Genomic DNA, 129,970 nt, shown 5'->3' on the forward strand with positions numbered 1-129,970 from the left:
TGAACTATTATGATAGAAATGAGGAACATAAAGACTTGAGTGAGATGGCTACTTCTGATCGTCCTGCAGAGCTTACAGAAAGAAAATCAGCTCATTCTTTGCTGCCCTAAGAGGCCCTCTCATATCTTGCAGCGACAGATCTGAAACATCTTAAAATGAGATCCAAAGTGTGATCCAAAGCGGGCTGCAGAATTACCACTGAAGTTCACAGCCGCAATAAGTGAAAGCTGTGGTATTAACTGGGAAAGAGTGGGACCCGAAGAATTGGAATGGGGACATTTGGATGGGTTTGGATGAACCTGAGAACCTGAATCTCTAAATTCCACTGAATATTTCTAGCCAAGAGAAGCGGCACTTTCTTCCTTGTCAGATATTAGTCCTTTGCTGCTTGAGATCCTGTAAGGACTTCAACCAAGGTAGCTACCTTCCAAAGCAACGCTGATCTTCCTTGTGTCTGCTTTCTGGTCTTTCAGTGTCATCAGATCTATAAGGGGAATTAGATCACGGCATGCCCCAGGGGGAAAAATACAGAATCCATCCTGGGAAGAGATAGCTTAGAATTATAGGATTTGGCTAATTTTCCCCTGTAGAAATGTGTAAGAATTGATTCTATGAGTGCAAAGAAAGCAGAAAGAAACATATCTTTGGGTTGGACTGAAATTATTTTTAAAAAATTGTTTAGGGACTGAAATTATTAATATAGTTTCACTTACCAGAAATTCTTAATTTGAGGACATAGCTCAAAAGTGAGGAGTAGCTTTAATGATCTGTCAACTGTTTAACATGGAATCAGGAAAACCTGGAATCACTGATGGCCTACATCAAAGTGAGACATATGTTAGAAATTCATTGCAATAATGGAGGAGAGAAACCAAAGGCTTAGGGCATTAGGAATGCTGGAGATTATTTATCATGTGCAGCCCACTTGATAACCCTCTCACTGTATTTGAGAAATACATTGGTAAATGCACATTGGTGATCTGTCCTTGAAAGCTGCTGTAGTGGCTATGTTCCGTAGGCCGTGTATTGTAAGGAGGAAAACTTGACCCTCTTAGGTTGGTGGCTGAGACCTGTGAATTAAACTGATAAAAGACAGATTAGCAGGAGAAAAGGTTTACAGCTTTTGTTGTTAATATTTTAAATTTTACATGCATAGGTGAAGAAGTGAAAAACCCAAAGAAGTGGTTATACTTGAGGGTTATATACCATGTTAACAAAAGGAAATAAATTGTGGAGAAGTGACTAGACAAAGGAAAGGGAGTCTGGGCTTCTAGGGCTGATACATTGTGGGAACGTAACTAGGAGACATATGGGGGAAACTCGTGGTAGATAAGGGTTATTTCGTAAGGTTTTCTTACGCAGACTCATCTCTGTGCCTTCTCTGTTTTCAGGGATAAGAGTTGTTCTCCTTTTCCTGATACAGGAGAGGAGGGGGCAGCTTCACAAGGGAAATTGATGCCCTGCTGTTAGGCAGTCAGAGGGAGGGCAGAGAGCTCTCCCCTGTGTCTGCTTTTCCTCAGTTGCCTTCAGCTCAAAATAATCTTTATGTCAAAGTGGCGTATTTTGGGGTGACGTATTCTGATCCCCCTCAGGATGATGAAGGAGGGAAGGTGCTGTCCCCAAAATGCATTCTCTGACTTCAGTAGGAATGATGGTATTGCAGATTGCCAAAGACCAAATGCCAGTTCTTAAATGCCAGAAACAAAGTGGACATGGTTACGGTAATGGGCAGCTGAGTCTGAGCGCTTACTATTATTATCGGCCCCGCCATGTGGCTTTCTGGATCTTAGTTCCCCGACCAGGGATCAAACCTGTGCCCCGCTGCAGTGGAAGCACAGAGTCTTAACCCCTGGACCTCCAGGGAATTCCCCTCAGTGGTTATTAAAATGGCTTTATCCATGAGTATCTATGGTGGCAGCTAATGTATTATGATGTCCCTAGGACTGAAATAGATAGGCAACCTACTTGATTTCTATTCTGCACTCTAAAGTTAGTGAACACAGGCATGGCTTGAGTCACCACAATAGAGTCCCCTCACCAATTTTCGTTCCTGAGTCAGTTCATAGACCCCGAGCTTCCTAAATGAAGGGAATGTTGGATCCCCTTGAAAAAATTCCCTGTGACGTTGTCACAAGTATGCACTGTAAATTCTACTAGCTTTTGCCAAAAGGGAAGGGTAATAAGCAGACTTTGGGCGAATTACTGGGGCACTGAGTAGATGCTGATCACTGGGCAGCCAAATTGCTACTGTGACCGTCAGTCCAAACAGGGGCGTAAGGAGGCCAGGTGATAAGTGTAACTTTGGCCTGAGTCCATCTCACCAGTGGCCCTGAGGATCCCCAAACCTATCCTCTCTGGTTCCTGAACGTATAGCGGATTAGTCATTCTCAGTCTTTGGCTGAATCTCGACGTTGGTTCCCCGTCTCATGGAATGAGGGCTAATACGTATTAAAGGCCCAAGTCAAAGCCCCTAAAATATCCCCTCCTTCTTCAAACAGTGGACCAAAAGCACTGCCACATTTCTAGGTGAATGTTAGAGGTGCACGCCAGCATCACAGGCATGAAGGTTCAGGAGTGATGGTTTCTATCATACACCCATTTAACTCTCCTCTTTGACCTGACCAGAAATCGGAGAGTCTTGGAGAATGACAGTGGATTATCATCAACTACGTCACGTAAGTCGGAGTTCAATGGCTGTTCTAGACGTAGTCAGTTAACTGAAGCAAATCAGTGTAATTTTGGCATGTGATAGTTAGCTCTTAATCTCTTAAATGTTTTTCTTCTCCTTTCCAATACAGAGATAACAAAAGTAGTTTCTTTCCCCTTTATTCCTTTGTGATCTTACTGCAGGAGAGTGTCAATTATCCAGTATCCTGTAGGAATCTAGGAACCCTGTTTGTCTCATCATGCCATAAGATACTGCTTTGGTCCATCATACTATTAGATATGGTGAGTAGGAGAGTACCATGATTCCTTGGTGAGGAACAGGTGTGCCCAAGGGTGGTGAGGGAGGGAGGCATGTAAGTTCAACGGCCATGACATCAGTAGTTTGGGGCAGGCCAGTGGTCTGTAGCAGGTTGAGAGTCTTCCTCCTCAGTGAAAGACAATTGCTATACTTTGTTACCCATCACTGTTAAAGAGGTGAATTTCTTTGATTGGTAAACTTCACTGGACCTTTGAAACAACATACATACATTTGAGGGAGCTGCTTTGACCCACTCATCAAGCAACCCATCAGGCTGCCAGTTCTGAATGGATCCAGAGGAAGAGACGGCTTTGTTCCTACTATGGACTGCAGTGCCAGTTACTCTGCTGTTTCAGCCTGAAGATCCAACAGATCAAATGGTTCTTGAAAAATCTGACAGAAAGCAGTCCTATAGGGGCCTCTAGTCAGCCTTGATTTAGAATTACAGTGCAGTCCTCTTGGGTTTTAGAGCAAAGCCACAACCTAGTCTCCAAATAACTTCTCTTTTAAGAAACAGATCCTGGACCACTTTTGGACCATGGCAGAAATTTGTGTATCTGATCACAGACTATCACATGATCATGTAAGCAGAGCTGCCTGTCATGGACTGGGTATTATCTGATTCACCATGTCATTAAGGCATGCACAGAAGCATCCTTTCATCACGTGGAAGGTTATGAAGCCACAGGTAAGTGGCATGGGCAGTGCCTCAGACTACCACTGCATCATTCCTGCTGCACTGTCACTTTTCCCTCAACCCACACGTTTGACCTCTTGAAAGTTCCTTTGAAGTGTAGGTCGATTGTGTTTGCACACCTCTGATCCCTTCTGCCTTGTTTTGTGTCCTAGGATACTGACCCATATGGACACTGCATCACTTTGTCTCCCTTGTCAGCTGGCTTCCAGTTGGTTCCAATCAATAGGACATCAATACGTGGGTGGATGGATGGATAGAGTGGGTAGAACATTTGTTCCATGCTTCCTCCCCGCTTGGGTGTTACATCTCTGGCCCTAGCTACTCTCTCCACAGCCACAGCTACTGCTGGCAAGTCTCTTACCATAGTTTTAATTCTCACGGAGCTCCAGGAGCACTGTTTTCTTCTCTTGTTTCTTCACGTCTAGGGGTGATAGTAACATCGTGCCCTTGCTAGTGTCTGGGTACCCCACCATCCTTTGTTCCTTTAACCTTGCCTACACCTCTATAAACAATCTCTTTATTAAAGGCTCTTCATTTAAACCATCTGGGATAAGTTTTAATTTATGCTGGAACCCTGATTGAGAAACTGAAAAAGAGAATAACTGAGCCTGGTTACAAACTATACCACATAATATATGCAAACAAGCTGGAAGTGCACAGTGGCAGTGTTACAGCTTCATTTAGGACTGGCCCTGAAAGATGTGTGGAAGGAAAATCCTCCCCATGAAAGGACTTTGGGCAGTACATCTCGTTGTCCACTGTTCCTAGAAATTACCAAAGTTATGAATTTACATTGGCTTTTGGGTAGTTGATAAAGGTTTGGCCAGGTGTTCAGTAACTTGTAAGGAGTAAAATTGAGGATTGATGACAAGAAGTGCTGAGAAGCTCTGAGTGTGACATCATTTGTGTTCTCTGTAAATGCTTACCAAAGGCACCCACTGTAGAAGAGATTCTCAAGAAACAGAGGGACAGGGTGACCTGGATGTTCTATGGATATTAGCCTCTTTTCCTAGCCACCCTATATTTGCTCACTGGGCTCGTAAACAAAACGAGCAAGGTGAAATGTAATGGGCTAAATGGTGGCCCCCGAAGATATCAGGGCCTAATCCGTGGAACATGTAAATGTTACCCTGTTTGATAAAAGAGTCCATGTAGATCTGGTTAAGTTGAGGATCTGAAGATGAGGAGATAACCCTGCATTATCTATGTGGGCCTTAAATGCCATCACAGGTGTTCTGGTAACAGGGAGATGCGACACACACGAAGAGGAGAAGGTGATGTGAAGATGCAGGCAGAGATTGGAGCGATGCTGGTCGGGAATGCTGGACGCCACAAGAAGCTGGAAGAGGCAAGGAACGTATTCTCCTCTAGAGCCTCCAGAAGGAATATGGCCCTGTTGACGCCTTGATTTCAGACTTCTGTCCCCCCAAACTGTGAGAAAATAAATTTCTGGGGTTTTTTTTTGTTTTTTTGTTTTTTTTTTTTGCGGTACGCGGGCCTCTCACTGTTGTGGCCTCTCCGGTTGTGGAGCACAGGCTCCGGACGTGCAGGCTCAGCGGCCATGGCTCACGGTCCCAGCCGCTCCGCGGCATGTGGGATCTTCCTGGACCGGGGCACGAACCCGCGTCCCCTGCATCGGCAGGCGGACTCCCAACCACAACGCCACCAGGGAAGCCCCAATTTCTGTTGTTTTAAGTCAAGAGTATTGTGGTCATTTGTTACAGCAGCCACAGGAAACCAATACCTACAAAAAGGAAGGTTGTACTGGGGCTTAAACGGTATGGACTTAGCAAGTCTGGTCTGGCTGGACCACTGCTGAGTGCCCAGCTTGCTGTCAGCAGAGGCCAGTGCTGACCTGGTGATACGGATCCGTACTTGGAACAGGAGCTGGCTCTCATGCTGGGGACCTCCCCATGCCACAATGAGGAGGACCGTATTTTGAGGCACCAACACCTATATTATTTGCATTAGTTTTCACCATAATTTTTTTCAAGAGGTAAGCTTTCCTTTTTTTCAGTGAGGGTATAAGAAGTGAAAGTTGGTGCTGTAATACTATGAATTTTATGGATGAGAGCGGTAGAAAGGAATGGGGGTTTTGATTGTTCCATATACAGGCTTTCCAAACCCCTTTTTTCAACTCAACTTTTCATCCCCAGCCTCCATCAGTGTGGCATTTTCTGGGGGTAATGGAGGTAAAGCCAGCTCCCTGCTTCACTAGAGCCACCTCTGCCTGTGGCTTGGTGACAGCTTCCTCTACTCTGCCTCACGCTTCCATTAACTTAACTACCCAATTTCCATCTTCCAGAAAATTGCTGAAATCTCTCACCTGCCATGGCCCCTTCATATTCCCCCCATTGTTGTGGGTTTGGACATGTTACCAATCTTTTACTATCTTTGAAATAGAGCCTTGAGAAGGAATAAATATAAACAGGTGACCTTGATCTACCATCTTGAATCAGAAGGCTTTTTAATATTTCTAAAAAAGAAAACATTCTTGAAACAAGGGGGGATTTCAAATCTGAGCTGTGTTACTGATATAACCTTCAACAAGTTACTCAATCTTTCTGTTTCCTCATCTATAAAATGGAGATAATAATACCTAACTCAAAGAGTTAATATATAAGAATTAAAGAGAAGAATGTATACAAAATATTTAGTATAGCGTCTAGCCCATAGAAATTGCTTAATGTGAACTTGCATTTTTCTTGATCTCTCCTTAAAAGTTCATTCTTCCTCAGATCTGATAGAATTGTTTTATTTTTATTTCTTAATTTATTTTGTGGTAGTAATGGGGAGGGTTAGGTAGTTTGCAGGGTTGTTATTCTTTCCACAGCCATAAAAAGAAAGAGTATCACTGCCCTAGGCTTTTTTTCTAGTTGCAGATGATCCACAATCTGTTTTTATGTTCATCTCCAAAAAAAGATAATTTTTCCCTCCCAAAGAAACAAACTGGTTTTTTACTTATTTAAGACAATTCATGATTTTCTTCTTGTTTTCTCTTCATAGCTTAAAACCTACTTCTGAAGTGGTTTTGCTCTAGTTAGAAAATAGTAGAACCTCTCTTGTGAATTGATTGTATTATGCATCTTCATCTTTAAATTTAAAGATAATATAATACTCTGTATATATTAACTGCTTAGTAAAGCATTCAGTGTATTGGCACTTAGCTAGTGTATTATGATTCATCACAAATCACTTACAGTGATGCTCTGAATTTGGGACCTCCTTAGAAAATAGTTATAAGGAGATGGAAATAAAATCTCCAGTGCAGAGGGAAACCTTCAAATTAAAGAGTTGTTGTGGTGTTAACTGTACCTTTTCTGTCCTGATACTACTGATTGTGGACTAATAGACTGTAATTTGAATTCAGGCAAAGAAAATCACGAAAGGAAAGAGCGTGATTTCTTAACCAAGAACTGAAGCGCTTCAGAATTTATTTAATAGCACAATAAATTCAAAGAACTTTCTATATTAGCTTTTATTGTTTTATATTAGGAATTAATTTGCACTTGTTATAAGACAGTGCTGGAACAGATCTGGTTAGAATAGCAGGAGAGATAATCAGATTAGGGGCTCCTGGTCAGGCACTGTGACAATAATAGAAATTAATGACTTTTAATCCAGAGGGGCCTGCCATGGATGCCTGGATTAAGGAACATTACTAATACCATGCCGATCCCTCTATACATCTATAAATCTCCTGCAGTTTGAACATAAATAGGATTTATACGCGGTACGCAGGCCTCTCACTGCTGTGGCCTCTCCCATTGCGGAGCACAGGCTCCGGACGCGCAGGCTCAGCGGCCATGGCTCACGGGCCCAGCCGCTCCGCGGCATGCAGCTTGCACTGCATCCATGGACCAAAAGAAAAATAGGTGTCCCATTTTCAGAAAGCTTCAGATCTTGGAAATAAAATCAACAGTCTCTGAAATATAATGATTATTATTACTACTATTATTAACTACTATTAAATATTAACTATTATTATTACTTCTATTGACTGAATACCTATTATGGCCTTCTCAGCACTGCCTCATTATTCTGTTTATGCCAGAAATTTGAAATTATCCACATAAGTTATCAGCATTTTATTTTATAAATATTCTCAATTAAATGAAAATTTCTTTCAGATCAATAAACATTTATTGTGCATTTCCTCGATATAAGATGGTATCCTAGGGGCTTCCCTGGTGGCACAGTGGTTGAGAGTCCGCCTGCCGATGCAGGGGACACGGGTTCGTGCCCCGGTCCAGGAAGATCCCACATGCCGCGGAGCGGCTGGGCCCATGAGCCATGGCCGCTGAGCCTGTGCGTCCGGAGCCTATGCTCCGCAACGGGAATCTTAAAGACAGATGAATTTGATTAAATGAATAGGGAAGAAGGTAACAGAAGACACTAGTGTCTCTGTCCACTTACTGATACTTACGGCTGCATTCCCAGCCCCTAGCTCAGTGGCTAGCATGTACAAAGGGCTTCAGAAATCTTCAGATCTTTTTTTTTTAAATAAATTTATTTTATCTTTGGCTGCATTGAGTCTTAGTTGCTGTGTGTGGGCTTACCCTAGTTGCAGCAAGCAGGGGCTACTCTTTGTTGTGGTGCACGGGCTTCTCATTGGGTGGCTTTTCTTGTTGCAGAGCATGGGCTCTAGGTGCATGGGCTTCAGTAGTTGTGGTGCTTGGGCTCAGTAGTTGTGGCGCACAAGCTTAGTTGCTCCGAGGCATGTGGGATCTTCCCAGACCAGGGCTTGAACCCGTGTCCCCTGCATTGGCAAGAGGATTCTTAATCACTGCGCCACCAGAGAAGTCCCAAGAAATCTTTGTTGAACACAAATTGGATTAAATGACAGTGAAGAGTCTTGTAAGGCAAGTACGGAAACGATGGAACAAGCGAAGAAAAGCATCGAACAACGTAGTCTCTTCACTGCAAGCAGGAGATGAAAAATCACCTTGGAATTTCTGGAGTGACTGTGAGACCTGTTTCACCAGGTCATAATTTCTCTGTTGGCTTATGGAGTTAGAGAACCAGTCGCCACAGCTTGGGCTGGGCTGTCATCATCGCCATCCTTTGTTGCCCCTCTGTTATTACACAACGCCATTGCAGCAGGTGTGTCAGGCATACTTACACAATCTTGAGTTTCCTGAAGGAGAAGTGCCATTTTGATATATATCAACTCCTCTCCTGCCCAACCAGTAGATTTAATCTTGGATATTTAAGCAGATGCCATGTCAGCAATACAGACAGAGATTTTATAAGGAAAGAAAGAAAAAGAAGATGTAAGAATCACTTTCTAGGTAGCTTATTCAATTACAAGAGAGAAACATTGCTAACGTGATGATACCATCTTCAGAGGGAAGTGTATCAGTGTATTAGATGAGTTTCTCACACCAAGATAAGATAATGAAGTATACGTATTGTGGGTGATGACTAAAGAAGGAAATAGTAATATTTAAAGAGTATGACGGTACAAATAGCCAAGGAGGAATAGAATTGAAGGGCTCAAGAATTAAATAATGAGGAAAAGCAAAAGCTGGTAAGAGGAAAAGGAATATTTAGTCAAAGGACTTGAAACTATCCTTTTTTGGTTCTATTTTTTAATTTAATTTTTATTTTTATTTTTTAATTGAAGCATAGTTTGATTTACAATATTGTTAATTTCTGCTGTACAGCAAAGTGATTCAGTTATATATATATATATATATATATATATATATATATATATATATACTTATTTTATCCCAGGATATTGAATATAGTTTCTTGTGCTATACAGTAGGCCCTTGTTGTCTATCCATTCTATATATTTTGGTTCTAATAGTAAGTCTAACCAGATGACTACGTGACTAAACAAAATGGGGTTCAAAGGCAGCCTCTTTATCTTCTTTCAAAAAATTCTGGACTCCTTGTAACTGATGATATTCAAAAAGAGTGTTGCTGACACCACTTCCACTCATGTGTCCATTAACGTAAACCCCAGCGTGCACAGTGATCATTTTCATAGTGGGAACGTCTCTATAATCTGTTTAATTTTTACTTATTGACTTAATTTTACTCAGACCCTTTCTGGAAGAATTTGAGGAAGTGTGATACATGCTAAGGTTAATGAAATCAAGTGACTTTTTTTTTTTTTGCGGTACGCGGGCCTCTCACCGTTGTGGCCTCTCCCGTTGCGGAGCACAGGTTCTGGACACGCAGGCTCAGCGGCCATGGCTCACGGGCCCAGCCGCTCCGTGGCATGTGGGATCTTCCTGGACTGGGGCATGAACCCGTGTCCCCTGCATTGGCAGTCGGACTCCCAACCACTGCGCCACCAGGGAAGCCCTCAAGTGACTCTTATTCATCCTATTCACAGCTCTCAGAATAGCCTGAAGCATGGTAAGCACTTAAAAGAAAATGCGTGTTTAAGGAATGAATACAGCATCTAAATGACTAAAGGGAAATCTGGTTAAAACAGTCATTACTATATTTTGGTTCCAAAGGCATTCTTTTCATGAGGTTAACTATTCCTTGGAAGGTATGCAGGTTCTACCCCTTTTATAATCTAGTATCAAGTGGAATTATTGGATTTAAGGGGTTTATATCTTCATCGGGGCTGTAAGTGGCCAAATGCCGGTGAAATGACATAGAAAATGCCATCAGAATGTCCACGTATCAGTCCTGCTCTCTAGAAATACACCAGTTCAATCACCAAGTGCCTTAACTTTTCCTTTCCTAACGAAGTTAGGAAAGTTCAGTGCTTCTGAACCTGCATACCTTCCAAGGAATAGTTAACCTCATGAAAAGAATGCCTTGGGAACCAGAATACAGTAATGATTGTTTTAACCAGATTTGCCTTTTAGGGGATTTGTCTTGAAAATTCAAAGTAAGATGGTTGCTTTTGCTTGGATTCTGTGCTCTTTGGGGGGATTGAGGAAAACTGATGGAGACTAAAGGTCACCCTTGTCCCCAGTCACCCCTTAGTACTGCCACTGATGGTCGGGGCTCCTGACACGAGACTTCTGTCATTCTAGTCTATACCTGCCTTGCCGTGACCCCGCTAAAGCCAGTGAGCATGCTCCGTGACAGATAATCTTTGGTGTGGAGAAGGTTGTGACAGATACAGTTTCATTCATTCATGCATGCATTCAACAAGCAATCATGGGGCATCTATACTGAAGAAATTGTCCTTCAAGGAGCTCAGGGTATAATCGGGGAGTCACCTCTGGATTCTAGAACCCAGGCTCTAGCTCAATTCCACTACCCTAGACATCACACGTGTTTCATGAAACATTACAAGCCATGTCCTGTAAAACCATCTCACATTTATCAATCCTTCAGTGCCGGCCCGACTCCAGCCATCACGTCACTATGTGAAGAGTGGAACTGAAATCCTAAGGCCTAATTCCACAGTCATCGCTGAGGGTAAGAACTTCTGCCTTCTCTTCTCCTGATACAGCAGTCATTCTCTGAGGGTAAGAGTGGGTTTCTTCTTTATTTTTAATTCAAAGCTGCTAGTGGATTTCAACATCAGTTCATTTAAACATATTTATTGAGCGCTAGGCATATTACAGATAAGCGTCTCCCGGAGCTTTCTGTCTAAAAGAACACACCTTGACAAATCACTTGGGGTCAGTGGGGTGAAGGGCTTGGACTTCTCCACAGCAGGTGGTGACGACATCTATCCCACAGTCATCAGTGACGAAGTGAGTGCAGTCCAAGGTTAGATCATCACCGTTAGCTTAGGCTGTTCCAGATGGGTACTCTTCCAGGGTACTTTTAACCGAAAGAAGGGAATCTCCCTTTCTGCTACTGGGAATAGGGCGACTTTCTTGTGCAAAGGCTCTTGGGGAAACAGAACTCAGTTTAGCCAGCTATGAGCTCAGCAGGCCCCTTCCCCAGCCCTCGAGGACCACCGTGAGGATGTGGGCTGAGCATCCTTCCCCAGACCCGCTCCCCGCTCGGCGGGTTTGATGTCCCTGTTGGCCGCTAGAGGGCGATCAGCTCCCGGACAGCAGCAGCGTTTGAGGGACCCCTGTGGTCACCTGAGCCCAGGGCCCACTTAATCCGACCCGGCTCAGGAGTCACTCATGTGTGTTTAGAATGCCCTGGAAACAGAAACCATGAAGACAGTTAAAGATAGGGTTGCCAGACAAAATACAGGACCCCAGTTAAATCTGAATTTTAGACAAACAACAAATACGAATATTAAATCATCCCTTGTTTATCTAAAATTCACATTTAACAGGGTGCCTTATATTTCTCTCTGCTAAATCTGGCAACACCCTCCAAAGGTCAAAGGGGCCTGGGAAGAATGAAAGCCTTTCTAGGGGATGCGGAAAAAAAGACAGTTTTTACTACCTTCCTGTTACTTGACTCTAGAACAAAGCTTTGCATCCTTTAGACTAGAAGGCCGTGTTCTCTCTGCTGTTGGCAGAAAAGCAGGGATGCAGCCTGTGGCCGTGGCTAGGAAAGGCATGAGGAACGGTTCTCTACCCCAGAACACCTTCATTATCTTCCCCAAGGCCAAATGCACCATTAAAGTCCTTCCTATGTTTAGCGTTTCTCCAAAAGATGTAAATATCTTCTTAGGAGAATGTCTCAGCTCAGGCTGCCATAGCAAAATACCACAGACTGAGTGGCTTAAACAACAGACCTATATTTCTCACAGTTCTGGAGGTTGGAAGTCAGAGATCAGGGTGTCAGCGGGGTGGGTTCTTGGTGAGGGCTCTCTTCCCAGTTTGCAACGGCCACCTTCTTATTGTGTCCTCACATGGAGGAGAAAGAGCTCTGTTCTCTACGTCCCCTTATAAAGTTGCCAAGCCCATTACGGGGGCTCCCACCTCATGACCTTATCAAAACCTAATGACCTCCCAAAGACCCACTTCCAAATACCATCCTGTTGGGGTTAGGCCTTCAACGTATGGAGCTGGGGAGAACACAAACATTTAGTCCATAGCAGAGGAAAAGAATATAAGCTTTGTCAATGAACTTCCTGAAAGAGTGCTCGGCAACCCGTGGGAAATCAGTACCAGACCAGAAAAAGGTATAGATTTAAAAGCCCAGATTGAGAGGCGTCAAGACAAAAATGAGGACCCCAAGAAGAGGGGGGCCAGTGTTACAACTGCTACATTTTCAGCTGCTCATTTTGTCCAGGGCTGGAGCCCTTCTGGAGGATTTAGCATTTAGGATCTGAATCGGTGGCTCATGGCAAGTTAACAGTGACTTCTGAGGCCCCGAATGCATGGCCATGATTACTGGTCATTGGCGGTAATTAGTCTTCTCAGACTGAATCATCTCAGTCAGTCTCAAGGAGCATTTTAATTTCTCTGGGTAGTTGGAACAGAGTTCTAATGTGCTTTGCGTCCTAATAAAGTTGAAAGTAAGCACAAGGGCTTTGTGCTCACCATCAGCGAACACACGCTTTTCGTTTTGCTCATGTTTCCTCTTCAGAGTCGACAAAGGTACATGGAATGCCGAGGAGGTTCTTAGGACAAATATCTTTATAAGAGTCACAAAAGGCAGCATTTCTTCTTTGCTTCCTTTTTCCCAAGGCCAGTATCAAGCAGAGTTCCTAATTGCTGAGAGAGGCTGTCTGAGAGGATATTTAAATGACCTTGAATTCACAGCACCTTCCTGCAGTCCTAGACGTTGAGGATTTTTCCAAAAAATTTAAGGTGACGTTAATACCAAATTAAATCAGCAGGGGGCACAATTTCTTCACAATGTATTAGGCTTGGGGGGTTTTGTTGTTGTTTTATTCGACAGAAAAACACCTAAGCTGTTTCTTTGTGCTGTTTTGAATTGGCCCTACCCGATGATAAATAATCCAAATCTCAAAATGTCACGCACGTATTCATTTTCCACAGAAAAAGGTAAACTAAGCCCTCTAAAAGGGGTAGGTGAATCTACTGACAGTGCCCTGCTAATGATATTATTTCTGCCCCAGTAATTCTTTATTTTTAAAAAATAAACAATTGTTGAGTGGGCATGTTCAGGACTGTACATGCAAAGCCCTGCAGGGGAATCTGTTGCCCATATTTATTTCAAGTTCCTCCCTAGAAACTCCCAGCCTGATGGTGACCTCCCCTTGCCACTAGAAAATTAGGAGGAAGATTTCAAATGATTGATTTTGTCAAGATTTGGAGCAGTTACTTGCAGGGGCTGTGTTTTGCAGCTGTCCTGCACATTTTGAAACAGTTTGCAAATTTGTAATACCTCCAAATCAGGTTGACTGTATTCTCTTTTTGATGTGCTAAAGAGGAATAGGAATCGATGCACTTGACTCTAGCTGTGGCCGTATGTGTGGCATGCAGTGCCCCGCTGTCAGCTCCTGCACTTGTACTGCACTCAGTGCTATCTTGAATTAATCACCTTGTTTCTCTTGGCGTTAATTTTATTTTCTTCGCAAACACAAACAGCTTATCCCTATCACACAAGAATATTGAAAAGATTCCAAAAACCTCATCACTAAAGGGTTACTAAGAGCTCTTTAAAATTATTATTAGTAAATGCAGTACTAATAACAGCCCAGACTTGCAAAGAACTTACTCTGCTTCAGGCTTGGTTTATTTGCATATTTCAACTCATCAGATTCTTCTTAAGAGGTTAAGAAACTTGCCCAGATTCACTGATGTGGTAAAAGGTGCAGCAGAGATACAAAGACACACAATCTGGCTCTAAAACCTATAGGCAAGATGTAGGATTTTAAAATTTTAATTTTTGGAATAAGTAATAATTCACAGGTTTCAAAAGCAAAAATGGTACACAGTGAGAAGTGTTGCTTCCACTGCATCCGCCCTGTTCTGCCATCTGCTCTCTCCCTTGCAGTACACACATCCAGTATTTTCTGCAGTTACAAACAAAAACAAATGCAAAATCTTATCCTCCCCTTCATGAAACAAAGGCATAAAATTGTGGTCCCTACGCTGAACTTTGCTTTTCAACTCAACCATCTGTCCTGAGACCTTCCCCGAGCACGACAGAGAAGGCAACCTCCTTCACGTTCAGCTGTATAGTGTTCCATTGTGAGAACCTACCCTAGTTTATTTAACCATCCTCCCTCCACCTACAGAAATGGCTTCTACACTATTAGTTCCACATACGTGCCTTATGTGTATCCTTTTGTAACTGTGCAGAGACTTCTGTAAGATGAATTTCCAGAATGAGGAGAATTGGTTTAAAGAGGGACAGTATTTGAGATATGTATTGCATAGGTATCGCCACACAGTCCCCTCCCAAGATGGTACCATTTGCGCTGTCCCCAGAAACGCTGAGATTGCTCGTTTCCCAACAGTCTCACTCACAGGGTATGTTGTTGAACTTTTGGATTTTTGCCAATATGAGAACAGCATCTCAGCATAATTTTAATTAACATTTTAAAAATTATGGGTAAGTTTGAGTATGTTTTCATTGGCTTAAGGGCCACTTACACTTCTTTTTATGTGATTTGTCTGTGTCCTTGCCTGTTTATCTTTTGGCTTGTTGATCTTTTTTAATCTCAATTTCTAGAAGTTTATATACATAGAAAAATAAACCATTTTTACATGATAGGAGTTGCAAATATTTTTCTTCTTTTGCATTTGCTTTTTTTTTGAGGTACGCGGGCCTCTCACTGCTGTGGCCTCTCCCGTTGCAGAGCACAGGCTCCGGATGTGCAGGCCCAGCGGCCATGGCTCACGGGCCCAGCCGCTCCGCGGCACATGGGATCCTCCTGGGCCGGGGCATGAACCCGCGTCCCCTGCATCGGCAGGCGGGCTCTCAACCACTGCACCACCAGGGAAGCCCCTGCCTTTTATTTTGATATTGTGAGTGCATTTTTAATTTTTCTGTTTTTGAATTAAGGTATAGGACTTTATCAAAGATAAATACTGTATGATATCACATATGTGGAATTTAACATATACAACGGACTAATGAATATAACAAAAAGAAGCAGACTCACAGATATAGAGAAAAATCTTGTGGTTACCAGTGGGGAGAGGGAAGTGGGGCAACACAGGGGTAAGGGATTAAGAGGTACAAACTGTTATGTATAAAATAAGCTACAGGGATATATAGTACAACACCGGGAATATAGCCAGTATTTTATAATAACTGTAAATGGAGTATAACCTTTAAAACTTGTGGATCACTATATCGTACACCTGTAACTTATATAATGTACAGCAGCTACACTTCAATTTAAAAAAAGTTAGGATTTTAATGTTATAAGTTAGTAATTATTCAAAGTTTAAATAGGTTTATTCAATAAAAATACGTTGAGAGCTTACTACTGTGCTTCCCACCTTGTGCTAAATGTTTGGGACAAAACTGCTCCCCTGAGAATGTTCCTAATCTGGTGGGTGACATGGTTGGATAAGTAAATTATTCCAGGGTGCCAGTGGTAAGAGTGACAAGAGAAATATGAAAAGGGGCTATAAAATTACAGATGGTTTGACCAACTTTGAGAAACTTGTGAAAGGAAGTTATTTTTAAGCAGGGTCTTGAGGGATGTGTAGGAGTTTGACAAATGAAAGGGAAGGTAAGCATAGGTTAAGTTCTCATAGCTTATCTCCTGAGGGATTAGGTCCATTGGTAGCAAGATAGTTTGATTTTTCTTGTATCAATTTGCCAAAACACAGGTAATAATCCCAACTATCTCTTAACTAAATAAGAAGTGATATAGTACTCTTACCTGAAGGAAACTTACTATGGTTAGAATTCTGCAAAGGTGAGTAAGCTTGTGGTGGCTTCAGACTCTCGATGTCTACCTAATGTCACTCTCTTCTAACCATTTGATGTCAGCTCTGGTATTTCAGCTCTAGAATTAAGAAAAGAAAAAAGGCCTGAAAAGGCGTTTAGGGCTGGTGTGTCTATAGTCTTTGATCATGGCAACTGTAATAGCTTTTTCTTTTAGGTGAGTCTCACAGTTTCTGCAGAACTGGAACTTGTCTTCACAAGGCCCCAGATCACCTCTTCACTGGCCAGTTCAAGTATGAGCTAAAGTTGAATCACAAGCAGGGAGAGAGAGTGGACTCAGATGCTGACTGGTCTTCGTGAGTGGGGAAAGCTGGGACTCACCACACTGGTTCAAGTGGCAACACGGTTGTTGCCTACCCAACCCGTTCTCCCCTCTGTTTCACCAATGGAGCTCCTGTCTGGTTCAGAGAGGCAAGGAGACCCGCTCAGCACTATACTCTGACTAGTCTGGTCTACTCTAGGCCAATCATGTCAATCTAGTTCCTCTCTTGCAAAACTGGATCTCTGGCCTCCATTGAAGTTCAGAGTGGTGTGACCCTGTTAGGGCCAATAATGCACAAGGGGAAGTCTGCCGGCAGGTTTCTGGGAAAGCTATTGCTTCCTAAAAAAAAAAAAAAGACAAGATAGCTGGTGCCTGCCTTCACTGCTTCATCCTGCCCTGAATGCAGGTGTGATGCCTGCCACTGCAGCAGCCATCTTGTGACCAAGAAGCTTGCAGAATTTTTGCAGGGACATCAGCCCTGACATCATGTTGCTAACTGAACATAGCAGTTGCCTATGTCTAGACTTCTTAGCATGTGAGGAAAATAAACATCCTCCCTCTCTTAAGCTACAGTTGATCAGGTTTTCTACCAAGTGGTCAAGCAGCAGTGTGGTGGCCACTTAGAACGTGATGAGGTTGGCTTGCCGCACTTTGAAGGAGACATCGAGCCCAGGTGGATTTAGACAAGATCAGCGTGCGTCAGCTACCTGTGTCCCAGTCCCACAGGACTATACCAAACAGAAAGGGCCCAACAATGCTGGTGACATGAGCAGTGGGACACTCCGTTCCTGAGGACCACAACCAAGCAGTTTTAGAGTCTGCATCTGTTTCTGAAGACAGGGGACAGGTGGAAAGTCCTGTGCCTCCTGGGAACAAGGGGAACAGATGAGAAACTGCCTGTGGCATCTCCCACAGGTAGGGCAGTGGATGGAAAACAGCTTGGTGACATTTCCTGTCAAAACTGCCTCTCTTGCTGAGTTCCTAAGAGGATGACAGACATTCACCAAGACAAGTCAGGCTGCGGCTGGGCCTTGCCTCCGAGGCCTGTGGGAGGACCTGGCATGAGGGAACCACGGCAGAGCTGGCCTCCTACAAACTGCAGATAAAAGCCTTTCTGATCGAGAGAGTTCTCATCCCAAGGTAGCATGGGAAAAAGGACTTAAGCTTGTTAAAGGACACATGTTTTTCAGAGGAATAATATATTCTGTTTAGAGTTTTATCTTTTGCTGAAATATTTCCCAGTGTCTCATAAGACTAATTACAAGGACATTTCCCTGCATGCAAAGGTAGTGTCGAAGTACATCCCCAGGCATTGGCAAGGACTGATTCCAAGGTCTTGAGTGTGTGTGTGTGTGTGTGTGTGTGTGTGTGCAAACATGTGTGTGCAGACGAAACATTAGCAGCGCACATCACAGAACCCCAACACACTGTATCAACCTACTTTCTGCATCTGACTTTCAGAAGTGATGTGTCTTATGACACGTTCAAATTCATCCTCAGCCATACAAACTGGCTCGTCTCACTCTTATTTCTTAAATAAATCATACAGATGTTGAAATGTGACATTCCAATCTTAACAAGCCTTAAAAGAAACATTTCTACAGCCATCGCCTCTTCATGCCTGAAAGAAAAGCTCAAATCACTGCCAAAACAGAGCACAGGTAACAAGCCTTGTTCATTTTTCACCCTAACTAGCACCGCTTATTCATCTGCCACACGTACGACATCGGGAGATGTTACTGTTACTCATGATTCAAAGTCTTCATAGCATATCACCTTAATGTCCTGAAGGAGAATTTATGATGTCTGTATATGACTCATCCTGGATATCCACAGGGAGATAAACAAGATGGGCTTTTTACTGCAGAGTGGAATAGATGCTCTTTGAGTTGGAAGGGAACTGAAGATCTGAACCTCACCACCCCCTGTGGTACTGGTGAAGGCAAAGTAATTAACCCAAACTGTTACTGAACCAAACTGGGGTCCCCTGGCCTACACACAGTAAAGCCAATCTACTGACACCGGATTGTGGTGAAGGAAAGCACAGCGTTTACTGCAGGCACAGGTGCCAAGCAAGGAGTCCAGGGCAGCTAGTGCCTAAAAGACCCGAACTCCCCGAAGGCTTTCAAGGAAAGAGTTTTAAAAAGGGTGAGGGAGGGGTTTTGAGGGGGGGATGTGATGAGCTCATGGGCATTCTTCTGATTGGCTGGTGGTGAGGTAATTGGGGGTCAGCATCATCAACCAGTCTGGGGTCTACGTGCTGTCGGTCAGCATACAGTTAAACTTCTTCCACCTGGTGGAGGTTTTAGTATCTGCAAAGCAGCTCAAAAGATATGACTCAGAATATTTCTCCATAGCCCTTGAGGAGGAACTAAAGGTCCTTGACTTTGTTTAATGACTAAACAATTATTATTTTGTCTTGCTTGACTGTTTTCCTTTCTTTCTGCATTTTCTCACTTCTCTGATTAAATTTACTCTTTCACTAAAGTTTTTCTACAGACAAAAGGCAGGTGGAGGGCTTCCCTGGTGGCGCAGTGGTTGAGAGTCCGCCTGCCGGTGCAGGGGACACGGGTTCGTGCCCCGGTCCGGGAGATCCCACATGCCGCGGAGCGGCTGGGCCCGTGAGCCATGGCCGCTGAGCCTGCGCGTCCGGAGCTTGTGCTCCGCAACGGGAGAGGCCACAACAGTGAGAGGCCCGCGTACCGCAAAAAAAAAAAAAAACATGCTGAGTAATGTCGACGAAAATAATCAATAAACAATCAATAATAAGAATAGAAAAGAGATTTGAGCCAAACCAAGGAGTAGTCCCACTTCCCAGATGACTCTGAGAAACTGCTCCAGAGAAGCAGGGTTTTCAGCACTTTTTTTTTTTTTTTTGTATACAGCAGTGTGTGTATGTCAATCCCAATCTCCCAATTTATCCCTCCCCCGCCCGCCTTCCCCCTGGTAACAGGAGAATCTTAAAGTTAAAATTAAAGTTATGGTGAAAGCCTTTCTTGGCTGTAGCCAGCTGAGGACAGCTGTGGCAGCCGGCAGCCCCAGGTAAACTTATCTCTTCACTGTGAAATGCCATAAATTTTCATTAGATGATCAATAGAAATGACATGATTGCTCAGGAGCTCAACCCTGATATTTAACTTTCCTCTCCTCGACCTTAACGAGGGCACATATCAGAGCCATGGAGTGGGGTGACATTTACGGCCCTACCACTCCGCTCTGTGATTAGACGCAGATCATTCAGAGGTTAGACTACAGGCCAGTGGTGAGGCTAACATGTTCTAAATGGCAATCGTGGTCATCACAAAACTTGGAATAAGAACAACAAACAATATCCTGTTTCTCAAGTTGCGCTTCCCTGTGCCACAGTGGTGGTAGTTTGGAAGAAGCGTCTACTCTGTGCCAGGCCCGGAACCCAAGGGGGGAGGAGAGGAGGGACTTCTGGGACGATGAAGAAATAAAGACTATCAGAAGTTGGGGGAGGTAACGGGAAAAGATGAAAGTCACAGAACCTAAGTATGTTCGTCAGGGTTCTCCACAAAGGGTTAAATTAGGTCTTGTAAGAGAGCAATCTGTGAACTTCATCTTTTTTAAGTTTTTAGTCAATTTATAAAACTTGACTCTTAGCCTTTAGGTCAAGGTATATCCGTGTTTTTAATTTTTAAAAATTTTTAATTTTTAAACGTTTATTATTATTATTTTTATTCGAGTATGGTTGCTTTACAGTGTTGTATTAGTTTCTGCAATACAGCAAAGTGAATCAGCCACACGTATACATATATCCCCTGTATAAAATATATCCATGTTTCTTAATCCCAATTTCCAGACAAAGGAGAAACCAACTAATTCAGAATCTCAGGTGGGATGTGTGCTTTACTGTGTAGCTGTAAAGGTTTCTCAGAGCTGTAAGAAGAGTGATCTATCCACAGGATGTTTGTGATAGCTGAGAGTTCTAATACCGTTATATCACGCTGCTGAACATTTGGGTGCAGACAAACTTCGTCATCCTTGAGACAATCTTTAGCTTTAGCAAATGTATCAACTAGTGAACCATCAGGCAAAAGCCACAGCCAATCTTTTAACTGCCAGGAGGGACCCTGAACCCAAACTGGTACAACCTGGTCTCCTACTCTTAAGAAATGTACTTAGGGACTTCCCTGGTGGTCCAGTGGTTAGGACTCCGTGCTTTCACTGCCAGGGCCTGAGTTCAATCCCTGGTCAGGGAACTAAGATCCGCAAGATGTGCAGCATAGCCAAAACATTTATTAAAAAACAATTTTTTTTAATTAAAAAAGAAATGCACCTATGGGTCTGGTTACTACTCCATAAGGAACTGGGACAATAATTGTCCTGCCCTCTGGCAGCATCCTCTCTTTCCTTCTCTGAATTATAGTTTCATTTTTTCATTGGCAGCCTTGCTTTTGCTTTTCATCTGATGGGACACATTTCAGATCCTGTAGAAAGTCTTTTGCATTAAGCATGGTTATCAATGTGGTATCGCTGCCTGACTTAGGATGGTAGATGCTCGAGATCCTTTCTTCTGGTTTGAGGGAAGCCTGGCTTGAGAAATTGGTCTCGGAGCTGACCACGTTCAGGACCCTGAGTCTCATGGGCAGAGGCATCCTCCTCTGTTACTGGTTTCAGTGGCCTCCTGCGGGAGGTGGTGTAGCGTCAGTTTTGAAGCGTTGTGTTTCTTCTCTTCCTTGGACTCTTTCCTGGTCCTGTGTGTTTCGGGCAGCTGGGAAAGGGTACTTGGTAACACGGGATCCACAGGTGCTGTATTTGGGCCAGTCCACTGTTCAGGTACATTCCACCTCAGCATCCCCCAAACACCTCTCATTTAGGGCAGTTACATCATCATCTAGATCAGTCTTGATTAGAGATCTTTTCTTAGCCTTAATTTTGACTTTGCAGCAATATTTTCCACAGACTTAGCTTCAGACAAAGACCTCATCTGTTCTGTTTGTACAGTCCATACTTTGGGCCAATCTCTCTTTTTTTTTTTAAGGATGAGAAAAATGAATACTTGGATTAGGATTTTTTTTTTTTTTTATAATTGAAGTATAGTTGATTTACAATGTTGTGTTAGTTTCAGGTGTACAGCAAAATGATTGTCATCTATCTATCTATTCTTTTTCAGATTCTTTTCCCTTATAGGTTATTACAAAATATTGAGTATATTTCCCTGTGCTATACAATAGGTCCTTGTTGTTTATCTATTTTATATACAGTAGTGTGTATATGTTAATTTCAAACTCCTAATTTATCCCTTCCCATTTTCCCCTTTGGTAACCATAAGTTTGTTTTCTATGTCTGTGTGTCTATTTCTATTTCATAAATAAGTTCATTTGCATCTTTTTTTTTTAGATTCATAAGTGATATCATATGATACTTGTCTTTCTCTGTCTGACTTCACTTAGTATGATAATCTCTAGGTCCATCCGTGCTGCTGCTATTTCATTCTTTTTTATGTGGGCCGATCTCTATCAAGGTTACCCACTCTTCATCTTCAATTCACAGCTCCTCTGCTTCTGCTAAAACTTTATCTGCTGCTCGTTTAACTTGAGCAGATCCCCAAAGACCTATTTCTAGGGGGCATGTCTGTCTATATTTGTTGATGTCGCTGTTTCACCACGAGATATCCAAGTTCGTCTTTCCAGTCAGGTCTTCTAACCATGGGAATATTTTCGGTGGCTGCAGTAGGACATGAACAGCAGAATGAGGTAAGTGCACATTATTAAGTAGGAATAAGATAGACTCCAATGTGTGGGATTCTCTGGGTTGGTTTCCTTTCCAGTCTCCCAGACCACATAGTTGGTCTCGGCATTCTCGGGCTGCTAGAATGCCTGGCAGTCACTGTGTCGGCCTTCAGCACCATCTCCTGGGTGTTGTACTATTGCAGGAGGCTGAGCACACGTGTCTTCCCCTGGCGTCAGCACCTCAATGAACCAGCGGTACTAACAGCTGGCCATGCCTATGATAGCAGCTGGGCCTCCAAGCGTCCCACACTGTGAGGCCTCAGAAAGCCACATGAGAACATCTTACTAGGCCTTTTCCCTCTTGATGTCATTTTTTTATAAGAGCAGGGTCCAAAGTGCCTATCTACAGCAATCACCTTCACTAAGAGGGGTTCTCCAAAGATTTCACACTTCACCTGTCTAAAACTGGCCTCTGGACGACCTGCTCATGTCCACCTAAACCTGCTGCTCTCACAACCTTTCCCGTCTTAATAAATACAGTCAGCCCTCTATACTTGTGAGTTTGCCTCTGTGGATTCAACCAACCGTGGATTGAAAATATTCAGAAAAAAAAATTCCAGAAACTTCCAAAAAGCAAAACTTGAATTTGCCACACTCTGGCAACTATTTGCATAGTATTTACATTATATTAGGTATTTTAAGTAACCTAGAGATGATTTAAAGAATACAGGAGGATGTGTGTAGATTATATGCAAGTATCATGCCCTTTTATATAAAGGATTTGAGCATCCTCGAATTTAGGTATCCACAGGGCCATTGGGGGGTGCTGGAACAGATCCCCCCAAATAAGAGGGACCACTATAGTCCTACTCAGTTGATGAGGATCTTAACCAGAGTTATCCTTCATTTTTTTCTTGTTCCCACCCCGTATCCAACCCAGCCAGAAATCCTGTCTCTGGTCCAAACCCAGTCATCTCTGGGGAGGTTTTCTATAATAACCCCCTATGTGGTTTTCCCATTTCTATTTTTAGCGCTCCCCCCCCAAAACACATGCACATAGTTTAGTCTTTAAACTATAGCCAGAGTTTTAAAAGGCAATTGGGATTGTGTCACTCTTTTGCCAATATGCTCTAAATGCACCGACCAACCCAAAGTCCTTCCTGGGGCCTCCACGCCCTGCACAACTGTGTCTCTAGGTGTCTTTCTGACGTGATTCACATACTCAATCCCTTGCTCACTCTGCTTGCCACACTGGCTGGTCCTCACAACTCCCCTGCCTGTGTCTGCTCTTGTACAAGCCTGCCCCAGGTCCTTTGCACCTGCTGTTCCCACAGCCTGGAGCTGCTTCTTCTAGGCAGCCCAAAGCTGGATCCTCAATTCACCCACTTCCCTGCTCAGAGACACCTCTCCTCTAGAGAACTCTATTTAAAATGTCACTCCCATCACCTCATCCTTCTTTATTTTTTATTGTATCATTTATGGTGACCCAGGATCAGATGGGAAAATTGGAACTTCAAACTGTCCTTATTTCTCTGTTTTTTCCCAAGGACAATTCTGCCAAAGGTAAGGATAATCCAGTGTACAAATAATGGGGACAACCATGTTCAGAAACTGACTGTAATTTGAACTCAGGTCCTGTTGCATCCCTTTGTGGCTCCCTGTGGACTGCTGTAATAACATTTTATAATAGTCTGCCAGACACAATTTAAAACTAAACTCTATCTAAGTTCTTTTCCCCTAACGTTTCTGAGTAACAATCCCAGCCCTGACCATGCAGAGGGTCTGCAGGAGGTGATTTACTGGAATGGTGTATACACCAACCTGGGATTGGTACAGTGGCATCAGTATCATATTTGCCAAATTATGTTGCTAATGAGGACATTTCCAGGGAGTTTCAATGACAGACTCTTCATTTACTTCCAGAGCTACACGTCCAACTCCAATAGCCCCAGAAACAAGCTTGGTAACATCAGGGCATAAATCACTCTGCAAGTGGGCAAAGAAAATATGTCATGACTTACATTTGTCCCGTGTAATAGAAATTGAAGGAGAACGTTTATTATTTACTTTGTTTCCTTTAGTTTTTAAAATTGTTCTAGTTGAACTATAAAACTCTACCAAATGTTTGGGCTTCCCTGGTGGCACAGTAGTTAAGAATCCACCTGCCAATGCAGGGGACATGGGTTCGAGCCCTGGTCTGGGAAGATCCCACGTGCCACGTAGCAACTAAGCCCATGCACCACAACGATTGAGCCTGCCCTCTAGAACCCATGAGCCACTACTACTGAGCCCGCATGCCACAACTACTGAAGCCCATGCGCTTAGAGCCCATCTCCGCACAGGAGCAGGCGACTGCAATGAGAAGCCCGCGCACCACAACAAAGAGTAGCCCCCGCTCAACACAACTAGGGAAAGCCCGTGCGCAGCAATGAAGACCCAACACAGCCAAAAATAAATAAACAACAAAAAAATAAAAAAACAAAACATCTCTACCAAATGTCTTAGACTGACCTACATAGCAGAGTGGAGGAATTTGTAGTGGCAGTTAGAAAACTCAGATTTGTTTCCAGCAATGTGTAAACTTGTGGAAGCAGCTTGCCATCCGTCTGTCCCTTATTATAGTGGAGGATAATACAGTCAAAAACTGTATTCCCATTTTCAGGAAATAACAAGTCCCATAGGCTTCCTCCTTTATAGGAAAAGAAACAGACAACTTAAAATATAAATAGAAAATACATTTATGGAACAAGAATTGACTGTCTACAAATCCCTATGTAAAGAGGGAGTTTCTCTAAAATTCTGTTTTTCTAAGTTTCCTGCATTTCTTCACGCATTTAGCCCACAAATATTTATTGAGCATCTACTATGTTCCACACACTTTGCTAAATAGAGCTAGGGCTAGGCAATGCAGAGGACAGACAGGGATGTACCCGTGTATTACTTTTATAATTAAGTTAGAAGACTATATTCTCTCTGATCAAAATACTCTTGAGTTTCATAAAAGTTTGAGGGGAAAAAGTAGAAGGGATTGTCAACATTTCAAGAAAAATCTTGTAAACTAACAATTCAAACGAACTGAATAGTTGGGTTGCATCTACATGGCTATGGGAGAATCGGATGGCAGGAGTTCAGAAAATATTTGCAGCTTCTGAAACTGGTCTCTGATACCCCTATAATAGTATTTATTTTAGCTCTGTGGTTTTTTGTAAATCTCTTTCATGAGGTTCTATGAACCTAGTGACCTCCCCATTGCCAGCGCCAGAGCCTCTGTTGCCAAGAGCAAGGCCCAGCAGCCCAGGAATGGTGAGGCCCGAGGTCTCACGCCCTATGGAGGAGCTGCTTACTGTGCATTTTTGGAAAGCAATTTGCAAGAATGCATTCTTCATCTCACATGACATTCGTGGAAAACTTTACTTCAGGTCTGGCCTTAAAAAAATTGAAGATATTATGGGAAAAGAATTTGAAAAAGAATAGGTACATGGATATGTATAACTGAATCACTTTGCTGTACACCTGAAACTAATACAACATTGCTAATCAACTATACTCCAATATAAAATTTAAAAAATAATAAAAAATTGAAGATACTGATCGTGGAACCTCTGATTCCCCTTTCTGTACCTTTCTCCTTCTAAGAGATAACCTCCTCAATTTCCTGACGCTTAATGTGTTTTGTCCACAGGCAAACCTGCTTCTTGGGAATGATTTTGATAGAGTCATTCACACCAAAGGTCAAATGTCTAATTCGTCTTTCTCCTTTTCCATAGGCATTTACGCTAACAAGATTCTTCACTTCAATCAAGGGGGGGGGCTCACGTCTGGGGGACTTCCCTGGTGGTGCAGTGTTTAAGAATCCGCCTACCAATGCAGGGCACACGGGTTTGATCCCTGGTCCGGGAAGATCCTACATGCTGCGGAGCAACTAAGCCTGTGCACCACAACTACCGAGCCTGTGCTCTAGAGTCCACGAGCCACAACTACTGAGCCCGCATGCCACAACTACTGAAGCCTGCGCACCTACAGCCCGTGCTCTGCAACAGGAGAAGTCACCGCAATGAGAATCCCGTGCACCGCAACGAAGAGTAGCCCCCGCTCGCCGCAACTAGAGAAAGCCCGCGTGCAGCAATGGAGACACAACGCAGCCAAAAATAAATAAATAAATATTTTAAAAAAAGAGGAACCACATCTGAATTTCCTGACCATGTTAATTGGAGACATAGAGTGACTTTCAGCTCTGATGTTCTGTGGTTCTAAATGTATAGCAACATTAAGGGGACAAAGAAGAGGTAACACTGCTGGTAAAATTCTTTGGGGAAAACCCTATTCTCTGTTTGTGTGATTTTCCTTGCACGTAACGAACACCTAGCAGTATTTTAACCAGTAAAGTCATTTAATTACTCATGTAACAAGAAGTCTAGAGGTGGGAGTTTCAAGAGTGTGTCAGCAGCTCAACATGGCTTGGCCACTGCCTCAGTCTCTCTGATTGTCTTGTCTTCCCATCGCGGCTCCCCAATGGTCTGCTGTAGCTCCAGGCATCAGATCTACACGAAAGTGTTCAAAGAAGGAAGGGGAAGGGGAGGACAGAGGGCTGGACTCATGGGCCTTTCGCCCTCTGTCTGAGAGGAAGCTCTTTCCCAGAGCCCCCAGCATATCCCCTGACATCACATTGGCCAGGACTGCGTCATTCCGCCCCCTCTAGTAGCAAAGAGTTGACAGACACCAATCCTGAGTTATAGCCTAGGATTAGTCATATTGAGACCTGAGCAAAACTGAGATTTTGCTAGCAAGGAAGCAAGGGACAGTGCTGCTGGAAGGCGGTGCAGCTGGAGGGTGTCTACCTCAACCTCGCAACCACAGCACCAAGGGGCTGCCCTGAGCAGGTCTATGGCCAGCCTTGAAAATACCTGAGTCAGACATCTGGGCTCTTTCCAATCCCCACACTTTCCAGTTTCTTTCTTGCTAATGTTCAGGTTAAGAGGGGAGGAGGTTGTGACAGAGAACAGACGGTGATGTTCTAAATTAAAACAGAAACGAGATGTTGTAGCATTGTGTTCAACTTGCCTGTTCTTATATGGTCTCATACTTTTAATTCTTTAACTTGAATTTACCCTGCTAACCGTCTTCTTCATTCAGATCTGCAAACTTGCTAGAAAAAAGCAATAGATTTTTTTTTCTTCTGGTAGGGCTACTCTCTCACCAAAATGGTCCAGAGATGATTATATTCAGTTTTATTTTCAAAATCTCCACTTATCAAAGGCTAGCATGCTTAGAAAACAGATGGTTCGATCTAAGGCTTCTTTTGTTGTAGGCAGGCTAATGTTTTAAACATCATGCCAAGATTTGATTTGAAATTGTAAAATTGTTGTTTTCCCAGACTGAGCTTGGGGTACTATCAAAATTCTCAGACAGTCTTCCTGAGGGGAAGGCAGAATTTGTGCATGAGGGCTAATTGAAGAAAAACAAGAATGTTTAAAGGACATATTATTTTCCCCAAAGTAAAAACAGTTTTATTGATTCCAATGGAGAAAAAAAATCTCTGTTTTTAGGACATATGGTACCTATTGCATTCAATAGAAGATATCGGTTTATAAGTTCTCACTTCTTTTTTAGCGATTAAAATACTGATATATTAGTATCACTGTAAAGAAGCAAACAGATTCATCTTTCTAATCTTTCATCTTTTATAACTGGATAGAGTTTGAGTTCATGAAATTTGTTTATACACATCATTTCATGTTCTCTTTCAATTAACCTGCCAAAAATATTATTATTTTCCCATTCATAGATGAGAAAACTGAGATTCAAAAGAAAAAATAATAAACATATAACTTTCCTAAGGTCACAGAATGTTAGCCATGGGGTTAAGGCTAAAATGAGATTGTTGTAGCCACTGCAGCTAGTGTGGCTAGTGTTACTAGTGCCTATCCTATGTCATGCACCATATGACACTGGAAATAATATAATCAGATCTAACATTTATTGAGCACTAGATGCCAGGCCCTGTCCTAAACATTTACACGCATTACTTCATTTAATCCTCTCAAAAAATCTATGAAATAGGAATTATTAAAATTCCCATTTTGCAGATGTGGAAACTGAGGTCACGAGGCTTGGATAAGCTCCAACTGCTAGAAATACGGAGTTGCTGCCTCCTAATCACGTAACGAGCACAGACCTCTCTGTGCATAGGCTGCAGGAGCTGGCCACGGGTGACCTGGGCAGGCTGGAGGCACGTCTGGATGCAGTGGCTGCCATGATATACGGCTGCTCTTTGCAGCCCTGCTGCATTTTTTCATGACTCTCAAGTTGCCATGTTGCAAACCCAAGTCAAAGAAGCTGAAGCAAAAAAGGATGTCTTTGACTCATGGAATCCGAGCGACGGCTGGACAACCAAACCACCCACCACGAGGACAGGGATGCTACTTGTCTCAGGCACCGCTGGAACCAGGTGAGTGTTTGCCGTCCCTCGCCTTTGTTTCCTTGTGCATTGGCTTCATTCTTTTTCACTACCGATGGCTTTTTTCAAATGGCAGGAATCTCAGTCTCCAACAGCTCATGAAATTCATCTTTTGACTTTCACCAACAGAGAAGGTCTGACTCTCTTGGGTCTAGTTGGAAAAAATTCCACAGAAGAGCTCTGATTGGCCTGGCTTATATAAGAAGCCATCCCTGGACCAATCAAATGTAGCCAAGGAGACACATCCTGTAAGAATATGTAAGAACTGGCATGTACAGTTGTGCAGTTTGTGTATTTCACACAGGTGTCTACCCAAAGGACACGTGGGGCTTGAAATCAAGCCGATCCTCTGCTCACCAAGCCATGCAGCCTGGAGTAGGAACCTTCCCAAAGGAAGGGATGCCCTTTGTTTCTCTCAGACACTGGGGCTTGTCAAGCAGGGCACCCACTGGGCTGAATCCTTTTTTTTAAAAAAATAAAGAGGTATAATTGACATATATCATTATGTTAGTTTCAGGTATACAGTGTAAGGATTTGATATTTACATATATTGTGAAATGATCACCACCGTAAGTCTAGTTAATAACTGTCATAGCTATAAATTTTTTTTCTTGTGATGAGAACTTTTAAGATCTACGCTCTTAGCAACTTTCAAATATGCAATACAGCATTAGTATTATAGTCACCATGCTGTACGTTGCATCCCCGGGACTTATTTATTTTATAACTATAAGTTTGTACCTTAAACCCCCTTCATCCATTTCACCCATCCCCTGCCCCTCCTCTGGCAACAATCCATCTGTTCTTGTATCTAAGAATGAACCCTCATCCCTTTTTTTCACACAACAGCATTGATTAGGTTTATGGCAGCCTTGTGTAAAATATGACAGCTTGTAAGGAAATACTGTATTTGTGGATGGAGGAAGAAAAGGGAAGTATTAATTTCAGAAAAAGGGAAGATAATCAAGCGATGAGGGAGAATTTAAGCCATTGGTTGTGCTCTAAGATTTCTTGCTTAGAACAGTGAGTGGAAATAGAAATAGGAAACTATTTCTGTTTCATGTAAAATTTTAAAACACAATTCCACAATTAAGTCATGGAAAGGTGATAAATAGAGGCTTTGATGTGAGCAAAACCCAGCTACCATTTTTGAGGTCTAACAGCACCTTGGGGAGTGGCTTGTTACTTTTCCAGGCAAATACACATCCATTCAGAACTCCTCCCGGAGTGGATTTCAATTAAACAGTTTCATGGTTTTTACATGAAAAGACAGTCTGACATCTCATAGAGATGCGTGATAGTCTGATAGTCTCTGCTAGCAAAGTGCTACAGAAAGCAGCTCTGGTTACATTAAAATGATATTTTTAGCACCAGGTTTGTGAGGCTGTAAAAGCTTTATTTTTTACACAAACTTAAGCTCTTTCTCATGGGTCAGGGCAAGGTTTTCTCTGGAATAGTCTTCCCACCTCTCCCCAGCAAGCCCAGCATGTTCTCTAAAGCCCTGGGCACGTGTTTAACGATGGGCAGAGAGAGGCTGCGCTTGGGGGCATGACCAGCCCGCCTGGTTCAGGGCAGGCCAACCCCAAAAGCACCACGCCAAGGGTCCCTTGTATTTATTCTGGCATGACCAATTCCCAAGCAGTCACCTTCTTCCCAGATATGATCTCAAGAGTGTGAGCTTTGCCATCATCCCCAGGTAGAGAGCGGCAGGGGAAGAATCTGATATTTCAAGGCTGAAATAACAGACTAGCAGTTTCGTCCGCTGCAGTGTCTCCCTGTCTTAAGCAGATTCCAAATTTTAGACCCTCCGAGGCCGCTTCCGTTTTCCTTGGCCCCTTATCGTTCCTTGTTTTTTCTCCAGTTACCCTTCTTCGAGAGCCCAGACTCAGGCGTCTTTGATATCCCCACACCCTCTTCCGCTTCCCTTCTGCCTCCTCTTGTCTAGGGGTCTTTCTTTGTTTGATTAAGTAGTCAGGACCTACAGAAAGGAACATCCGGGAGCATCGGAGGAGGAGAAAGTTGTACCAAAGCCACCTGGAGCAAGGATGGGTGGTACCCACCGCCCTGATTCTCCCTCTTGCCTTCATTTCTCTTATATCTCTATTTGCTTCTTAAACTTCACTCATCCTCTCCTCTCCACTTATTTTTTTGCCTCTCCTCCTTTGTCTTCTCTACCTGCCACCAAGCCGTCCTTACAGAATTTCCTCTGTTAGGAAAGCTAACAGCCCCGCTCAGCACATCTCAAATTTGATTATCATTTGCTCAGTTAAAACCATAGACCCTTTAGCGAGGAACTCAAGAGATTCCCTGGGGGATGTGCGGGGTCCATGGCAACCATCAGGCTGCACACACACACTTGTTCTGCTGCCTTTCCCCATGTGTCGAATCCTTTGGACCAGCGGGAGTCACATACACCACGGCTGGTGGCGGAGAGCTTTAAGGGCCTGGAAAGAGGACGGCTTTAAGCAGAGGCCACCCAATGCACATGCATGCATTAAGCATGTAGATAAGAAATAAACATTTCCTGTTTTATGCCACTGAGGTTCTTGGTCTGTTTGTTACTGCAGCTAATGTTGCAGCCTAGCTGTTACAGAACAGGACCTGATGACAACCAGGCAGACAGAATGACATGTTTCCTACTGAGTAACCCTCGTGGAACATTTGCAGCATGAAATTGCGGCTTGCAACTCGCTGAGATCAGGAAGGTAGGCCAGCGACAGAGGCTTCTTCTGATGCTTAGCACCTTTAGTTTTACTTATGCTTCAGACGGGAAAGAATGATACCAAATCAAGGACAGGCTGCTCTGGGATACCTTGTCCCCATTCCCTGTTCTCCGGCCTCCAGCAGAGGCTGGTGTTTGTTACTGGTGTCCCCCAGATGGGGCACTGCTCTCTCCTTTATTGGTTCTATGCCTGTTATGCTCCCCCAATACACTCATCCCAATATCAGAAAGGCTCCAGAAATTTCCCTGCCTTAGACCCTTAGCCCCAGATAGAAAGAAAAATTTCTCTCCTAAGTTGCTTACAAAATCCTTCTTATCCCAGGCCTGTTTATTTCCCAAGATGACTGATTCTGGGAGCTGCTTCTCCTTTTGAGGAAACTCCATCCTCATCTTCATGTACCATGATCTGATCTATGGCTCCAACAAGACCATCACCCATTCTATCTATTGTACTAGATAGAATAAAACGGGCTTTGCTGTGGTAACAAACAACCCAAGACTTCAGAAGGATGGCTCAGGGTTCTGAAAAGGTCTTCTGTGTGGTCTGTGTACTGGTATTCAGGAAAACTTTTGAGTGTGTTTCTATAGTGTTTATTTTTTAGAATTAATTGAAATTTATTAATTCCAGGCATTTCCTATTTCTTGCCTGGAAAAATCCATTCCTTTAAGTGTCAATTTCTCTGTGAAGTTTTCCCTGACTCTGGGCAGGATGAACGTCCTCATTCTGGTAATTCCACAGCACCGTCCTCCATATCAAAATTACTGCATTATATTGTGACTTGCTATTTTTTATGTCTCTCAGGAAGATACCTTCCTGAGGACAGGAATTAGGTATATTATTCCTGTGTCTCTTCTAGTGCCCAGCATGGTACTTGGGATGTAGGAATAATACCATGCACGTCAACCACGTGGACGAGGGGCACTGAAAGGCATCGTCATTTCTCCATTCATTCTTGGGCTGTGCATGTGTGTTTCTGTATTGTGGGGGTATGGAATATAGCTATATCTGTGTAGCATCACGTAGGAAGGGATGTGTCCAAAATGGTCCATAGTGAATCTGTCAAAATACTTTATGGGCTGAAATATACAATAGGCTTGAGAACTATTTTTGCAGACAATCACATCCCGAAAAGGAAGTGTGAGGTGCTTATTCGGCAGACAAGGCTTCCATATCCTGTAGTAATAACCCCATGTTTACCTCTGCACCAGTGCCTTTATATATATATTTTTTTAATGTGGACCATTTTTTTAAAGTCTTTATTGAATTTGTTCTGTTTTATATTTTGGTTTTTTAGCCACGAGTCATGTGGGATCCTAGCTCCCCGACTAGGGATCAAACCCTCAGCCCCTGCACTGGAAGGTGAAGTCTTAACCACTGGACTGCCTGGGAAGTCTCTGCCTTTATATTTAAAATCAGAACTTTAAAAAAAAATCTTTCTTTTTTCCTTAACGGCACATAATACACTGTTGTATCCTTAAGCTGGCAGTTTGCGATAATTTTAGTAGAAAATAAAGGAAATGGTCAATTTTTTTTTTCTTGGTAGGGATTTCTAAGCCCACGTGATAAATCAACATTTTAAACAAAGTTCTTCTTCTGAGTTCTCCTTTTCTGGTTTCACCTCTTATTTTATTTTTATTTATTTATTTATTCTTTTGTGAGATGAGCATGGTAAACCTTGTTGAAAAACAACAACAAAAAAAAGAGGGAGTGGCAGATTATAACTGAGTTATTACAGAATTGCATTGCTACATCTTTTCCCCTATTATAGGCAATGATATTTTGTCATTTGTCAACTCCCTGCAAATATCCTTCTTCTCCCCCACAAGTCAAAAATGTCTTCTTTAGGGCATACAGGATAAGTTGTAATAACACATTTGATAGCTCTAAATAATTCTCTGCTATCAATGTACACAGTGAATGTTATTAATGGGAGACTCTTTGCATGGGCCCTGAAAATAGCCAATAACTCAACTTGTCAGCGTTTTGATAACTACAGCCTTCAATTTAACATGAAGAAATATCAGATTCAGTTTAGCAGTTTCAAAAGCAATGAATACAGATGATGAAATTTCTTCTTTCAGGCAAAGAGACTGCAAATTATTATACATAGACACTTATTTCTAATAATGTCATTTCAATTTACTTCTCAGTTGCCTGATATTAGAAGTATTTGCCCGGGAATTGGATGAGAATTTAATCATCATTTCAGAGCTCCAGGCCCATCTCAGGGGCCAACTGAACATCTTATCAGCAATTGAGCGGCAATGCTATTTATCCCTTTTCTATATTTTATTTCCTTTTTCTTCTTACCTTCCAAGCTTATTTCTTTTTTTCTCTTTAAATTTTTATTGGAGTATAATATAGCTGATTTACAGTGTTGTGTTAGTTTCTGCTGTACAGCAAAGCGACTCAGTTATACACATATCCACTCTTTTTAAGCTTCTTTTCCCACACAGGTCATTACAGAGTATTGAGTAGAGTTCCCTGTGCTCTACAGTAGCTCTTCATTAGTTATCTATTTTATGTATAGTAGCATGTCCAAGTTAATTTCTAAACATCCCAGAATTAGCTCCCTTTCAGATGGGAATTAACCATGATGTCAGGGTAGTTGTCACCTGGGTGTGGCTTGTCCTTCCTTCCATCCTTATTCCCTTCAAGACTCAGATGAGGCCTCCTTCTAAAAACACCCTTCTTCCCCTCCAGACACCCTCATTCTGGGTGAATGGGAAGAAGCAGATATCCTCAGGTAGCCTAGCATCGAGCTGCCGGCAGGAAGGGCTGCAAGGCTACCTGTCACCTGGAATGGGCAAACTTCCATGACCGGGATGCTCTTCTTACCAGCAAGGCCATTCCTCAGACTGGAAGGCCATCCAGTTCCCATTGTCAGGCCACTGGTAGGTGCCACCTGCTCCCTCCCCAACAAGATCCGCTGCAGAGGGTGTGAGGTCTTGCTTGCAGAGTACAACTCATGCTTCTCCAAGACGTGGTCAAAGCTAAGAGACCACATGCACATTCACGCTCCCTTCCTATAAGATTCCCCAGTCACCTGCTTGAGTGGGCACCAAGTACTGTTTGTGTATGGGGTTCATCCCACACCTGCCTTGATACTCAGTTTCCCTCCTCTGTGCTCCCGTGTTCCCCCTACTTCCCTCCCATACCAGCCTCTAGTATCACTCTCCCTGTGCTCCTCTGGTGATGCATTCGGTCATGGGCTCCCTGAGGGCAGGAACTTCGTCTTCTATTTCATTGTATTCAGAGAGCTTAGCATGGTGGTAGAAAGTGCTCAATAAATAGCTCTAAATGAATGGTTCAATGGTCAAAAATGATGGACAACAAGATCAGAGAAATGTTAGCTTGGGTACTTCTTTTTTACGCTTAACGGATTTCTTGCGTCTATTTTCTTCTTTTTTAAAAAAATTTGTGTTGGAGTATAGTTGATTTACAACGTTGTGTTAGTTTCTGCTGTACAGCAAAGTGAGTCAGTTACACATATACATATATCCCCTCTTTTTTTAGATTTTTTTTTTCCCATATAGGTCATTACGGAGTATTGAGTAGAGTTCCCTGTTCTCTACAGCAGGTCCTTATTAGTTATCTATTTTATGTGTAGTAGCGTGTATATGTCAATCCCAGTCTCCCAATTTATCCCTCCCCCCCACCCCTACTGCCTTTTCCTCCCTGGTAAGCATAAGCTTTGTTTGTTTTCTACATCTGTGACTCTATTTTCTAATGGGATTTTATTTTGCCTCTAAAACCAGGTCTGATGTAAAAAGCAGGCTCCCTCTTGGGGATGGTGCATTGTAGCAAGGACCAGTGACGTGCCGGTAAATGTTTATCAATGTAGCTGATTTCAAGCTACCAGCGTGTTAGCGCTGAGGGCAGCCTTGGGGAGAGAGACCCAGGAGCACATCATTCTGTGGTACTTCCGTTATACAGCTACAATGTAAGAAAATGACCTCAAGAGCATAGATAACAGTAAAATGTAGTGGCTTTTTAAAAAATTACCTCTGTTTCTAATATAATCTATTTACTTGTATTTTAATATAATTTTTAATAATGAGTGTAACAACTGGCTTGCAAAATCCCTGATCATTTAATAATTTTTTCCCATGATATTATAGGAGCTGACTTCAGACACCATTGGATAGGACGCTTTTCTCAACCTGCCTTCGGTACCCAAAGCTTCCCCATCCAGCCTTGAACCCACACAGGATCGCTTTGACCACTTCTTTGCTAGTTTCTTCAACCGGGAACATCTGTTGTTTGACTGGAATGACTAGCTGTTTTGGTTAGTGGCAGAGAAGTACAAAGGTTTGTAAGAAAGAGTGGATAGACCAGAAAGAAGATTGGGACATTCCTTAACTCCTCAGAACCTAGAAACGTTTACTAAGTATTGTATCTTGAGTTGCAGGTGAATAGCCTGCTTCAATTGAATATTCTCGTAGTTGGGCTCCATAGGCCATTTCTACGCCTCGCCACCTCCCAAGTCCAGCTTGATTTCAGTCACTCATTTTCTGGCCTATATGTCTCCTTCTCAGCCTTCCTGATCGTGCAAAAAACCTTTGAAATCCCAATTCATACCGGAATTGTCTCTTGACTTTTGGGTGAAAGGTGATGATTCCACCACCATTACTCCTCTGCTTCAGCCCCCACCAACCAAATCCAATTTGCTCTTTTGTTTAAAAAAAATAACATCAAAAAACATGTACGGGCCTTGATTTTGTGAATATTTTATGAATGTACTGGCTATTCGCATTGCCCTGTTCTTTTACAAGTCCCTTTTAGACCGCCTATTCTTGATGGGCAGCGCTCGGAAATCACACCCATTTAGTTTTCTTTGCATCTCATGAACAGCTTTCTAAACGCCTTATCATAGCTTCAAGGATGGGGACATTTATGATGATTGATAGGTGTAGAATCATGCCGGTGAGTGACAGTATATGAAACGATCAATCTATCTTAGAGCAGAATCCCTCACTGAGGAGTAAGATATGGTGATGATAGGAATGCTTTCAAATTTCTGGCAGTCTCCACGTCTTAGCACACTATGCCTGCACCATAGCCTATGCAGAAACTGTGCCAAGCCACACTCTCAAAAATCCACAATCATTGTGTCTTTCTTTAAATGTCTTCTAAGTTATGAATATATAACGCATAAACAAGTTCTAGCTATTTTGCGCATTAAGAGTAATGAAACAATATTTTAGTTGCCTTATCCTCGGAAACAGAAACAACAGTTAGCTTTTATTTCTAAATGTTTAATTCATCACCACAACCATCCTCATCTGGACTACAGATGGCAGACGTACTTTCTGGAACACTATTTCGAAGTAAACAGCGTTTCCTTGAACGGTTTTGTAAAGGGAATACACAGTATTTCTATTCCTCTCAGCTCTTCTCTGCATTTTGCCCACGTTTACAAGCATATTTGGGATGAGAATGAACTCACTAAAGAACAAGTGTATTCTGTCAAATTGAGTTAAGGAGAAAACCTAAACTGAAGACTAGAGGAAAAATCCTTTTAAAGAGGTTCTTTTGGTTGGGTTGGGTTTTTTTGTTTGTTTAATTTACATATAGCTTACTCAGTCTTTTTGTGTCATTTCCATTCCTGTTTTCTTTGCTCATAAACACCTGACCAGACATAATTCACTTAATTAACAGCTCTCTAAGTAGATTGAGTTTGCTGCCTTAGGGGATAGACACCAAAGCCCAGAAACTCCTGAGTTGGCTGGAAAGGCTCCAGAAGTGTGTAATCACACACTTGGGCTGAAGAAATAGAACAGACCGATATGCAAATGACAGAAGCAGAGACTGAGGCCACTGGGGGCAGGAGAGGAGGGAGACAGGAGGTGAGTCTCCCTCTCTTCCACGTCTGAAAGGCTGGCTTTAGATATGATATTTATGAACCCCGGTGATACGCACAGATCCAATGAGCTCAAAAATCAGAGCAGGCAGATGTTAGTAAAGCCAGCTTACTGGAATTTCTGGAACCAATAATCTCAACCATTTCACATGAGCCTTTAGTCATTGGAGTATGAAACATAAAACAAAATTGTATAGAAAAATAAAATAAAATGAAATGGCTGGAAACCATCAAATTACGGAATTCACTGTGCTTTCAGTAATTTACACCTGCCTATAGCATGAGTACTGAAGTTTTATTTCTGAGGTTTGCTGCTAACAATGTTGATTTCTGGGCTGCAAGATAACTGGGGCAAAGGTTGCTGGGGATCCTACTGAATGAGCTGGCTGTGTCCTTTTAGAAAGCAATTCCCTATTTTGTATGGCGGAGGTTAAAGTGGGACAGGTGCCTTGGGGGCCTGAAATGTTTATGACTGTTAATTACAGATTGTCATCAGCATTTTATGTCCTTCTCTATATTTCTTTGCTCCTAGGTCGATCTGATACTTGAACCAGAGGGAAAATTAATATATTTTTAAAGACAGATAGCACCACCTAAATTATCACCTGCCGCGAACGGTCAGATGTTGCTGTATGTTACCTTTTCTCATGTCGGCCCCCCAAAGCATCCCGATTAGACAGCTCAAGCTCTGCTTCTGACTCAGGGAATCTTACAAACCTGACTTCATTTATTTAAGCATCTGCTCTGGGAAAAGCACAATGCTAGGCAGTGAAAGTAACAAGCTACAAAACTTTGAGTAGAAAAAGGAAAAAGATGTGTAGAAAAACAAATTATACTTTGCAATTTTGCAAAGAATTAAGCGTGGGTAAGTACTCCTGGCCTTGGAGGAGGGCTAGAACCACAGTCCTTTTGTTTGGCCCACTTGTTTTTCTTTTTTAAAATCGATTCAATATCTTACAATTAGGAGATTACACACACACACTCAAATTTTTATATTTCTATATTCTCTTGAAAAAATCAGAAAGTCTGGGCTAGTATTACCAGAGGGCCTCAATCCCCCAGGTCTGAATAGTGATCCTTAGATGGCCTTGAGCTCTCCAATTCAAGACAGTCTCCCCAGTCCCTAGGGAGTAAACGACTGGTCCCGTTCCAAGCATGGCTCCTCCTTTGTATCCTCCCTGCCTGGACAAGGAGACATTTGCATCTCTGTCTTTGAATTCTTCACAGAAGTTGTCCTAGAGCCTCTACTAAAACTGTGTGACATGAGCAAATCATTTATCCTCTCTGTCTTGTTTCCTCACCTTCTAATAGAGGTAATAAACAGCATATTTGATTGTTTGCTAATCCATTAATGGAAAAGAATGAATTATATGAACAATGAAGAAAGATTTATATGCTCTGCTGATTGGACAAGAGACACTAATATCAGTGAAGGTAACCTACAATTCATAGCACAGTTCCATCACTACAGAAAGCTTCCTTGTCCCAGTTTTCAGACAACCTCCCCACCCCTGGCCCCATAACCAGGGACAACCGTGTCCTGACTTTTGACTCATAGCTTAGTTTTACTGTTCTAGGGTTTAATATAAACAGAGCAATATACTGTTTACCTTTTGCGAATGCCTCCTTTCAAAGTATTATTTTTGAGATTACTCGATGTTGTTGTACGTGTGGAATGGGATAGTGGTGAAAACAGCCTCCTTATGACCCCCACTTTCCTGTACTTTGTCCCTTTATAATGTAAAATTGCTACCTCTCCCGTCAAATGACAGGATTTACATCCTACCGCATGACCCTGGGCTGCTTTTGTGACTTGACTGACCAACAGAATGGGACGGCAGTGATATTCTTTGATTTCTGAATCTAAGCCTTAAGAGAGCTTATAGCTTCTACGTTATGTCTTGGAAACCAACAGTCAAATAAAGAAGTCCAGGCTGTCCTGCTAAAGACACAGACTGCATGTAGAGAGACAGAAGCCCTAGAGGATGGGAAGACCACCTGGATAAGGGAGCCACATGGAGGCAGGTGCCCGGACCACCACCAGCATCAAGGCCCCAGGAGGTGTGTGAGGCTCTCTTGACTCTCCAGCCCTGGCCAGGCAACAGCTGAATACAGATGCAGGAGTCAGCCTAGGCAAGGCCAGCAGAATGCCACTCCCTCAACCCCCGGAATTGTGATAAATAATAAATTGTGGTTGTTTTAAGTCACTGTATTTTGAGGTGATCTGTTATATAGCACCATATACGATGATACACAGTGCTTTGTTCCTTTTCTCTGTTGAGTAGAATTGCACTGAATGGATATGCCGCCATATAACTTAGCAATTTATTCCCTTAATTGTTTTTCTCTTCTGGTTTTGACAGGTATGGAACCAGTTGCCATGAAAATTCTTGTACAGGTTTTTTTTAAAATGAATATATTTTCATTTCCCTGGAAGTTGAATTGCTTAGTTATATGGAAAGTATATGTTTAAACTACTGGATTGTTTCCCAAAGTACTTATCTTCATACATTGCCAGCAGCAATGTTTGAGAGTCACATTTGAAACCCTCCCCAATACTTAGTATTGTCAGTTTTTTCAATTTTAACTATTCCAGTTAGTGTAAATTATGCTTTTGATTTGTATTTCACTGATGTTTAGCATCTTTTCATGTGTGCATTGGTCACTTTTATAATTATATAAACATAATCATTTACATTTATAATATAATTATAATTATATTGTGAAGTGTTTCAGTTTTTGCAGTTTTTAAAAAAATTCAGCTCGTTTTCTATTACTCACTATAGGAATTTTTATATACCTTGGGTATGACTCTTTTATGAGATACTTGTATTGCAAATATTTTCTCCCAGCTGTGGCTTGCCTTTTTATCATCTTAATGATAGCTTTTTTTTTTTTTTTTTGGCAGTACGCGGGCCTCTCACTGTTGTGGCCTCTCCCGTTGCGGAGCACAGGCTCCGGATGCCCGGGCTCAGCGGCCATGGCTCACGGGCCCAGCCGCTCCACGGCATGTGGGATCTTTCCAGACCGGGGCACGAACCCGCATCCTCTGTATCGACAGACGGACTCTCAACCACTGCGCCACCAGGGAAGCCCCAGAAATTTTGTATTTTGATGGACTATGTTTTATAATGATCATTTTTTGTCTGTCTATGAAATGTGCCATCTCTAAGGTCACAAAGATCTTCTATGTTTTCTTCTAGAAGATTCTGAGTTTTAACTTTTAGCTATATATATTATTTATATTGAAAACATACATGTATGTACATGCTGAGTAGTCATCTGCTTCTCTGATTGAACCCTGACAATTACACAGCTCAGGCACCAGGGAAGCTTATATAGCAGCTTAGACCTGGAGCATAACCTCCTCCTCTTCTCAATTCCACTTACAATTTCTAGAATTTTAGGTTAATTGGGTGATAGCAGTACACCTTTTGGCTTCAGCTAGAGGGAAGTTTCCCACGTGCATATGTTAGGTTGTTCTGTTCTCAGTGGACCCCTAGCCCCTCATCTCTCTTCATGTGCTTAGAAATGGAAACACTAATTTTCTCTACAGTTTCTTTGGAGTGTAGCTGTCTTAGTCTGTTCAGGCTGCTATAACAAAACACCATAGACTGGGCAGCTTATAAACAACAGAAATGTATTTCTCACAGTTCTGGGGGCTGGAACTCCTAGATTAGGGTTCCATCATGTTGAGGGAGGGACTTCTTCTGGGATACAGACTCTCCTTGTTTCCTCCCATGGTGGAAGGGAACCCCGTTTACAAGGGCAATAATCCCACTCTTGACGATAGAACTCTCATGACTTAATCACCTCCCAAAGCCTGCACCCCCTAATACCATCACCTTAGGGGTTAGGATTTCTATGTATGAATTTGGGGGGGACACACACATTCAGACCATAGCAGTGGCCCTTTACACATCAGTAACTATTTGAACAGCAATCAGGTGTTACGAACTCAAGAAACTGAGGGTTTTAAATTATGAATTTTATGTGTTTTAAACACAAAGCTTTGGAGAAATAAAGGAAACAGAAGATAATCCTTCTTTTCTCAGCCCAATCACAAATCAACGCGTTCTCACCATATATGGGAAATTATTATAGCATATTAGCCTTGGGGTTTAGTCTAATGGTTTAGTTTGATTAATGAATGGAATTAGTTTGGAAAAAATACATCAAGGTTGAAGGCATCTGTTTTATAAACAGAAATGCAAGCGAACTTCTTGTTCCACAGACCTGGGGTGCTGTGGAATCATTCATCATAGCTGTCTTCCCTACAGTTATGAGTTCCCAGCAAATGTTGGCATTCCAGGTCTGCATTGTCCAAAAGCCCATCCCTCAGATATTAAGAACACAGCTTACGCTGATTACAAAACCCAACATATTTTTATGTAGCTCGTCTCCTGGGAAAGAATTTTTTCTAATTGTTTAATACAATTTTCTTTATTGCTAGCCACTAGGCTTCTGTCTTAGCTTAACAAAAGACAGAAAGAGGAGTTAGAAGGTAAGTCATTTTTCACATAAAGAACAGCCTAGAAGCATTTATAAATGGGAGCAACTTAGACATATCCCTTCCCCTGATTTACAGCAAAAATCTGGAACACCTGGATTACTGCCTCTGCAGCTGTTCTATGCTTTTTGATTGTCTATTTCCCAGATGAAGGAATCAATAAACTCAAATGGAATTCAAATGGAATAAATATCATTGCCTGAATCACTCAATTCCGCACAGCTTCCTGAGGATTACGTGTTAAATGGTAGGCTTTTGTCCTAGAAAAGAAAGTTAATCAAACTGTCTTGCAGCTCCCCGGCAAACTATCTAGTTTGTTCCCAGAGCATGTCTTACACAGAAGTAAAAATGGTTTGCCAGTTCCCAAGCTCGTGGCATTCAGCAAAACTCTCCAGGGACTCCACATTTTAAAATACATGTCTTTCCTTGAGCAGTCTTTTAAACCATTACTTCGTTCCTTCTAAAGTAACCAAAACTTTTCCCCTTTTCACTCTTCCTAGGCCTGGCATGATCAATGACTCTTCAAATATGAAGGGGTATTGTTTATCATCTCAACAGAGACTGCACGTCTCTGTAGTGAATCTGTTGGTTCTTTGCCGGTTATGCTGTGAGGTTAAAATGCCCAAGACTTAATGAAGCAAGTGGCATTATTGTACTCGTATTTGAAGTCTGAACAGAGATATTTTCTTTCTAGGGTAATTCTAACAACTCATAATTAAATGTCACAGTACTAATGAAACACCAGAAAATTTAAAAATAAAATGAAAAGAGAGGAAAAAACTTTAGAGGTCAACCTTTAGCTTACAAGAATCTTAGGTCCATGTAGACGTTTATAAAGGTTTACAAAAGTTTTTCCAAACAAAGCTGAACACTCAGCACATACGTTACCTTACTGAGCATTTGTCTTCTGCCTAGTTGAGATCTTAAGTACAATTACTCTCAGTTTCCCCAGGGAAATCACTTACCTTCGTTCCAGACTGTTCGGTTGCCGTAGGCTGGGTATAGGTGAGACAGGCTGGGACCTGGGACCTGGGACCCTTTGCTGCAATGCTTGCACCTGGACACACGTCTCCTTGAGCAACAAAATACAAAGAAGCTATAAGGGACTAAAAATAACTGCGTGCATGCACAGTTGGGGCAAATTATGGACAACAAGGTACAAAAAGACCAAAAAAACCCAACTGTCACTTTTGAAGAACTGGGAGCAAAAGCAGGGTACTGCACTCAACACCACCAAACGGGTGGGCAAACCACTAAGCCACCCCTCTGGTCCGACCCCTGGACATACCCCTACCCTCACCCCATATAAGGAACAAGCTCGCCCCCCGATGCCACTTGGGGAGCGAGCAAGGGAACCTGTTACTTGTTCTCGTTCCCCCCTGCTACAGCAGGGGCCCCAGTAAAGCCTTGCCTGAATTTCTTGTCTGGCCGGTAATCAATTTCTATTCATTGGGGAAGGCCAAGAACCCTGGTGGGTATCATAGGGAGGAACTGGGCCTGTTAATGAATCTGTAGTCTTCTCTCCTCCACGTAGCACCATAGAAGTCAGGACAGATGCTGACGTTTATCACCCAACCAACAGATACCCCAGGGTCAGCACAGATACTCCCAGTTGGGAGACTTATTTCTGTGGCTACACAGTCATGGGGAGGTCTCTGTGAGAGGGTTACCTTTTCCAAAAGCATCGGAAAATGAATATGAGAGGAAAGAACTAATCCCGTCCAGCACAAACTACTCTTTCACCCTTGATCCTGGATCTCAGATAAAGCCTGGGATTGTGGAAGGAAGAAAGAGCAGTGTCAGGGATCTTTCGGGTCTCTGGTCACAGCCTGGAGCTGTGGGACCACTTCTGTGTTCTCTGGCTTAATGATTTCATTTCATGTTGGTGCTGTGTCCTGCCAAGTAGCACCTCAAAGCCTCACATAATATCCGTCCTCAAAAGCTGTCTGAGTAGCTTTCACTTACCTTCCGCAACCCCTTAAAATAGAAGAGGTCTGTTGAGTCAGAATTTTCTCTGGTGTGTCCTTCGAACGAAACCAGCCCTGGAGAGAAAAACAAATACAACACAAGGAGACCATCAGAGAGAACAAAAACAGAGAGCACACATAGGAACGAAAGGGAGCAGAGAAACAAAAGTCAATGGCCCAAAATTGATGGGCTTACAGAGTCTCAGATAAGCTGTTTATAAATAAAGAGTGAGAGAAAATTAGCCCATGCTTAGTTTTAAAAATTCAAAATGAACCCAGAGCATCTCCAAGTATACAGTTTAAGGGATTAACACTAAAGATCCATTACAAATTGTGAGTTTATAATCAGGGTAAAAACAGAGGCTCAGTATTCACTATGAAATCTTTTATTGCTCCATAGGAGGCTCAACTCTGAGTTCCAAACAGGCGCCAAAATATGTACCATTTTGTCGTTAAAAATAACATTGTTCAGCCTATTTACACGATTCATGTAACTGCTGAATACCATTTGCTGCTGGGTGTGCTGTGGGTACTGAGATATTACGTATTTGTCTTCGTGCCACGTGGGTCTAGACCGTTTTCTCTAGACAGATCTTCTTCTTTTTTATGCCTTGCAATTTATACCATAAATTATGATTTAGGCTAAGAAGGTTATCTACCTTGCAAGTTACTGCCAGCATTCACCTGTCACCTGGAAGCCTGACAGCCTCCTGCTAGCGGGAGGGTACACCAGGAAGGCAGGCTCATTTTGACGTCCATCACTGGAAAGATATATTTTCTGCACGAAAACTGCATCACGCTTCCAAACCCAAAAGAGTTTTTGGACTGTTTGCATGGCCTTGTTCATGTTGTCATTCATTATCAGAAAACTGGAGACTTGACCATATAAATTGTTGCATTTCACTCAGATTTTGGAACGCTTAGAGAAATGTTAATTATTTGAGATCTTAGGTGACAAAAGTGTAGCTTTTTAATATGAAAACATATGTGAATACTTCTTAGGCTTGAATGATAAAAACAGTGTGAAAGTATAGAAATCATAATTAATGATAGTTTTTTATTATGCAAAGTAATATCCTTATTGGAGAAAATGTAGAAAATACAGAACAGTATAGAAAAAATAAAAATTACCTTTAACATCAGAGCTGAAGTTTACAACTTCAAATATTATTGTCTTCTCATTGTATTTGTAGCATTAGGTAATTTTTTAAAATTGTGATCATAGTATGTGTACAACTTTGTAGGTTCCTTCTGGATCCACATTGTCCCATATTAAGTATTCTTCTAAAACATGACCATGAACAGTTATATAATAATCTATCATGTGTTTGTATCATTATTAACAATCTCCAACTGATATTCCAAGGAAGAAACAGAAAATATAAACTTTTCTATATCTCAGTCTGAGAAAATGTTTCACCTAATTATGTGAGGTAGGAATGAAGTGATATATTAATATTTGGCATATGTTTAGTTGTAAGTCTTAATAATATTTAGTATCAAAATAACTATCTCTGTGTTTGTGCAATTTCCTTATTTGAACATATTGCACTAACATTTATATGATCTTCCAGGATTTGCTCCAAGTGCTTTCCTACATATCAGTATTATTGTAGGGTTGATGTGTAGTTTTTTCATTTATGTATTTTTTTCTTTTTTGTATAGATATAGATATATATAAGTACATACGCACACTGAGGGAGGCATGGGGACTGGCTAAGCAATGCTTTAAATGTTTTGTTTGATTTTTCTCTTTGTTGTTGTTTTGTTTTTGTCTTTTTAAATGAAGATCTGCCATTTAAAGGCTGCCTTGCACTTTTCCGCCTACAGAGACCTTGGTCACCTTGATGTAGTCGTCTTCCTTTAGGAAAGTCAATTGAGTGGGGTCCCTTTGATGATGTAAATACAAATGGCTCTCATTATTCATGGTAGTTCTACAAAGTCACTGCAAACACTGTATTAGTGAAGATTCAACAATTGCTCCTAAGGGAAATACAGAGTTAGGTTCCTAAGAGCCTCTGGTCACAACATTTTCATTAACTGTTCAATACACATCTTTCTTTTATGTGTGTTTCTGTTCAAAGAAAAGTTATTTAATATACATGTTGATTCATTAACGTTGAACTCACGGCTTACAGCACTTTAACTCATGCCTGAAGGAAGCTTGTCTAACACACGTATCTTCTCTGTAAGGCATAGCACAGCCTTCTGGTGTTTAGATACACTAGCCAGCACTTAGCATTACACTTGGGGGCATTTAAAATCGCCAACAAAAGGGGAAATCACCAATAAAATGCACAAAAATGCAAAAAATATGGAACCAAATAGACCACAAAAGGCGATTTGCTTACAGTAAAAGATCTGAAACAAGAAAGGAAAATAGGTATTAGGAAAAATGTTTTCCACTAACGTAAGGGAAGTGTGCAATAAAATCCTCTGTGGCCAGACCAAATCTGGCCACAGGTCTGGTATTATTTCTATTGTTAGAAATAATACCTCTTAGGATATAAATCAGTGTCTGGAGAAATTTTGCATATTTGAAAATTTCTTTCGTCAAAAGAACTTCCTGGGAACAAAATCATGGAGAAGTCCATTCTTTCCCTGTTGTAGTCCAACATTATTAAACTTTACCTTATGGATGGCCAATGACTCTAGCTGAGCTTCTCTGCCAGGAAAGTTGGGAGGGACTCTTGAAGGGAAACTAACCATAGGGTCTCCTGGACTGGAAATCTGTCCTCAATATAGAAATTCTAGTTTGGCATGGAAGAGGAGTTGATCTGAAAAGAGTATCAGAGACTAGAACCTTCTAATCTTAGCCATCCTGGTATTGGGGCATTCTTTGGGAACAATGACCATGTAAGTATAAATAACAGGGCCATAGCTGTGGTGCCCAAGACTAGGGCATTTTTTTCCCCAAAGTGTGGCACTTAAGGAATGGCATTATTCTCCCTAAATTACTTATTGTAATCTTTGTAGGCTTTTTAAAAGCAGCAGAATTCATTGAATTCTCCCGATTTTCTTCCTGAATTTCTGGCCAAGATTTCCTCAACCGGGGATTTTGTAGTATTCCGTGGGCTTTGTCCTGGGAATATCCACTGCAATTGCTGCAGATTTCTTTTGCAGAAGAATCCATCACCTTTTCTATCTTGCCTTCCTTTCCTCTGCTGAATTTAATTCCTTGAGTTCCTGAAACATGGTCTTGGGTCCACTTCTTGGCGATCCCTTTTGCCCCAATGATTTGTACCATCCATGACTCTCAAAATGAGATCTTTAGAGCCTGACCTCTTCTCTGAGCTCCTGACTCCATAGAAAAGTGCTGACTTGGCATCTCAGCCTGAATATTTAAGAGAGGTTTTAAATCAGAACTGTCCAAAACAAAACTTTATTTCTAGAGTCTTTACTCACACTTTTTTCTCCTCCTATCTTTCTATCTCAGGAAAAGGCACTACCATTCATCCAACTGCTCAAAACCAAAAGACTAGGAGTCATCCTTGATTCCTTTCTTTATTTCATCTATCATATCCAAACCACCGAAGTATTCTGTCAGCCTCTGAAATATGCCTCCAAACGTCCATTCTTCTCCATCTCCAGTGCTACTGCCTTAACCCTAACCACCATGATTTCTTGCGGGGACGCTCCCAGTTGCTTCCCCATGGCGCTTTTGCTTTTACTCTCTCTCCGTCTCCTTCTACCGAGCACACAAAATTGATCTTTTAAAAATTGGGTTATATCACACTTCTGTTTAAAACCTTCTAACGGCTCAGATACATCACCCAATATCACTGTTTCTGCAAGGCATCTCCTCACCCCCTTTTCTAATGATGCCTGCCCCCTCCAGCCACCCTCTATCACATGATTGCATTATTCTCGTTATCATACTCCTATCAGTATTATTTTATTTATTCTCTTGTTTGTGTATTGTCTGTACCCTCCCACCCCCTCCCCCCTGAACGTAAACATACGGTAGTTTGACTTCCTTGTTCCAGGAGTATCACAATGCCTCAGCATGATGCTTGGAAGATGGTTGGTTTTCAAGAGACAGTTGTTGAATGAGTAAAAGAAAATCAAGGAAGCCCAGTACATAAAAACAGAGGGAACATATGTACATGTATAACTGATTCACTTTGTTATACAGCAGAAACTAACACACCATTGTAAAGCAATTGTACTCCAATAAAGATGTAAAAAAAACCCCAAAGCTCCGAGCAAAGTTGCTCTGGTTGAACGGGAGGAGCTGGGGGAGGGAACTGGTGGTGGTGGTGGTAGAGGGACCCTTACCTGGCCCTATTCCAGCTGCTCCTGAGGCTCTTTGAAGAACAGAGTGAAAATCAGGGGTGGTGTGGGGATGTGAGGAGCCAGCAGGCTGGAGCTGTCTTGGTCAACAATTTTTAAAAGAGTTTTAAAACACTGCTGAAATAAATCAGTAAAAATAGTAGCACTTAACTCCAGTGTTTATTCATGGCTCCAAACATTACTTGCAAAATGTCTTTCTATCATTGATATAGCAGCCTCAAATAATAAAAAGCAAAACCCCAAAACTCCCTTTGCTGCAGCCAAAATATTTCTGGTAGATTGCTCTATGATAAGTATTTGCATATTGCTTGGGGCAGCTGTCAGCCGGGTCACCAATCCTTAACCAATCAGAAGACAGTCTCCAAAAGTTGGTAGTCAGTCAATAACATTGGGGAAGCAAATTCTGATCATGGTACTGTCTTCTAGGATCAAGTTATTTATTTTATCATTGACACTGTCAACAATTCACCACCCAAGAAATTCTCTGGTTTAGAAAATTACATGTAACAAATTCCGTATCTGAACATTAACAAAGAGAGTATATAATACATTAAGAGTGAGATGTATAATTTCAAGCAGTTAGTTTCTCCTATCATCCAAAAATAAGTAACATTTTGCAAAATACTGATTCATAGGGCTACCTGTCCCAAGGTATTTATGTGTATTGACCTTACCTTAAATAAAGGTATGATATTCTGATATTATCAAGGGAATATGTCTCCTTTGAGAAAGACCACTATACTCCTCTAAGCCACGATGACATGAATCCTGGACAGAGGGCTAGTCTCCCTCACAAACCCCAAAGCTCTTTTCAATTCCTGCCTCAGTGAAAGAACTAATTATTTTAGATAGTAGATTTCCCGGCTGCTCTTGAGAAGCTGATATTTAGGATGAGAAATAAAAGATTTTTAAAGTATTTTACATTTTCAAATTTATGTAAAAACTTCATTTAAAAATGATTTTTACAGAAACAGACTCAGATATAGAGAACAAACTAGTGGTTACCTTGGGGTGAGGGAAGCAGGAAGGGGCAAGATAGGGGTAGGGGATTAAGAGGTACAAACTACGCTATAAAATAAATAAGCTACAAGGATATACTGTACAGCACAGGGAATATAGCGAATATTTTATAGAAAGTTTAAATGGAGTAAAATCTATGAAAATTTTGAATCACTATGCGGTACACTTGAAAGTAACACAATTTGTAAACCAACTATACCTCAATTTTAAAAATTTTGTTTATTTCCAAATGATGTTTTTACTTAAGCACTGTAACTGCAAGAATAGAATGACAGGTAGTGGCAAACGGAACCATGCCTTGTAAGCACAGGCACAATATAAATATTGATTTGTTGACAGCTGAAAGTAGGAAAAAAGAAGGAAGGCAGGAAGGGCAAACCATTGGTACTAGTCAGGACTTTTCAGCACTAGATTCAGGAGATCCATCTCAAACTGGCTTAATCCTTAAAGAGGCACTTATTGGCTCTCAGAACTGAAACACCAGGAGCAGAGCTGGTTTCAAACACAGCTGGAATTGGGGGCACAAGGGGTGTCACTGGTTCAGTTCCTTGATGTTTCTCAGCTTTTCCTGCACTGTAGTGACCTGACAACGCTCGGCTCTGCTTGCACTGTTTACACCACTAGCTGCGGGAGTGGAAAAGAACACGTTCCTCTCCCTCACCTGGGCTGGCAAACGTGTCAGTGGGTTTTAATGGCTGTCCCCGAACTCATCACTGCAGCCCATGGAGAAGCACCAATCAGAGAGGATTGCGAAGAGCTGGGAGAACCCAGCCAGGCACAGGTCAGAGTTACAGGACCCAGACTCAGCCCGCGGGGTGAGGGGTGTACAGAAGCACGTGGTGCAGCTGCTGCTGGTAGGAGCAAGGCTGTGTGAACTTGTTTCTCCCAAGGGTAAGTTTCTTCACCTGAGCCTCGTTTCCTCATGGAGAAAAATGCCTAGTTCATAGTGTTGAAAGGATCGAATAAGATAACATAATTAAAGCACCTAAAAGGACAGTAGATGCAATGCTTTTTTTTGGAGACGAATTGAATTCTTTCCTTCGTAAGTCTTTTTATTTAAAATTTTTTTAAATTTTATACAATTTTAAATGTTACTTTCCATGTACAGTTATTACAAAATATTGGCTATATTCCCCGGGTTGTACAATACATCTTTGAGGCTTTTTTTTTTTTTTTTTTGCTGCATTGGGTCTTCGTTGCTGTGTGTGGGCTTTTCTCTAGTTGTGGTGAGCAGGGGCGGGCTCTAGAGCACAGGCTCAGTAGTTGTGGCACATGGGCTTAGCTGCGCTGCTCTGTGGCATGTGGGATCTTCCCGGACCAGGGCTTGAACCCATGTCCCCTGCATTGGCAGGCGGATTCTTAGCCACTGTGCTACCAGGGAAGCCCCTCTTTGAGGTTTTTTTTTTTTTTTTGAGGTACGCGGGCCTCTCACTGCCGTGGCCTCTCCCGTTGAGGAGCACAGGCTCCAGACGCGCAGGCTCAGCGGCCATGGCTCACGGGCCCAGCCGCTCCGCGGCACGTGGGATCTTCCCGGACTGGGGCACGAACCCGTGTCCCCTGCATCGGCAGGCGGACTCCCAACCACCGCGCCACCAGAGAAGCCCGAGGCTATCTTAAACGCAATAGTTTGTACCTCCCACTCCCCCGCCCCTGTATTGCCTCTCCCCCTCTCCCCACTGGTATCCACGTTTGTTGTCTATATCTGTAAGTCTGATTCTTTTTTGTTATATTCACTAGTTTGCTGTATTTTTTAGATTCCACATACAAGTGATATCAGAAGACGAATTAATTCTTATTCCGTTTCCTTTCTGGCAGTTAAGAGTTCAGGCTTTGCACAAGTAGCAATGACCATTGTCACCAGTAGGTGGCAGTCGTGTGCTGGACGGTAATGAGCTGGATTTTTGGTCAGTGAAAATTAAGAATTGGCTGAAATGGTGATCGGCAGTTGGAGGAAAGCAGTGGGGACTGTGGGTCCAATTGCTGCTGCCCTGACACCGGCCGTTGTGACCTTGATCAAGGTCTGAATTGATCTCTGGCCTGAATTTCCTCGAGTAAAACTTGGAGACCAATTCTCCATGCAGCTTTAAACATTTTTTTGTTTCTGTAAAAAGTGAATCTTGTATTTCATACTAACAATCTCAGAAGCCAAAAACTGCTCAGCAGTGTTGGTTGTTAACATATATATATTGTCTAAAAATATGACTGTATGAAGCATAATCCCTTCATTTATTGCTAAGTTTCTGCTACCCTGGGAGGCCTGAAAGAGTTCATGTAATTCTGTAAGGTGACTAATGGGCCCGCAGAGATGCTCTTGAGTTATACAACAGCTTGGAAAATCCTCCTCCGAGGCCTGCAATTCGGAAACCTCGCTATTAAAAAAGTCACACTGAGTGGGCTTCAAAAGTATTTTCCAGTCATGTCATTACGTTTTAATGGTAGGTTCTTAAAATGACTTGGAAAAGGAGTTCCGAAAATTTCAGGTCTGAAATATGTTGGAAGTATCTGTGGCAGCAGGAGAAACTGAAAATGGTGACATTTAATTGGGCTTAAGAACGAAAGTGATGACTCCACTTTTGCATGAAGCAAACCTTATAACAAAGTTGAAATAAGATGATGTGACAAAAATGACCGTTTAGCTGGTATAATATATTGCGGGAGGATACTGCATTTTTTTTTAACACAGAATTCTTTACTACAGGAAGTTATGTGCTAGATCCATGTTAGTATAAAAATCTTTGCAAAAGGGAGACCCGATTGAAATTCTAAGGGTGTTCACACCTTTGTGCATTCCATGGAGATGTGGGACAGCCTCATCTGAACACTTGACCTTTATTTCTCAGCATGCTTCTTTGTCAGGATAAAGCCTCTTGAATTCTTAAACCTGGCAGTTGGGGGTGAGGATTTGTTGAGGTGTGGATCAGACGTGTTCTCAGGCTTCCTTCATTTTTTATAAATCCAGACTGCGCTTTGCACGGTGCCATATGAAAGGGGAAAGAGAATTAAGTAAGGTATCATTAAGCACATTTCAGAAATGGAGACCTGATTGAAATTAAGAGGTGTTTATTAGGGGTTTGTTAGGACTGTAGCCCGGGAGACACAGATTCAAGAAGCACTTGAATTGTGCTGTAGTCCACTGGACTACAAAATGGAGGGAAAAAACCCCATAGAAAGGCAAAAACCACAAGGTTACAATTAGTTACATGAGTTGTTTATCAAGAATTATCACTGGAGCTGGCAAGAAGTAAGGAAGGGTGCTTGTTAAGTAAGGATTTGTTGGGGTCCAAAATTGTTGCATATTTACAAGAGGAGACCTTGAGACCATAAGGTTGCAGCTGACAGGTTTTGTTCTGAATACGGCTGGTGGTGTCCTTGGGTCTGGTACAGTTGAAAGAAAGTTGAAGTTCTCAGTGCTGCAGAGACGTGTCAGACCAGACCCTCAAGAACCACCCAGCTCCATTTTTGTCTGCCTGAAGTGTGATCACCACGTTATCATTGCAGTTTGTCATCAGTATTTATTTTGTTGCTATTGAAGGATCTGAAAGAACGAGAGCTGTTTTGTGTTTACCTCTCCATTTTTCCTCCCCCATTTAAACGAGGGGGCTGGGACTTGAAGATCTCTTGCTTCTGCGTGGTGGTTGTGAGGTTGGAACAGAAAGCCCAAGTTACTTTCAGGCCCCAAGAGGGCTTAAGACACAGCATGCTGGGCTCCTTCCCAGGGTTTCTGATTCAGCAAGTCTGGGGTGGAGTCCAGGAATTGGCATTTTTACAATGTTCCTGTAAACCTCCAACAAGACAGATGTTATTCTCTGTTCTGCAACTTTTCATCCCTATATGAATGGAAAATTGTTATACCTTTCTATCATGTATATATCAGGCTATAGGCAACATTCTTTTACAGAAGGTGCAGAGCCAGCATGACTAAGCACAGGCAACAGAGCACAAGGGTTAGAGCTAAAGGAATAGATTCAATATGGAGTCAGGTTTGTTCTTCTCTGTTACAAATTCAGTGGCATAGGGAATGGCAGTCAGATTTGATTTGATTTGAAGAAAGCAATTAGGTATTTCTTGCCTACCCAACTTTGAGTCCATACCACACCCACTACACAAGTTTCAGACTTATAACACATAATCCACATGCATTAGTATTTGAGGCCTCAAACTGAGTTCTGCCCCTGCAAAGCTCTGGATCCCACTTGGGAGGGAGGAGCTGGGCTTCTTCCAACAGCTGTGCAAATCTTGCCCGGCCCAACACTGGGGGCTGAAATCCAGTCAGACTGTGAAAAAAAGGTGACATTTTCTAATTTTCTAATGTGCACACACAATTCCTGCATAATATTACATCATGAATATATTACACTTTAGGCATTTTCCTGTTGACTTTCACATGAGTTCTACCTTTCACCGCCTTAACAAATATCCCTGTGCATTTCTCCTGCCCTTGTAGATACTTTCAAATTAGATACTTAGAAATGGAATTACTCAACTACCCGACATTTTCACTTGACTTTTCTCACAGACATTCTGCCAGTTAGAGATGCATGTGATATTAGAAGCAGTTTGGTTTAAAAAAAACATGCAAAAACTTCTGAGAGTGTTCGGGCCATCACCCAAGGGTGTAAATTAGCCCACGCAGGTTGCTTTCCTTTAATTTCTTAGAGTTGAGATACACTGTCCTGAGCAAATGAAAGAAAAATTAGAGGAGAATGAGTGGAGAATTACTAAAATAGGTACATTTGGAGCAGGGATTAGGGTGCAATGCTTAGTGACTTAAATTACATAAAGGCACTGATTTCCTGAGGGTTGAACACAGGGGCATTAGAAGACAGAAAATTGTTGAAGATTAGCTTGTATCTCAAAATTATAGGTCAGTCCGTTCCCATTTTCCCACCAAGTGGGAAAGAACACCCACTTTCTTTTCCTTGGAACCCAGGGCTCGGGTGATGTGTGTTAAGCCTCATTATGGGTTAAATAGACTTTGGGGGATCACATGGAAATTTAGATATCATTACAGTTTTGTTTCTACAGGGGATGGATTTCTCTTTCCAAACAACCGATTTCAGTATATGCTTTTGGTGTCTGACCACTTATCAGGAGGATACGTTATGTGGTTATAAAGCTCAAATTGAAGGACCCTGGCTTTTGGACTTCAGTAAGTACAACTAGAGTGGCTGAACCAGGAAGTAGCCATGCTCCAAAATCTCTAAGAGAGGTTTCAAATGTATTTACTACAATTCTTGTGCTGGGGTGGTTTGTGGTCATTTTAAAAGCTAGGCTTTTAATGAACTTATGTGCAAAACAGAAAGAGACTCACAGACATAGAAAACAAGCTTATGGTTACTAAAGGGGAACAGGGGGTGGGAGGGATAAATTAGGAGTTTGGGATTAACATGTACACACTGCTATGTATAAAACAGGTAAACAACAAGGACCTGCTGTCGCTGTCATAGTAACATAAAATGGGAAAGAATCTGAAATCATATATATATATATATATATATATATATATATATACACACACACACACACATAACTGAATCACTTTGCTGTGCACCTGAAACTAACACAACATTGTAAATCAACTATACTTCAAAACAACAAAATAAAATAAAATAAAAGCTAGGCTGTAACACCATGATGTATCCTGTCTTCTTTCCCCTGTAAAACAAGGTGAACCCCCAGGGCAGCTCTGTGGAAAATGGCTTCAGAAACACAGCCAGTCCGGGCCCCTCTGGACAGCGAGAGAGTGGCGGGCGGAGGCTTGCACCACCAGCTGCAGGAAACTGTTAAATTCCTGACCTGGTTTTTGAAAATATTCAAGGAGAAAGCAGGGACACTAATACCCACACTAGCCCAGCTACGTAAGACCGCCTTCCCTTTATTATTTCACGTTAGCCACGTTAGTTTGAGCAGCAGGTAAAGCATCTTTCAAAAGACTGTCCTCTGCAAGGGAAGTCATCTGTTTTACATTAATTGTCCATTAGTCTCCAAGGTTCCATCCATTAAAACCCTCAGACGCTCATTGCGTGTATTGTGCCAAAGTCCTGCTGTCAGCTTTCAATGCAGAGCTATTTTTCCACATCTGACTTAATTGCTCTAAGTGCCACTTCCTTTGAGACAGCTTTGAGCTTGCCAATTAATGCTAACTTTTCTTCCTTGCTAGGCTGAACAGGTAAGCCTCGGTGAGGACAATTCGGCTGCTATTTACTCTCATTTAGTAGATCCCTTTCTGCCTCAAGTTCACACACGGAGTATTTTTACATCTCTACTGTTCTGTTTGCCTGACTACTTAGGAGTGCGTTCGGAATGGACTTCGTTTTCTAGAGTGAAAATGCTCCGTACGTATACAGTCCATCCGTGCTATTGTGATGAGGGGTTGAAATTCTGTTTTCTCCTGATTAGTTTAAACGTGTAATTTTTTAATGCACTCTGAAGAACAGCTTGGATGAAACTGACTTGGTTGATGGAAAAATTAAGCGTCCATCCTTTCAAATTACAGCTCAAGAGGCGGCAGCTTATGAGTTTAATTACTGTAGCTGCCTTATTATAACTGACTCACCTACCTTTAGCCCCATGGCTACTGTTTTGAAAACACACATTTAAACGGAGGAAGAGCAGAAATCATTGAGATGACCAACCTTATAGCAGCTTTTAGAAATTTCTGATAGGCATGGAAACAAATGAAAGTATGTAAGACAGAGAGGAACAGATTAACAGATTATTTTTAACTCTATATAGGAGTACTAGAGGCTTCCCTGGTGGCGCAGTGGTTAAGAATCTGCCTGCCAATGCAGGGGACACGGGTTCAAGTGCCGGTCTGGGAAGATAGCACATGCTGCGGAGCAACTAAGCCTGTGAGCCACAACTCCTGAGCCCGCAAGCCACAACTACTGAAGCCCACGTGCCTAGAGCCCGTGCTCCACAACAAGAGAAGCCACTGCAATGAGAAGCCCGCGCACTGCAACGAAGAGTAGCCCCTGCTCACCGCGACTAGAGAAAGCCCCTGAGCAGCAACGAAGACCCAACGCAGCCAAAAATAAATAAATTTTTTTTAAAAAGTACTAGAAAAACAACAGTTTTGATTCATTTTTAAAAAATTGTACTGGATTACCACTTATTGCAATTTATACATTTAATTAACATTTAAAATAGCCAATCAATTAACATAAATTTTTTTCGAGACATCATGTTACTATATCTATGAATTCAGATTTTAAATAATGATTGTTGTCATTAATTGATTTTATTACAGGTTTTAAAAAAAATTTTACCAGGATTTAGTTTCATCTTATAACTGAGTTTGTTAATGAATGGCCCTGTTAATATCTGGTAAGTACTCGGGTATTGATTTGCTTGATTGTATTTAAGCAATACCAGAAAGAAGAAAGAAGAGAAAGAGGAAGTAGGAGGAGGAAGCAATAAATGCATCCCAACTGATGTAAAGTACAGGCTATAATGAAAATCAAAGATGGAATTTTGTGTTTTCTACTCCTTTAAGACTGTTGGGGAAAGATCCACTTTTGCTCTCAGGAAACTCTTTGGAACAAAAATGAGCAGCCACCTGGGACACATTTAAAATGAGTGAAGTCTGCCTCTGAGGCCCTCCACCTTCCTTGCAAGGGGCCCCTAACCTGGCAGAAACCTCTCCTACACGCTGTCCTCTCCCCTTACCCATCTGGGGGGGCCAAGCCTGTGTCACATCTCAAATGGCCTTGGTTGGCACCAAGGTATTAGCAGAGCCAGTTACTAAGGTTTAGAATTTTGATCCTTTCAGAGGGTTCTCATCATCATCATCATCTTCAGTCAACAATTTTGAAAGCAGACTGTGTACAGAGCCTGGTGGGCCTATCAGAGTTATATCTTCCTAAATTATGACCTCCGTCGTAATTTTCTTACTGGGTTACCTCCTCTGATTAATTCTACAGGTTTTGTTTCTGCATCGTGGGTACAAAGGGTTGCCACATCCCTCCATGTTTATAGAGGGAAATCTTTATCACCCCCAAATTACAGGCTAGTCTATTTCTAGAAAATTCCTTCAGTAGGTCATCTCCTCTGTACGATATCCATAGGATATTCCTTGAAAAATCCTATCAGCTTTTCTCTCAACAGTTTTCAGGAATAAAGTTTAGGAAAATTCCAAAACACAGTCTAACAGATTCAAAGACATATATCAGGGATTAAAAAACCTCATACACATCCCCTTGCCCTTCAGAATAACGCTTCTTAACGCTAGTTAGCTTCTACAGTGTGATTTGTATTAGCCAGTGGTGATTAGACTAGAGCAGCCAAATCCACCACCCAACTAGGAGTACTGTACATCCTATAATTCTGTGTCATCTTTTACATCATCTTCTTTGTTACCGTTTCATTTACCCAGGAAGGTGATGCTTCCATATGTCTGTGGTTCTGAACTTTCACCCTACTGTTCTGATTGAAAGTCTGCAATGTTGTTCACCCATGTGGGATCTTGCTGGAAAGGAGATTCTCTCCAAGGTCTTTGCTTGGCGGTTCAGTCATGCTCTTGTGCTAACTCTCAGGTGTCTTTGTATCAAAACCCTTCTTATTATGGTTGAATCTGTTCCCCACCTATGGCAGACACATCATAGGGTGATCCCCTGAGTCACACCCTTAATTCCCTCACCATGAGTGTGGGTGAAACCTGTGATCTGCTTCTACCCAATAGAATATGGCAAAGATGCAGGATATCACTCTGTGATGGTATTATTTTATATATTAAAGGTGAAGGGATTTTACAGGTATAATTAAGGTTGATAATCAGCTGACTTTAAGTTAAACAAAAGGGAGTTTATCCAGGGTGGGCCTGACCTAATCAGGTGAGCCCCTTTACAAGAGGCTCCATGACTTCCTTGAAAATACAGACTTGAAGAAGCAGAGACTGTCCTCTCTCCACTGCATGCTTTGAAGAAGCAAGTTGCCGTGAATTCTACAGCCACAAGGAAATGAATTCTGCCCATAGCCTGAAGGAACTTCGAAGCAGATCCTTCTCTAGGTGAGTCTCCAGATGAAAATGCAACCCAGCCAACAGCCTGATTCCATCCTTGGGAGGCCCTGAGCAGAAAACCCAGTTACACCATGTCCAGATTCCTAACCCAGAACATGTGAGATAATAAATGAGTGTTGTTTTAGGCTGCTAAGTGGGAGGTAATTTGTTGTGCAGCAACAGGAAGCTAATACCCACCCTTGCACTAAAGATGTTGTATTGTTTTTATTACCCAGCATCCCTTGTACCATAACTTACACAGATAAAACTTACATAGATAAACCCATTGACTACATACAAGGTCTTCTTGCACTTTGTACCCAAGTCACACCCCAGGTTCCAAAGATGACTTATATGTAACCCTCATGTTTCTTATATGCTTTGCTACCAGATAACCAAAAAGCAGATTTGGTCCCCAGCATTGGGAATAGTTCCTTCAAGTACCTGGACACATCTGGTCCCTCTGTTCCCTTTACATCAGCAGTTCTCGAACATTTTGGTCTCAGGGTTCCTTTTTATCCAAAATTATTTAAGACATTTTCGTCTCAGGACTCCTTTTTATCCAAAATTATTTAAGACCCCAAAGAGATTGTGCTTATGTGGTAATGTTTATCATCTACTGTATTTGAAAGTAAAATGGAGTGATTTTTAAACATAAGAACACACAAGCACACACTGTATTAGCCATCAGAACAATGGTACCATCACTCCCCATGAAACTTCTGGAAAACCCCACTGTTCTCTTGTGAGAGAACGAAAGTAAGAAGCTAAATAACATCACAATGTTATTATAAATGGACATGCAAACCTAAAAGGCTCTTGAGGACACCAGAGATCGCTAGACCACACTTTGAGAATCATTGCTTTATGTTTTCAGTTTTTACCTTTGTTCTGTTTCACAGAGTATTAATTTTTTTCCCAGCTTTATCGATATAGAGTTGACATATCACATCGAATTACATTGTATTAAGCAAACTCAAATAAGCTTACGAAATAGATGAGGTAAACATTATTAAAATTGAGAAACACAGGGCTTCCCTGGTGGCACAGTGGTTGAGAGTCCGACTGCCGATGCAGGAGACACGGGTTCGTGCCCCGGTCTGGGAGGATCCCACATGCCTCAGGGCGGCTGGGCCCGTGAGCCATGGCCGCTGAGCCTGCGCGTCCGGAGCCTGTGCTCCGCAATGGGAGAGGCCACAGCAGTGAGAGGCCCGCGTACCGCAAAAAAAAAAAAAAAAAAAAATTCCAACTAATAGCATGTAAATGGAAGCTCCCGACCTAGGGTGCACTATTCTTCTCAGAGCCTCTGAATGGGGCGTTGTTCACTTCTGCTTGTCGGATCCCATCAGTCTCCCAGTCCTGTCTTGTCTACCTTGGCACTGACACTCTTATATGATGGTGATTTTTGTTTCATTCTCTTGCCATATCCTGGTCCAGAGCCTCATTATTCACTCAACTATCACGTCTTCCTGCTGCTTGTCTCACCTTGTCCCCACTTCATGCAGCCTACCCTTACCTGCTCAGTTTTCAAAGAATGTTGCCTGTCGTATCAGTAAACAAAGGATGCTGCAGCCATCAGGCTATCAGTTTCTGCAGCCACCCACCACAGTGCACCCTGAGAGGATTCAGGATGGAGAAAAACAGGACACTGGGGGCTTCCCTGGTGACACAGTGATTAAGAATCCTCCTGCCAAGGCAGGGGATAAGGTTCGATCCCTGGTCAGGGAAGATCCCACATGCTGTGGAGCAACTAAGCCCATGCGCCACAACTACTGAGCCTGCGTGCCTAGAGCCCATGCTCCACAAGGAGAGAAGCCACCGCAATGAGAAGCCCGCGCACCGCAACGAAGAGTAGCCCCTGCTCGCTGCAACTAGAGAAAGCCGGTGTGTAGCAACGAGGACCCAATGCAGCCAAAAATAAACTAATAAATAAATTAAAAGAAAAAGAAAAACAGGATACTGGCCCTAGAGAGTTAAGGTGCATATCAAAGGAATGATTTCATTAAGCCCAGACTCTTGCATCTTCCCATACATAGGAAAGCACTAAATTCATTAACTTGAGATGTCTGTTTTTTCTTTAATTAGCAGTAATGTTTTGATGTTCAACTTCCTGGTTTCCCATCCCCGCCCCTCCCAGATTCCTATATATCCTGGTTCCTCCCTTACCTCTTCAGTCAGTGCAGTCCCTCAGAGTTATCTGAGAGCCTAGCTCCTGGGCTTAAGTCCTGGGTATATCTGCCGAATAAAACATAATTCTCAAATTTTAGGTTGTGCATTTTTTTCAGTGGGCACTAACAATTTCAGTGGCTCCATACTGCCTTGTAAACCTTGTACCCTTGTACACATATATGTGAATGTAACATTGATATTGATATAATATTTGATATATGTCAAGTATGATTTATGAATATACTAATCTCTCCACAATAACTTTCAAGACCTCCATAAGGAGACCTCATTCTATCCTGCTCTCAAGGCACCTGGCACACTTTTTTGCACTGATTTGTTTACATGTGTACTATCCCAACTGATCTGGAAGCTCACCCAGGGCTGCAGCCATGACTTACTCATTTTGGTCCGTACCTCCAAAGCCCGGCCAGTTTCTAGGATGTTGTGAGTTCTCACAAATATCTTTCAAATGAATGAATGAATAGAGGGTCCTGCCCTACCTGATGTAAGAAATTTAGGAAAGGACACGGCTTTCAGGCCCCGGCAGTCTAGGCCATCACCACTACATTAAAAATGGACTGGGTCAGGCAGTAAAATGACTACGGGAAAGAGGGTTCAGGGGAGTCCAGAAGATGGCTTCTGGACCAAATCAACTTGTAATCATAGAAGCTGCATGTCTGACATAAAGGGACAAAACAGGCTTCTGCTCAGAAGTCACCTCCTCTGACAGACATTCTCTGGACTGTCTGAAACGTTCATTCCTCCCTGTCCCTCAAGCCTCCTACCTTGCTTTGTCATCATCATTCTCATCACAATCTTCCTGTTTATTAAGCACCCATCTATCTATTGTCTGGTCCCCGTTATAATGTGAAACCCACAAGGGTGAGAACTTTGTTGAATTCACAAGACCTATGACGGCACCAGCCACATGCTAGACCCTCAATCATTTTTTTCCCCAGGAAGTGATGAATCCTGTTGCTGCTTTTTCCAAGTATTACGATTAGTAACTTGACAAGCTTGGTTTCCTGGGAGTTTGAGATGAAAGTATTATGAGATGGAATCAAAAGCACCAGGCAAAGCTCAGGAGCCTGAGTGGTGAAGGGAAGAGGCCATCCTGAGGGCCGACCCACCTATGGCCGGTCACTGTGGTTCGTAACACGACCTGAAATTGTGACGGTGTGTGTTCACTGTTCCTGGGTTTATCTTTCACTCATGGACTTACTGAACTATCCACCTAATATTCTTTTGCACCTACCCTGTGGCAGATGATGCCGGGCAATCTCTGGATACCTGGTGAAACGTAGGAAGTTATATAAAACTTAGGCTATCATTAAGGTTTTCTTTTTTCCTTAGAAGTCTGTTAATTATAAGTGTCAGAACTCCTTGGACCATATTACATTTCATTTCTAGAGGTTGTTAACATTTACATGCCTACCTCTACTACACCCTGGAAAAGGAGAACAGTGGCCTGGTTAGTGCATCAGATGGCCCTGGGCCAGCCATGGACCTCTACAGGGAAATCTGAGTAGACGTTTCCATGCTGCTCACTGGGTGAGGGAAAATGCAACAGAGCTTCTGGTAGGTGCTTCCAGTACCAAGGGCTCCCGAGTGAAAGATGCTGCTCTGGATGAACATAAAGACGACCACAGGTATCATGAAGTGTCAGCTGGGAGCTGCTCTGCGAGGGCAAGCTGTGACACTCTGACCTCCTCCAAAACCTTAGGACACAAGGTCAAATGACCTAGAGCTTCCATTATCACTATGTGACAGGGCTATTTTTTTCTTCTAATTCAATGTTTTTCTCAGATCAAGTGACAATTAATTATTGATTTGACAACTGTTCTAGTCAAAACAGACTGTTTGTGTGTTAGTTTTCTTGTCCCATTAGACATTCAAATTTGCTATCCCTTTCAATTATATCTGGGACCAAAAATATGTTTTCTAGAACTCAGTTTAGTTATTAAAGAGGGGAAAATATGCTATTACATAAGTGAGATAATTTCATTCTTTTACAAAGTTTGGGGTTTACTATTAAAGATTAAGGGTGCTACTGGAATCATACTTTGGAGTTTTAAATGAGAGTGTGAGTTCTAATTGTTTCGTAGAAATACTTTATTTTTCCTTCAATACGGTTTAAGCTACAATAAGATAAACCTTTCACTTCTCAAGTTAGCAAAGATCTAAAAGTACAATAACACATTCCATTGCTGAGGGCTAGGGGGACAGGCTCTCTTACATTAATGGTAGGATATGAACTGATGGAATCTCTCTGGGTATAAATTTGTCAAAACACTTCAAAATTTAAAAGAATTTGTATTGCATTAGGTGGGGCTGAGGAAAGTAAGTCTCAATGCACAGGGGTAGGGGTGAGGGAGCTGGGGCAGCCTTAGCAAGTTAAGGAGGAGGCCCATAAAAGAGGGTGACCAGACCCTGGGTGTCAGGGCACAGCAGGGTGAGAAGGGTGTCCAAGTGCCCAACGGCCCACTGTAGGGCATCAGAGCCCAAGAGGGATGAGGAAAACATCTGCATGGTGTGGGGCAGCTTGGTACAGGGTTTCAGAGCCCAAGTAGGGTGAGGGGCCGTATTGTGGGGGAGGGGTGGCCCAGAAAAAGTCATTAAAACCCAGTGGAGATCCAGTGCAGAGTGTCAGCATTCTTATGAATTGAGGAGGGAGTCAGTACGGGGGGGTTGGGAGAGGGTAATGGCAGGGTATCAAATTAGTAAATATACTGAGTATAACATGAGGCAGGATTCTCACTGTTGGAGAATAGGGTTACAGACGTGGGAAGGGAGAAGACTAGAGTAAACCCTGTGGGGCTGGGTTATAATGGAGGATATTGGTGTGAACTCATGGTTTGTAACGATAGTTATAGAAATAAGTATGGCATAAATATACGTCAGTGTGTGTGTGTGTGTGTGTGTGTGTGTGTGTGTACACATGGATTCCAGCTCTGTCCACTGGGGAGGCCTGGGAGCTGCAACACCTCAATAGCAATGAACATACCTGGTGCCTAGATATTGGTTTCTAAACACCAGTCTGTACTCAAAGGAACCAAAGATTCTTGAACAAATGGCTGATACCAGGGCTGGGGCAGAGAAAGTAAAAGCTGATCCCGAACACCTTGTTATGCAAAAACAACAAGGAAGTGCTCAGATAATGATGGGGCTATGTATGAAATAGAAAGCCAGCTTAAACGGATTCCCACTGACCAAATCTGGATTATTTGAACATCAAAATAAGTATTGATACTGATGGACTGTAAGCTATTGAATAAACTAGGAATCCATGAGTTCATAATGATATGAATGAACGAATGAATGCATTGAATTGGAAGTTTGAAGGGGAGTGGGATACGTACAGCGTTTCAAAATACCTCCCACAAAATACTTATTTATTATAAGAGGAAAAAGAGTCACTTGCCTGGTCGACATCCCCTTAATCAAGCAAATAGGCACTAATACGCCAAATTGAAATCATGCACCATCTGATAGAATGAAAGAGAAAACTGCAGTGACGCCCCTGTGAAAGCTGGAAGGGTGCACACCTGAATCTAATCATAAGGAAACAGCAGACTGACCTCCACTGAGGGACATTCTGCTAAATAACTGAAATCTTCAAAAGCACCAAGGTTGTGAGGGTCAAGGAAAATCTGAGGAACTCTTCCAGAGTGAAGAAAACTAAAGAGAAAACTAAATGCAACATGTGATTCTGGACTTGATTCTTTTGCTATAAAGAACATTTGGGACAAGTGGTGAAATTTGAATGGAATCTAAGATGAATGGTGTATCGATGCTAACTTCCTGAATTTTGAAGTTTACGGTTGTACAAGAGAATGTCCTTCTTTGTAGGAAATACATAGTAAATTATTTGGGGAACGGGGGCATCCTGTCAGCAACTAACTTGTATATGGTTCAAGAAAAAAAAAAATCCTTTGCACTGTTCCTGCAACTTTTCTGTGAATTTAAGATTGTTTCCAAGTAAAAAGCTAAAGAATGCATATAGGAATCCCAGTTTTGTAAGTTACATATGTTGATTTTTGTCCTATAGAGATATACTTTCACATGTGCAAAATGTGTGTATAATAATATTCATTGCAACAAAAGATAGTATATAATAAGAACCTCAGTAAATAGAACCTTGTTCTTATTACTGCCACTGTTCAACATTCCAGCCTCCTGCGAGATCACAGAGCCTGAGTGGGACGAGGAGGACATCCTCGTGGGGAGGGGACACCTGGACCTGAGCAGAGTGTCAGTGTGGGGGATTGGGGTGGCCCAGAGCAAGGTGTCAAAACTGAGCACGGTTCTCAAAATCAAGTGAACAGAAACTGAGCTCCCTCTTCACCTGGCCTATTAGCTAAGTGGTACACTCGACTTAGAATGTACGTTTCAAAAGTTCATCTTGGAACTCATCGTGAAGAGAAGGCAGGAGATCTTGTATCAGTGGTTCCTAGCTCTGGCCACACATTGGAAAGGGAGCTTTAAAAATATCCATCCCTGGGACTTCCCTGGTAGTCCAGTGGCTAAGACTCCATGCCCCCAATGCTGGGGGCCAGGTTCGATCCCTGGTCAGAGAACTAGATCCCTGGTCAGGAGACTATATCCCGCATGCTGCAACTAAGAGCTGGCACAGCCAAATAAATAAATTAAATAAATAAATTTTTAAAAATATCCATTCCTGGGTCCCACACTCAGAGATTCTGATTTAATTGGTCTGAAGTGGAGTCTAGGCGTCACTGTTTTTTGGTAGTTCCCGGGTAGTCCTAATGTGCAGCCGTGGTTGAGAACCACCTTCTGTGAGTGGAATGTACACATCCAGCTCTGAGGACCCTAAAACTTGGCTCTTGGGGTGCTAAATCAGTGTTTCTCAACAGTGTTCATTCGAACTCCAACGTCATGAATTTTTACCACGTCTGTGTGTCATCTACACTATTAAGTTGTTTTCTTCCAATTGACCCTGTTTTTCTTAATTTTATTGTAAAAATAATTTTTAAAAGAATACATTACTTCTCTGTGTGGAAAATCAAGACTGCTTGCCATAAAGAGAAGGTAAGGGTAGAAAGAAATACTTAAATTCCCCTCAAATATTGTTACATTCTTAATATTTAATATAAATGAAACAAATAAAATAAAGTAAGAATGATAAATTGAATCCATTTGTACAAAAAATGAATATCTGCAATACAGTTTCCCCCACGGAATTAAAATTATTTGAGCAGTCATTCATAAAAGGTAGCATTTGGTTGGATTTTATCTAGGTTAAAGTGCAAATGAGTTTCTAGGCCAGTGAGATGATTGGATTTTAAGTTTTACTGTTAGCAAGTTCAGAGACAGCCTACCAACATGTCGTACAAAACTGAAAAGGACCGTAAAGGGTTATGTGAGCATTGATTTCTAAACCAAATGTTTTAAGAAGCTTTCGTTCAATGAAATACTGCTTTAGGAAGCAGCTGCAAATGAGTTCCAGGTGCCACTAACGGACTAGGGGTCAGAATCACTCAACCTTCTTTGTTGCCCTCCCACCGCGACCCCCAAGTCCCAGCCACCTCCACTTAAAATCAGCAGGGCAGGCCCCCAGTCTGGGAAATCCTCGCCAGACAGTTATCTGCTAACCGGTTTTTACATGAGAGTGCACATCTCAAACACACCTCTCTTTCTTTCCTCTTCCTCCTTGGCTTTGAAGGAAATACTATCTCCTGAAATTCAAGACATTCCCTGAACCCAATTTCTAAGGAGACAGCTGTGCCCAAATGGTATTTTTCAATAGGGTGGCCTTTCTTCTCCTGTTTCTATTGCTTTTTTCTTTCCTTTGATCTACGTCCCAACCCTGACTCTGTCCCTAGGGGCCGAGGGTCTCTCTCTGTCTCTCTCTCTGTCTCCCTCTCTCTCTCTCTCTCTCTCTCTCTAATCAAGGTGACTCTCACCTTTCGGGCACACAGGGGACCTGAGGAACACGCTGGCCCAGGACAAGCTGCAGTGCATTGTGGGATACACGCCGAACTAGGAGCCAGAAAACTGGGTTCAGACCTCAGCATTTATGGGAGTAGAGAGGAATCCCTTAACCACTCCGATTCTTAGTATTCGCAGGCCAAAGTGGTGTTAACTGAAGACTATTTTCTCTGGCCCACCTTCAAGGCTTTGGGAAGGAGAAAAATGAAATGTATGAAAGCCCTTTGGAAACTGTAAAGTATCCTGAAAATGTTAAAAATTACTACTATGAGGAGGTAGAAAATATGTACACACTACAAAGGCTTGTGTCGTTCATACAGGGACATGTTTGTAGTTTAAGACAAGGTCTCTCAACCTCAGGCATGCTGACATTTGGGGCTGGTAATTATTCATCACGCAGGACTGTCCCGTGCATGGTACGATGTTTAGCAGCATCTCTGGCCTCTACTCGCTGGATGCCAGTAGCACCTGTACTGCCCACCCCACTTCCCCAGCTGTGACAACCAAAGATGTTTCCATTCATTTCCAAACATCCCGCACGTGGGGTAGGGGGATGCAAAATCACCCCCCAGTTGAGGATTACTACTGTCAAAGTCAGAAGGCCTCCTTTGGGGAAGGTAATTGTTTCTAACAAATTATCCTGAAACAAGCAGAAATGTGCATAAATTATTGGGGTTTTCCCTCTTGAACAGATTTATGATATGCAAAAATTGAAAATGACCATCATGTCCAACAATAACGAGTTAAAATATAATCTGGCACAGCCAGATGACTGAGTTCTGCACAGAAGCTACATTGCAGAGGCACATTCACTGTCAGAATATTCTGCACTGCCTGCCTGTGTTTCCCGTCTCTCTGACAGTCGGAGCTGGGGGATGGGGGCATTCGGGCCGCCAATGATGGAACGGCGGCCGCCAATGATGGAACGGGAGGGAGTGTGTTCTCCCTCCTCCATCTCCCTCGTCTCCTTTGGCAGAAACCATGGAAGTCACGTGTAGAAGTGACAGGGCACAGGATGGAAGCGTTACCAAACCAAACTTGGGTCCGCTCTCCCAGTGCACAGCAAAGGCAATCTACTGACATGGGGTATGGTGAAGGGAAGTACAGAGCTTATCAGAGGCACCAAGCAAGGGGTACAGGCAGCTCATGCTCAAAAGACCCTTTCAGGGAAGAGTGTTTAAAGGCAAAAGTAGGGGTGAGGGTTGTAGGATGCTTGATCAGATTTGGACATTCTTCTGATTGGTTGGTGGTGAGGTAACAGGGTGATGTTTTGGGAATCTCAACCATCAACCTTCTGATTCTAACTGTTCTGGGGTCTATGTGCTTGTGGTCAGCATGCAGTTAACTTCTTCCACCTGGCAGGGGTTTTGGGATCTGCAGAACAACTCAGGGATATGCCTCAGGATATTGTCTGTGGCTCTTGAGAAGGAGCTAAAGGTCCTTGACTTTGTTTTATGGTTAAACTATTATTATTTTATCTTGCCTGACTGTTTTCTTTTGTTCCTGTATATTTTTTACTTCTCTGATTAAATTTTTCTTTTTGGAACTCAGGGAAGGCCTAGGAGGCTAAAGCTTTTCTACAAACAAGAGGCACAGGACACAGGCTGGGGAGAGGGGGTCTGTCACCAGGAAGGGCCCAGAGGGTCCTGCTTGGTTTCATAAGCATCCTGGGTCCCTGAGTCACTGCTTGGAGGGTAGCTGCTCTGGAGAGCCACTGGGCCCACAGTGGCTTTTTTATCAAGAAACAAATTTTGAGCCACTAAGATGACAGGGCTGTTTATCCCTCTTGAATGGCCTCCCCCAAGGACAAATATTCATCCTTATAAAAGACTGGAAAGCTAGAAAGCAAAATGTAGACAGTAGCTACATTTCAGTGGTGGGCTCATCAGTGATTTATTCACTCATTCATTTCGCCAAAGGTTTCCTGAGTCCACATGCACCAGTGCTGTTACAGGTGCAGCAGTACAGTGACAAGCATGGTGCTGTCTCCACTGTAGGGAGCTCACAGTCCTTTCATATGACAGAAGAAAGGGCAGGTAAGACAGTCTTCAAACGAAGTTGAAAACATTTGTAAAAAGAAGGTTCTAAACTCCTGAAGGAGTTTAGAGTTAACCTGAGGAGACAGAAATAACCGGGCACACCCTCCACGTATCTCTGATGGAGCCTATTTTGTACAACTTAGCACAAACTAAGATTAAAAACACAGAGCCCCAGGACGTTCTGTCACGCCTGAGCAGACTCCATTGTGAACACGGTTTGTTGAAGGAGGTTTCATTAGATTGTATAAAAGTGACACCTCTGTTTAGGACTAGATGTTTGTAATCTTTCTGCTCTATTTGCTGCATGAACATTCATTATTTTAGATCAAAAAAAAACAGAGGAAACCACTCACACTTCCCCAGTGTCTCTCTCATTAAAATTAATTATTTTCCCAGTTTGGCACTCTTTGTTCACAATCATGTCCAGGGAGAGAAACAGGTCTTAGGAAACCCAATTATGTCTGAGGCCGTTTCAGAATCAGATAAAAGGGATGGGGGCTGGGGCTTAAGAAAGGCCTGGCAGGGAATATCGTCACATTTCCAACGAGCTGCCATATTAAGAATTCTCCTCCTTGGGATTAATTTTGAAAACACTTTGCCTTAAATACTGGCATTCTCCAGTTCTAATTTCTAAACCTGAAAAGAATGAATTTCATTCAGAAAGGAATAAAACAGCTTTCTGTATTGCTTTAGAGCACATGAATTTAATTACTACATCAGCCAATAAAGGGATCACAATGCATTCTGTGAAGTATTTTGGTAATATTGTGCACCTATGGGTTTCACTTGTTTTATTTAATGAACCCATAACATACATATAAATGATTCCTTCAAACACAGGGATGTGATTCTCAGCTCCCTGAAGAATAAATATATTGATTATTGTCAATGCATAAACCATACCCAATTAAATGTTTCAGCAGAAACAACCTCATGGAAATGAGGTCCTAACAGCACAACTTAATGTAGTGTATTTTAATTCTCATTTGTTAATAGAACATAAGAGCTCTGTGTTCCCCAAACAAAAATAATGTGTTTAAGATTTCAAAGGAATGGTAAAAATGAAAAATTACTGCTCTTACTTGTAGACTCATCTTGACAGGACAGGAGAGTGTCAACACCGAATGAACATCTGAGGAGTCCAAGGAAGGCTCTGGAGAGCAGCATTCCACATGCCACTGCAGCCTTCCATGCATGCTAGTTACCTATAAGCTATTGGTCTATACCTAGAAAACAATGACAACCCCCTTCACTAGGATGTGCAGCTGGGGCAGGTTTGCTGTGATGAAGACCCAGGAAGAGGCTTATGTAGAATCTTCTCCAGAGAGAGAAAGAATGGTTTGAGTCTGAGTCTGGTTCTTAAAGGATATTACAGTGTTCAGGTGGCTGGGGAAGACCTCAGGAAAATGGGGGCTGACAGTGAGAAGGGGGGACTCCCTAGTGTTGTTGAAAGCATAAGCAGTCTGTTGTGGACTGAACGCTTGCTTGTGTCCCCCTGAATTCATATGTTGGACCCTAATCCCCAACATGATGGTGTATGAAGGCGGGGCCTTTAGAAGGTGATTAGGTCATGAGGGTGAAGCCCACATGAATGAGATTAGTGCCCTTAGAGAACGGATCCCAGAGAGCCCCTTCAGTCTTCCACCATGTGAAGACATGGCAAAAAGACTATGAACCAGGGAGAAGGTTCTCACCAGACACTGAATCTGCCAGCACATTGGACTGCCCAGAGTCCAAAACTGTGAGAAATAAATGTCTGTTGTTTAAGCCACCAAGTCTATGGTGATTTTGTTATAGCAGCCTGAGCTGACAAGACACAGTGCAAATGTACAGTACAAATATTAGCAAGGAAATTTGGTTTTCTTACTTTTCATTACAAGTATTGGCTTATATTTGCTGTAAAATATTATATCTCCACTGTAGAAAATGTAAGTCATATGAATTAGCCAGAATAAAAAATAATTTAGATCATGTATATTCCCATTGTTTCAAAGAAATAGTCATTGTCAGTATTTTGGAGTCTGTCATTCCAGACTTTTTCCTGTGTATATATTTAACATTTTAAGGATTTTTTTAAATTTGATTTTTAATTCAGTCATATTTCAATAACATCTTCCTATATTACTATTTATGTATCCACATAAGTTTAATTGCTGCATCCTACTGTTATGAAGCTATAACCTAATTTATATAAACAAGACTACTGACATTTGGTTGTTCCCATTTTTATTCTATTATGTGACATTCCATAAAGAACTTTCCTGCATTCCTTTCTTTGTGCATTTGTTCAATTATTTCCTTAGATAATGAGAATTAGAACTGATGTGTCAATGAAATGTACATTGTTTTTACACTTTTGACCCATATTGCCAAACTGTCTCCTGGGGTGAGCACCCTCCAAGATGGGCCCCAATAATCTTCACTTCTGGTTCTTATGTCCTCAAATGTGTGGACTTGAAGGTGGCCTAGACTGACATCTCTGACTAACAACCAGAAAGAACGGATTACCAGCAGGGAGGTGGACACTCCCCCATGGAGCCTTGAGATGACTCCGCCCTCAGCCAACCCTGTGATTGCAGCCTTGGGAGAGTCCCTCAAAATACAATCCTAATTGAGAGTCTCATCAGTGGTGGACATGAGTGTACATTTCTCACATGCTCTTCAATGCTGGTTTTTAGTCTTTGCTGGACTGTTTGTATTTCTTTCATTACTACCAAAGCTTAATATTTAAATGTATATGTATTGTTGATTTGTATTTCTTTTTATTGAACTCTCTATTCATGTCATTTGCCCATTTTTCTATAAAAAGTTTGTCCTTCTTGAAGATATGAAGAGTACTTTATGTATTGGGGATAGTGCAAATTTCTGTTCCACCCCTCTGCACACAGACACATATGGACACACACACAGACACACACACACATGTTTTGTACTTAAAACCTATTTGAATTTGATATTGTTGTTACAAAAATCTTTTGCAGTTTTATGCAGATTTTTGCATAGATTTCGTTCTTTCTGTCTTTGATATTGTACTTTATATTTTCTTCCAGTAATCTTATAATTTCAATATTTGTAAAAAATCTTAAATCTTTCTAGAATTTAATTTGGTGTAAAATGTAATATTTTTATATTTTATAAATATAATGTAAAATTTTAGGCTTTCCCCACCATAATTAATCAGTTGACCTAATACCATTTATTTAATCATTGTTTTCCCAATTATTTTAAATACTGAGAAAGTATAATCTGCTTTAATATCATATAGGTCAAATCTGCTATTATCATTTTCTATAAAATTTTTCTTAGATATTTTACCTATTTATTCTTATTAACTTTTAAATTATAGTTAATTAGAATTAACATCTTCATAAGGTAACTATCCCCATCCAGGAATATAGCATATCTTCATTTATTCGGTCTTTCTTTGTGTACTTCAGCTAAATTTTAGCGTTTTATTTAAAATGATCCTGCACATTTTATTCTACAACTATTCCTGAGAATTTTGTTCTGTTTTATTTTGTTATTATTATTATTGTGGTTATGGTGTTGGTGGTTTTGTTGATGGAGTTTAAGCTCCATGAGGGGAGGATATAGTTGGTTGTGCTCATCATTACATTCTCAGCACTGAACACAGCCTCTGACTCACAGAAAGCACTTGATTTCTACTTCTTGAATAAATGAATGAATTAATAAACAAATAAGTGATAAACTGACCAGTTTTTCATTATATTTTCTTACATGTTATTGATAAACACATAAGAAGGCAAAAGGTATGGAAGTTTTACACATAAAAATACACAAATGTTGGGGGCTTCCCTGGTGGCGCAGTGGTTGAGAGTCCACCTGCCGATACAGGGGACGCGGGTTCGTGCCCCGGTCCGGGAGGATCCTGCATGCCGTGGAGCGGCTGGGCCCGTGGGCCATGGCCGCTGGGCCTGCGTGTCCGGAGCCTGTGCTCCGCGGCGGGAGAGATCACAACAGTGAGAGGCCCCCATAATGCAAAAAAAAAAAAAAAAAAATACACAAATGCTATTCACATCTAGAATACCATTAAAAATCTGCAACATGAGAAAAAAGATACTTACAAAAGGGGGAAAAAAATACAATCCCTTCTATACAAACAGCTCTTTCAAATGGGAATGATAACACCAGAAAAAGTGGGCAAAAGACATCAGCAGGTAATTCATAAAAGAAGAAAGGCAAATGGCCAATATCTGAATATTTGAAGAGAAAAAAACATGCAAGTGAAAACAGTACGAGCTATTACTTGTAAAGTCATGTTGGAAAAATTTTTAAGTTTGATAATAAAATTCAGTTTTGTGACGAGCAGAGAAGCAGATTCTTGCATTCCTGGCAGACAGGGTTTTAAACTGGGACAACCCCTATGGAGGGCAAATGTATGTCAAATTTTAAAATGAGATTATTAGTAGATGCAGTAATTTAATCCTAATTTTATATTTATCTTAATTTACATCTTTAATTTCATCAAAATAATTACACAGGAGAGTACATTTAGAAGAAATTAATGAAACTAACCATCAGGGAACCAGCTGCTTGGATAAATCATCTTGTGTATTTACAACAATCCATGTCATTGTGAAGTTTTCCTTTTATCATCTTTTCCTTTCTCCTCTTCCTTCCCTTTTCTTTTTTCTTTCGGGCACAAATAAAAAATAGTGTTAAATAAGAAGACTAATAAATAGTGATTGAGAACAGTGAAGGTTTAGTTACTGTTTACATGCCCAGAAGTTTGTTTCTTTAACCATGATACCGTCATTAATAATTTATATTTATGTCTCCTCTTTCTGTAGGATATTGAGTCTGCAGTCCTGCTTCTCACCATGACTCATGCACATATACAGTCTCTCCATTCAGAATGTCAGCTGGAACTCAAGCCAGGGCATTGCCTCAGTGAGCATGTCCAGTCTCACCCAGAGCAGACAGGAGGAAGTAAACCTCCTGTGATCCAAAACATATGTGAAACCTGTACACATTTATGATGATTTTCTGCCTTTGAAACTCCACCAGCTGATTTTCTTCTTCCACTGTGTTTTCCTGACACCTGGGGCTAGACACCCTGGGATTCCCAGACGCAGGAACACCCCCTCTACTCCATCATGGCTCTTCTGATTTGAACAGGTCCCAGAACAGATGCTGAACAGATGCCAGGGATTTTTTTCTCTTCTTAATCGGAGAGACAGATCTTGATTGTTGATTCCACGTTTCCTCCTCTTCCTCTACAGTAGGGTTTCTCCATCTCAGGAACTACTGACATTTGGAGCCAGATCATTTTTGGTGGTGGGAGGGCTGTCCTGAGCATTGTAGGATGTACGACGTAGTGGGCTTTACCCACTAGATGTCAGTAGCATTCCCCACCCCTGCCAACTGTGACAATGAAAAATGTCGCCAGACATTGCCAAATGGCCTCTGGGGGCAAAAGTTTCCCTAGCTAAGAACCATGACTGTACACCCAAAGTGACATGCTAAACACATTTATATGCAAAGCATATGCTAGGTTTTTGGTTTTTTTGGTTTTTTTTTGCTAGGCATTCTTAAAACAAGTAGAATGAAGGAAGGAAAGGGGAGGAAGAAGACAGGAAGAAAGGAAGCAGAGAGGAAGAAAGAAAGAAGGAAGTTAAGGAAGGAGGGAGGGAGGAAGGACAGGAGGAAAGAAAGAAAACGATCGACCTAGGCCAATATCTCAAGGCACTCACATTTCAAACGAGACACTACACAGACATAAAAATACACAAAATGCTTGATATTATGAAGCCTAATCTAGCCTCTGTATCCTGACACCGAATTAAATCTCAGAAACAGAGTTTTGGGTGAAGTAGAAAAGAATAGCTTTATTGCTTTGCCAGGCAAAGGTGGCCACAGTGGGCTGATGCCCTCAACACTGTGTGTCCTGACCTGGAGGGGGTAGTGAGGAGTTTTATAGTACTGGTTCATGGGGGGCGTGGTCAACTCGTGGACATTCTTCTGATTGGTGGGTGGTGAGGTAAGTGGGAGTCAGCATAGTCAACCTTCAGGTTCCAACCCCTCTGGGGTCTACGTGCTGGTGGGCAGCGTACTGTTAAATTCTCCCACCTGCTGGGGGTTTCAGTAACTGCAAAACAGCTCAAAGATATTGTTGTGTGTATCCCTTGATGGGGAACCAGGACCCTGCCCCAAGGCTGCGCTATTGTTTCTCTTGACTGTTTGTTTCTCCCTGGTCTGGAATCCTTTCCCTAATTAACAACTGCTTGAACCTGTCCATTGTAACTCAGGAAAGGTCATGGAGGCTGAATGAAGCCTATTTCCTACAATCAAGAAATGGGAGACACAGAAAGGCTTTTGTGCCCAGGAGCCCCACAGGGACCTGCTCGATATCAATTATGGAATTGTATTTCATATTCAAAAGAAAACTAAGGTCAACTGTCAACTCTTCTCTATCCAAAAGAAAGATAACTCTTAAATTAATACCTTTCACATGAACCCAAGTAGAGAGATCGAGATCATTTCCAGATTTTATTTGCCTTGCAAATTAGTTTAAAATGCAGGACCGGAAGCTGAGGTGACCAGGTGTCCAATTCTAGTAATCCCACCAACGGTGAAGTTTTAACTTTTGTTTCCTCTGAAATATCACTCATCTCCCAGGACTCTGGTTTTTGGAGCATTTTCAAACGCATCAGATACCATCCAAATGGTGGGGACTGTGTAACTGTCCATCCTGAGTACGTGTAGGATTTTCTTCTCAAGGAAATGATGGCCTCATTTCCTTACTTTTTTTCTTTCTATCAGCTTAGAATATATATTTAGAAGGCTCTAATTTTATTCAAGACCATACAAAAAAGTAAGGCACTTTTTATGGTATTTATAGGAGCCAGAGAGCAAAGTCTCTGAGATACAACAGGACGGTGTGGTGGGCTGTGATTCTGGTGCATGATTAAATTATGCCACCAACTCACTTGGTTTGCCTCAGTCCATAGGCACTGAGAGGCCTTTGGCTTTCCTTAGGGAAAAATAGAGTTGAGGCACTCTCTGATGAAAGGGGCTGGCTTCATGGGTGTGCAACTTGGCCTTGGCTGGTGTAATGCTCTGTGGTCACCATCTTGAAATGCTTGCTTTTTTTAACAGGAACCCCTGTATTTTCCATTTTATTTTTTTAAATTTAAGTATAGTTGATTTACAATGTTGTGTTAGTTTCAGGTGTACAGCACAGTTTTATATATATATATATATATATATATATATATATATACATATATATTCTTTTTCAGATTCTTTTCCCTTATAGGTTATTATAAAATATTGAGTATAGTTCCCTGTGCTGTCTTTACTGGTTATTGATTAATATATATAGTGGTATATAAATGTTAATCCCAAATTCCTAATTTATCCCTCCACCTTTTCCCCTTTGGTGACCATAAGTTTGTTTTCTATGCCTGTGGATCTAAATAAGTTCATTTATATCATTTTTTTAAGATTCGACATATAAGCGATGCCATATGATATTTGTCTTTGTCTGACTTACTTCACTTAGTATAATAATCTCTGGGTCCATTCATGTTGCTGGAAATGGCATTATTTCATTCTTCTTTATGGCTGAGGAATATTCCATTATATATATATATATATGTGTGTGTCCAATACCACATCTTTAGGTTGTTTCCATGTCTTGGCTATTGGAAACAGCACTGAAATGAACATTGGGACGCATGTATCTTTTCTTTTCTTTTTTTTTTTATAAATTTATTTATTTTTGGCTGCGTTGGGTCTCTGTTGCTGCGCGCAGGCTTTCTGTAGGTGTGGTGAGCAGGGGCTATTCTTCGTTGCGGTGCGTGGGCCTCTCATTGCAGTGGCTTCTCTTGTTGCGGAGCACGGGCTCCAGGTGCACAGGCTTCAGTAGTTGTGGCGCACAGACCCAGCCGCTCTGAGGCATGTGAGAACTTCCCGAACCAGGGCTTGAACCTGTGTCCCCCGCACTGGCAAGTGGACTCTTAACCACTGCACCACCAGGGAAGCCCTGTATCTTTTCGAATTATGGTTTTGTCTGGATATATGCCCAGTAGTGGGATTGCTGGATCATGGTAGCTCTATTTTTAGTTTTTTAAGGAACCTCCATACTGTTCTCCATAGTGGTTGTACCAATTTACATTCCTACCAACAGTGCAAGAGGGTTCCCTTTTCTCCACACCCTCTCCAGCATTTATTATTTGTAGACTTTTTGATGATGACCATTCTGACTGGTGTAGGTGATACCTCACTGTAGTTTTGGATTTGCATTTCTCTAATAATTAATGAAGTTGATAACTTTTTCATGTGCCCTGTATTTTCACTTTGCACAGGACCCCACTGCAAATTCTGTAGCCCATCCTGCAAATGAAGGATGTCTTCTCAGGGGTACTTATAAGCCAAGCTAATGTCATTTATCTCACTTGAAACCTCCAGGGATACACATAACGACATCTGAGCTCTTCTGCTGAACTAAAACCCCCAACAAATGGACAATATTAATTACTTGATGAAGCATTCTCATTCCAGAGAGGAGGTCACAGTTTGATAACCTCGAGAACCACAGAAGCTCATCAGAAGACCACCTGAGACCAGATTAAAGGAATGCAGGTCCCGCACACACCCTGATCCTTATCAGCAACCCTCCCTTGAACCATTGCTATAAATCTGCTCACCAAATCTCCGTGGGTTGGGACACACAGTTTTGAAGGCATGAGCCCTTTGTGTCCCCCTTTGCCTGGCAAAGCAATAAAGCTATTCTTTTCTACTTCACCCAAAATTCTGTCTCCAAGATTCAATTCAGCATTGGTGCACAGAGGCCAAGTTTCAGCATCACTACCACCTTTATGTATTTTGTTTCTCCTTAAAGGAAGGTAATTCTCAAAGAGCTGGGCCTCTGTTGTGTTCACGAATGTGTTGCCCACACCTGCAACATCTCCACGTTCCTAGGAAACATTCAATATGTTTGTTGGGCTTCTCTGGTGGTGCAGTGGTTAAGAATCTCCTTGCCGATGCAGGGGACACGGGTTCGAGCCCTGGTCCAGGAAGATCCCACATGTCGCAGAGCAGCTAAGTCTGTGCGCCACAACTACTGAGCCTGTGCTTTGGAGCCTGCAAGCCACAACTACTGAGCTCACGTGCTACAACTACTGAAGCCCACGTGCCTAGAGCCCGTGCTCCACAGCAAGAGAAGCCACTACAAAGAGAAGCCCGCGCACCGTGACGAGGAGTAGCCCCCGCTCGCCGCAACTAGAGAAAGCCGCGCACAGCAACAAAGACCCAACACAGCCAGAAATAAATATAAATAAAAGTTAAAATATACATATATGTTTGTTGAAGTAGCCAACGAGTGACTGAGTCATCACTTCTCATTTCCCTTCCATCCAGTTGCCTGCATCACCACCTCCCAACAATGACCCCTCTTTCACAAGAGAGCAGAGGAGAGGCCAGCATTACCGTAGAGAAAGATAAGGAGACTTGCAATAGGGAAGCCGCTCCCAGATGAAGGAAACTAGACTCACGTCTCCCTCCACAGAGGTCTTGGTTGAGATTTCCACCCTCCACTTTGCCACTTCCAGCAACGCTTCCTTCAAGTCAGGAGTTGGCGGGAGAGATGTGGAGGCTGCCAGCTCCCCACCTCCTGCACCACCTGTCTGTCTGTCTGTGGCTTCAAGCCCAACATCCCTACACTGCCGAGATTTACGTAAACACAGATTTACGTAAACACAGGCCTCGCCCTCTTAGAAGAGAACAAAATAGGCCAGCTCTTATAAGAGAAACGGGTGGATCGGTGGGGAATTTAAGGCTCTTATAAGAGAAATGGGTGGATCGGTGGGGAATTTAAGGCTCCTACCATTTGTAAGTGCAAATTTGTTCATCCTATAAAATTTGCTAGCAGACATTCAGCTAGCAGGCATCCCTAACTTCTTCAGGGAGAACAAAGAATCCTATGGTGCAAAGTATAGAAAATATTCTATTGGCAAAAGTAGGAGAGAAATTTTCTACACTGCTCTGTATAATCCGGCCACCCTTTCAGAAGAGCACAGGGGTAACACGGTTGACCCAGGGATGCCCCAGATGTCTGCCCACACCAGGCCATCTTTAGTTCACTCCCAAAGCGCAAGTCTTGGTTTTGTCATCACTTTGATCTACTCTACCCGTGGCGTCTCAGATTCTAACCCAGATACCCGCTGCTTACCCACAGACTCTCCCTACCTCTCCCACTCCAACAACTCCCACTAAGTCTCCTTTCCTTTTCGACAAGACCTCCCAGTTCCTTCCACCCTCCTTGGGTATCTGGAACGCAGGATCACTCCCTATCAGCGGTTTCCTGAACCACACTTTAATTCCTTCCATTTCCTCCCCCGTGATCCCTCTGCCTCACCTGCCCTGCACCATCTTGCCCAAACCATCTCCTTTTTGTCTCTTCTCCTGTTCCAGCGTCCCACGTATTCTAAGGGAGACATTATATGCCAGGCAGCTGACGCTGCTCTCTGTGCGGGATCCCCGGTCCTGACCCCTCCACCAACACCCGCCCCCAACAGCAATACGGACAACTCCATCACTTCCTTCAAGTCTTTGAGGACCAAGAAGGCTTCTGACGTGAAGTCACAGCTCCCCACCCCACACGTCTGATATCCTTTATCCTGATCTATTTCCATAGTGTGCATCACCTTCTAGTGTTCCGTTCTTACTAATCAATTATGCCTACTCTTTATTTTTAGTTTCCCTCCCCAACTAGAATATTTCCCAAAGGCAGGGATTTTTTTCTTCTCGTTCACTGATATATCTTCATCTCTCTCTTTTTTTTTTTTAACTCTTATAATACAAGGCCTCTCCCTCCGCATTCCCCCTTTTCTGCAAAAGCGCTTCACCCTCACTTACTGTTCTCCTCACTTTTGGACACGACATCTGTATGTTTCGTAATGAAACATGGAGGGAAACTGGCCCTAGTTCTCCCCAGTTCCCTTCCCTCCTAAAGCATCTACCCACACAGCCGCCTTCTCTCCTTTTGAAGTCTGACCCCCCTATGTTCTGCCCTCCCCATTTCTTAGGAGGGAGGGGCTTGCTCAATAAATGTTCTGGCAAATTGGTGGGGTCTGCACCCTGAATGAGGCACCCTTCTTTCTGTGAGAGGAACTGACGGAGAGGGGCGTTCCTGCACCCTGGGGTTGGGAGGGAAGCTCTAAAGGAGAAGAGGGCAAAGCCATGCAGCTCAGAGTTTGTGCCACTGAAGCAGGATTCCCGGACCCAGCCAGGACGACTGTGAACGTGCGCTTGGGGAGGTGTGGGTAGTAGATTGCTCAGGGAGACACCCCTGAGCACAGTGAGTCAGCAGAGGCTCCAGGGGAAGAGGCAGGATCTAGGTCTCCAAATATCTTTCCCTCCTAAGGGAGGGAAGCTTGGCAGCTGTGCAAGAGGTGTGGTGGTGGGAGTCAGGGAGGGACGGAGGGAGAGGAGCCAGCCGGCAACCTCCCAGGACTCTGGTTCCAACTCGGGGCCACCTCACCCCCACCCCACCCCACCCCACCCCACCCCCCGCCTCCCAAGGCCACTGGAGAATCAGCACCACCTTGTGGCCACAACAACACAGGTGGCCCCTGCAGACAGAGCTGGCCTTCCCATTCTCTGGGCTTCCTACCACTGTCCAATGGACGCATAGAGGAGGCTTCATGGAGGGGTCAGTGCATGGGCTGATCTTAAACGAGATTCAGGGGCCTTCTTGAAGGATATTCATCACACTGTCAATGTGATGATTTCTTCACGTCTGTGTATTCATTTCCTAGGGCTGTCTTAACAAAGTAACAACAAACTGGGTGTTTTAAAACGACCACCAAGGAGTGGCTTAAAATGTCTTATCTCCTAGTTCTGGAGGCTTGAAGTCTGAAATCCAGGAGTCAGCTGGGCCATGCTCTGTCTGAAGCCTCTAGCAGAGGATCCTTTCTTGTCTCTTCTGGCTTCTGGTGGTCGCTGCCAATCCTTGGCATTTCTTGGTTTACAGATCCATCATTCCAGTCTCTGCCTCTTTCTCCCCTGTGTGTGTCTGTGCCTTCAAATTTCTTTCTCTTTGTAAAGATACCAGTCATTGCATTTAGGGCCCTCCCTAATCCAGTATGACTGCGTCTTAACTGATTACATCTGCGAAGGCCCTGTTTCTAAATAAGGTCACGTTCACGGGGTACACTGGTTAGGGCTTCAACTATATTTGGGAGGGATAACACAATCAAGCTCATAACAGCCTGTGTGTTGGTGTTTTATTACAATGAGAATGCATGGCTTCTATAATCTGATTCCATTTATATAAATTTCTAGTGAACGCAAACTAATCTATAGCGACAGGAGGCAGATCAGTGGTTGCCTAGAGATGGAGGAAGTAAGAAGAGGTGAAGGGGAGGGATTACAAAGGGACATAAGGAAACTAAGGGGTGATAGAGATGTTCATTATCTTGACTGTGGTGATGATTTCATGAGTGTATATATATGCCCAAACTTATCAAATTATATACTCTTAAGTGCGGTTTATTGTATGCAATTCCATCTCAATAAAACTGTTTTTAAAAACTGTTAAAAAACACGAAAAATTCATTTTTATCCTATTAGACTAGCAAAGATTAAAAAGAATGATAATGGCAATTAAAGATAGGCTAGGAGGGAAGAGGGACTCTAACACTATGGAGGAAGGTGGGATTGGTTCAATGTTTGTTAAAGGCAGTGTGCAAATAAGTTTAAAATTCTTAATTGAGCACATGTACACTTTGACTGGAAATTCCACTGCTGAAAATTTAAATAAGGAAATAGATGTCCATTGACAGACGAATGGATGAAGAAGATATGGTACATATATACAATGGAATACTACTCAGCCATAAAAAAGAGTGAAATAATGCCATTTGCAGCAACATGGATGGACCTAGAGATTATCATACTAAGTGAACTAAGTCAGAAAGAGAAAGACAAATATCATATGATACCACTTATATGTGGAATCTAATTTTAAAAAATGATACAAATGAACTTATTTACAAAACAGAAATAGACTTACATATATAGAAAACAAATTTATGGTTATCAAAGAGGAAACGTGGCGGGGGGAGGGATAAATCAGGAGCTTGGGATTAACATATACACACTACTGTACATAAGATAGATAACCAACAATGACCTACTGTATAGCACAGGGAAGTCTACTCAATATTCTGTGGTAACCTATATGAAAAAAGAATCTGAAAAAGAATGAATATATGTATATGTATAACTGATTCACTTTGCTGTACACCTGAAACTAACACATTGTAAATCAACTATACTCCAATAAAGTTTTTAAAAAAGAAAGAAAATATTATATAAAGCAACATGCTTTACTTTGGCATTTAAAAATTGTATCTGTTTTGATATAGAGAACAAACAAGTGGTTACCAGCTGGGGGGGAGGGGCAATACGGCGCGGGGGAGTGGGAGGTACAAAGTATTGGGTGTAACATAGGCTCAAGGATGTACTGTACAACACGGGGAATATAGCCAATATTTTGTAACAGCTGTAAATGGAAAGTAACCTTTAAAAACTGTATGAAAATTTTTAATTAAAAAAAGGAAATAGACAAATGCTCAAAAGAATGTATGTGAAGATATTCACTACAGTGTAGTTTTACGAAACAAGTGAAAAATTGGAAACTACTTAAAAATTTTTTTTAAAGCAGATTATCAAGCAGTATTTTGGTGAGAGGGTGTGTGTGTGTGTGCTTACAGAGAAAAAGGTATTGAAGGATATCGATCAGAATATAAATACTCACAAGTGTGCAGTGACAATGTTAAAAGTGAAGTAGGAGAAGGGAGCGTCCATAATACCTGATCCTTACATGAAATCATTCTCACCTCCTTCCCTAACGTCCCCTCATCCATGCAGGTCCTCTAGAAGGCTGGTTCCCAGGCCCTCTCCTGATGGTTCTACCCTAATGGCTTTGCTGAAAAGCTAGGATGGGAGAATATGTTTACCCATCCCAACTCTAGGCTTATTTCTGGGTGGTGGGTTTTTAGGTAGTCTTTATTTCTTTACTCTACTTCTCTGTACTTTTTGACTTTTTTGCAACAAAAACGTGTTATTTTTATAATTTAAAAAGTACTTCTAGTCTTTTGATAAGGAGGTAGGTAGGTGTTTCCCAGGCAGATGGCTGGGGGCGGGTGGGGGAGGGCATTCCAGGCAAAGGGAGCAGCAGAAGGGCAGATGGGTTGGAGGAACAGTGGAGAATAGGGTAACATTTTAGGTAAAGTGCACTTGGATCAACATGATGAGAGTTTAGGGATTACAATGAGGAAAGAGGGATGGAGAAATCAGGCAGAGGTCAGCTCTGGGAGGCTTTGTTTGCCGTGCTGAGTTTGCCTTTTTATATGGGTCACAGGAGAGAAAGATTTTAGACGGGAGATAATTGATTGGAGATTGCTTTAGAAACAAGACTGGGATGTATGATTGTAGGAAATAGACGAAGAGGGAGAGGGAGATGAGAATGGATGAAAGTTGGGGGACGACCACAGTATCCCAGGCCACCCTGAGGGTCTGAGACAAGAATAAGGGGTCGGGAGAAGTAAATGGATATGAGAGATACTAAGAATGGGAATCAAGCTAGTCCATTGAGGGGAAAGGGGAAGAGGAGGTGTTTGGCTTGAGTGACCCAGTGGATGGTGGTGTCAATCACTGAATTAGAGAATTGAGGAGTAGAAAGTACAGGAGTTCATTTTGGGACATGTTGGGTTCTGGGTGTCTGGGAGTCCTCCAAGAAGCAGAAGGGCAGTTAGGCAATTCCATGTGCAGATACAGAGCTCATGAGACAGCTCTGGGCTGAAGATAAAAGCGAGGAGTGGGCTGAAGCCATGGGAGTGGGTGGGATGCCCAGAAGGTCATGTGCAATGAGGAGAGAGGGGAACTCAAGGCCAAATCCTAGAGTATTACTTAGAATTCTCTAGTTACAAGGAGAGAAAACAAGCCCAATAAATGTAGGCAGTAGATAACAAAAGAACATATTGTAAGCCTGATGGGTAGGTCACAGAATAGCTGAGTAACCAGGCTGTAGGGAGGACGGGATTGAAGGCAGCTACAGGATCCCCAGGCAGAATCTGTGGCCTGCCGCCTTTGTTATTTTTGGTTGCTATAACAAGAATATCATAGATCGGGTGGCTTAGACAACAAACATTAGTTATTCACAGCTCTGGAGGCTGGAAGTCCAGATCGGAGTTCCAGCACGGTCAGGTTCTGGTGAGAGCACTTTTCCTGAGAAAGAGAAAGTAAGTACTCTTTTTCTCTTTCTGTCTCATATAAGGGACGTGTCTCTTCTGACAAGGGCACTAATCCATAGGGCAGGCCATCAGGAAGGGCAGGCTGGGTCTCTCCTGCCCAGTCTGAAGCTGCTGTCTGTGGGCAGAATTTCTTCTTTTCAGGGAAACCTCTGCCTGGGTTTTAAGGTCTTTCAACTGATTGAATCAGAGCCACCCAGATGATCTAGGATAATCTCTCCTATTTAAAGTCAACTGATTATGGACTTTAATCACACCTACAAAACACCTTCACCATAACACCTAGATTTGTGTTTGGTTGAATCACTGGGGGCTAGAGCCTAACGAAGCTGACACAGCAAAACATCTTCACAAACATATTCTAAATATTTAACATACCCTAAACATTATTCCAAATATTTCAGCCAGAACATTCTTTTGAGGTTCTATGCTTACTCTTTTTTTTTGCAGAAGAAGACATTAAAACTCTGAATGAGTGAACAACTTGTCTAATATTTTGCAGCTAGTAAAAGGTGGAGCTGGAATTTGACTCAGATAATCACTCTACAGCCAACCAAATGAACCATTTGCCCAGCTGCCTCGTTGGAGCAGAAAAGGAGTAAATACCTAGAAAGCAGAGACCAGCTATACTCATTCTGTATTCTTAGCACCTAGCCTGGTAGATAGTAGGGACCCACTTGTTGAGTCAACAGTTAAGGTATAACATTTAAAACAGTCTGTGTACACCCAAGGGAAGACCAGTGAAATCCACGTAATGGATTCTTTAAACTGCAAACTCCTAAAAACAATTTTCTTTATTTCTGTTTAATTGTTCTTTGGTTATCTAAAGGAATTAAGTGATATTTAGTTCAGAGCTGAAGTTTTAAGAAAAATACTTTATGAGAGTTTTTTTCTAAATTGGCCCTTTAATTTTCTATGATGTGGCTTTATCCCTTTATGCATGACATGAAGCCAGATTCCATATTTAATTAAAATTCAATATTTTTATGAGACTACAGGAGGTATTTTTATGAGTTCTTTTTTGGATAACTAAATAGAACACGTTTAAATATACTTAGTAACAAAAATCAAATTGGGATTTTCAGTATTTAACTCTTTTACTGACAGTAGAGTCAAACAATGAAATTGCAAAACAAATTCTATGTAGCTCACAAAATTTCTTTCAATCAAGAAAAGAAAAACACAATTATTCAGAATTCTGGAAAATCCTGGTGGAAAAACACTTCACAAAAGAAGTGAGAAATGGGGCACATAAATCCTATTGTACTCATGAGGCGTCTTTTAAAACTCGATGATAGGCCACTCTCACCTTCTGAGATGGCCCACACTCTGTCTGTGGAGTGTGTCCACTTCTTACCTATCGCTTTGTCTCTCACTGAATTCTTTCTGCAATGAGACATCAAGGACCTGAGCTTCATTAAGTCCTGAGACCAGGGGTGAGATCTCAGTTAAAAGACCGTGGGTTCAAGTCCCAATCTGAGTTACACGGTTTCAGTTCCAGGTGGTTGGTTTCAGTTCCTGGTGGTTATTCTCAGATTTCCTCTCATGGAAAATATCCACAGCAAGTATAAATCCTTAAAAAAGAGCCACCCATGACTCTTTAGAAAAAGGATAGGTACTTCCCTAGTGGCGCAGTGGTTAAGAATCCTCCTGCCAATGCAGCAGACACGGGTTCGAGCCCTGGTCCGGGAAGATCCCACATGCCGCGGAGCAACTAAGCCCGTACGCCACAACTACTGAGCCTGTGCTCTAGAGCCGGCGAGTGACAACTACTGAGCCCGTGAGCCACAACTACTGAAGCCCATGCGCCTAGAGCCCATTTACCGCAACGAGAAGCCACTGCAATGAGAAGCCCGTGCGCCGCAACGAAGAGTAGCCCCTGCTCGCCGCAACTAGAGAAAGCCCGCGTGTAGCAATGAAGACCCAACACAGCCAAAAATAAATAATATTTTTAAACAACGAAAAATGATAAACAATTAAAATATTGGGTTTGTTTGAAATACACCAGGGAGAACAAAGAGTTGATAATGATGCTCTGAACTGAAGACGGAAAGTTTGCTGTGGGAATGAGGGAGGGATGTGGAAATTTAGGGATTTATTGGCAGTTTTAGGAAGGGCTAATCTGGAAATTAGTCTGTATTCTGGATTTGATACCCTGCTCTCCAAACATTTGGAAAACTCAGGAGAAAACGAGTGCCCCCTGGGGAGAAAGGAGGGACTGGGACCCCACAGACCACAGCTCCTCTCACGCACGAACCACGGAGACGGAATCACGATTGTCCCCTGATAACCCTCCCCATGGTCACCACACATTCTAGAGGAGTCGCGGGGCTGTGGGCGCAGAGCTGCCCAGAGAGGCTCCAGGCTTAAGTCACCGCCTGCAGTGACGGGACAGGACGCCCGGGGTCCCAGCTGCCGACCCAGCCCCGCCACTGCGACAGCCGGAGGGAATGAGGTCTGAACAGCGCCCCCTGCGATTTTGGGTCCGCAGACTCCTCAGTTTACCGCGCTGGGAGGCCCACGTCCCGCCACGGCCGGTTCAGACTGTCCCTCCTCCCTGTCCTGGGACACCTGGCCCAGCACACTCACCATTTCCCAGCTTTGGGCTCCTCCGGCGTCTTCCCATAGACTCCCGCGGCCCCTGCAGCACGTATTTACGCTGCAGCGGACACACCTGACACACGTAAACGTTGACGAGATTCCAGGCAAAGCGAGGCCACGAGCGTCCACGCAGTTTGCAGAGCGTGGCCCACCCACTTTCCCCTGCTGCGCCCCTGATTGGACAATTCGCAAGCACCCGCCCCCCTTTATCCTGAGTGGCAACGGGTCAGGAGGTCATATGATTGACCAGAACCAGGTTCCACAGGCGGGCGGGAGGTTGTCCTTTCCAGCGACCTTTGCCTTTAAACCACACTTGTCACTGGCCCTAGAGGGACAGTGGCGTCTTCCTCAGATCTTTCAGAATGTGGGGACACAGGTGTGCTCAGGGAATTCCAGAGTAAGATTCTGGAACAACCGACGTCCTTATCCAAAGCAAGAGGGGCGCCCTGGTCAGGCCAACTGGGAAAAGAGGGTTTGCGGTCCTCCACGGGGCAATACTTGGCACAGGCTGTGAGGCCACACAGGATACTGTGACCCTTGTTTACAAACACACTGAAAAATGACCTCACCATGTGTAATAAAGAGTCTGGCTCCAAAAAAAAAAAAAAAAAACTCAATGATAGCTGATATTCTAGAAGAATAAGAATCTGAAAGAAATTCGGCAGATGAGAGAATCCAAAAACTCTAGCACTTTAGAACTGGAAAGGGGTCTTGGAGATTATCCAAGCCCATCTAGGGCATATGACAGCCAGCCAAGACCTAGAAGCCCAGGAGGATAAATTAAGTACCGTGCCCAAGGGCATGGCAGGACAGATCCAATCCTGCCCACTTAGGACGGCTTCTGTGGGTGGGTAGACAGTGTTGTAGGCGGGGGTCCACAGCTTCTGCGCACTTGCTCGTTCTCCCTCCTGACATGATGCATGCAGTTTCTGCTCCTGTCCGGCACCCTGGAGCGCTCCCTGCCCCTCTCCTCTCCTCCTGCCGTTTTCTTTTTCCTGAATCACCCCTTTCTCCTCTCTACTGAAGCTATGAACATGCACTAGAATCTCCCACCTATAACATCCCCTCCCTTGGCCCTCCACCCTCAGATCAGACCCCTCCTTGTTTTTAGCTTCTCTCTCTCCCTAGGGGATTTCATCCAGTCTCGTGGCCACTCATACAGTCTTTAGATCACATTCTAAATTTCCATCACCAGCACTGACTTTTACCCTAAATTCCAGACAAGCTACCTGCCAGCTTGACGTATCCATTTGGAGAGCCATCCAAATAGATGTCCCCAAATTAACAACTCTCCCTCATCTCTGCACCAGGTTCTTTAAGCCTATACTAGAAGAATTGGGAGACTCTGCCCCCATCTCTCCTCTCCCCTGAGGCCCCTACTTTAAGCCACCCTCATGTAGCTGGACTATTGCAATGAACTCCTAGCTCTTTCCCTTGCACCAAATCTCTTTCCTTTCCCCACACAGTACTTACAGGGATCTTTTCTTAAGGAAGAACAGCTGCATAAATAAGACTCTGACATGTTTCAATATAAAGTACTTTGATTACTTTTCATTGCCCTTTGTTCACTGGAATGAAATCTGAACTCTTTACCATGGTCATATCACACTCTATGACATGATTTTCTTTCCTCCAACTTCTTTTTCACTCTTTCCTTCACACACTACACACCCTTTAGCCTCTGCTCTCTTCCCGGATCACCCTTCTCCTCTTTGGCTCTCGGTGTCTCTGACGCAAAAGCTTTTTCTCCTTGCTGGCTTCTCTCCATCTCTTACATGTCAGTGGGCCTGTTCCCAGTGCAGATAAGCCTTTCCCGGCCATCCTTTACATGAAATAGACACTCTCCTCTACCTCCGGACCCATGTCTCATCACTCTGTTTACTTCAGCCACAGCAATGACCAGGTTCTAAATTTTTCTAACTTGGTTATATGTTTACATTCTAGATTAGAAGCTTCACGAGGGTAGGGCCCTTGTCCAGCTCATTCAGAAACCCTGGAACTGGGGATGGGTCTCGGCAAAGTGAAGTGAGCAGTAAGTATTTCCCTGCAGGAATAAATCATTTGACTTAAGCTCATATTAGATTTGAGAGGCATCGTCCTCGTGTGTCCTCTAGAAATTCCTAATATTTTTTCACCAGCACAGCTAGTTCATTTATCTTTGTTTTCTTGCTAACTGAGTCAGAGCTGTTCTGCTTTCTAATCTAAATATAACATTGATGAAGAGGATCAATTTGGAAGGCAAAATGGAGTCCATTCCCTAATGGCCTAATTTCTTTGAATACGTGAGAACAATATATGAGTATGCATGCTCATATATGATACTCTGCTCACCAGTGAAGCTTCTGTTGTATGGTAGATACGGTGTTATGCATTGGGATGTGTAAGATATGCATTTCTATAACATATATATATAATTATGCATATAGAGAAATATAGACATAGATCAATGTCTCCATTAAATATGAATACAGATACTCTCCCAAGACCCAACTGTTCATCGGAATCAACAAAACGGGTCAGAATCTCAACCAAGCTAAACAAGCTAACAGGATTTGGAACGAGAAGAAAAGATGTGCAAAATGCGTTCTAATCTTGATTGCTCATCTCTCAGTCCCACGTCACGGGGTTCTTATAAGCATTGGGTGAGATGCCCACATAAGCCTCTTGCCACACAGCCTGGCACAGAATACGTGTTCAGTAAAAGCTTGCTCGTTCCAAGGACAGTTTCTACTCATTGTATAATGGCCTTGCCTTTGTGACTGCTGGGTGAAAGGGCTTGGCCTCTGGAGGTCAAGGAGCTCTTATGGGGGCCTGGGTGGTGGGACTGGGGCTGGACAGCTCCCCTCCACCACTTCCAGAGCTGGCGCTGCAACCCCTGCAGCAGCCAGCAGTGCCTGAGGCTCCTGATTTCTCCACATCCTTGCCAACTCTTCCTTTCTTCCTCCCTCCCTCCCTCCCTCTCTCTCTCTCTCTCTCTTCCTCTCCTTCTTTCTCCTTTCTTCTCTCTCTTTCTTTCTTTCTTTCTCTTTCTTTCTTTCTTTCTTTCTTTCTTTCTTTCTTTCTTTCTTTCTTTCTTTCTTTCTTTCTTTCTTTCTTTCTTCTTCCTCTCTCTCTCTCTTTCTTTCTTTCTTTCTTTCCAGTCAAACTAGTGGATGTGAATGGTGTCTCACCGTGACTGTGATTTGCATTTCCCTAATGACTGATGAAGATGTTGGGCAGCCAACCACTGCCCTACCTGGATGCAAATCCTGAATCTTCATTTCGTCCTCAACCTCAGCTTGCCCTGTATAGGCCACATTTCCTTTTACCTCAAATTGATCTCCTAATTTCAACAGTTCTTAGCATCCTCCATGCCTGTCCTTCATTGATGTTCTTGGACATGGTAGAATCCACGGTCTCTACCTGCCCGTGAGTCTATCTGAACTCCCCATTCTGGCCTTTGTGATCTGACCCATTTCACAATACCCCGTCTCTAGTTAGGACAAAAGTAGTGAAAGGTCTGGGAACAAAGGACAAAGCTGAGAAGAGAAGAAGCAGGCCACTGCCCAGAGTCCCAGAAGCAATTTCAGAGTTTAGGGGTGAAACTGATATGGACAGGATGATTCAGCCTCGGACCCCCTTCACGTATTTCTTGTTAAATGTGAAAAGAAAATTACTGAAGAAAGAACTTCAGCCAAGCAGATCACAGGTCAGTGTTTCTCAGACCTGACTGAGCATTCGAATCACAGGCAACACTTTTCAAATTCCCAGATGCTGTACCTCACCTCAGAGAATATGATTCACATGATCTGCCATGAGGCCAGTGAATCAGCATTTGTAAAAATCCCCCCTCCCCACACCTCCAGTGATTTCCATGAGCAGCATGGGTTAAGAACCACCAGACTAAGGGGAACCCTGATTGTGGTCAGCAAAGAATAGGAAACCTAGGTGAGCAGAAGTTGCTTAAGTATGATAGCTGCGGTTTGAGAAGAGACATACCCTCAACCTCACAGAAAAATACAAGGGAAAACATCTGGCTCAAAAAAGCCATCAGGGGCTTCCCTGGTGGCGCAGTCGTTGAGAGTCCGCCTGCCGATGCAGGGGACACGGGTTCGTGCCCCGGTCCGGGAGGATCCCACATGCCGCGGAGCGGCTGGGCCCGTGAGCCATGGCCGCTGAGCCTGCGCGTCCGGAGCCTGTGCTCCGCAGGGGGAGAGGCCACGACAGTGAGAGGCCCGCGTATGCGAAAAAACAAAACAAAACAAACAAAAGCCATCAGTTACAATAGAACGTCATGTCCACTCTAGCCATTTTTCTTAGAATATTTCCTCTTTAGAATAAGCCAGGAGAATTTTTATCTGAATTTTTATCTATTGCCTCACACCATCAGCCCCCCGAATTATCTCTATTTTCTTGGCTTATTATTTGTTAATGTTTGGCATCATTCAATACACAGGTGCTGCTGGTGACAGGAATGGGGCAGTTATTTACCTCAAGATGGAGTAATAAGTAATTAAAAATTAGTAGATTGTTTTTTAAGTATCTGATCTATGCCACGTGTGGTTTTGAAATGACTGATAATTCCAGGAAAAACTGAGACGGAATCCTGAATTACTTAGCATCCATTTTCCCAGGGTTGCCAGAAATGACTATTTTGGGTCTTGGGTCAATGAGTGCAATACATTTATGAGCAGAGTAGAAACTTATTTATAGATCTCTGTTAGTCCACTTCCCAGTACATGAGCCAGCATCTCTCTTTGGAGTGATCCTGTCTGTATGTCAGCAGTGAAAAGCAAACCTCTGTGTGCAAACCCTTGAGGAAAGAAACGTCTTCCAGTGATTCCCACGCTTTACCACTAGGGGCGCCAAAGAGCCAGTCATCCAGGTACAAAGCCAAGAGTCAACCAAAGAAATTGATGGACGTATTTCACGTGGAATTTGCCAAGTAATTCTGCAAAAGGCCATAAAATGTAAGCAACTTCGTTTTTCCCGAATGGAGTGTTCTCTTCTCCCATGCTTTTTCCCACAGAGCCCAAGCACATGAAGGCTTAATGCCTTTCTGACATTTTAACAGAATTTCCATACACTTATCTGTTTAAATCTCTAGACTCAAAATTTTAAGTAGCAAAAGAAAGGAAAATTAGGTAGTCTGAAGGAAAGTTCAATTCATTGCAACTTATCTGGGAGCTGTATGCGCCATTCCAGGTATGGAGAATCAGTCCTTCTCAGGGAACTAACGAGCCCTAGCTTCTGCATTAAATTGGTGCCTGCCATTTAAAATTATACACGGATATATACGTACCTGCATGCGGAGTGCGTTATTTATATGTAAATAGCACATATACCCAGTTTTCCTAAAAAGCAATTCATTTGCTCCAGACTTTAAAATCTGTCTTCTTTACTCATACTTTAAAAAAATATTTTATCAGAGCCCAAATTTATAGCTCTTTCTTCAATCAACAAGAGAGAGTAGCATGAAAATCCTTGAAGAGATATGTGATGCGAAAATAACATGACTGTTCAATAATCATATCTGCGTGACTGATCCCAAGCTTATGTCTGCCTCCAAATAGCAAGGGAAGGTCAAGTGTCCCCCTTCCCCTCCCCGCCAAAGGGTATTAACGTGTTGGATTCTTTTTCCATTTTCCCTCTTCATCAGCACTGACATCCAGCTTCCATCACGGCTGTTAGGGCTACTGAGCTGAGCCACATGACAGGGTGTGTAGACCCGCAATGGCTCAGATGAAAACAAAAGCATAAATAAAAGAAATAGCTGCAGTTTCTGTGGGTGAGGAAGGTGGGGTCTGGAGTGAAGGCAAGCTCCCTCCATGGGAAAACTTGGGCGAGTCAGCACACCGACAGGAAGCTCACACTCCCTGGATGGGAGAGATTTAGACATCCCAAGAAGAGTTGTTTGTTTCGTTTATTCGTTTGTCACTCGGTTTCCATTCCACTCTATTTAAAGGATACATACCACTCCTTCTCACCATATTTTTAAAACAATGTCTGCAAATATAGGGGGAAATGCTGGTCAGTGTTTGCTCCAGGGCTGTGTGTATGTATGCATATATATATATATATATATATATGTGTGTGTGTGTGTGTGTGTGTATATACATATATATGTGTATATATATATATATATAAAAAGAGAGAGAGAGAAATCTGTAAGTCGCAAAGTGAATCACCCTCTTCCTCTATGGGAGTTGTCATGTGATTGGCCTCAGCAAATACAGTGCATCCATCCAAATTTCCAGGCAAATGTTTATTTGGGATGATTTTTCCCTGTCCACACACCATGTGGCCCATGTGAAATGGGGCTGTCATGGATGTCATGCATTACAATGAAATGAGCAGAACTTTTCCAGAAGTTATAGGTTCTAGGAAGGAGGTAGGAGGCCGAGAGATTTCACCGAGGAGGCCACTCAGCTTCCAGCTTGTTGAGTTTATGAAAACTGAAGGCAATCTGTCCTCTGCGAATGCATTGCGTATGAGCAGAGAAGGTGACTGAAAGGGCCACCAAAACATGCACACGTGTTTAATGGGAATATGGAATTCTCAAGTTAAATGAGAATATGGAATTTATTCTACACCTTAAAGTTTAGACTTTTAGATTCCCTTAAAAATTTAAGTGTATGAACTTAAAAATGGCTGACCACATAAACTGAATAAGCAACTAGTGAGAACCTGCTGTATAGCACAGGGAACTCTACTCAGTGCTCTGTGGTGACCTACCTGGGAAGGAAACACGAAAAAGAGGGGATATATGTATACATAGAGCTGATTCACTTCTCTGTACAGCAGAAACTAACGCAACACTGTAAAACAACTATACTTCAATAAAAATTAATTAAAAAAAATAAATAAAATGTAAAACAAAAACCAAAGACGGGTCATATAGGAGGTGGCGTCACTTATGGGGGGAATCTCCCTTTTCATATTGTAATTGCCTATACAGTGACTGCAGTGATGCCATGAGTCACGCAGAGGAGGTTTCTATGTGCTGGGGGCTGAGGAGTGTTCTAGGGCGTTGTCTAGGCTTCTCAGTGAAGAATTTGTCCGTGAGAAGTGCAGCCAAAGTTGTGGATGAGCAAAAAAGAAGTACTGCCTGCCTTGGGATTAAATTTTGAGGCCCATGATTTAAGAAAGTAAATTAGTATCTTGTAAAACGGGGTTAATAATACCTACTTCAGAGGATTGCCATGAGGAGGAATACATTTTAAGACGTGGACATATGGTGTAAACTATAAATGGCTTTACAGGCGTGAGACTATTATTACTATTTTAGTAGGAGTTCTGGAAGATATAGGTAATGTATTTCCGGGAATTGTTTCATTCCCCGGACTCATGAGATGTGTCAAAAGCCCAGTCTTTCTCAAGCCTTATCCTGTGGACAGCCATCTTATCTCTTATTTGTGAGGACTCTCATTCTTAGAGGGTAGATTATGTGACCTAGTTTAGCAGAGGTCTGAGGACACTTAGAGAAATATGATTTTGACAAAATCCAGGAGGAGAACTCAGATGGGCATTTAAATCAGGAAACACGAACACACCAGAACCTTAAAAGTCCTTATGGAGTTTGGTTCATGATGGCAAATGAGGAATTGAATTACAGTCTCTGTCTTTCTTGGATCATTCTCAATTCTTCCTAATTATGGCCAATGCACTGTCCTGAGAATCTGAAATCTAAAAAGACATTTTCAAAGACTTCCAAGCTAATAATGGCAATGATAAAATTTGTCTTGCATCTTCTTTTCTTCATATCCTTACAGTTTTTGTCACAAAAGATACAGTGCTCAATAGCTACACATTTAGAGAGAAATGAGCCCAAAGATAAAACACTTTTGAAATTGCATGATTCTTTTTTCTGTAAACACAAGCAAGAAAAGCAATTTCTTAGCCCAGTACAGTCAATATCTTCAAAAGATTTTGCAGTGTTTCAATGATGAAATGCTTTCTGCATATAAAACTCAAATTTAACAATTTCTAGTCATCATTTAAATGAGAAACTTGAGTATGTTAACAATTTAGAAGATGTTTACATAAAAAGAGATCATTTCGACTTGATAATTATCCAGTCCACAAGAAAATCATGGGACACTCCTCTGGGAAATACAGAGCAGAACAAATGGAAAGAAAAAGAAATAGAATACAATGGAAACTTGGAAAATGAAAAGAGGAAATCATGTCATTTGAAAAAGGATGAGTTGCCCTGATTCATGCAATAACTTTTGGCTAGTTTGTGAGAGAGAATTTTGTGCATGTTGGACCCAGGTACATATTTTTGGAAACAGTTTCAGAACTAAATATTTCTCCCTTGGGGTTCTTGAAACCTTAGGTGATGGTGATAAAGTCAAAGCCCAGAGGTTAATGTCAAAGGGAGCAATCCCTGAAAGTCATGGATCAGACCAGCACAAGCCTAGAAACAAAGGACAATTAGAACACAGACCAGACAGGCAAATGGGGTAGGTTTCCCGCAAACAGCAGTATGGAGACAGGAGTCCATCAACGCATCTTGTACCAAATGGCCCATGAAGAATCTGAACTTATCCAAGTACAAAAATGAAAGTTTCTATTTTCTTCCAAAAACATCTACTAACTGGGCTCTGTTGACACCTCACTTGCATGCATTCTTCTGGAACGTTGGAAAACATTTATTCATTCATTCAGTTCCCATCTCATTGGTGGCAAACACCATCACCAATGAGAGGACTTCATTAGGAAGTCCTAATGAAAAGTTTTTTGACGAAGACATTTGAAAGCTGCCAGAATGGAGCCCAAAGAAACAATGACATGCTCAGTATTGCAATTTCTGGAATTTATTGTGAAATGGGACCTTTACGAATCTCTGCCAAACTTATCCTTCTGCTTAAGACTTTTCACTACTCTTTGTATATGTATTGCATCGTGTGAAAAAAACTTTTGAAATTAAAATGAATAAAAAGTAGTTCTTCGGGCTTCCCTGGTGGCGCAGTGGTTGAGAGTCCGCCTGCCGATGCAGGGGACACGGGTCCGTGCCCCGGTCCGGGAAGATCCCACATGCCGCGGAGCGGCTCGGCCCGTGAACCATGGCCGCTGAGCCTGCGCGTCCGGAGCCTGTGCTCCGCAACGGGAGAGGCCACAACAGTGAGAGGCCCGCGTACCGCAAAAAAAAAAAAAAAAAAAAAAGTTCTTCAACCAGCCATGAGGGAAGATAGATGGACAACGCTGGCAAAATGTGAATATGCGAAGAAGATTCATTTTGAAAAAAATTAAGGTTTGAAGACAAAAACTGTAATGTTATTCATTACTGTGCTAGACCAATATGAAGGAATACATTTTTCCCTTTTTTCAAGACATGTATTAATATATTTAAAATATATTAAGCCATTACTTTTTAGCTTTTTCGGCAATATTTTGTTAATTTTGTATTGCTTTTTTACTAGCATGATTATAGTTACAGAGATGAATGAAGCGCTCTTCACTGTTTACATTTCTTTTCTGTCCATTATTATGTACTTGTTTCAGTCTGTGATAATTACTGAAATAATCTTATGATGGGGGTATGAAGAAACTCTTAAAGACCCTAGGTGGGCCTCTAGAGGCACCACTGCTTGAGCCCCTTCCTCAGCCACCCCCCACAAACTTGCATCCCACCCAGCCTCTCCATATCAATCAGGGAGGCTGAGGAGGAAATGCAGGCTTTGCGCCATTAAAGGTCGATCAACAACCACCGCCCCTCCCCCCCACCACACACACACCTCTAATCATTCCTGGAGCTAGAATGTGGGGTAGTTAGTACCATTTGTTTTCAGAATTTCTTTTATCTTCAATTCTGGAAAACAGGAAAGATTTTGATCAACCCCCCACACCACCACACATTTTTTTAAAAATATACTTTATTGGAGTATAACTGCATCACAATACCTTGTCAGCCTCTGTCGCACAACAAAGTGAATCAGTCATATGCATACATACATTCCCATATACCCTCCCTCTTGAGCGTCCCTCCCTCCCTCCCCATTCCACCCCTCTAGGTGGTCACAAAGCCCCGAGCTGATCTCCCTGTGCTATGCGGCTGCTTCCCACTAGCTATCTATTTTACATTTGGTAGTGTATATATGTCCATGCCACTCTCTCACTTCGTCCCAGCTTACCCTCCCCCCTCCCCGTGTCCTCAAGTCCATTCTCTATGTCTACGTCTTTATTCCTGCCACAGGAATAAATGTGGCCCTGCCACTAGGTTCATCAGTACCATTTTTTTTTTTTTTTTTTAGATTCCACATATATGCGTTAGCATACGGTATTTGTTTTTCTCTTTCTGACTTACTTCACTCTGTGTGACAGACATTTTAAAACAAGTAGGAGATCAGTTCTTGAATCACTTCTTCTATTGAACTTGATCGTACCAGATTGGCATTGCTTAATATGCATATAAAATAATTTTAGTTTAACGGGATAATTTTGAGCCTTTCCCGTAATAAACATTTTTTTTTTAAATCCTCAACTTTAAGTATCTTATATCACTTAAACTCATAGTTTTAAAATAGAATGGTAGAGAAATTTAAAATATGTGATCATACCCCTTTAACGCACAGGAGAAAAATTCACGTGTATTACCATCTTTGCAGCTGCTGCAATACTGACAGTATTTGCCCGTAATGGAAACTTTGCTTCTATTCCCAGTTGAAAAAGACAAAAATGGTTCTGATATGCACAGCGTTCTTTTGTTTGCAGAGATGTATACTTATTAAATTAGGTTTAAAAACTTGAGACTGTGTGACATAAATCCTCTCTGCAGTTGTTCAGAGTTGCTCTCAGGCAAATCATTTTCCGATTTCTTCATCTGCTTTTGCTTCTCCAGGCTGCAAGTATGAGAGTTTGAGGGAGAATGAGTCTCTGTGTGGTTCCCTCCTGGGAAGAAGGCATCAATGCAGGACCACAAATGAGCAGCCCAGGCTGTGTTCCTTGGTTGATGAGCAAGAAGTCTGGGCAAATGGAAGCCGGCTTTTGTTTCCTTTTCCTCCTGATACTGGCTGGCGATTTAGGGTCTTGAGATCAGTGTGTGTTTGATTTTTCTCTGTGTAAGCTAAGCCCTTCAGGCACAGCCCTCGGAATAACACTGCAGAAGGAGAAAGAGAAAAACAAGATCGTGAAGCTTAGGTGTCTTTTGCTTTGGAAGGGGATTTGTACCTTGCTTAGTGATTTCTTTATAATATACACTGCATGTAATGAGAAATGAAGGCTTTGAAATGTCTGCTCTCCATTTAAAGAGGATACTGGTTCTAGTTCACTGACACAGAGGCAGGAAAATTAGTAAGCTGAGTTCAATCAACATAATTGACGGCTTCCTGAGAAAATCTTTAAAATCATGCATCTTTTATCTTTTAACAAGAGAGGCTATCTAGATCTGATTTTTTTTTAAAAAAAATCCGAAATGTTTTAAGACTGAGACTTCAAAGGAATAAAGCTTAATCATAATGGTGACAGTACTGTCTTGATCTATACAGTAAGGCCTTTTAATTTGGGCTACACCACCGGCATTAGGCCATTTCCTTTTTAACATTCTTTGAAATACTGATACTTCAATGAAATGCACTGGGACCTGAAATAAACATTTTCCTGGTTAATTAAGAATGGCTTCCTGTCACAGAGCCCTTGGGTTGGGTGCCTCAAAACTTTTTTTTTAATGCCTGTAGAGTTTGCCCAGAGTAAGGAAACAATGGTGAAACTCTAGGTGCCGAGTAGGAAGAGAATACTGGTTGCGCAAATACTGGTTGTGCAAATTTATGCTTAATGAAGTTGACTGAGCCTGTGACTGGATTTTGTCCTCCCGAAAAGCTTGCCAATCCCATTCTTCTCAAAACTGACGCTGGTCCTTTGGCCACAGGGCTGGGATGAGCTAATCCTCGTGCATTTTCCATCTTGGCAACAGCATTGATCAGAGTGTGTGTCTCTGTCCACGCAGGGCAACTCCTTCCCCGGAATTGATAAACACTCAGAGGAAAAGAAGTTCTTTCTCTCTGCTAAATTAGGACTGCCGGGGGACAGGTTCCCTGCCACAAGATCAACAGGAGAGCATGACCACAAGTAGAAAACTTGAAAGCCAGATGTGGAGAAAGAATCTGGCCCCGGTGATCTCCAGGTCTGTCTCTGGTTCCCAAAGCCCTGCCTTTAGGTTTGGTATCTACCACAGTAGCTCACCCAGCTACCTGAGCAGTGAATCAGCTAGCTCGCTCTCCCTCTCTCTCTTTTTTGCTTAAAAACCATTTGTTTCATTTATGGTTACCAGGGGGTAAGGGGCTGGAGGGACAAACTGGGAGATTAGGATTGACATAAACACACTACTATATATAAAATAGATAATCAACAAGCATCTACTATATAGCACAGGGAACTCTAGTCAATACTCCGTAATGGCCTACATGGGAAAAGAATCCAAAAAAGAGTGGATATATATAACTGATTCATTTTGCTGTACACCTGATACTAACACAATATTGTAAATCAACTATACTCCAATAAAAGTTTTTTAAAAATCATTTGTTTCTGCAACTTGCAGCCTCAAAGCCCAGACTCATACATGTACCATTTTTCTGCATTCATTTTTCTTTTTTCAGTTTACATACAGGAAGACTCTTTTTTTGTTTTTCTGATGCGCAGTTATATCAGTTAAGTTAGCTTGAGGAAATGCATAGAGGCATGTAACAACCACTATAGCCAGATACAGAACGATTCCATCACTCCCCAAAATGCCCTTATGCTGACCCTTCATAGTCACTCCCTGCACCCAAGGCCAGCCCCTGGGAACCAACAATCTGTTCTCCATTCCAATAGTTTTGCCTTTTTCAGAACGTTATGTAAATGGAAGCATAGAATATGTAGTCTTTGGTGTATGGCTTCCTTCACTTAGCCCAGGGATTGGCAAACTTGTTCTATAAAGGGCCAGGTAGGAAATATTTAACTTCGTGAGCCTTATGGTCTCTGTTGCAACTACTTAACTCTGATATAGTAGCATGGAAGCAGCCACAGACAACACATAAATGACTAGGTGTGGCCAGAGTTGGCCTGCAGATCAAATAGTTTGCTGATTCCTGACTTAGCATAATGCTTTTGAGTTTCCTCCATCCTGTTGCTGGTTTGTTCCTTTCGATTGTTGAGTAATATTCCATTGTATGAATGTGCTACTGTGTATTTATTCATTCAACAATCAAAAGACATTTGGATGGATTCCAGTTTTTGGTAATTATGAGTAAAACTGCTATCAGCCTTTTCATACAGGTTTTTGTATGAACTGCAGATTCATTTCTCTCGGGTAAAATACGCAGGTGTAAGATTTGGGGGCTGGATAGTTGTTGCATGTTTAGATTTTTTTTGTTTGGCTTCTTTGGGTTTTTTTTTTTTTTGCGGTACGCGGGCCTCTCACTGCTGTGGTCTCCCGTTGCAGAGCACAGGTTCCGGATGCGCAGGCTCAGCGGCCACGGCTCACGGGCCCAGCCGCTCCGCAGCATGTGGGATCATCCCGGACCGGGGCACGAACCCGCGTCCCCTGCATCGGCAGGCGGACTCTCAACCACCGCGCCACCAGGGAAGCCCAGCATGTTCAGTTTTATAAGGAACTGCCAAACCATTTTCTAGAGAGGCTGTACCATTTTGTATGCCCACCAGCGATACATGATGATTCCACTTGCTGCTTATCCTGGTTAACACTTGATATTGCTAGCTGCTTTTGTTTTTTTTCTTCAATTTTTGCCATTCTAATAGCAGTATGATAGTATCTTATGTTTTTAATTTGAATTTCCCTATTGAATAATGATGTTGAGTATCGTTTTAGGTGCTATCCAGCTATCTTGTTTGGCAGAGTGTTTATCCAGACCTTCAGTCCATTTTTTATTGGGTTTTTTGCTTTTTTGTTATTGTTGAGGTTTAAGATTTTTTCATATATTTTGGATACAAGTTCTTCCTCGTGTGTGATTTGTAAATATTTTCTCTCTGTCCGTGGCTTGTCTCTTCAATCTCTTGAAAGTGTCTTTCACAGAGCAAAATTTTAAAATTTTGATGAAATCTGATTCATCATTTTTTTGTAGTCATGCTTTTGAAGTCATATCTAAGATTTCTTTCCCCAATTCAAGGTCACAAAGCTTTTCTCTTACCTTTTCTTCTAAAAGTTTTACAGTTTCATACTTTACATTTAGGTTCATAACCTATTTGGGGTTAATTTTTATGTAAAGTGTATAATGTCAAGGTTCATTTCTTTGTTTATGGCTGGATGACTATTCTTTCTCTGTTGAATTGCCTTGGCATCGTTGCTAAAAATCAACTGGCTATATTTGCGTGGGTCTGTTTCTGAACTTTCTATTCTGCTCCATGGATCCACATGTCTATCTTTTGGCCAATATGACACTATCTCGGTTACTGTAGCTTTACAGGAAATCTTGAAATCAGGTAGCATCCAACCTCCAACTTTGTTCTGCTTTGAAAGAACTGTTTTGGCTATTCCAGTTTCTTTGTCTTTATATTGATATATAAATTTTAGAATAAAATTTTTGCTATCTAAAAAAAATTCTGTTAGAGTTTCGATTAGGATTTTCTTGAATCTATAGATCAATTTGGCAAGATTCTACTTCTTAATGGTATTGAGCTTTCCATTAACATGGCACATCTCTCTATTTAAGTCTTCTTTGATTTTATTCATCAGTGTTTTATAATTTTCAGTATGGAGAAACGGCATATGTTTTGTTAAATTTATAATTATCTGTTTTTTTAAAGGATAATTTCCTATTATGACTAGTATATAGAAATACAATTGATTTTTATATATTAACTTTGTATCTTGTGACATTGTTAAACCTACTTATTAGTTCTAAGAGCACTGTTGTAGATTTCTTGGGATTTTTCAGAAAACAATCATGTTATTTTTGAATAATGACAGTTTTATTACTTCCTCACACTTGAAGTGAACTCACACTTCACAACAACCCTCTGAGGTAAGTATTGTTAATATTTTCGTGTTATAGATAAGGCAACCAGAGCACCTAGAGTGTGTCTTGGTGTGTCTTGAAGTGTCTTGGTCAGAGTCTACAGCCAATTGGTGGTAGAGCTGGAACTGTGTACTGATCTCTCTCACGCTTAGTACTCTGAGTGTGCTTCGGGATTAGTAAATCGCGTCCTTCAACTCTGGAAAATTTTCAGCTCAAATCTCTTCAAACACTGCTTTCCCACTATTCCCTTCTTACTCTCTTATCAAATTTCTATGTTGGCAAAGGTTGTGCAGGTAGCACACTGCACAATTCTAGTGGCACCATTCACACCAGAGGCTATGAGCCTTTAATTTTCAACTCATTTTCAGTCAATTAGTATAGAGTCGATTTTGTCAATTCTCAAAGGACTGATGTATAATTGAGAAATTTCTATCACATGTCTATAAAATAGCAACTACCTATCTGGTGCTCCAGAAAAGAAGATTGTTTCTGATGACAAATTGCTAAGTCATTCAGAATTACCTTGGCTTTTATGGTAATAAAAATAATAATGATGATGATTATTATAATGTGAATAATACCTTCCTCATGTGTCATGCTCCACGGTCTTAAAAATGATGCACATACATTATTTAACCAAACTATCTCATCACAATCCTGTGAGATACTTTGCGAGTATGGTATCATTACCCCCATTTATTACATTAGGAGACCAGATCTTAGTGAAACCAAGTGACTTACACAAGCTCACAAGGTTACAAAGCTTTGAATGGCAATTGGACTCGAGTCTTCTGAATCTAAAACTGTGCTCACAGCACTCTCAAAGAAGTAGTAAAGTGCATAGTAAGGTCGAAGACCAAAGGAAGACCTGTGGAAATCAATGAGGTCTATGGTACCACCCTTGACTTGTCATTACTATTATTATTTACCATAAAATAAACCACATTCAGTAACGTAATTAACTCTGGTACAGGGTAAAAACTTTTGATGTGACACGCAATTGTTTACCATAAATATCACCAGTGGTTTCCCATGACTGAAGGACAGAGTCTAAGCATCATAGCCTTCCACATCTTGACTCCCCCTTAAATTTTTCTGGTCACTTTTCTTATTAACCCTGTTCTAGGCATTATAGTTTTTCAACATCCCTGAACACCTCAAGCCCTTTCAGAGCAGACTTTTCTCTTCTCTCTGGTTCCTGCTTCCTCTGCCCCTCTGTGGAGCCCATGGAGCAGGAAACCACTTACCAAGTTGCCATGGATGAGGTCACCTCATCTGTGATTTCTTTGCCCATTTTCTTCTTTTCTGTGCCTGTTTCTTTCCCACTAAACTATGAGCTCATAGAGAGTGGGGCTAGTTCTTAGTTGTCTGTGAATCCACAGTTTGCAGCACAGGGCTTGGGCCATACACAGGGAGGGCCTAACATTTTGTGAATGAATGAACTAATTGAAATACAAAAAGTATTTCCAGGTATAATAGTTTTATGAAGTTTTACAGTTTGAAAACCCTTTCATATGTTAATACTTAACCTTTTATTTTCAAGCTCTCTGAAAAATACTAAATACTGCATTAATATATGTCAAAAGAATAATAAATTAACTAATGAATAAATTAGTGGATCATCGCGATAAAATAATGCAATACCTCCATGTGTATTTAATAATAACTCTTCTCACATTAAAATTTAATGCAGTTTCATGTGCAATTAACTCTTAACCTTTACTGACATTTAAATCTATAAGCTCACACATTTAATCTTTAAAATGAATGCAACGTAAAATGCTTAGAGTTTGTCAGGGAATCTGAACAAAAAGGCACGAGCAAACACAGCTTGCCATGTTCGATATTGATTTCATCATTTCTGACCTGGGAATATAAAATCAATGTTTAATATGGCAGCCGATGATGAATGCTGAAGGCTAGATGAGCTTCCTGTGTGTATTCATTCTGACGATAAGGGAAACAAAAGGGATCCATCGTGAATTACGTCTGCGGCAAAGTTGATTAAACCTGCATGCGCAGTCACAGTGTGACTGAAATATCATCGGATCCATGATGGGTTGCCCTTGCAGAGGCTGTTTGCCTTGAGGGAGCCGCAGACAGGCAGATCCTCCGCAGTTCGGTGATTTTACTGCCTATATACAATTTCAGACAAGTGCAACAGAAAATACTCCGAGTAAGGGCAGCCCCGGAAAGACAGCCAAGCCGTAAATGACAGATGGGCTGTTCTCAGAGATGCAAGGCACAGGGCAGTTTGATAAGCCTTAAGAAAGGAGCAATGGACGCCCGGCATTTCATTCCATTGTCAAAGCCAGACTAAAGAAAATCATGTCCCTGCTGGGTTTGTAAGCAGGCTAGGAAGGAAAAATACAAGCGAATATTCAAGAAGAGAAAACTGTAAGAGCACTCTTTTCACAGCTGGCCCAAGTACCATACTAAATTAGACGAGGAATTTAAGAGCTATAGAGGGAGGAACGACCACAGGGAAAGAAAATTCCATCCCAAGGTCGTTTGTGCTGGCCCACTTCCCTTCTCATTCAGCAGATATTAATAAGGACCTTGCTAGGATATATAGAGAATGTAAGGGGAACAGGTCACACCTGTGCTCAGGCACAGGGTTAAAAATACCCTTTATCATTATGGATGTGATTGCAGTTGGAGGTTACAATGAAGAATGTCTGGTTCTTGCTTGAACACATTTTCCCACAGACTCCAGTGAATTCTGTATTATACTAGATTCCATTATTATTATGTCATCTTAGAGACATTTACTTTGGGAGGTGTTTAGCATCTTTGGGGCCATCAGAATGTTGTTTGGGGAGTGATTTCTCCAAGTCCCTGAGCATTAGGATCTATTTCAGCAGAGGGTAAGAGTTAGGGTTGTTTTATTTATTTATATGTTCAAATTCGGCAATTTATTCCTATCCTAAGGCTTTTTGTTAATCTGGTATTCTCCCAGGCCATTTTAGAAATCTCTATGAGGCATGCCCATTAAAAACTGAATTATATTTCCTCAGCAGCTAGATAAGGTATTAATTCTAGGTGTCAGTTACTTACAAAGTTTTTTCAGCTTTTATTCTAATATAATCATAAAATAAACGTGGATCCAGTTGCTCATAGGCTAAAATACCTGCCAAAGAGAAACTGGGGGGGGGGCAATTTTCCTTTTGTGGGACGCTCTGTGTTTGTGGGTCTTCAGAACAACTGGATGTAAACATATGAACATAATCACTTCACAAGTTGAACCGAAGGAGGAAATGTCAGCAAATGAATACAATGCATTCTGGGGGTCTTTTGCTAATTTAAAATAATTCTCTGAAATATTATTCCAGGCTTCTTAATGACAAGTGGCCTTTATTGGTCTTGACTATATTTTCTCAATTATTTGGCATTTTGAACAAATACCTCACTTTCCATTATGTTACATGTGTTTAATTCAATTCAATAAACATTTAAAAGCTTCTACTTATACTCTTTTTACCTGAGAAATATATATCCCAAGGGCCGTGTGCTGGAAAATCTAGCTAGGGCAGTTTCTGGAATCTAAATGTTACACAGGAGTCAATTTAAACATTTTTTCATGAAAATTACTAATACTATATGACAGATTTGAATGTAAAATTTACTTGAATTTTTAAGACAAAACACAAACAAATTTCATCCTAAAGCAGTCTTGGAGGCATATACTCCTCTGCTATAAGTGGTACATGGGAGAAAATGTGAGAACATTCTATGCAAGATAAGTGATTAGTCACGTAGCACTGAGAAGTACAAACAGTCTAGTCATGTTCCTCTTACTCATCGAGCTTACAATTAGGAGGCAGAAAATACATTCGCAATGAACACAAACAGAAGCTGTGAAAAGACACAAGGGAAAGATCAATTCTGACTAATATAGGTGCCATGTGGGTGTGAAAGTTTGGAAAGGGCCTGGAAATCCTAGCAGAATTCCAACAGGTAGAATGGGAAGGAGGGCGTTCCAGGTGGCGGGATCAGGCTGTGCAAAGGCCCAGCGGCATGAACCAGGATGGAGGATTTAGGAACAAGAAACCATGTTGTGTGGCTAGAATATAAGTACAGGACACAAGAAAGAAGATTTATCAAAACTTGTGCTTAAGTATAAACCAATATCCAGTCTTTAAAGGACTCTTCCTGTGAAGAATTAACTTTGTAAAGTGAAAATTATGACCCCATTTATCTGCATAAAGATTGGATTTTTAAATTCGTTTAGATTGGGGCACAGCTGCATATTATCATCTTTTAGAATAGGTTAGGGGAGCATGTTTTTCTTCATTTACCTACAGAGTGTTTTTTTTTTAATTTCCACATACAATTATGTAGTGCCTACCATTGTCAAGCACAGTGCTAAAGCCAACTGGCAAAGAATGCCTCTCCCCTCTAAAAAAAGGTAGAAAACCTTCTCTGAAAGAAGACTGAGCAGGTGTGCTGTCTTCCTTTTACCAACACATCCTAGCTGAGGCCTGAATTTAAGTGCATGAGAAAAACCAGTCACCATGAGGCCACCAATTACAGACAATAGTTCCCAATATTCTCACAAACTTGGAAGAAAACAAATAAATCACATCATTTAACTCAATACCTGTATTTCCTCCCCAAGAGTTGGAGGATTCCCATAGCGGCCTCCCTTTCCTTCCTCTTCCCCTCACTCAGAAGTGTAGCTTTGGTTTTCTATGAATAATACTGAGAAATTTTATACTCTGTGAAAAGGCAGAAATAATGACCACATTTAAAACTTTTCATCAGAGTGAAAAGAACAGCTGTTGAGATGGAAAATTACTTCAGTGCCAAGAAGAATACTAACACTGACCCACTTTAAGATCATAGAATGACATAGAAAGAAAAATTAATTGGGACTTTGTCAGAAGAATTTCGTGCTGCCTGAGGCAGATCGAGAGGGATGAGGTAGAAAGACTGACCAAGCCAAAGCGCAGTGTGCCGTGTGCTGAGTCCTTGTTATGGCCACTACTGCCAGCGTCTGTGTACCAGCTCTCTGGCATCAGGAACTGAATTTTCCCAGTGCTCTCAACGCTATCAGGCTTGAGTGATACAAAAAAAAAAAAAAAAAAGCAAAAAAAAAAAAAACCTTTTATGTGTCAATGTCAGTTTTTTAATCTTGAGATCAATGGTCAGCAAAATCCCTGGTCATACATTTCCGCCACAGGAGCATCCCCTCTGCCACCAGGATCCTGGGAAGGATCAGAAGGCTGCTTGGCGAGCGTAGAATTGGAACAAAGGAATTTGGGAGTCAGAAAACTGAATCACACAGGTCTCAGCTCAGCCCCACAAAGGCAATGCCTGCCCTCTGCTGCACGACGAAGGGCCATAGTGATGGGCGGGTGGGTTTGGGAGTCAATCAGATCTGGGTTTGAGCTCAGAGGGGCCATTTACCAACAATCACCCCTGGAGAGTTAGGCAGCCTCTCTTAAAGCTGCAGTTCCATCTGTGAAACGTTACGTAGTTAATAGCAAAAGCTATCCCTTAGTGAGCACCCCGTGGACCAGGCTGTGTGGCCAGCTCTCTGCAGACTTCTCTCAGCCGACAACAGCCCTCCAAGGTGACTGATGAGGAAACCAAGGCACCGCTGCTCCCTGCAGAAATAGTGACGGACCAGCCCCACTGTGATACCTTGTAACTGTTCCATTTCATGGTGAAGGGCTTGCTCCTTCTGCAGCTTTCTCCCGGCTCCCAGAGGAAAAGTGAGAAAACTGCCTTCTGCTCCCTTGACTCGCGGAGGCGGGGTGGCAGTTTGGGGTCTGGGAGGGAAGCGGGAACTCTAGTTCTGTGATGCAGAGGGAGGAGGGCCAGTGGCGTCTTCCAATCTAGCTTGGGGCTCCTTTTCTCCTAAAATATCTAAAATCAAACACACATCACAATGTGACATATCATTTGATTCCTGTCCCACCCTCCAAATCTCCATCTGGCCCATGAGAGTGATTCATATTTCCTTTATTTAAATATTTTACCCTTAGTTTGTGTAATACTTCTGACTTCAATTTGTTGAGTGCATTCACACCTCCCACCTCTGTGGTGTATACTCAAGCATCCACTCACTGGCCAGCCCTGAAAGAGGTTGTGTCCAAAGCTACCTTCTCCTTGGCTTCCTCCCCTGGCTGTGGAAGAGCCTTGGGTACAGTTATATTTCACCCACTTAACCCAACCACAGGAATTCTTTACCAACTGTCCAGAATATCAGCATTAGCCAGATCGTGTGTTTTTCTCCCATGGGCAGTATGGAAAGAACACTCTCAAGGTCCTTAGAAATGTGTATCACACATCCAGAGAAGAATAAACCCGGCCAAGGTGGTATTTAGTCAAGAGAGTTTCTAACCTCGTCTTCCCACCCAGGTTATCAGAATCTTAAGGATAATTACCAATCATTGTAAAATATAGGTTTTATTATTATTCAGGTATGTCAAGGTCAACAGATCAAGAGACATCTGCCATAGAAGAGCTAGTCTGTTATATTTGCAGATCCCAAGAGGAGGGGGCGGGGCATGCCATGCCATGGGGGTCCACACAGGGAAGGACCAGGTTTAGGCAGGAGGCAGAGGGAGCGAGGGGAGAATGTGAGCCATGGCCTTTATTGTAGTTCCTGTGAGAAGAAACGGGAGTAAACTGGTTTAGGATTGACTAGTTTGAATAGTCTCAGCAGACCCTGGGACACAGCGGCTAACCCTGGTTGTCTGGTACCTGACCTTGGGGTGATCAGGGCAGGTGGATAGTGGCCCAAAGTGTGAGAACCTGACAAAGGAGGTGCTCGAGGGATGTGGGCTCTGGATTGGCTAGTCTCCTTAGGAGCGCTGCGCTCACAGGTGAGTCGTTTGCTATCTCCGGGCAGCCCCTCCAGGGTCAGCAAGGTCTCAGGGTGTCAAAGCATCAGAAGTAAGAGGCACAGTTAATACACCGATCGAGATCAATCAGATATAGACGTTAATTCTAGAGAGGCTCATTAACTCAACCCTTAATAAAGATCACAAAAGGAGTAACTGAGAATAACTTCATGAAGACCATATGGAATGAGAATTATAAACACATTTACTCTAATTAGCTTGGGCATAATCCTTCACTACAAACTACAAGCACTCTGCACCGTGGTATTTATAATCTCCAATGTCGTCTCACTACGAATTCCTAGACCCCTTAGCAGCATGGCTAAAGGAAGTTTTTAGTTTTTTGTCTTCTTCACCTCAGTCCTGATATTTCCTCATCTGCTGATCCCCTCTCTTATGATCTCATCAGTCTGTAGATGCTCTTTTTTTTTTTTTTTTTTTTTTTGCGGTACGCGGACCTCTCACTGCTGTGGCCTCTCCCGTTGCGGAGCACAGGCTCCGGACGCCCAGGCTCAGCGGCCATGGCTCACGGGCCCAGCCGCTCCGCGGCATGTGGGATCTTCCCAGACCGGGGCACGAACCCGTGTCCCCTGCATCGGCAGGCGGACTCTCAACCACTGCGCCACCAGGGAAGTCCCTTCCGTAAGAATTTTTTGTGTTCTGGGTTTGCATCACTTACAGTAGAGAACAATACCATTTCCTGCGGTGGTGCCCTTGTTTGGAGCAGTTGGTCAGAGCTAATTCTCACCTCTGTACTGTCTCACAATCCTTCCAGGGCACCTCTGTTCCATGGAGGAAGGTTGTCTGGTCACAGCGTCCCTGGGAGAGGGCAGCTTTCAATGTGGCACCTCCCTGGTGACTGAAATCTCAAAGGCCAGGTAGCAAAGTCGGGGAAAAGGGAATTAAGATTTGTCAGGTGATTATAATATGACAAGGTCCAAATTGGGTGTTTTATATGTAATCTTATCTTTTAATCTGGAAAGTAGTTATCAATATCTCACATCTTGACTCCTGCACTCCTACCACTTGCTAAGCGACTCAAACAACTAGGGAACACTAGAGATAGCTGGTCTCCTGAATAAGCTGGCCCTCTAAAATACCACCTTGTTTTGAGCCATAATTTTGGAGTGCTAATTTAGCCTCTAGGGTTGTCGATCCAAGCTTCTCCTAGATCCATGTGGATCTGGACACTACACTTTCTGGCAGAATGTTCAAAGTGGCTTGGTAACAATGATTCCAGCTTTGCTATAATACACAGGTTAATTACATCCTTGGCACTGTGCCAAAGTTTGGCTTCATTTCCAAAGGGACTGTGTTTATCTACAGTGATTAAATTAAGTATTCATTGACATTTTTGAAAAATGTCCCAGCACTATTTCAAAACCTTCCTAATCCAGATAGATCAATCCTCTTGTGTACAAACCATCAATATTTCCACAGGATAGTTTCCATATGGATCACCCCCATGTTAACATATTAAAACAGCATTTAAAATGAAATATTTAGCCTAAATGGAGAGGTGTTAAAAACAAAGACCAGCTGTTGTGTCTGTGAACTTGGTAAAGAAACAGCTGGAATCAATATAGCATTTGGACACATGGCTGAAGAAGTGCTTTGTGTGAGGAATATGCCCTTGGGGGAAAAGAACCTTTGCATTTGTGTGCAACTGAAGTGGAAAATAGAAGGGAACCTTGAAAGCCAGGGACTATCTTCAGTTACAGGACAGAAGTGGAGAGTGAAAGCTTTAAATATTATTGATTACAAGGCAGCCATGGTAAACCATGGCATTTTAATTAAATCCTGCACACTGGCAGTGAAAGCCCAGTCCCAACTTGGTGCTAAGTTTTAGGAACTGAGTATTAATAGAACCTTTAAGGGTATCTAAGTGGCCTGCACATAGTAGATTTGTGCTGTCCAGGGTGATAGCACTAAGCCATGTATGGCTGTTTACGTTTAAATTAGTTTAAATGAGAAAAAGTTGAAAATTCGCTCCCTTGGTCTTTCTAGGCACATTTCAAGTGCTCAGTAGTCACAGGTGGCCACTGCGTTGAATAGTACAGATATGGAATATTTCCCTCATGGCGGAGAGTTTCTTTAGACAGCACTGTATTAGGCATTCAATAAATCAATAAAATTCAATAAATAAATTGAATGAACAAATGAATGCCCCAAATTTGAAAGGGGATAAAAGGTACCACTTTTGTAAAAAGTTGAACCAGTCCTCTTAAAGAAGATATAATATTTATTTGGGAGGAAAACAACCCAGTGGTGAAGCGATAGAACCACCTTTTAAGAGTATAATGTCATGATTCCATTAGATATGGCTTAGACTTGCAACAAATGCCTCCTCTGAAATCTTCGGTAAAGTCTGTTTTATTCAAGAAGGCTTGTGTGGGTAGGGACTTTTCTGAGTTGCTCAGTGAAGGGGCTGTATTTCATAGGAGGGTGAGCAGGATATAGAACAGAAGCCAGACATACAGAAGGAGGAGGCAGGAAGTTGAGGGGGTCATATATCCACCCAGAACAGACAGGAACGTTAGGGACAGTTTTGAAATTCCACAGGCCAGAAACTGGGCTCAAGCCAATTCTACCTCTAATTAAATTACCCTGGCTGATGTCTAAACTGCCCTTTAATATACTATATCAGTGGTTGTCAGGCCAAATCTGGCCCACCATCTGTATCTGTGAAGCCTACCAGCTAAGAATTTGTTTTTACACACTTTTCAGTGATTGTAAAAATAAAAAGAAATTTTTCATGGCATATGAGAATAATACGTAATTCAAATTTCAATGTTCATAAAAAGTTTTGTTGAAACACAGCCGTGTCATTTGTTTACATATATATTGTCTATTGCTGGTTTCATGCTCCAATGGCAGATCGAGTGGTTGCAATAGAGACCGCAGGGCTCGCAACGCTTAAAATACTTATGCTCTGGCCCTTTATGGAAAAAGTTTGCCAACCCCTGTACTGTATGATCAATAGTGAGAAAAGGGATCTACCAGATATCACAAAACACTGAGTCCAGGAATGGGTTGCACTAAAACATGGCTGCCTCGAGAGAAACCAGAACAAGAGAAGTTTTTAAAAGATTAGAGATGGTGAGAGGGGTAGAGAATTACTTAACTGGAAAAGACCTCCCCATCAAATGTAAACTGCTAGAGTTTTATTTATAATGATAGCAGGAAATTGGACAGATAAACAGAAGACTGTGTGACCAATTAATCAGCTAAGCTTTCTGAGTGTCCGTTCAACAGCAGGCAAATGTCCACCTGTGATATAGCAGAGTCCAGCACCAGACCTGTAGCTCATTCGGTCAACAAATGCCTATCTAGTGCCTCCCATGGGAAGGCCTTGTGCTAAAGTCAATGGGAGGGAAGGATGGGAAGTCTAAATGTTGGCCCTTATTCTCCAAAAAATATGTAATCTCCTTGGGGAGATAAAACATATTAGATGATTGGTGATAATCAAGTGGCAAATGGGAAATTCTGGGAACAAGTTATGAACCCATTCAGAGAGGAATGAGCTGCAAATTGGCAGAAGTAGTCAAGAAAGTCCTCCTAAAGAAGGAAGGAAGGAGTTGGGTTGGAGCTTGAAAGCTGTTTGGGCAGAGGGGAGGGGAAGAAAGGCATTCTGGTTGGGGTAATGGACAAGCAATGGCTTGGCATTGAGTGGGAGAAAGGTACTCTCCAGAAAATGGGGAGATCTGCCAGGTTGAAGCAGGTGGGTCTGATGGGGAGAAGCTGCAGACAGAGAGGAAGAGGGCAGGGACAGGGGTTTGGGAAGGTTTTTGAAAGCCAGGATGAAGGGTTTGCCAGATTGACAATGGAGAAACATAGTGTGCCTATGTAAGGAGAAAGGATAAGAAATTGGTATTTTTCAAAGCTATAGCACAGAGAAGAGTTATAAGCACAAAGAAAACAGACAAGTCTGATGATATTCTAGTAGGAGAGAGATAAGCAGTAAGACTGCACACCTTAGATTTTACAAGCTGGGAAAGAGTCCTAACAGACACATCATCTAGAGCTTCTGAAGACAAAATACAAGAGTCCAGGAATAAAGATGGAAACTGTACAGCCAGCACTGTGAATTCAGGCACATCACGGCATGGCCAACTGCTGGCCACGTAGCCAATGGCTTTATTTGCACAAGGATCTGATGAGCTTCTAAAAAAGATAATGAGTAGAAGCATTGGCATAAACAACTGGCTCCTTAGAAGGTGTCCTAATCAACTGGGGAGACAGAGATGCCTCTTACCCTCTTGAACAAAGGATTAGAATAAAAAGGGAAAGTGGCTCAAGACGGGAGAGATTCAGAAGACATTTGGTAAAACCATCAACCCCGAATGGGGAAAGGAGAGACATTCTGAGTGGAGCCCTGAGTAATATTCGTATTATCTCCTGACACAGCCTTCACAGAGCTTCTCTCCAAATTCCTGGAGAGAAAAGAGTGGAGAAAGTGTAATGCTCAAGAGTGAGTCAAAAAAAAAAAAAAAAATCTCTACTATTAGGGGAGCTGTTGAAAGCACACAGCATAGTCACCATCTTTTTTTTTTCCCATCTTTTTTCTTGACCATTTTAGTGTGGCAACAATTAGAGTGAAATCATGGCTATGACACCAACCTCAGTGGCTGATAGGTGGCCACATTCTCACTGGTAATGTTGAGAAACAGTAATCAGAGCCATGAAACTTCGAGAAGACCATCATACCATCATAAGGGATGCTCAGTACACATATGAAGGTCCATGACCCCCTGTCTATGAAAATGATAAATAGAGCCTGAGGACTTCCATTTCAGAGATTTCACTAAAATGGCTAGGAGCAGATGCTACTGTTCTTATACTGCCCTTAAGAACCAAGATTTTTACCATTTAGTTTGGTGACCAAACCTAAAAATCTTGGTTCATGCAATAAAACAAAATTATCTTATATAGATGGAAGACTAATAATTTTGTTAGTTTTATCAACAGATTTAGCATTTTATATGGTTTTTACTAGGAGTCATTGAGTCCCAGTGATGCTGGGACTTTGGGTGTCCCAAAGTGACCCCTGATTTGAGCAGATCAGACTGGCTTGGGATGAATGACCCAAAGGCCAGGTTCATCTAATATGGAGGTTCTTGTCAATACTGACCATAAATGCACTTATTGTTTGCATGAGAACAAAATGACTGGAAAAAATAAATAAATAAAAATTATTCCACAATTAAGATGGCATCTTGTAGGTATGAAATAGAAGATAATCAATTATCAGATGGACCTGGCACACTTGAGGAAACAAGCTTGTTAAAAAATTAGCAAAAACTTTAAACCACTATTCTCTGATGACCAGAATTAATTGTCTCTATGTATAAGTAGATTTAGTGTGATGGTGAGAAAACATAGACTATATAGTTTTATATTTAAGAAGGTGTCCAAAACATCTAAACCTTCTGCTAATTAATCTACAACTACATGACTAACTAGAATCAACAGGAACTGACAGCACTGAAATTGAAACATGTTTCTAGACTAATTTCGGTAAAATAAAGTGATTATACTGCTAAATGAACTAAATTCTATGAAAAATAAAGGGATATAATGATCTAATTTCACATGATTTATTTCTAACCACAGAAAGGGAAGGTAAATGGTTAAACCTGAAAATAAAATGTAACTGGTTTATTGTAAAAGCTCTTACATTTTCTATTTAAAAAATAACTTCCAGATTAAATTCTTCCTGTTACATTTTAATGTGATTCTCTAGGCAATTAGAATTGATTATAAAGCTCTAGGAAACTCTTCCAAAAGTAAAGGAAAAGCAAAACTTCAAAAGGAAAGACAAATTGCCAACTCAGAAAAAATTGTTTGTGTACCTTTCAAATGAAAATAAAACATTTACATGTCTGGTTTCTTCAAAAGGTTATTTTAAAAATCATGAAGTGCAGGTCCGTTCCTGCAGTGAATACTAATGAATGGTGAATAGTTACTCTGGCGCTTTCTCCAACTCCATAAATTCAACAATGGGGCAATGTCAAATTAAAATAATATTTTACTCATCTACTGGGAGCACCACCTCCTGAGCCCTAATTAGAGGGTGATGCATAAGACATTTTCTGCTATCGTATTTGGAGCCAAGATGCTGCCCAGGGCATACACATTCAAATGAAAAGGAGAATGTATTTTGGGTAATAATTAATCTTGATTATTAAATGTCTCTCTCTTCTCTGCTTAAAATTGAATCTCTCTGAGAGAAATTTTTATTGTTTTTTTTTATTTATATTGGAGTATAGGTGATTTACCATGTTGTGTTAGTTTCAGGTGTACAGCAAAATGATTCTGTTAATACATGTTTATTTTAAAGAAGTGTTTATTAAAAAAAAAAAAAAAAAAAGAAGTGTTTATTTTAAAGCAGCAAATCAGGAAAATGAAGGTAAATACAACCAAGTTCACTGTTTATGGGGTAAAGATATACTTATAGATGGAATTTAAATGTAAAGCACAGATAATTTTTTAAATTTTTGGCTGCGTTGGGTCTTCTTTGCTGTGAGCAGGCTTTTTCTAGTTGCAGTGAGTGGGGGCTACTCTTTGTTGTGGTGCACGGGCTTATCATTGCAGTGGCTTCTCTTGTTGCAGAGCACAGGCTCTAGGCGCACAGGCTTCAGTAGTTGTGGCGCATGGGCTTAGTTGCTCCGCGGCATGTGAGATCTTCCCAGACCAGGGCTCGAACCCATGTCCCCTGCATTGGCAGGTGGATTCTTAACCACTGTGCCACCAGGGAAGCCCTTAACATGTGTTTGAATTTAAATGACTACCAATTTAAAACAAGTAGATACAGTTACAGGTCAACATATATGAACCCCATGGTAATCATATATCAAAAACCTACAATATACACACAAAGACTAGAAAGAAAGGAACACAGGAATACTACTAAAGAAAATCATCAAACCACAAAGGAAGAAAACAAAAAGAAGAAAAATGAACAGAGAAGACTACAAAAACAACTGGAAAACAAGTAATAAAATGGCAATAAGTACTTACCTATCAATAAATACTTTAAATGTTAATGGACTAAATGCTCCAATCAAAAGACAAAGTGTGGCAGATTGGATTTAAAAAAAAAGACTCTTCTATTTGCTGTCTACAAGAGACTAATTTCAGTGCTAAAGACACACACAGACTGAAAGTGAAGGGATGGAAAAAGATAGTTCATGCAAACGGAAGTGCCAAGAAAGCAGGGGTAGCAATACTCAGATCAGACAAAATCAACTTTAAAACAAAGGCTATAACAAAAGACAAAGTAGGGCATTATACAATGATGAAGAGATCAATACAAGAAGAGGATATCACACTCATTAACATATATGCACCCAATACAGGGTCACCTAAATATGTAAAGCAAATACTAACAGACATAAAGGGAGAAACTGACAGGAATACGATAATAGTAGGAGTCTTTAACACCCCACTTACATAAATGGACAGATCATCTGATCAGAAAATCAATAAAGCAACAGTAGTCTTAAATGACACAATAGACCAGTTAGAATTAATAGATACCTACGGGACATGACACCTAAAAACAGCAGAACACACATTCTTTTCCATGCATGTGGACTGTTCTCCTGGATGGATCACATGCTAGTTCACAAAGCAAGGGACAACAAATTCTAGAGAATAGAAATTACATCAAGCATTTTTTCCAACCACGATAGTATGAAACTAGAAATCGATTACAGAAAGAAAAATGGGAAAAGCATAAATATGTGGAGAATAAATAACATGCTACTAAAAAACCAATGGGTCAGTGAAGAAATCAAAGAGAAAGCAGAAAATACCTTGAGATGAATGAAAATGGAAGCACGACACTCCAAAATCCATGGGATGTAGCAAAAGCAATTCTAAGAGGGAAGTTTATAGCAATACAGGCCTTCCTCAAAAAACAAGAAAAATCCCAAATAAATAGACTAGCCTAACACCTACAGGAGTTAGAGAAAGAAGAACAAAGCCCAAGGTTGGCAGAAGGAAGGAAATAATAAAGATCAGAGAGGAACTAAAAAGAGACCAAAAAAAAAAAAAAAACAAAAACCCATCTCTTTGTAGCTCATGGACTGAGAAGCACTAAGAAAGTACAAGAACTTGATGGAGACCCACTCCTACTTCCACCCCCGGTTTCTAATGCACTAAAGAACTAGAGGTAACAGGAGGCCTGGGGCACAGAGAGTTTCCAACACGCTGTGTGGCATGAATGGCCAACTGAGAAGCTATTAATTATGTAAGATAATGGGTAGGTTTAACTCCATATACTTGCTGTTAATGAGATAGCAATAAATTGAAGACACTCTTAATGACCACAGTTTGAAAAAGAGTCACCCTGTCTCCATCACTTATTTCCAACTTTCTTCTCTGCTTTCCTTCTGTAAAAATCTTCACAGAGCCTCTAACACCTCTGATCTCCATTTTCTCCAGTTTTCTTCTTATTCCTGGGTTCCCCATGCTTCTGTTGGCTCTTATAAGATTTTTGCTGAAGGATTCTTCTTTTCAAGTGGCTTGTAACTGCTTCCAGGAGAGTCCTTAAAATCACACCTGCTACTACAAGTCCACTTGGCCCAACTTAGATTTTTTTCTCTAGTGACTCCCTGTAAGCGTTCATGGGTCCTGTTCCATTTCTAGTGACTATCTCCCAATTTCAGCAATTCTTTCTTATATTTTTTCAGCATATAAATAATTAAGGAGCTCACCCCAAATTTCCAAAATATCAAATCCATAGGATATACCTGAGTGTTTGTTTGATCTGACATTTCTTTTTTTTTTTTTTGCGGTACACGGGCCTCTCACTGTTGTGGCCTCTCCCGTTGTGGAGCACAGGCTCCGGACGCCCAGGCTCAGCGGCCACGGTTCACGGGCCCAGCCGCTCTGCGGCATGTGGGATCTTCCCAGACCGGGGCACGAAGCCGTGTCCCCTGCATCGGCAGGCGGACTCTCAACCACTGCGCCACCAGGGAAGCCCTGATCTGACATTTCTTTGAGACTCTTCTCTCTTGCAGCTTTCCATCCAATGCTTTCTCCTGGCTTTCCTACTTCTCCGGGTGGTCCTTCATTTTCTGTGCTCCAGGACTTCCTACACTATCTCATCACAGCCACTGTGCTGTCCAATGGTGAATTTAAGCACCTGGGTGTTTCACCTGCTCCTCAGACTCACAGTATCCAAAAGCAGCCTCATTATCTCCCCTGTTTTGTTAAACTGCATCCATCCACCAAGCCAGAAAATGTGGGTGTCACCCTCCCTCTCCCCAACTGCTAATGAGACATCTCCATGGCCATGAGCCTAGTCCAAGCCCTTATCATCCCAGAATTAACTTTCTAATTGGTCTCTCAGCCTCTATTCTTCCCAACATCACCCTTCCCCACACCCAATCTTCTCCTTTTACTGTCAACTCTGTAATTTTCTGAAAATGCAAATATGATTCTTTGACACTCTTGCTTTCTTTCAACACTTCAGTGCCTTCTAGTCTCTACAGCAGTGCTTCTCAAACTTCAACGTGACCCTGAATCACCTGGGGGCTTGTTAAAATGTGATTTTGGGGCTTCCCTGGTGGCGCAGTGGTTGGGAGTCCGCTTGCCGATGCAGGGGACACGGGTTCGTGCCCTGGTCCGGGAAGATCCCACGTGCCGCGGAGTGGCTGGGCCCGTGAGCCATGGCCGCTGAGCCTGTGCATCCGGAGCCTGTGCTCCACAACGGGAGAGGCCACAACAGTGAGAGGCCCGCGTACCGCAAAAAAAAAAAAAAAAAAAAAAAAAAAAGTGATTTTGATGGGGTCGGTGTATGGCTGGCTCCCCTTGCTGCTGCAGCCTTTTGGACCACACTTTGAGTAGCAAGAGTTCCAAGTTCATGTCCAAATCCCATAGCCCCTGACAGTCTGGTTTCTGCTTAACATTACATCTGCAATTCCTAACATTGCCCAGGAATTACCTGTCAAACCTCTGGGGCTCCAAACCTTCATTCCACCTCAATCCAGGGACCCTCACGGTTTTCTAGCCACATTTCCCACTTCTTTTGCCAGCCAGTGAAATAAGCACCAGCTGAGGATTAGTCCATATTCAAAAGATAAAATCAAATTTCCATAATAGCAAGGCAATACGCGTTTTACAGGCTCTTTAGTGTGAAATGGTTCAATAATATCACATTTGTTTCAAATTTCTTAACAATTCACCTTTGGGTCTTTACCATGGTAATCTTTTTTTCTTAATGAAAATCTCACTAAAATTTTCATGAGGCCAGTGGTAAGAGGACAAAACTATATTGAGTCTTATGAAAAATATATTATACATCTTCCTCTAGATACTGTCTTTTAATATTTTCATGAGATTATCAACTGCTTATCTTCATTCTAGCTTTATAGCTTCTTTTTCTTTTATCGTTAGAAGTGGCTAATAAAAAGGTAGATTAAAATACATTCGGCTGTTTGACCAGAGTTGAACAAAATTTCCTGACACCCTGAATACTGGGAAGCAATGTTTGCTTTTTAAAATTTTTATTGGAATATAGTTGATTTACAATGTTGTGTTAGTTTTAATTGTACAACAAAATGATTCAGATATATATATTTTTTTCAGATTCTCTTCCATTATAGATTATTACAAGATATTGAGTATAGTTCCCTGTGCTTTACAGTAGGTCTTTATTAGTTATCTATTTTATATATATAGTAGTGTGTATATGTTAATCCCAATCTCCTAATTTGTGTGAGAGAAAATCAACCTCCTTGTTCCTTGAGCCAGTACAGAACCTACTGTAGAAGAAACACCTCTCACCACATACATAGTTGAGCTGTTAGGTTCAGCCTCCTCTCCCACCATGTCCAGCAACACAACCCAACATATTATTAGTCATGCAAACTGCTGAGCTATTTTTACACATTCCTGTACTTTTGCATATGCTATTTGCTCTGCTTAAAATTCCCTTTCTCACCTCTGTAGCTAACTCATCTGATCTTTCAGAACTAGGTCAAACGTCACCTGGATCAGGAAGCCTGAGCTGCTGATGGCCTCAGCTGAGACAGCTTCTTACTGAGTTACCTACGAGGACCGCCATTTGTAATGTGGAAAATCTGATTTATTTGCATGACTCCCGTTCCCACCCCATTAGAGGCAGAGACCTTATATCTCCTGTGTCCGGCCACAAGAGTGTTGAATTACATGGTGTTTGTGGTGGGCAGAAGAATGCCCTCTCCTCTCGAAGATGTACATATCCTAATCCCCCGCACCTGCTTTCCATTGGTAAAAGGGAATTTGCAGATGGAACTCATGATCTTGGAATGGAGTTTATCGTAGATTGTTATCTGGGTGGGGCCAATGTAGTCACAAGGATCCTTCTCAGAGGAAGGATGTAGGGTGAGTTGGAGAAGGAGATGTGAAGTGAAAACAGGTTGAGTGATGCAGCCTGGAGCTAAGGCCTCTGGAGGTGGAAGAAGACAAGGAAATGGATTTTCTCCAAGAGCCAACAGAAAGGAATGCATCCCTGCCAACACCTTGATTTTGGCGGCTGAGACCCATTTAAGCACTTCTGACCTCCTGAACTCTTATATTTGTGTTGTTCTAAGCTGCTATGTTTGGGTGATTTGCTACAGCAGCAAAAGGAAACTAATACAGTGCTCAACCACTGCTCTTTTCAGAATACAGGAAGAGGAAAATGCCTCGGGGCTCACCTCCTGACCTGACCGAGATACATTTCACACCCATAGGTGTTCCGCCCCCACCCCACCCCCACCCCCCATGGCGTTCTATTGGCCCAGCTGGGTCAGGGCTGGGAGGGGATATGGAAGGGGCTCCCTACGCTATCACTCCACCCAAACTCAAAGTCCTGCATCACAAAGTATTTTCTATCACCTACTGGTGCGAGGCCCAGCGGTTGGTGCCGTGGGGAATCTTATTAGGTCTATAGTTTAAGATTCTCGAGAACTCCTTGAGAACGAGTACTGCAACAAGGTAAGTTCAAGCAAAACACCTCTGGCGATCCTCCGCCCTCCACCGGGTCTCTCCACGCTCCCCTTCTCCCCCAGGAAGACGGGACCGCCTACCTCCTTGGAGAACCCAGGTTTCCCCACCCACTTCGGTAACCTTATGAGATACTGCAAAATTTTCCCCTCCCAAAGCCTTCATTTCCAACGTAACGTATGTAAATATATACTGAAAAAGACCTTTTTGGAAAGGTAGATTTCCTTTTCACAGTTATCTTCATAGGTCTTTGAATTGCTATGGCGACGGTTAAGATGCAACACGAAGTCCACTCTGTAACTTGCAATCAGCCATCGGGCCTCTAGGTGTCGCCACCACCCAAGTCCTGTTATCAGAGGGGGGGGGCCGGCCCTGCACCTACGTGCTAGACGTTCAGTATTGTTTCAAATTATCCAGGAAAAAAAAATATGCATCTAATATACATTATATATATAATATGTATTATATATACAATGTATATATTTGTTCCTATATTATATATATAATATATATTTTCTTGGCCTAGATTTCATATATATGTAAAGAACATTGGCTTTTTCCTCCATTCCATTCCAGCTCTAGTTTTCTGGGCAAAATTCAAGCTAAGGGAGTAAATGATGTACCTGGCTACTTTTAAATTTTATTCTTTTATTCTGTTTTCCACATCAGCACTGGAAAATCCTGGACTTTCTTTGGCTACCAGAATATTCATTAAAGATGCACCGAGTTCCACAGACACACACACACACACTTCTTCTCATACAACATGGTGTCAGTGTTTTCTCTCCCTCTGGATTCGCATGCAGTTTTGGAGACTATTGTGAGTTGGTTTTCAAAGAAAGTGGAAAGCAGCAAACATGGAAGTGAGGACGCATTTAGAGTTCCGGAAACACGCTGAAATCTCACTAGTTAATCACTAACATTTGGTTCTTCCCCATTCTGAACTCTTACAACTTATAAATGTACATATATGGTATTTGGAATCTGAAATAAGAATGCTGGGTGGGAGAATTCAGAAGGGTTCACAAGGGTCGAAAGTCTGCTCTCCAATTCTGCTCCTCTGTGATCTTATGAAGTTTTTCTCTGAGCTGCCTATTCAGAAAATGTGTCCGTCTTGATTTCGAAACATATGACAGACTTTTACAAAAATCATCACTTCAGTTGTTCAACTTTTCCTCTTTATGCTAGAACCGCCTCCTTTGTTCCTGTGTCCTTATATATGCCATAGCATGGCTACGGCTTCTGCAGCTCTACCTGTCACTCTCTCCCCATGATTCTCCTTGGTCCTGACTCTGTAGTTATTGCACTTTACTTCTTATGTCTGCTGTAGGTCACATTTCATAGGGTAGGCCAAGTCTTAAATTGAATAACTGGAAAGAACATTCTGTTTAAAGATATTCCTTGCCTCTCTTTTTTTTTTTTTTTTAACTAAGATTTGGTAGAGCTAAAAATTGAGACAAATCTCCACTAAGATATATATGTATGCATGTGTTTGCATATACACACATACACATACACATAAATAAACGGGAACTTTCTAAGTCTTACATTTCAAATTTAGATAGTCATTTTCTGGCAGCTTTGAATATAACCAAAGCTATTGTTAGGCAAAGAACTTTGACTGTAATCAAGGTTATTGTAAGACAAGAGAACATGCTGTTTTTATCATCCACCCCCTTGCTCTACCCAAGAAAAATACTGAACAGCAGTGAGCTCGTATTAAGGGCTATATCTAGTTACTGCTAAACTGGCAGGTTTCTGTCAGGCTTCTAAAAACAATTCGCATTGATTTTTTGACTTCGGAGCTAAAATTAATAAGGAGCCCAGGAAGGCCATGGTTTTTCCTTGAACAGAGAAACAACCCAAAGGCTATGTTAGTGAATGAATTGGCTGTGCTAGTGAAGGGTTGTTGTTGTTTTTTTAAGTATGTATATAAAATAATAGCAATCAAATTGAAAAAGTAGGGCAAACTATTTTATATAGGATGGATAAATAACAAAGTCCCACTGTACAGCACAGGGAACTATGTTCCATATCCTGTGATAAACCATAATGGAAAAGAATGTGTGTGTGTGTATATATATATATATATATATATATATATATGTATGTATGTATATATATATATGTGTATGTATGGATATATATGTATATATCTGAATAACACAGCATTGTAAGTCAACTATACTTCAATAAAACAAATTTTTTAAAAAATTGAGGGCTTCCCTTGGTGGCGCAGTGGTTGAGGGTCCGCCTGCCGATGCAGCGGACACGGGTTCGTGCCCCGGTCCGGGAAGATCCCACATGCCGCGCAGCGGCTGGGCCCGTGAGCCATGGCCGCTGAGCCTGCACGTCCGGAGCCTGTGCTCCGCAACGGGAGAAGCCACAACAGTGAGAGGCCCGCGCACCGGAAAAAAAAAAAAAAAAAAAAAAATTGAGAAAGTGGGTAGTTACATAATAAAAGTAAGTATCAAATTTTGGTCTGCTTCCATTGTAAGCCAGCAGTGACCCTTCCACTTGGCTACTGGGGAAATTAGAATGTTTCCTTAACTAATACTTTTGTAAAATAATAAAGTCCCCAACCTCCCTGGCATACATATTCACAGCTGACAAGTCTGGGCTTGTGGGTCAGGGTAATTAATTACCGGAACTAACACCGACGTTACCATTGATTTACAGACACCTGTGAAATCTAAACCCTAGAAACTAAGAATTAAAAGGGTGCAGAAGCTGTCCGGGGCAGCTCCTCTGCGCCACAGAAACCTTTTCTACACGTGGGCTTGGTGGCACGACAGTGACATCAACACCATAAGCTCCTAAAATGACAGAGCCACACTAGAAGTTACTTTTCTATTCCCAGCAAAGTCCAGAAGGGTGCTGGTACTCTGAACACCTATTTGTTACTCTTGATTTAGTAAACATGTGTTGACGGTACACAAACGCCTCCGATGCCGTTGAGAAATCAAAACAGAAAACAAGCATTCCAGCGGCACGCCGAGAAAGGCACTGGGAAGGAACAGAGAATCCTGGACTAGTCATCCTGTGAAGCCAATTGCTTTCTCAGCAAAATGAATTTTTCTTTCACTTCAAGCTCACTTAAAAGTTAATAAAGAAGCCTAGCTGGCTGGATCATCTGTCTCTTCATTTACCCATCCGTTTAATCACCACTAGCCACCATAGACTGAGAGTCTGGGAAAGCACCTAATCATTGGCTTTAATTGGTTCTGGCGCCTACCGTTTCCTAATAACCTTTTCTGCCTTGTCTTCCATTAGAGGTAGATCTTTTAGGGTGAGTAAATAGGTCAGATTTCACAGGGTTTTTGTTTTTTTTTTTCAATTTTCTGTTTGCCACAGGAGTAAATTAAAAACAAAAAGAGCGAATAGCTCTGTTCTTTATGGAAGTATTTGGTTCTTGGTATTTATTGTTTGGGAATTCAAGAGAAATTCTAGCGCTAGGCTAAGATTCACAGGTTGGTGAATATCCTCTAAGGAACAGATTACATGAAGAGTCATTTCTAGAAGCTTTAAATATATTCCTCAGCATCATGCTTTTTCCTTTAAATTTCAACAGCTTTATAAAACTGAGAACCACAAAGTAAGGCTGACTGGAAGTCAAGGTTACGTCCTGAGCATTGCATCTTCCCCTAACGTTTGTATTTGTGACAAGACACTCACCAGCTTTGTTAGCAACTTAGTTGCTAGCTTCCCACAACTGATACTTGTTAGCCAGGCATCCCTACTGCTTGTAATGCAAATTTTCACTTCAACTACCTACACTTCACAAAACATGGCTCATCCTTTGCTCTTAATGAACATGGCTAATTCCAGATGAAAAGTCACTAAGAGAATCCTTCTATGATATGTGGCAGCTATCACTTTATTGTGTCTTAGCTCCAAATTCATGCGCCAGTGCATGTTCTGTAATGATGGACAGAACTCCTTTAAGCATCTTTCCTTCACAGTGAGCCCGATGTTGCGTTCTCAGTAGAGTGCTGGAGGGACACTGTAGGACCAAGGGGATGCTCCTGTGGGGCTGCTGCAAGGTGGGTCAGTGGTGTCGGTCTGATGGTGCTCCTTTAACTCGGGCCCCCAGAACACCTGGTGCCTTGGGGACCTTGTAGCTCTGGCCTGGCCTGGTGATGACCAACCTCCCTGCAAGCGCCCTTGACATAGACACACACGCTTCGGGCCTCCTGCCAGCACTGGCACCTCATCTCCATCTGCAAACACCTGCTGGCCAGGGATCACCTGGCCCCGCCTACACTCCGGGGTGCGGGTTGGGAGGGTAGGGTGGGGTTCACTTCCTGTTGCCAAGCAACCGTAGAGCACCACTGCCCTGGAGGAACTGTGAACCTCTCAGCCAGCCAGTAGGCTGTAACTACAGCAAACTCTGAAGCCCAGCCACCCTTCCTCCCAAGTTTGTCCTTCCTTGGGTATTCTCCTTCAGCCCCAGGGTAAAATATAGTTTTCTTATACCTGGGAGTTACCCTTTCATCAAAGTTTAATAATTCTTGATATTTAACTTCCCCTGTTTAAATCACCATGGGGTGTGTATCTCCTGATTGGTCACAGCCTAATACAACACGTTTCCCACTTAGCAACCAGTAGTTGACAGCAGAAAAGACATAAGGCATCAAAGTTACCAGTGATACCATAAGAAAAAAACTAGACTTTTCAGTACATGGCCATATAATTAATTATCAAATAGACTACTGAACACACACTGACAAACCATGTACTTCATTTGACTGTAGGGTCAGCTTTTATCTAACAAATTTACTGTATTGAAGTAAAAAGAGGACATATAAGTAATTCCTCTCTCTTAATACAATGCTGACCCAGACCAAATAGTATAAGATAAGAAACACCCAAAAAAAGCAGCTTCTGAGATACTAAACAGTACACACTTATGCTCACGGGTAAGGTACAAAGAATACTACATCACACAAACGTAAATATCAATACAGGTACCAAGGTAGTTATCAAAAAACTCCACACAATGGTCTTAATACAAGATAAGAGATAGGGATCTGGTTTTTATAACATATTTGGGTTTAACTGGTGATTGGTGATTATGCCATTTCTGAAATAGCAAAGGGTTTACTCTGTCCTTTCTCAGAGGTTTACAGGTAAAAGATACAAACCAAGGTACAAAGAACAAAACAACCAAAAAAACCCACGACTTATTAGCATAGAGTTCTTGGGCTTTGGCTGGACAGCTTATTCGGTGACTTACGTCACCACGCAAAGGATGCTGTTCCAACCAGCAGAAAATTAAAATGTAAATTATAACAATAGCATATTGAAAATACTACCCAGTAAAGGGCCATTTGCAATGAGAATGACTAATAAAGTTTTCAGTAACACTGGAGGAAACTTAAAATCCATTCTCTGTTAAAATGACCCAATTTTAGGAAGATAGCTGTCTCCCTGGGTAGGCACTACTATCACCCACATTCCCCTTTCATCCACTTGTCATTTTGTCTGCACTACCTGATTCCAGCAATACCTGTCCATCCTCACTGCAGATGTAACTGTTTACATTTTGGGGCTCGGGTAAAGCTGTCCCTAGAGAACTGGGTCACTCTGGAATGGTCTAAGAGGCAGCCTGGTCCCTAAAGGAGTCAACGATAGGGAACTGGTTTCCTGCTGTCGTCATTCAGAAACTGACCACAAGTCTGAATGCTGTGGTCATTTTACCTGCTAAATATGTAACCGCTAAAAGTTCTGTTTGCCCAGTCAGCTTATGACTAGGATGGGAAACCTGTCAGTATTCGGTTTCTCATTTATGACTGGGATCCAGTAGAATAAATATTTCTTAGGCCTGTAAAACAGTACAGGAAGGGAAGAAGCAGCCGGAGTCCTTCCTTCTGGTTGCCAATCTGGAGAGTAAAAACATTGCTGTTGTCATCACTCTGTTCCCCCTGTACATGTTGGTTAGGCTGTGGCTAGGAGCGGATTGTGTGAGAGTGGTTTATCCCCAAAGACAGGCAGGGAGAGAGAAAAGGACGCGTCTGGACTAGGGAAACGGTGTCGATGCTGAATTGGTGGTGTTTCTGCCCCGGCTCTCGACCTCAGAGTCATCTCTGAGCCTAGCTGTGGACTGTCCTAGAGCCCATGTATTTTAACCTGGTGATAATATTAGCACACAACATGAAATGGATTGACAGGGAGAAAATTAAGAGAAAAGTATCATCCCAACTGAACAGATGGGAAAATAGTATCAATAAGCTAAATCAAATTAGCATGAAAAATGTGTCTATCATTTATCTCAAGTTGTTCCACCCATTCCCAAAGGCTAAATCCTTCCTAGGTGTGGTAGCTCATTAAAATGACAAATGAAGAGCCCCAAAGCAGCATGCAAAAGCAGCTACAGGAAACACAGATGGTTGGCACCTCTTGGTTGGCAAAGGCTGTCCTACAATCACTCTTTCATTTCAGGGAAGGGTCCCAAACTAAATAATTCAAAGAAACGTTCTACCACTTAATGAGTACCGTTGCCACCAATTGTTTTCATGATAAAAATAATACAGGCCTTCCCCCCAAACTATCTGGCTAAGAGAGTAGCAAAAAGAAAATGGTTAAAAACCCTGGGCAGGGAAAGGAAGCTATTTTCCCTTAATATTCACATTCTGTTTTAATCTTTGGCAATGAGACCAGAATGAAACTTTTAAAAGCATATTATCCGTATATTCTTTCGAGCTGAAATGAGTTTTACAGATACAGAGAACTAACATTTTAGGAAATCTAGGACAAAATCCTATTAATATTCATCACTGTTCTGCAGCTTATAGATGGTATCTGTGTGATTCATTAAAGTCCCTCTTTTTTTAAAAAAAGAACAAACAGATGAAGGCCACCATGACTTAGTTGGACCGATTCAACAGGGAACATCAACTTTACGTGACAATACAGGAACGCGAGGCTGGACACAGAGAGATGTCTCATGTTACAAAGCACACACATTACTCTTCTTATTACAGGAAAAAAACTCTCCCCCTTCACGACAAAAATGCTTCAAGCTGGGGGGACAAAAAGCAAAATGAGAAAAGCATTTATCCTTGGCATCAGTATTAAAAAATTATACTCCAGAAGAGGTTCACATTTCCTTTCATATAACAATTAAAAAAAGGAGATATTTTGCCAAAATGCAAAAAAGCATTTAAAGGTATTTCTTTCTCTACTGGAAATTCAGGTAAAGAGGCTGGAACAGAACAGAACTGTCCAAGAGAACTAGAATGCAAGCCATATACGTAATTGAAAATTTTCTAGTGGCCACATTAAAAAAAGACAAAATTAGTTTTTAATATTTAATTTAACCCAATATATCCAAAATATTATCACTTAAAACATAACCAATATAAAAATTAATAGATAGTTTACAGTTTTCATACTAAGTCTTCAAAATCTGGAACATATTTCACACTCACGGCACATCACGAAGTCAATGAGCCTCGTTTCAAGTGTCCAATAATTCTATGTGGCTTGCTGGTACCACGCTGAGCAGCGCTGTTCTGTACTACAGAGCTTTCATTTCCATTACACTAATGACGATAGACATTTGCACTAGAGCTTTTTCAGTGGAAAGTTTGGTTACAGTGAGTTTTATCATTATAGAACCCAAAAGGATGTATATTGCAAGAGTATGGACCGCTGTTTTAATAAAAAGGTCTAAATCTTTGTGCCATTCATTATAAGCAGTACCAAGTTTTCAGTTAACATGCTTTCAAATGTCAGGGTCCTTGGTCTATTAAAAATGCTGTCCCCTGATTAGCAGGGGCCTCAGAAAAGAAGACTGCATTGTAGCGTCCTGTTCTTATACCTGCCAACCAGTTTACACACATGAAAACATGCTACTACCACAACATACTGGGTTATAGTCACATGATGGTCACATTTCATTCAGATTAAGAATTAGTTAATTATGAGTATAGGTTCAGTCCAGTCTCCTATAACTCAAATAAATCATTATGCGGTGGGTGGGTGGGGAAGTAGAAAAGAACAGCTTTATTGCTTTGCCAGGCAAAGGGGGCCACAGCGGGCTAATGCTCTCAAAACTGTGTGTTCTGCAAATTAATCATTTTTTAAATGTCCTTTTAAGTATAACATCATTTTGGCCTATCGTTGTAAGCCTCTTCTATGTTAACATAGTAAGGAAATGTGTGTATATAAACATACAGTCTATATAAAGATTTCCTTCTGGTTTAATTCTGTAGCAGAAAACCAAATCATGACGTTAATTTCCTACCAAATAACTGGAATTGATGAGCCTTGAAATCTCCTCAAAGAAGGAACCCGTTGAGAGCATAGAGAGGTTTCCAAGGTATATCTTCTCCTGGCTGATACGCTGACAAGGTGAAAATTAGCATACAATAAAAACACACAATATCTGTGTTTAATTTTATTTTCTCCAAATTGAATAAAGTTTCACATGTTTTTTTTTCATAATTCTGGAAATAGTTTCAGAAGACTTCCACTCCAAATATGGTTTCTCTCTAATAGGTGAGCATTAACCAGGAAAAGGTTAAGTATAAAGAACTTTTAAAAACTAATAATTGAAAAAAAATAAAATATTCACTTATTTAAAAAAAAAAATTGAAAACACACCACCATAGAAAAAAATGGTAAAAGACACAAAGGGGGATTTCCAGGAAGAAACAGTAATTCCCATAGTAAAAACATGTTCATCTTATTAGTAATCAAATATATGCAAAATGAAACCACAACGAGATACACACCTCAGCTTGACAAAACTTTGAGTCTGATGATCTTAAATGTCGGTGAACATTGAGAGTACCAGAAATTCTAGTACACCAGTGGAGTGTCAGTTGGTACCATTACTTTGGAAAACAATTTGGCCTTATCTGTTCAGGTTGACGATGTGCTTTATTGCACGTGTGACACAGCAATTCTACTCAAGGTATACATCTACTTGTGTATGTGCACCAGAAATCACAAAGAAGAATGTTTGTAGCAACATTTCCTTTCTCTATTTCAAAGAAAGATGTATTACCATATTCAGCAATAGGAGAAGGGAAAAATTGTGATATACGACAAAATAATACTTAGCAGTGAAAATAAACAAGCTAGGGCACTTGTTCCAAAATGATTACGCCCAAATGCAATGACCATAAAAAGAAGGTGACAGAAGAACAGAGTTTAATTCCATTTATTAGTTTTTAAGGATATGTACACAAAGGTAAAATAATAAAGGACAGGAAGGCTATGATCAACAGGGCGTTCAGGACCGGCTCCTGCTATCAAACAGGGACGAGACAGGGTCAGGGAGGCAGTACACAGAGCCCCAAAGGAAAGGCAGGCGGCTGGTGGCAGACATACGGGGGTGTGTTTATTTTTCTTTATATGTCAGTGTATATATTATATACGTGTGTGTGTACATATTTATTCCGTTGCATGTAGGAAATCATTTAAAAAATTGGACTGGTTGAAACATACAAAGAAAAAGACTATACAGCACATTTCAGATGACGAACCATCGCTTGGAACACTGTGAACTTACCTGTTTCTCAAGTCACTGCCACTGTCACTGCTGCTAATCCTTCTCCGTTTCTCTCCTCTTTGAGGGTGGAGACTATTGTCCTGCTCAGACAGTCCCTGTCACATTCTAGGGGTTCAACACACGCTGATTAATGGGATGACCAAACTAACCTGGCCTGCATTTCCAGAAAACTAGGAAAACTTTGAAAATCTGGGTTACAAGTGGGCGGGGATTACTTGGCTTCTTTGGCTTCACAATTTAGTGCATTTCTGGAAACTGACAGCCTGTTCTCTTTATCTCCTCCTTCACCCTCCCTCATCTTGGTGCTTAAGTTAGAAATAGTTCAGCGATGGGCTTAACCTCAGACGCTGCCTTCAGAAACGTCTTCTGCCTTCAGAGGTGTTTGCAGCAAAGGCAGCCCTGCTATTAAGGGCTGTGGCTACACTGTACTTTTCTCCTGCATGAAATTAGGGAAGGGAATCCACAGCCCATCGCTTCATT

The 129,970-nt window shown here is 41.9% G+C and overlaps 1 protein-coding gene across 1 annotated transcript; it reads right to left on the reverse strand.

The window, feature by feature from the left end:
• Window positions 1-378: 378 nt before the first annotated feature.
• LOC309972320 (uncharacterized protein) lies at window positions 379-91,491 on the reverse strand (the record flags this gene model as incomplete). The annotated part of the gene is made up of 6 exons (XM_082855954.1): window positions 379-816; window positions 16,312-16,437; window positions 42,853-42,959; window positions 43,853-43,929; window positions 86,193-86,415; window positions 91,486-91,491. 5 exons carry the CDS (start codon window positions 91,489-91,491, stop codon window positions 16,404-16,406), a joined length of 447 nt encoding a protein of 148 aa, XP_082712080.1. The 3' UTR covers window positions 379-816; window positions 16,312-16,403.
• Between the last annotated feature and the right edge of the window lie 38,479 nt (window positions 91,492-129,970).

Source organism: Leucopleurus acutus (assembly GCF_964270905.1).
Source record: "Leucopleurus acutus genome assembly, chromosome: 15".
NCBI classification, from domain to species: Eukaryota; Metazoa; Chordata; class Mammalia; order Artiodactyla; family Delphinidae; genus Leucopleurus; species Leucopleurus acutus.